The sequence below is a fragment of the Platichthys flesus genome, chromosome 9, assembly GCF_949316205.1.
Source record: "Platichthys flesus chromosome 9, fPlaFle2.1, whole genome shotgun sequence".
In the NCBI taxonomy this organism is placed as follows: Eukaryota; Metazoa; Chordata; class Actinopteri; order Pleuronectiformes; family Pleuronectidae; genus Platichthys; species Platichthys flesus.
The window spans coordinates 2765370-2909548 of record NC_084953.1 but is presented as its reverse complement, the minus strand read 5'-3'; the positions used below and the strand labels follow the sequence as shown (position 1 = coordinate 2909548).

General features: G+C 44.4%; 1 protein-coding gene, 1 non-coding gene and 1 pseudogene across 2 annotated transcripts; 2 read left to right on the top strand and 1 right to left on the bottom strand.

Moving 5' to 3' along the window:
- Window positions 1–39837: 39837 nt before the first annotated feature.
- Window positions 39838–86183, top strand: brinp3a.1 (bone morphogenetic protein/retinoic acid inducible neural-specific 3a, tandem duplicate 1). The gene is made up of 8 exons (XM_062394782.1): window positions 39838–40325; window positions 40611–40920; window positions 57695–57885; window positions 59935–60119; window positions 73990–74095; window positions 74503–74739; window positions 78385–78607; window positions 84232–86183. The coding sequence occupies exons 2-8, from the start codon at window positions 40667–40669 to the stop codon at window positions 85346–85348; spliced, it is 2313 nt and encodes a 770-aa protein (XP_062250766.1). The 5' UTR covers window positions 39838–40325; window positions 40611–40666; the 3' UTR covers window positions 85349–86183.
- Window positions 86184–116505: 30322 nt separating this feature from the next.
- On the top strand, window positions 116506–116643 carry LOC133961359 (U2 spliceosomal RNA; annotated as a pseudogene).
- A 347-nt stretch (window positions 116644–116990) lies between these two features.
- On the bottom strand, window positions 116991–117149 carry LOC133961349 (U1 spliceosomal RNA). The gene has a single exon (XR_009921985.1). It is a non-coding gene; the product is annotated as a U1 spliceosomal RNA (small nuclear RNA).
- Between the last annotated feature and the right edge of the window lie 27030 nt (window positions 117150–144179).

The following is a 144179-nucleotide window of genomic DNA, read 5'->3' as shown; positions in this document are numbered from 1 at the left end:
AGGCCCCCAAAAGCAGACAGTGTTCTAATGAGAGCTTAAGAACACAGTGCTTTGTGCTGGGAGAGATGAAAACGCCTCCGAAGGGAAAACAGGACGTGATGAAGGTGAAATGTGGAAGTTCAGTGACGGCTTCATCTGGTGTCCTGGATGGTTCAGAGTAGAACCAACTACAGTGGGATCGTCCAGAAGAGAAGGAAGCTGAGGTCAAACAGGAATCAGAATCAGAATTATTTTATTTGCCAAGTATATTTGCACATACAGGAAATTGCCTTGGTGTGGTTGCTGCAGTGCACATAAAACATAAAACAACAATTGGACATAAAACAACAATATATACAGTTAGACAAGAACACACACAGTAAGAAACAATAATTTATGGACAAATATTTCCTGCACTCTATTCTTTTATATTCGATGAGAGAGTATTTTTTACGTCTTTGTGAAAATCCAAATTTGAAAATGAATGTGTCATGTCTCAAATCCATGCAAGGTTATTACTCCATTGAAAATAGAAAATGCTCTGTGACCCCCACTAGCTTCACATTAACCTCACAAATATCCTGAATTAACTGTGAAGCATCGAATTTGCAAGAGAGTCTCTCGATTTGAAACCCTAATTGGAAATGTGGGTGTCAGAACAGATCCTGGAAATTAAATTGTAGATTTTTTTTACACAGCCTACATCTGTGAAAAAAAAACGATTTGACACATTTCAAAGTTTGTTCTGCGTCTACATTGCAAAGCTTCTGGATAATTATTTAACACTTAAAATAACTGTCTCATTAAAAAAGGAATTTATCTAATTTACACTTCCTGAAGGGCCGGTGCTCCAGAAGCTCCCTTCACTGGGATCCAGCGACAAAAAAAAAAAGAATGCTAAATGATGTGTTATTAAAATACTTTGCATGATAATCACCGCTCCTGCCCCAAATGGCTGAGCGGGTTCCTGTTAAACTTTTAAGCTGTAATTAAAAAATAGAAAAAGACGAAGACGAAGAAGTGCATTGAGGGGGGGAGGGGGGGCGGGGGGGGGGGGATGAGACCTGTCTTCTGTGCTGTTGTAAATGGAGCACACCTACCAGCTCACTGCAGAATAATCAGGAATTAGGGGATAAATGCGGCGACTGTGAAGAGTAATGCGCGGCTGCATTGCCCCCCCCCACCCCCACGCCCCCCCGCGCCCTGGAGTTTATAGAGCTCGTGGCAATGCTCCTGTTTGAATGCAGGATTTAAAAAGTCTCAGGAGAAGCACAGTGGGTGAGTAAGAAGTGCTTTTTTTTTTAATGTCGCAGTATAAGCTTCCACTCCGGATGTTTTCTACCCTTTTAAATTCCTTCTTTCTGTCCCCCCCCCCCCCCCCTTCTTTCCCCGAGTGTGAATTGTTCCCTGAAATAGCGCAGAGGGAGCGTGAAGCTCTGATCCACGACTCAGGCTCTGGTGTTTATTTGTTAATAGAGTCGATGATGCACTCGGGTGTTTTTCCAGAATCCACTGTCACCCTGTGTACTGCCTGCACCTCGGATCGATGGCGTCCTCGTGGTGTGGAAGGTGTGAGACTCCGGGGTGGGGGGGGTGAGGGACACAGGGCGGAGGCCAAGGCCACCTCATCACCCTCTGTCCCCCCCCCCCCCCCCCGGCGCTGACAGCAGCCTTCACGCCGCCTCTCGTGGCCTCGCCGTAAACCCCGGTGTCAGGTCTTCAGCAGATTAAGCAGCAAAAGAGGTGATTTCTTTAATCCGGGCGATTCTGCTGCGGTGTCACCGTCCTCCACCGCCGCCTCAACACACTCTTCAGATTCAGGATGGTGTTATTATCGAAGTGGCAAACGTGGAGAACGGGCACGTGGAGACAAGCAGCTCTCCGATAGGTGTATTCTCACAGTTATATTGAGAAAGTGGATCAATACTCTGTTATTTGAGAGTGGAGGTGAAGAATATTGCAGCTTTATATGAGATATTGGATATTATGAGTTTTATTAAATGTCAGGTATTCTAAGCTTCAGCTTCTTAGAGACGTGAGCAGGAGTTTTTCCTTCTTTCCTTCTCTCTGATACTTTAAATGCACGTTACCTGAACCACCTCCACCAGGAGACTCTGTTTCCACTCGTCTGTTGGTTTGATTGTTTGTTTCTCGTAGACTTCAGATGCTTTGGGACGTTTTGGAGCCGGAGCTTTGACTTTGTGGTTTATTTTGTTTGTTTGTTTGTGTTTTTCTCTTTTCAGTTTTCCAGGGACTCATTTGTGGATCTTGATTAAAAAACACACACTTCGGGGAATGATTTCCAAGAGTGTGAACAAAATGAGAAGCGTCTTTTAAATCCTCTTCACCCCCCGCTCCACCCACACAGATGCTTTTCTGATTACATATTTCTCGGGGGGGTTGACTTGAATTCACTTTGACTGACAGCTCCACTCTCCTGTTGATCTTGCAGCACCGGTTTGGGCGGCGCCACTCGTTGACCTGCGCCTCCGTCTCTCCGGAGCTCCGAGGGTTCGGGACGTCATAAATTCAACCAACAAGGTTTTTACCCATTTTCACCGTGACCGGGTCGAATCAGGAGGGGGGGGGTGAGAAACAGCTGCAGCCCACAGTCGGCCCGAGTGATGACACATGTCCACGTCAAGCCTGATTAGATCTGTCAATCAGTTGATCCCTGATGGAAACAGGAGTAAGGGATACTTCAAAAGAACCTTGTTTGCTTGTTTTATTTTATTTTTTATTTCAAATTAATTGATTACTCTACCATGTGGCTTTATATTTCAATTCCTACTTTTTTGTGAGGTAAATATTGATTGTGACACGGGGACGACAGCGTGTGTCATACATGAGGTTCCACGTTGCTCTTTAATGGCAGAACACGCTTTCATAATAAAAGTTCCTGTGACCGACAGTATGTGGGCGCGATGACATTTATCTTTAATGTATATGAATTATAATGTTATTCACATAAGAAGCTTTCAGTGTACCGGATGAAGGGATTCTCTAAGTAAGTCTCAAATATTAAAATTGACATTAAACATCTGCATGTTAAGGCTGTGCTGGTATGATTTTCCTTTTTTTCATTGGCTTTGCTCAAAGGTTGAGGCAGCAACTGTCTTTTGTCAGGGACGGTGTGTTTTTATCTGTTGGGTTTGTTTGATTTTGCAAAAACTACTCAACGGATTCCTTGAATCAAACTGTTAAACTTCGTGGTGAATGCAGTAATTTCACTGAATTTAACATTGAGTGTTTTTTTTTATATTCAAGTTATTTTATTCAAGTTATTCAATCATAAATCTTAAAGCAAAACATCTGTTCAAGGGACTTATGTCTGTGAGTGTGTTTGCAATTTGGTGCAGGGACCTTGGAGGAGGTATTCTGTTCCTGTGTCAGAAATCAAATCAGACCTTTGAAACGTCCTTCTGCCCTAAAATCAATATTTATTAAAGATACAAAATGATGAAATTCAAAAGCCACATTCAGAATAACGTGTATTACTATTGAACAAAACAAAATCTGCCTAAAACTCTCGAAATCTCTTGCTTACTTGGTCCTTTGTGAGACTTTGCTATTTCCAAAATTCATGCTCAGTAATATGACAATTCTGTGATTTGTATTCCTTCACTCCTGGTGCTTTGAACCTGACCGTGAAGAGAGGACCACCACTTTGTATTCATTGCATTCCGTCGTGGACACACACACACACACACACAGACACACACACTAACTTATGTAGATGGGAAAACTTGTACAAGTGCATATCATACATTTCTAATTCCCTTTGTTCTGTGGTGGTGAAGTGAGGAACTTTCCTCGACTCCGAGCACACGAGTCGTCGGTTTGAATCCTTCCCACTGAACCGTGTTTCCGGTGCCCACGGAGTTGTGATGCTCATTATCCGGCGGAGCGCCTCAGGGTCGCCGGCTCTGACAGGTCCATGACTCAGAACAGGGTAACAAGCGTCCCCGTGTTGTGAGAGGAGCGAGAGGCGAGCGGCCCTCAGCAGGACGCCAGGAGCTGGAGGTGGTGACGTCCACATGCAGGACACCCACAAGGCTCCACACGTCACAGCTCTGTTCAGAACATCCGTCAATTCACCACAAGTCTTCAAAATGTCTTGACGTCTCTTTGTCTGGATTTCACTCTCGCTGACAACAACAAACATTCACGGAAAGTTTAGAAAGAAAGTCAAACAACAAACAACAAGAAGAAGCAGAGAAGCTTTTATTTTTTCTTCCTCCTGCTCCTGCTCCTGCTTCTCACTGGGTCTGTGGAGCGTGTGGAATGACTCAGGTCTGTTTATACACACCTCCATCCCCACGTTGCACATTAACCAGGAGGTCTGGCAGCTGATGCATCTGAAAAGAAACGTAATTGAGGCCCGGGCGCGGTGGACACTGCCATATTAATTTCTCCGAGGGCAGGGCTCCCGCTGCAGGGCATCAGATAAAATGTAATTAGTCCCACATTTCCATTTGACAGCCTGCGCACTGCAAACACAGACCTGAGGTCAGGGTCCTGCGTTGATGATAAGTCATATCGAAGCGGGAATGATGTATCAATCATGCCCGGAGGCCACTTAACTAATATTTATAATTCTTATCCCGAGTTGCTGAGCCTCAGCACAAACTGCGTCTGACAGGTTATTGGGACGGACTTTGCTTTTTAGAGCCGTTGAAGAATAAATCCCGGTGACACGTGGTTTTCATGGTTTTCTGTTAAGAAGCAGATGACGTCCAGTTCCACAAAACGTGTGTAAATGTGGATAAAGGGTCACAAAGATACTGAGGAAGCATTAAATTCATTCATAACAAGCTGTACAATAGAGATGTGTTTTGATAAATCTGTTTAAGAATCAATTCATCAAAGTATAGAGATATTTCAATTACCAAATAATTCAATATTTCTTTTGTGATAGTGAAGGAATTGTGAAAACTAATTCGCGAATTGAAAAATAAATCTAAAGTTGGAAAATTCAATTCATTTAAAATGTGAAATAAATGATTCACACGTTAAAATGGAGAATACCGTTTTTTTTAATCAGCGGTTTAAAAGTGCGACTTCCTTTTTTCATTTGCGTTTTCCATTTCCCAGAATCCCTTCCTTCTCCAATGAGCTCTTACTTCTACTCAGTTACAGCCACTTCCTGTTTCACACTCTGGGTCCTGCACTCATAAAAAATAAAAGGGGGAAATGCTAATTCAGGCTTTCCAGTGATTGAATTGCAACTTTCACTTCACATCATATCCGTTATCACTGGATCTGTCCTGGACATGTGTGGAACAGTTCTAATGGATCTCCACCTGCAGCACCTGGTCCTGAATGTGTGGATCCCTCCTCAGAGACCCAGACCCTCTGCAGGTTAAACCACATTCAACGACCTCGACCCTCGATGGCTGCAGTCAAATGCTCCATAATCGTTTTAGATCCACCTGCACGTTTCCCTTTGCTCTTCAGAATCCACAAAGTCAAACTAAAACCCTGCCAGACACAAAGTGGGCCTTAATCTACGAAGGTCAGATAAACTGGTGCGTTTAACATTTTGTGACGGACTCTCCAGCTGCAGCGTTTAGGACCCGACTCACTTCAGGCTGAGTTACCGACTCGCAGGTAGAGCGGAGAGATAAACACACACACACGGGACAGAGCGACGCCACAGCACATGTAGATGGGTTGGGTTATTTCTGCCGGCTTTAATAGCTCCGAGAAATTAAAGAGTGGAGGGGCAGTAACGCAGCTCGGTAAATTTCCAGCGCCTCTAGAAGCTGTAAAGCTTTCTCCCCCCCCCACCATGTTTACAAGACGAATCTATCAAAGTGTCTGCTTGATTCGATTTTCAACTCCGACAGAAAGAAAGCAATGTAAACAGAGTGAAGTGAGTCGTCGGGACCGCTGGTGAGACTCAAGCTGAAGAGTTCTACTTGACGGGCAAATAGTGATCAGTACCTTCGTTATTAATAACTGATTCATATTTACATGTGTGTGTGTCTGTGTTGTGAGCAGGTTTTCTCCCTTTTCTTACAAAGTGACAAAACACTATTCCATTCTTAAACCCTTTCTGTAAACAGCAGCTCTCTGTGTTCCTGTGGCCCTGTGAGGCCCCTCCCTCCACCGGCGTGCAGCATGATGACATTAATCATAAACAGCCGCCTGCATGCAACCCCCCCCCCACCCCCCCGCCCGCCCTCTGAATATCTCGCAGTACATTATAATATCCTGCCACCGACACACAATAAGAAGAAGGCAAATCACTGTTTAATCCCGAAGTCACACGTACAGTAGTGAGCACAATGCACCTCACATTCAGGTCGGAGCTCACAGTGCATGTGCAGATTCCCGGCACTTTGTGAGGCGGGCGGAGGCATTAATCTAAATGCCACAACCCCCCCCCCCTTATCTCTCCGCACACAAAACAATCTGTTTCTCCCGCGGTGGTGGTGGCTCCCCCTGACTTGTGCAGAACTCAGAGTAATTTATTACTTTCCATCGCGTCGGGGGGGCCAATCTGCGTCCTGCAGAATGAAGAGGGGATGAACCCGGGATGCTAGCACACCCTCCTCACACAGGAGCAGAGACAGTGTGAACCTCGCTGACAGCTCCCGCACGGTAGCCCCACGTGCACGAGTCTGAGCAGCCGTGAGCTCATTCAGGGGAAGAACCGTCAGCCGTGTGAACATCGTGTCACCGGCGCCCGTGTGGGTCACTGGATTCACACTCCACACGTTCGGTGCGTCCCGGAGAACAGGGACGTCACCACCTGCTGTGCCGCGGTGAATCACAAGGTCGCGGTGAGTCACCATCAGATGTGATAGCCGTGAAAAACGCAGGGCGAGTCGTGAAGTGGCAGAAAATATACGTCTCCTCGACTCACACAACAAATCTGAATTTAAATAGGATTATTAATTGCATATTGTTGAATGCATAGGACGAGGTTGCATTATTTCACCTGTGTACACGTGTTGTTAACGTGTGTTCCTGAGGAATCCAGCATGAGGCACATCACCTGCTTGCAATTCTGTGTGTGTGTCCGTCTCTGGTTCGGTTTGCAGGTCACTAATGGCCCGAGTTGTGAGTTTGCATTATTTTACCAAATCAATTCTTATGTCCTCTTTGCTGGCAAACAATCGATGTAACTGAAGAAACAGCAGATGGTTCTTTACCGTGTGAGACATCGCTGCAGGTGAGAGGACGGGGGAGTTCAGGTCGGGACAGAGTGAACGAGAGACACATATAAGTGTGTCTGCAGGCCGTTAGAAAACAACTCAGATCAGAACACAACAATTATCGTAAAAATCTATGTTCCAATTTAAGTTTTAGGCGTCAAAAGTGTTGATAAAAGCAAAACATATTCAAATGGGGAGCATAAATCATCAATTAATGTCAGTGGATAGTAGCCTCGAGTCAATAGTTCCTAGGACCCAGGGAACCATTTGGAATATATATACTCGGCCGTCTTTCTGTAATATTTGATCATTCACTGTGTACGAGGACAAACTCCCGTCAGAATTGGTCTAAATGGCTGAATAGCACTCAGTGAAGCTGCCCCACTTAAGACACTTTGATAAAGTTTCAGGCCCACAGCGTGTCGCTCTCTACATTTTTCAAGAAGGAAACCAATACCAGCGTGATTGCAATAACGACTGTTGTCTCCGTGATTGATTATCAGCCCCGGCTTCAATACCTCACCACAGGTCTGGAGGTAAAACTGCGTCTCAGATGTTTAGTGATTTTGAATTCCTTATCCATCATACTTGTTTGGTGGAGGCAGCAGAATAAAAGCACCGGCCTCCCTCCACCCCCGTGGTCTCTGTTCACCATGAGGTAAAAGTGGTGTTTTTCTGCTTAAGAGCACAGCCCTGCAGTCGGGCTGGTTGGTCCAGATGGCCCCTGTGTTTCCTGGTCGAACACGGGGAAGAGGTGTGCTGCTGCCAGCCGGCATCACACCTCACACGGAGCCACCGGGATTAGAAGGTCATTCGCTCCCGAGGTTCGTCTGTCGGTGATTCACGGAGAAGGAGCGCCGTCCTTCTCGTTGGTATGATCACTGCCGTGTGATTGATTCCAGGGGAGGGCCGCCCTCTGACACGGGAAGAGAAATCACAGCAGAAAGCCACAGCTCGCTTTTTTATATTAACAACACAAGCAAAATATGGATTCTCGTATTAGGTTCAGAGGATTTGGAGAATGAGGGGTAATGATAACAATGGAGGGGGAGTTAAAAAAAAGAAAACAAACAAGGGATGTGCCCAGTGCACATTCTCTTTAATGGACTTTACCCAAGTTGCATTTCTTCTTGCACAATAAGCAATTTGTGTCCAGTCGATGAAAAGCCGCTGCTGAATTGTTTGCTTCCCTTTGCAGGTAAATCATTTCAAAATTGGTTTGATATTAAGGCGTCTCCCAGAGAGCGTGTACTCTCAGGATCTGGGTGATTACAAAGCAAACTTCTGCAACCTTCCTGGACTTCATGAGGAGCCCTGCCATTTTCTAATTAGCTCCGCGTCCCCCCCCAGGACCAACAGGGTTCAGGTGTGAATGAGGTCGGTAGCCGGGCGTGCGTCGGGTGCATGTTTGTGTTCGCTGAACCGAAACCAGCTCATTTGGAAAAAAAGGCTTCAGAGTCAAGTGGGAGCGAGTCGCGTTATTAAAGCATAATCTTGTTTCTGCCCTCGGCTCGATCCCATTGGCTCCCGAGGGCGGAGAACCAGCACATGTCTCTACATCCTGATTCCACCGGTGTTATTGTATTAAACTGAAACAAACACTTTGGAATATTAAAAAGTATCCTCAGGTTCACTGGTATTTGCTCGTGTGGAGTGTTTATAAAGATGGAGGACATGACAGCTCCTCAGAGCATGAGGCCTGTGCGTCTCAATCAACCTGCCTCCTCCGTGTTAGTGGATCGGACATGGACCAAACTGAAAAGTCAAAATTAATGTTCATGCTCCAAAGATGGTTTCTACCACTCCAGGTATCATGTGTTATTTTAATCCGTGAAGTTTGCACATGATTCAATTACTCTTAAGTTACTACTCTGCAGACTCTGGCTCCAAATCACATCGATGGTGCAAGATGGTGGCATTCGTATATTTCAGCGTCATCTCTGGAATGAAGATGGAGACACAGCATCCATAGTTCAGTTTATGGTATCGCTCAATGCCCAGTTTGTGATTTGAACAGATGTTATAGACATACAAGTGTTGAACATCTTCTCAGGTCAGGAGCTCGTCTGTTTTCACGTCTTCTTGAACTTACAGTTGCTTCAGCTCCAGACTGGTTCTTACCTACTTTACTGTCCGGCCTCTTCTCCCCAGCTACGACCAGACACATGAATGAGTCATGATGGCCAAACCTCACTGCAGCTCTACCCTGAGTGTTGAAGATCCTCTAATCACAGAGCAAGACACTTAAACATGGAGAGCATGTGGTTCTCTCTGGAGATCTCATATCTCCTCTGATTGCTGACTGAAGATCTGTCCGACTCAACCGGAAGAAAAATACACTTATTATATCAGAGTTCTTCAGACACCTTGACTTGAGGTATTCTGATTTACTGGAGATCAGAGGCGCTGTCCAAGTTGTCACTTCAGGGAGAACAAATTTTCCTTTTTTGGGTTGTGAGTCCAGCAATCTCTGTGCAGCAGCAAGTCGGAAACAAAACTAAATCCACCGTCACCACAGTCCAATCAACACAAACTGCTGTTCTTAATGCAGCATGTTGCCTTTGTGTTGTTGTGATCAGCCACAGCATTAAAGCTGCTCACTGGTTTCATCCGTGTATATACCCAGGATGTTGCTCGGCAGGATTACCACTGACCCACTGAAGAGATTTCCATTAAATTCAGTCGAGGACACGACCCAAGAAAGAAAGAACCCATCACATCCCGGAGCCGATCCAGATAAATCAACAACCCGGGAGTTTTTATTGTTGCTTTCTTTAGCATGGGCTACCGGGGGGGTTAGCCTTGGCGGAGACGCGCACTCTCCAAGCGGCTCAATTAAATTTTAACCTGCATGTTTGTTGCCAACAGCAAGCTCAGAAGTGCTTTCAGATAACCTGCCTGGCTCCTCCTGTTGGATTCAGGCTCCAGAGTTAGTCTACAGGAGCGTTACATCTTCTTTTTACTTTTGACTTCTCATTCAAGCAGCCTCCACTTGAACCTGAGGTCACCTGATGCCTTAAAGCTACATAGCCCCCCCCCCCCCCCAAACCTCTAGAGCGGCGTGTGATGTTCTTTAATAAATAGAGGGCTTATGCAATTTCTCAGAAGGAAAAACATCTGAAAGGAAAAGCACGCTCCTTTTGACGCTCTGCATTAAATAACTGTTTACTTTACTCATCACGCACGGTGGCCACCTATTCATCGCCGGCTCTGTTCGCTTCCTCTCCCGACACATTCTGCATTTCCCTGCCACCTCCTGTGTGACTCCACCGCCTCTGTTCTCGGGCCGTTCAGACGTTATTCTTTCTGAGGGATTGCTGTTTGCTAAAGGATGTTTCCATTCCCCCCCCCCCCCCCCCCCCCCCATAATAAGGCACCGTGCATTACCATAGCCCGGAGAACAAATATTTCCCACTGTCAATAAACTACCCGGTGAATGAGGGATGCTGGGACAATTTTTACGGAGGGGGAGGAGGGGGAGGAGGGGGAGGAGGTGTACGCAGTGTGGGGAGGAGGGGGGGGTCCTGATTATCGAGGTTGTACGCTTTCAGCCTCGCCGTGCATTTGTCTTGTTAGCCGTTCATTAATAACGAACGGGGGCCCCGGCAAAGTCGTTTGTCAGCCTTATCGCGCCGGTCCTTTTTCATATGCCATCATTCTAAACTCTTAGCAGAGTGTGTGCCCTCCTCGCTGACCCATAACTCCCAACTAAATCAAGCCTGCGTGGAGCGCACCAGTACATGAATCAAAAGACGGGCGGAGTTTATCCTCTCACACGGCGCCTCCGAGTCAACAGACACCAACACGACATGTTCATTTTCTGAATGATTACATTTTTTCCCGGCTCTCACACACGCAACAGCAAATGTGAAAGAGAAACTGCAAATGTGTATCACGGCTATTTTCCTTTCTCTGATGGATAAAGCACCGGCTCTGCCAGAGTTATTGCATCAGCGTGCTCAACACTGCAGGGACCTCTAAAAATAAATGAGCAAGCAGAACGTAGGAAGTGTCTTTGGGTGGTTATTTAATCAGGGGCCCGGAGTTCTGTGGATTTCAGTGTTCGTCAGTGTCTCTGTTATTGCAGCGTGAACGTGATTGGCACAGTAATGTTTGAGGTGAACGCACGCCGGTGTCACTCCCACAGTGCCCTTCCAAAACAGGCTGGCTATCAATGCAGGAAAAGGTAATGTCATGGTTGATAAGAAGAAGAAGAAGAAGAAGAAGAAGAAGAAGAAGAAGAAGAAGAAGAAGAAGAAGAAGAAGAAGAAGAAGAAGAAGAAGAAGAAGAAGAAGAAGATACCAGGCACTTTTCTGTTTCCTCTCTTTGGGAACATTCAATCTGAAAATGTCTTGTACCATTTTTGCTTCGGTTTCCTGGTTGAACAACATGTTTTTTCTCTGAGCAACACCAATTATGTGCACATAAACCAGATTATTATTATACATTTTAAGGTCATTGGAAAGTTCTACACAAATGTGTCGGCTGCCGCTCGGTGTTCACACTGGCTGAAGACGTTAGAAGCAGCGACTACAGACGGAGAAGCCAGAGATGAAGAAGTAAGAGTATTAAACTCTTATTAAAACCCATTTCATCTACCTCCAAGAGTTCTTCCTCAAGAACTGTCAGAAAACCCCTCTCAGCTCCTGTAGTCGAAACGCTTGCACACAACTACTTATGTTAAAATAAACTTGTATTTTGTTTGGGCTGATCGCAGCCCAGGTGCTAAATGGCCAATCGGCTTACACCTAGTTTAGTCATGCCTGCTTATTGGTGTCTCTTCTAACTGAGCTGGCCAATCACCATCCAGGGCCCGTTACAAAAGGAAACACCTGTAAGGAGACTCTTTATTGTGAATGTGTTAGATATAAAAGGTTTTTTGGTGGGAGAATGGAAAAACAGGTTCCTCTGCAGTAATCTATACTGAGAAACCATGAGGTTATTTGATCAGTGCCCTCTGTCTTGTTTCTATTTAGATTCAGGTGATTTGTTTAGTCCTGATTTTGTTCTATTTATTTGATTTATTTGGCAGAATTACCTTTGTCCCATCATCCCATGTATTTTGGGAACCTTTTGATTAATTTGCGTGAAAAAGTGTTGTGTAAAACAAGGTACACAACACAGGCAGAATATCTTGGACCAGTACTACAGCCCAGTTCAGTAGAGCAGCATCACAGACTACAGTCTCAGAAGTGACCAATAAAATAAAAATCCTCTTTAAAAATACTACACAATATAATCCTCACAAAGAGACTGTGCTTTAGTTTTTTTATCCTGGTGTACCTGCTATGCAACAAAGAATCCAACAGGAGAATCTGTTCTTACCCTAAAACTTGAAATGCTAAAAACATGGATTAACTTTCTCTCTGGGTTAATATGCATTTAAGAAAATCACTGGCAGATGCTACAGTTTATGAATCATTCCAGATAATTTCTTTCGCTAATGCAAGAAAAAGCTCGTCCGTAATATCGTTTTTAATCCATTTCCTCGCTCATACATGGTCATTAAAGGATTTAGAAAACACACAATGGCCCGATAATGGCATCATGTGTTGCGTGGTGTTGCAGCGGTGCATAAACGACTCGTCCCGCCTGCTAATAATCCTAATGCATCACGCCTGGTCGCTTCTGAAAAGTAAACAAACATGGTGTCGTCGTGCTGTCGCTGCGTCTTACAAGCAAAACGCTTCAGGATCCGTCTGCTCCAAGTGACTCGTGCAGAGCGGTTGTGCGTCTGTGATGAGACACTTCCAATTTTACAGAGCGGAAAGTTTGAGGACGATTAGAGTCGAGAAAGTCCAAGGACAGAGAGAATCAGAGAAGGACAGAGATTCCTCCATTTAACAGTCAGGGCAGGGATGGAGATAAAGATGGAAGCTGATGATATTCAATCTGTTTGATCATTCAATTCTAGTCCTCTGTTTTCTTAAAGGGCAAAAAACAAACAAATAGAAAGAATATTTTATATGTGGAATGTTAGGGGATGAGGAAAAAGTAAAGAAATCAAGGAAGGAAAGAGAGAGAGGGGCAAAAGATCAAGAGAAGGCGGACAAGAGATGAAAGAGGAGGAATAAAAAGGAAACAAGGGGGAAGTGGGATAAGAAGGAAAAAGTGAAGGACAAGGAAGAGACGAACAAAGAGTGAGGAGAAGGAAACAAAGGAGGCAGGAGGAGGAGGAGGGACATGAAAGAGATGCTGAGGTAAAATGAGGAGTGAGACGGAAAAGAAGGAGGAGAACAGGAAGTGGAATAAGTCGAGGAATTAATTGAGAGAGAGAGGAACAAAGGGGAAGAAGAAGAGGAGGAGGCCGGACAAAGCAAAGCCCACCACGAAGAGAAAGGAAAGAGGATAAACGAGGGGAAAACGCGACTTGCAAAAAGAGAAGAGAGGGAAAAGGGAAGAGCAGGAAAAGAGGGAGAGGGAATGTGAATGAGAAAGATAAGAAATACAAAGCGGGGGGGGGGTGGAGAACAGAAAGAGAACAGGAACACAGAAGAGGCAGGAGAGGACGAGAGAGGATGGAGAGAATGTCAGCGCTTATGGAGATGAAGAAGCAAGGCGGGGGGGGGGGGGGAGAAAGTGGGACAGAAAATATGACAATAGACGAAGAGAAGGAGGGCAAGGACAATTTGTACCCGACCAGTTAAAACCCCAAAAAACTGAAGATGACACAGAAGTGAAGCCTCAGTGTTCTGTCCCATGAAGAAGCTGTTTGTTATATATGTATTTACATTATTTACACATTTCATACAGACGTGGTTTGTATGAAAGGTTACAGTAGAGCACAGTGGCACAGGATGATAGAGAGAAAATGTATTTACATAAACACAAATGTGCAAAAATAGAACATTAATGATGAAAACATTTTAATTGAAGCATCTTTTATTCCTTGTTTACCCCCTGAGATAAAAGTCCATGTGGGGAAACATCAGTAAACACAAGCTCTAACACAGTTATTGTCTGTGAAACATTATAAACAGAGGAATCTAAAGATGCTGGAAGCCACACGGTGCTGGACGAGGCCCCGGCTTCACCAGCAAATGACCCAACTGATCAGGGCAGTGGTTCCCAGTCAGAGACCAGTCAGAGACCAGCAGCAGTATTTCTCTGGACCTCTGTGTTTGTGCACGCTGGATAATCCTGGGTTATTTCACCGGTGAGCAGTAATAGCCGGAATCAGACACGTGGGCTTGTCAAGCCGCCCTTGTCTCGGCTGTAAAAGTCACCGCACGCCGCTGCCTCCTCAAGGAGAAGGTAAAACACACCACCTCAGTGAAACCGGGAGCTTTCTGTGGCTCTGTGCATTTTGGGGCATTAATATCCGTCCTGTTCAGAAGCTATATCATCTCCAGTGACCCCTTCCTCTAAAGGAGAGTGGGGAGGATCCATGTGGGGTGAACTTCAGTCTCCAGCCGAATGGAAACAGGATAACTTTCCCTCTCACCTTCAAACCCCCCCCCCCTGCAACTACACATGTCTCCATTTAACTGCACAACAGCTGTGAACAAACAGGACACACATTAATGTGGATTGATGTTGGATCAAGTCACTTATCATTTCCACATTCAGTGTTTTTAACCCTGATCTCCATGTTTTGAAGTGTATCCAAACTTCCAGATGTTTCAAACTGAGTTGTCTCCTCGTCCTCCTACTTTCAATATCCTCCTTATTGTGTAACACCTTTTCATCTGTGTCAAGTCTTTGCGTCTCTTTCAACAATTCTTCTCCCGACAGGTCCGAGCATGAAATTATCCAATATTGACTTCGACCCGTTTCCTTGTGTGAAGCCTTGGTTTGAGTTTTCTACTTCAAATGTTGTTTTTTTTTCTGTCTTCAAGTGAATTGTGCGTTTCTTATTTCATTCCTCTTGGATTCATGCACCTTGCAACAATGTTGAAACTGCCACTGACAAACAGACGAGGAAACACAGTGTGTGTGTCGCCGAGAGAGGAGGCAGCAGCGGGGGGGGGGGGGGTTTACACAAGGGCATGAATCCAGGAGACCTGCTTTGGAAAACGACAAAAACAACGACAACCATAAAAACCCAACAAAAAGGGATAAAGGCGACTCAGAGATACTTTTATTTACCTCGCGAGTCCAGAAAGTTTACAAAGTAATGACTGCGGTAAAAGAAATGACATTTTGATTTAATTTAACAGGAAGAGAAATGACAGCGGAGAGGAAGGCGGCTTTCGAGGAAGCCAAATAAAAATGTATTGTTTGACAGCGGAGAACATTGCAATAAGGCGGGGGGGGGGGGGGGGCGCTCCATCTGCAAGAGCACATAACTTCATTGTATGTTGGGTAAAGAAGATTACTGTTTCATCAGGCGGCTTTTCATGAGGTGTACATAATGGAAATCACTGACTGCATTTCATAGAAGAGAAGCTTCGGACCCGTCTGTCTCTGCAGGTTTATACAGGTCTGGTGTGGAAGATGTCAAACCACCGGAGGATTGTGAGTCAGAGGCTTCATCTCGCCTGTGTGTGTGTTTGTGTGTGTGTGTGGGGGGGAGAGAGGATCTTTACATCCTCTCTTCGCTTAATTTAACAAAAAAGGCTTACAGTCGATCTTTGTGCTGTTTTCTTCTATATTATCACCTCGACTCCAGCAGCTGGAGTCGAGGTGACTTTGATCCCCACCCGAGGCCGGAGCTGGTGGAGTTCAGTTAAAGTGATTCTGTACATTTAAACCCGTCGGGCTCTGTTTGAACAAGTGTGAGCAAATGTACATTTAAGCTACGTTTAAAAAAAAAAACAGATCTTTACTTAGTGTCTTAATTAATCTTGAATGTCTTTGGGGCATAAGATGATATAAACCAATCAGAGTGCCATCTGCCATCCCTCCCTTTCTAAAGCGGAGGTGTACTCGCACCTTGGCAGTTTTGTGTTATAATAAACCATCTGCGTGTGTAACAAGTGTACATGTGTTATCTCTGTGCATTTTACTGTCGTGATAATGGGCCCTTAAGGGTTCGGAGAAGTGCTGACTCAGGATTATCTAAAAAGCAAATACTGTCTCGCCTGCATTGCACCTGACGACACCTCATCTCCAGAACCAGCACATCCATGGAGGCTATGTGGATGTGCTTAACATTGATCTAGAAATATGATTTACTGCCATTTGCTAACTGGTATTACATGTTGTTAAGTCAGTGGTTAACCAGAGTGAAAAGTCTTCAAACTAAAAGTATTCAAACCGTCTTTTAGATCCAACATAACATCCTACAATAGAGATTTCCTCTCGCTCTCCATTTTTCTAATGACGTGAACTTCCCACAACCCAGTTGACCAGTCAGCAGGTCACCAGGTCACAAGGTCAGCAGGTCACCGAGCTCCAACCGACCTGATGTGCAGCGACTTGCAAATGAGCGTCAGCAGGACCCGGAGGAAGTCGTGCACCCTCGTCTGCAGAGGAGCTGTTCTTACGCCCACAGACTTCTGACTGTGCCCTGGCTCCCTCTGGCTCATTTCAATTTAATGGATTGAACTCTGAGGACACAAAGAGGCGTGCATGAGGTTGTGTGAAGCTCTGGAAACTGCTGCATGGGGCTGAACCATGTGACCACTTGACCACTCGACCGGTGCTCAGCCTGCTGCTGCTCCCGGGAGATCGGTATTCACGCTTTGTTCCAACATGTTTACTCCCGCTGCCTTTGAGGAGTCGAACACATGCAGCGATTTGTGTAAACACTGGATTTGTTTTTCTATGTAACCACAAGTGATTCAGGATTTGACTCAGTTTTGAGTCCTTGTGATAATTTGTTGCAGCCAGAAATGATCCTTTAACTTCTGAGCCCGACAGGAGGGTGAAAGGTCATTTCCCACTCGGCTGCTCGGTCAGACCACACGTCGATGAGGCCGAGCGTGGGGGGGGGTGTCGCTGGATGGTGACTCTGACACCACAGATCTGCTTTGTGTCTTGACTTCTACAGTTAACAGATACTGTTGTTCTCTTTCATGCATCTTTGATCTGAATGGATTATTCCATTATCTTAACCTGACGTGATCAGCAGGAGCGTTCCCCAGGATTAAGGGATTCAAACCATCTATAACCCTTCTGACCACGGTGTCTCCTCTACAAAGCCAGTCATAGAGTTTCAGAAGCCTCTCACCTACGCAGCCGTGAACTAACGTAATCTTCCTCTCAGCTTGGGGCCCCAGGTAATTGCTTCCTTGACCAGGTGGGATTTAAAAAAGCAATGTGTTGATCTGACCGTTTGGAAAAACAGTTATTTTTAGAAATGAGATGAGAGTTTTACTAAAAACATTTTTTGTTATTGAGGTTTGAATTTCATGTAAACACATGAAGATTTGTTTCCCTGAAGACAGAACCAACCTTGTCTTATACATGTGGCTGTTTTGACCTGAGATGATCATAATTTACCCTCAGATTATTCATCACTTCACCGTCAGTACAACGATTACAGCTGAGAACAAATAAATAATGAGTGAAGCCTATTTGGAAAAAACAAAAACAACAACAGCTCTTTTTCCCCGGGGGGGGGGGGGGGGGGGTCCTAATGAAATACAAAAGTTGGCAAAAAGAAATTGAACAAGACCTGAAAATTGAGTAAGACAAAGAGCTCTTTAACCCCCCCCCCCCGTCCCTCTGTGGTTGTTCCTCCGATGCACTATGTCAAAACCAATGGTAAAAAAAAGACCTGGGCCAAACACACAGCAAGGTGACAAGAACAGAAACCCATTTATTTAATGTCACGGGGAAAAGGTCTCTTTCCTCCCTCTGTCTCTCTGAGGTGTTTTCCATCGGCCGTATCAATTCAACCAGGCACAGCCGGAGGTGCACGGCCGGCTGTGGCAGGTGGAGCAGGTGGAGCTCAACTCAATCATCAGCCGCTGAGTGCTGCTTCCACGTACAGTAAAGAAAACACAACACAGAAACATTGGTGAGTAAATCAAAAGCCGCCAGCCGGGTCTTTATGAAGACGGCTGGTGCACGGAGCACCGGGCCTCACACCAGGCGGCGGTGATTTCCTGCAACATGTGCTGTGAGAATGACTTTTACATTATGCAGAGATTGCACCTCCATCCATCAGGAGCTGCAGAGTTTCTCCACCTTCCCCTTGTGATAGAAACCTCGTGGTGGCGTTGGCTTCCCGCCCGCTGTGCTCGGCTGGACTCTCGTTCTCTCAGCGATTTGACACGCGTGCCATTTTGTTATGGAGCGAGGACGCCCCCTGTTTCGGCAAGAGTGGATTATTCCTGGAATGTCAAGAGGGGATCTGGTCTCCACTCCTTCCTCAAGGGATCCGGAGAGCTCAGGGACAATGATTCATTTTCTCCCCCCGTGGTTTTTAGTAAAATAACACTCGAAGGTAATGACATTACAGCGAGATGCAAATGTTCCCATGCAGGCAAAGCCGGATTAGAATGATTTAAAGACACAGGTAGAAGGTGATGGGTTTGGATTTGAGAGAAAGATTTCTTCTAAAGTAGCAGAAGCAAATCATAAAAGAGGTAAGAATTACATTTAAATGGCCCCAGCAGGAGAAGCTTCTCTCAGAATAAAGTATTATGTTTTGTAACTTCTCCACCAAAGTTGCAAAACAATTCTAATTAAGCAACGAGTTTATTTTATTTTTTATTTAAAACATTTCTAGCAACAGTGTTGGTGAGAAAAACAAAAACCTAGATACCAAGTGTCTTACTCTGATTAACACTCCTTAATTAAATATATGTATTTTGTTTGATGTTCCGAGTTCATTGGATTATAAAGCATTGGATTACTTCAAAATCAAACACTGAGAATGATGCAGCAAATGTATTCAGCAAAAACAGACGCACGATTTCAAAGTAATGCATTTAGCTAGATTAGATGTGTTAATGAGCAATGTGGAGCAATACAGAAATTAAACATAAAACTAGAATAAAAAAACCTGAGCTCAAGCTAAAGCCATTTCACATTCTTTCTGCAGTGTGTTAAACTCGAAATCTTCATTCAGCTTTTCAGTTGTGGATGAAACCAAAGCTATTTATTTTTTAAAGGTAATTTGACTTTCTTTAGTTGCACATTTTGAAGAGGGTAAAACTTTGGTCAGCCTTTAACCCCATATCCAGAGTATATTTAAATTGAACTTCTAGTTACACAATTCTTAATAAAAGTAAACCGGGCTGATCACAGTGACCTTTTAGTGTCTGATTTCATAAGAAATTTGTCACTCACCTATACTCTGTAAATAACATCTGAAAGGAGCCGGAACCCAACATGTGGCTCCCGACCTGCAGGCTGGGAACCTTTCGGGCTTTGTGTGTCAGACCCTGACACATCTGGAGCCGATCCAGGGACTCACAAACCTTCACAGGCTCTAAACTGCTGTGGCCTAACAAATGGCAGCAGTCGGAGCTGTGACATTTCAGAGACCTTCTTGAAACCCGAAGTAACAGCTTGAGTCTGGAAGTGAAACACGATTCATTGTTCAGGTACCAGACAAACTTATATCACTGAGAGACGTTAGAGAGGCTGGAGAACAAGTTTAAGATGAAAATATGATCCTTGTTTCATATGCAAACCAAAACCGTAGATTGTTTAATAGATGGTGGAAAAATGCTGTGAGTAAGAAACCCCCCAGTTGAGTATTTAGTCATCTTTGTTGTTTATTTAACAGAAGATGTTTTTCAGTCTTTATTAATGACTTTGAGAGAAAATAACAATTGAACTTTGAGTGAAGCCTGAGTCAGTATTTTAAATATTTGAAAATGTTAAAACATATTGTAAAAGAAAAGGAAAACTTTCCAGTTGATTTGAACTACTTTCAATATGTTTATGACTCTAAAGAAAAACTGAAAAACGTTTCCATGTCCTGACTTTTATGAGAAGTTAGTTTTAGAGACATTCTGTCAAATCTATCAAATAAGCAAATGATTTGGACCAAAACACAAACAAGGTCAGTTATTAATTATTAATTAACTCCTCAACAGAACCATAAGAAGGTTAATTAATCTCTCAGTGACATAACTTCATTGTGTGGAGACTGAAGAAAAACATTTACTGTTAATGCTTTGCTGACACATTTTAAAGCTTCATATAGACCAAAATGTTTTCAGAATATTAAAAATATTTAAAAAATGTGCAGCGTTTCATTTCTTTCAAATCTGCTTTTTCAAATAAGAACAAAATATTTTATTTTAATTTCTAAGACACCGAGGACTGATATTAAAACACCACAGCTCCGTTCACCATCTATTCAAATCCCAGACCACCCCCCCACCACAGCTCTGTGTTGTGCTCTTTGTCAGATTTTATTAAAATATCTTGAATTCTCAGAGGATATTTTTATTTTCTCCATCCGTCTTATTTGAAAAACCTCACACGCGGCTCCAGTGTGCGTCTGTGTATGAAATCCAGCAGGTTCCTTGTCTGCTGGCCGGCGGACTTTGCAGTCTGCTCACACCCCCGCAGCCCTCTCCTCTGGACAAACACAGCAGTCTCCTCCGTGATGGATGTGGAGTCTAAGTGCCACCACTGTTTTTAGCCTTCTAAATATTTCTGCTCTCGCACAAACGCCTCCATGTGCTTGACACTGGCTTCTTTGTTATGGCCACTTTTTTTATTTTTTGTGCAATATTTGCACCTGTTCCATTTGTCTCCACAACCAGCTCGAGGATGTTTGTCCTTCTCCTTTTTTAACCAAATTTTTTTTTAGTTTTGTGCTTCTCAAAATATTCCACTGGAGACTTTCTGCTCACTTCCCTGATGGCGGTGTGGGCCAGGCAACATGTTGCTTGTTATGGAGAAAAAGAATCCGTGTGCGTACATAACGCCCATGCATCCGCTCGTGTGGGCGAACATGTGTCGGAGTGTGTTCCTCGTCTGTTCCTCTCTGTATGTTAATGTGATCGCTATGTGTTTCAGTTTATGATTATGGCTCACATGAGGAAACGTTGCAGGCGGCGGCATCGAGCCGGCGGTGCCAGACACGCTGCTCTCTGCGGCTCTTTGTCTGAGATTGGTTGGAATTAAGAGTGGGATCTATTTCAGAGGGCAGGCCGGCCAAGGCACAGGCGGGAGGGGAGGGAGGAATGGAGGGAGGGAGGGTTAAGAAATGTGCTCTAAGGTTTTATGAGCCTGAGGAGAATGTGAAGTCTGAGGGTGAATTTTAAAAAGAGAGTTTAAATCACATGCATTGAAATCTAAGGTTCAATCTTCCCAGTTGTAAAAACTGCTTAATTCGTTATCTCCTATGTCGTAAGCAAAGAATCCAAACTCTCCAAAGACCCATCAGTATCAATTCAATACAGGTACATTAATAGAATATGAGTTTTATTATTAAGAGCAGTGAATGCACATTAGAGGCCGAGCGGTGTCTCATGATTTATAAGATGAATGTTTCATTAATGGTTTATTAAAGCTGATTCTCTAATTGCCACCACATGATTTGCCAGAAGCGTTTTTTCTTTCCCTGGTAATTACACAATCACACACTTTTAGAAACTTGGCAGTTTTTAGTGGTGAAAGAAAAATATCCATGCACACAACAATCGTAGCAGAGAAGGTGGCGCTGCGACGTGGAGGATGTGATGTAAACACAACAGGATATACACATCGATCCCACTGTGCATTGATACACAAAACAAGACACACAAGGGGTGGTGCCGGTGCGCTAGGTATTGATCTGCTCGTCCGTGCAACAGGGCAACACAACAGGATCCAGCGCTGCACTGGGTGGACACGTGTGTGCAGCCATGAATGACTTATTTTTCATTTAACTGATCATTGCAACACAAAACCAACACAACTGCAGCTTCCTGCATTTCTATTTAACACCGGGTCTCTTTGCTTTGTAAGGAAACACACAACATGGTGAGTGTTGACCTGATTGGCCCATTAAATAAAACAAATTAAACCCAATGGAACGGAAAGCGGTTGGCGTAGTGCGGGTATCGAACAGGCGACGTCCACAGCGAAATGAGAGGAGCTGCTTCGGGGGAAATAAAAAATCTGTCAGTTCTTCTGCAACATGCTGAACACTTCTGGAGACACGGCGTCCCGGCCATCTGGGTCTGGATCCGTGTCCCGGGGAGAAGAGAAGCTGTCGAACCCGTTTCTCCTCACGGAACAGACACACACTACACACTCTGCTGGAAAACATCTCGTGCACGACTAATGCACGACTATTACCAGACACACAAACAAGCTACCGTGTCATTGGCCGCACAACACAAGCATCTGTGCAGAACGCTCATGTGAGAGCATCAAAGTGAAGCTGTGGTGTGACACTTTCTCTAGAGTCATGGGGTTGTTTAAATCAAGTTCTGACCCGTTCTGTGAATGGGATGTTTACGGTCGTACGCGGTGGAGCAGCGGAGAGACGAGCTCGGCCGCGACCTGGTTGATGCTCCAACATTCACTTTGAAACAAGTCTCCTTCTCTCCCTCTTGTTCAGGCTCAACTTTCACACAATGAGACGTGTGTAACTTCTGTGATCAAAACAAAGCTTCACTCGTTCCTCAACAGTTTCCTACTGAACACAATAAAAACAACATAATTCATGTTTACTTTTTTCTTTAAGCTGCCGAGAAAAGAAACGAGATTTTATACAGTTATTACATTTTTATGCAGATACAAAGATATAGTACATTTTGCTTGAACTTCATGAAACGCACAAATACAAACTTTAATGAAAACCAGAATGACTTCATTACTATTCTAATGTTGAAGGATTTATTAAACACACAGAAACACACACACACATGCACGACTTACTATAGCTGTGAGGACACTCAGTGACATCATACATTCACTAGGCCCTAATACTAACCATCACAAATGTCTTACCCTAACTCTGACCTCAACCTGAACCTCATTCTGACCCGAACCCTGGAACAAGACCTCGAACAGTGAGGACAAACACAACTGTCCTCGCACACTGGCCCTCATAACTACAGAGAGACACACAAACACACACACACACAGATCTCCTGTCCCTCAGCTATACAGCGATAGGCTGAGGCTTTCTTGGGCTTTATATCTTCCTATCTCACTGCACAAAAACACACGCACACAAACACACACAGCAACACACAGCCACACACTCACACACAGAGACACACAACCACACTTTGACTCCCTGACTTGCTCATGCACATAGCAGAGTATATCGGCTGGGGATTTCTCTCACTTTATTTCACAGATGTCCCTGCACACACACACACACAACACACACACACACACACACACACACAGACATACACACAACACACAAACTGACAGGCACACATTCACACACTGACACTTACATATACACATCTCTTGTCCCCCAGCTTTATAGCAGTTTATAGGCTGGAGCTTTCTTGCACTTTATTCCTCACATCTCAGTGCGCACACACACACACACACACACACACACACACACACACACACACACACTTCTTGTTGTTTTCCATAGGAAAGTATTTAGTCAAAACAGCAGATTAAACTGATCATTTTTAAACATCAGAAAACCTGTCCTCGTTAGATCACCTGTCCTCTGTGTGATCACATGTCCTCTGTGGGATCACATGTCCTCTGTGGGATCACCTGTCCTCCGTGGGATCACCTGTCCTCTGTGGGATCACCTGTCCTCTGTGGGATCACATGTCCTCCGTGGGATCACATGTCCTCCATGGGATCACCTGTCCTCTGTGAGATCACCTGTCCTCTGTGGGATCACCTGTCCTCTGTGGGATCACCTGTCCTCCGTGGGATCACCTGTCCTCTGTGGGATCACCTGTCCTCTGTGGAATCACCTGTCCTCTGTGGAATCACCTATCCTCTGTGGGATCACATGTCCTCTGTGGGATCACATGTCCTCTGTGAGATCACCTGTCCTCTGTGGGATCACCTGTCCTCCGTGGGATCACATGTCCTCCGTGGGATCACATGTCCTCCGTGGGATCACATGTCCTCCGTGGGATCACATGTCCTCCGTGGGATCACATGTCCTCTGTGGGATCACCTGTCCTCTGTGTGATCACATGTCCTCTGTGGGATCACCTGTCCTCTGTGTGATCACCTATCCTCTGTGGGATCACCTGTCCTCTGTGGGATCACCTGTCCTCTGTGAGATCACATGTCCTCTGTGGAATCACCTGTCCTCTGTGGGATCACCTGTCCTCTGTGAGATCACATGTCCTCTGTGAGATCACATGTCCTCTGTGAGATCACATGTCCTCTGTGAGATCACCTGTCCTCCGTGGGATCACCTGTCCTCCGTGGGATCACATGTCCTCTGTGAGATCACATGTCCTCTGTGAGATCACCTGTCCTCCGTGGGATCACCTGTCCTCCGTGGGATCACATGTCCTCCGTGGGATCACATGTCCTCTGTGGGATCACATGTCCTCTGTGGAATCAGATAATCCTGATTCCAAACAGAAGCTCATAGAATCAGCATCAGGAACCGACCACGAAGGGAAGACACCGGCGCTGAGCTGCTGTCCGTCTCTTCAAGGAGGACGGAGGGACGCCGTGAGACAGGCGGAGAGTCGGGGATCCACTGAAGGGTGTCAATAGAGTCCAGGATTGAATTAAAGAGTAATTAGAGGAATCATTACCTGACACTTCTGCAGTCGGGGATTTGCTTAATTTACTGAACAATCCTTCAGCGAGCGAACGGAGTCGAGTGAGGTTCTTATGTCAAGGGTGACTGAGTGCCTGTAAGTGGTAGAGGATGAATTTATAATGCACTCCTAAATAATGGAGCACAGATTCAATCAAATCGTCTTTAAAAGTGTTTATACTGAGTTTTTAAAAAATATGGCCAAGTCGCTGACAGAAGCATATTTTATCATACTGGAGGCGATGCAAGAATTATGAGGGCTAATGCTCTGGATACTTTGAAATGAGTGAGTTTGACAACTTGTTCAAGCGTGGGAGGGTTCTGAGTTAAATAAACTTTTATATCACAGCTTTGGGTTCAGCAATATTCAGCTCACCAGGAACAAATCTCATTAAAATGAGATCTCAATTAGCCAATTAAGATGCAAAACAGGTCAATTAAAGTAAAAACAACATGTGTGAACAAAATCAAATTCATTTTACAAAACCAACAATAACTTCTTCTGAGTTTCAAGTTCTTCTGTGCATTGATCAAGGATTTATTTCTACACACAATTCAACTAATTGGAGTATTTGCAGATATAATATGATATAAAGTACATTATGAATATACAGATTTTTCCTCACTCACGGTTTCCTCTTAGAAATGAATTTGGTTTCTCTTTACAAGTAACTTCAGCTTTTTCAATGTATAATTCAAATAACAAGTAATGATTCATAATAACTGCAATATGCATTGTTATTTTTCAGATAAATCAAACTTACTCAGAGATTAAGACAAACTCAGCAACATTAAAAGCAGACGTTTAGGAGTTCCAGGGTTTTCTCTATTGATAAGGAAAACAAATAATTAATAGTGTGATCAGCATAACAATTTACATGAATAGAAAATATTAATGGCCCTAGAACAGAACCCTGAGGAATACCCTAAATATGGAGCGTGATGAAGAGTTGACAAATTAGTTTTCCAAAATGATTCAGTGCTGTGGAATCTATTAACCAAGGTGACATATTGTTGTGTATCAAACTCCTGGTCTTTAAACTGGTAATTGCTCTACCCAGTCGATGCCTCTGGATATGAACGTGGGGGGGGCACTGTCGGTGACATTGCTGCTCGAGACCCACTGATCATTTTCAGGCTGAACAAAGTAGCGACACACAAGTTACGTGACCGCAATTAACCACAGTGGGTCCCAGTGGGGAAGAGATTTATAATCAGGTGCATATGTGTGTGTGTGTGTGTGTGTGTGTTGTTGTGTGATGCGTTTATTTTTAGAGAAGAAGCTTTGTTTGTTGCTCCTTCAAGTAATTAATGTGTCCAGCAAAAGAAAACCAGCAGAGGAGCCCTGTGAGAGAATATGAAGGAAGGGGGAGGAACTGGGAAGTGTCAAGACGTCTGCTGGTCGCACTGCGTCCATTAACCATCAAAAAAACACAGGAACTGGTACTTTACCATTTCCTGTGGTGGTGGTGGTGGTTATACATGTTCTATGGTTTCATGCTTCATCATTTTATTTGGCAGCAGAATGGACAAAACCTTTTTTTGTTTCCTTGGAGGAATCAAATAAGATCCTAAATCCGGATGCTCGCCTGAATCTCTCTTTCTGATTGTAACCATGGATGAAACCATCAGGATTTTGAAGTGACAATCCCATGAAAACCAAGACAATCCCAGTAAAGGAGAGATGTGGGAAATTGTGTAACATTTCTGTTTGTCCTCCCTGTCAACGTAGATACGTCCTCAAGGAGCGAAGGTGGGTAAAAACAAAATCTGTCATTTCTTTTTACGCCTTTTTAAACATGGCGAATCACCCAGAGCAAGGATACCAGCAGCTAGTGCTCTCTGGGTAATGATGCAGTATGAAAAGGAAGAACAGGTTTGTAAGATATGACCTTCAGCCATTGAACACCACAAAGTAAACAACCCACCAATAAAGAAGAAAAATAAATCTTACCTTTAGAAAAGTGTTCTGTTCAGTTAAATACGCTCTGCTATTATACACCACCCACCGATCACTTACAATGATAAATGCTTTTAATTAACCTCAGATTAGATTCCATTTGCACACAATTACTTGAGACGACCTCACACTATACAACCGTGTGTGTGTGTGTGTGTGTCTGTGTGTGTGTGTGTCCCAGTAAACACCACAAAACAGTTCCCTCTCATTTTCCTTTCCCCTCTCCCTGAGTCATGAAAGCTCTTCACTCCTCTCCTCCCACGTCAGTCATGTTTCCAGCGACTCCCTCAGATCCCAGCGTTACATTTGTTTGTGAGTGTGTGTTTGTCGATGGCACATCATTTGGTTTCCTGTGCACAGTCCCAGTGTCGATGGCAGCTGATGAGGTCTCGCGGAGCCAAGCCTTTTATTCTCCCGAGAGCATGTCCCCGACAGCATCTGGCCATGCCTCGCAGCCAAGCACACACACACACTCACACACACACACTCACACACACACACAGACACACACAGAGAATATACTATATTTAACTAGTTCAGCCTGCCTCACTGCTGCATTAGCTCCAACCGTTTGTCCATCTGCAGTCATTCCATTAAATCTCACTGCAATCTGTTGTGTGCCGTTTAAAATCTCACTGCCGGGTAATTTTCAATATTGCAGCGACATATTGTCCCTGATGAAATAACGATATTATTCCTCCTCTAATATGTGAAGCAGAATCAGCGTTGGTTCGTTAATGTCGCGCTGAAAAGGATTTTGTCCGTGTGACCTGAAGCTCGATGATGAACAATTCCAGCGGGTTCCAAAAATAAGCGATGACATTTTTCTTTTTTGGCGATCGTCCCCCGGCTAGAGGACGTAGCACTGCGAGAACAGAAAAAGTCTGTGTTTCCATTCTATTACGATATATTTCCAACCTCAGCCTCCGTATCATCTCCAACATGTCCTGCGGCAAATGGCTGAGCAATACCCACCATTTGTTCAGGTAATGGTCGCAGGAAGTTTTACAATTATTACACCGGGGGTGAGAGCGGTGCAGAATTAGTGAGAGAGCAGAAGAGAAGGTTGAATTCAAAGAGCTATCAAGGACAGTTATTAATTCAGCCCAAAAAGAAAATGAAATTCCATCTTGTCCACACGCACACACACACAAAAGAAAAGTTTGTATTCCATTATAACCTAACGAGTCAGCTCGCACGGCTCCCCCCCCAAATGAGTGCTGACCCATAATGAGGTCATTTGAGATCTAATGTGAGCAAACAGTGATGATAGAATCACTGCAAACATCTTGTGCAGCAAATTCCAACTGTTCAAAAATCCAATATTTGCCTCATTATCTCCCAGATTTCCCTCTCGCACGATGCTACTGTGCCCCCCCCCCCTTCCCCCGAGGCAAAAGAGCTGCTGTTGAGTTCGTGCTCCTTTTCTCTCCTCATGCTCCCAAATATTAGACCCATGAAACGTGAGGTATTAAATCTGAGATAGAACCCTGAGACAAGAAGCTGCTGCTTGTTCGCCAGCAAGCGGAGCTTATTAATGCTACGTTGGTGGAATTAAGAGGAAAATATTGTTGTTTCAGTTTCTGAATCTTATGCAGGACTTATGGAAGGCATGGAAATACCCTAACCCCCCAAATAGTCAAATTTAATAATTGTTTTGTACAAATGATAACATGTTTAGTTTTCTAAACAAAAAACAAACTAGCTTTTCTTTAGGCCAATATAATCATAACTTTAGGACAATTTAAAAAAAATACTGATCATATCTAAGTTTTATCGATTACATTTTTACCTCAACCCCCCAAAGTTAAATCAAAAGTTACATCCTAGTTCCTATTGAATGTTTTACACCAATTAACTTCATCGTTCTGAGAGTAACTGTTACCTCAACTACATGAAACTGGACAATTATAAAAACTGTGAATGTTAATTTGAGTGTATTCACGTGTACATCAGCACCAAAATGTCACAACTGCTTGTGTAGCTGCCCGACAAATGGACACTATCTTAGTTCAGAGACACAACTCTCTGCTAATTAACAATAAACACTACAACACACATTTGCTCTACTGAAATCTGGTCGAGTTGGACAAACTGAAATATCGGTTTTCATGCTGGGAATAAAACAACTTTTGGATAACAGCAAAGTTACCAGAAAAGAGATATTTCATGAAGATATTGTAAAAGCTCTGGTCATCACAGAAGTCATTATTCCATTTCTCTTGGCACCGACGACTGGAGCAAACTTCTGGAGGAAATCCATCCAACAGAGAGTTCAGTCGGCTTTCGAGGCTTCGAGACATATTGAACACTTTGCGGTTGCTAATCTGTCGAAAGATGAAAGTTAAAATCATCACATTCATTGGGTGATTAACATTTGACATTTTGTGTACGATCAATGGACGGATATTAACATTTTAATTTAATAATATGAAGATGGGGGATGTGGAACATTGTAAACATCTGCTTAACTATTTGCTAAACTTGCTAACAAGCTCACATTAGCCTTTAGCCCAAAGCACAGCTAGGCATAGGTGCACATCCCCCCCAAGGAGTTGTTAAATTATTTTGACAGGTGATTATTATGAAGATGGAAGTTTCAGACAGGAGAAAGTCATTGTGAGGTTTTTATTTTACTTCTGCTGTATGAATAAAAATGAACCAGATTTGGAAAACGATGCACGTTGTCCCTCGCAGTGTGTTTCGCTTTTTAGAGTCGTGCCAGTCCACTGATACGAACCACTAAGCCATTTGGGCCATGTTCATACTCTGATGACACTCACACTGGATGAGCAATAGCCGTCCAGTCAGGCTTGGGCAGAATATGTGTGTGTGTGCCGCGTGGACAGGATTGGATCAGAGCTCTCAGGGTATTTCAGCTGGACACGGCACAGGACTGGAGGCTGTTTGGCTGAGGTCATTTATCAGCCGCCAGTCGCCACAGGCAGAGGCTGGGCGCTTTCTCTCCCTGACCTCTGTTCTCTCTAAACCAAGACAATGTCCTACTAACACTGGGCTTTTTAAAGTCGCTCTGTCTGCAGCTGGATTGTTTGCTTTCGTTTCCCCCCCAACCCGCAGGGAATGAATCGTCCTTGGCCCCCGACGGCAAAATGCAGACCAGCATCAAGGGGGAAGGACTCTGCAGAGGTAACAAACACAAGGAGGAGGAAAAACATATCACTAACAAGGTTTGTGCGATGGCTGGTGCCAGCCGAGCAATCTGTTTGGTCAGATAAGCATTCCCACCATGTTTTATGAGACCCTTAACCACATTCAGCCCGGCTGGACGAAAAATGAAACTGGTGGCTAAGCTTAAAAAAACAAGCAGCTATTGTTCTATTCATGGAGAAGTTACAGTTTGAGCTTAATTTGTTTTGATTATATATTAACGTCACTTTAAGGGTCAGTGAATAAATATATCTTGAACAAAATGAACCAGTAATCAGTCATTGTGGTTATCGGATGATAGACGTTCAGCTTTTTCATGAATTATTGTGTTTATTTGTTTGTTATTTGTCTTTATTCATTAATAATGACTCCACCTTGACCGTAGGGGTGAATGTGAGCATGAGAGGTACCTTAGCGATGTTGTCTCCACCCACCCACAACCCTCAAAGGATAACGGGGTAAAATATAATGGATTTACAAATGCTAAATATTCAAATGTAAATGTCCATGATGATAATTGCATGATTACTAAATACATCAAAGTCAGGAGCTTGAAAAACTTGTCAAACATCGAGCTACAACTCCCACAAATCAATTCGATGCATCAGACTTAACAACAAGCAGGATTATACAAGACAGTGCATTGAGTCAGCAAATAAATCTGAACCAACTAATGCTTCAGTCCATTTCACCATCAGTCCTCAGCTGCACATCCATCCTCTCTTTGAGGACTAGTCTGTTCTATTACCTGATTTGTATGATGTATATTTCTCATGATTTGGTTTTAATGCATCGTGGCCTTGGTCTGGATATAAGCAGCGTTAGAAACCTTAGCTCCTTACAGCCTCTCCTGACACACACACACAAACACACACGAGGGTGAAACAACATCATTTCAACAATTCAGAAGACACAGTCAATGCCTGTTTCCTTATTATACTAACAACCACAGACAAGAATGCAGGAATATAGTATAACTGCCCTAAGCACGACTTCTTGAAAGAAAGACGTGCACAAGGTCGACTCCTGCTCGTTAGCCCGGTGTTTGTCCACTCAATAAAAATGCAATAATGCTTGACGTCTTTCTGTGCAACACGGTGTATATTTCAATCTCTCAAGTTAATGGTTTTCTCAACTGTGAGGGACCACATTTGCAAAAAAACAATTTATTATCCCGCAAACGAACACAACTCCCCGATGAGGTGAAAGAGTCCACAGCCTCCGAGAATGATTTCCACACGGGGCTCCTTATCATATCATATCACACCATGCACACGCATGCACGAGCACACACAACCCCACCAGCTGTCACACAATTCTTTTGACTGTGTGAATGTCGGAATCGTTCAGCGAGAGAGGCGACAACGGGGGGGGGGGGGGGGGGGGGGGGGGGGGGGGTTGGACTGAGCATCTGGGGAGGCGGCGAGGAGAGAGAGGTGCGAGCGTCTCCCTGTGTGCAGAGGCTGACACATTTTATTAGTTCTCTCTCTCTCTCTCTCTCTCTCTCTCTCTCTCTCTCTCTCTCTCTCTCACCCTCCCTCTCGTTTTCAAACATGCTCCATTTGCATGAATGGGTAATGGCCATTGTAAAGAGAGCATATGTCAATTGGAGATCGTGTGTAAACAACCGGCCATAAAAACTAATAAGATACTGTACATGAAACTTGAACACGGTGCTGGGGGGGGTCGCAGATAATACATGTATGTACGTGTTTTTAAAATTCAGCTCTCACCAAAGTCACTGATCAAACTGGGATATCGTTACAGAAGGACTTTAGTTAACGTTTAATGGGTCAAATATGTCCTTTTGCAACAATCTCCTAACGTCAGACACAAGGGATAAGGGTTAGGAATAACCCCTTACTGTCTGAATCAATTTCCAATTATAGAAAAAAAATATTATTAGTGTTTTTGCCTGTCACACAGATGCTAAATTAAGTGGAGATTGTTAATTTCAATATAGCATTTACAGTAGATATAAAATTAAGGTATGAGGCAAATTAGCGACATTAGTCATAATGTGGCATTACCTTAATTTAACATATTTTCCAGTCTCTTGTATGTAGATTATTATATTGATGCTGCTTTTGCTTGAAAATTGAATAACAACATATGTTTCTGTAAAATCATTGCTGTTCCATCATCACAGTATTTCAAATACAGCCTAATATCTCCAAATAACTTTGCTGCAAAGTCCCAAGGGGCTAGTATGTATTGTCCACTTCGACCACTAGATGGCGGCAGAGTGCCTCCAATACCTTCCTAGGTATGTGTAGTATTTGCACCATCGGGCACAATCGTCACCTCGGCGGCATTAAGACCAGAATGGGGTTTGGGGCAAATTCGCAACATCCATCTACAAGGGGTTAAATTCTAGATTCACACACAGGAGAGGAAATGTTGTATTTGTCAACAGTACATTTTTTTGCTGTCGTTCAGAAATATATACTCGCCGAGATTCAGTTAACGGGGAACAGACAGGAAGCTCTTTGTGATTTATCTGCACCACTGTCAAGCCAGGACGGAGACGGAGCTGAAGACAGCGTTTGGACGAGCCACAGTGAAACGCTTCCCTTGGTGAAGAAGAACCTGAGACATTCCCCTGGTGAGAGAGAACTGGAGGATGATGCATATCCTCTGTTGTGGTGAAATCAAACAGGTTCATTACACTTATTGACCGGCTCACAAAGTACCCACAGCTGTCACAGACACTAGGTTCAATTTGATTGAGGCTTCTGAGATACATGAGGCTGCAGTGAGTCGATTCTGACGAGGAGGCGGGCGATCGAGATGTGACGTCCACAGACAGACGCTGGTGAGATGTCTCCACTGGCTCCGACCCAGAAGAGCAGCTCCCTCTCCATCACTCCAGATGTCCATCACAGGGACTTAACTTGGATTCAGGTGGTGATGTTGGCAAACGGCTGAGAACGTTCACATCGGTCTAGAGAAACGCTGCCGGGAATCCTTCTGCATGTTGGACTCAGACCAGCTGCTGAACCTCGGCCCCTGAGCCGGTGGAGGATGAAGATAAAGAACAACATCAGCAAGAAGGAACCTGCTCCATGAGGTCGGATCCCATGTGACCGATGTTCCCTTTGAGGAGTGGGACACTGCAGTGGAAGGAGCCATCACTGAATGGGAGAATCGGTTCCTTAATGAATATTGCACAGTCAGGAAATCACTCATTACGGCCTCGGACATATTACAAGATAAAGAAAACTGCCACTTTGAGAGTTTCCTTCCACCAGGGCTGGAACCTTCCATCGTCTAAGATTGAGGTGAAATGGATCTAGAGGCAGAAGTTTTATACTTGTGTGTTTCATCTAAATTGTGTAGATAAAACACACAACCCTAAAATGGACCTTTTATATTTAAATACTCTTTTTGTCATCTGGAGCAGATCCTCTCTACGAACGCCGCCATCTTTTTAACAGTAGCTCAGACTGGACCAACTTAAAAACTGCTCCCCACTTGATTAACCTACAGTTGCATCACTGTGATATAAAAGTATTATATTTTTGTACATGCATATAACACATACATATGAAGGACTTATTGTTGCAGTTTCCATATTGTGCCAGTCCACAGTTGAGAGTTGCAGTGTCTCCTCTCTGTGTCCGTCTGGGTTAGACAGCAAAGCTGCTCTCCTTGCTGCTGTCACTTTGCCACAGCTGAAAGTGTGATGGCCGAAAACAAGAGAGGAGAGGAGCCCCGGGGACAGTGCTGACTACAGAGTGACGCCCCCCCCCCCCCCCCCCCCCCCTGAGATGAGCCGAATGCAACAATCCCCAGCAGCGGTGACACGGACCTCTCTGCGTGGACGAGGAGGATACAGCTTCCCTCAGCTCTGACACTGACGTCACGGGATGTTTAACATCGGGGTCAGAGCTGGAGAGTTTTGAACCATCCAACCATGATCATCGTGAAGCTCAGAGGCCGAGGAAGTGTTGTACTGACTCAAAGGAGGCGCAGCTTTTCTGACACACAACTAACACTACTGCAGCCTTGATTTGGTGCAAGAGGTTCTGCAGCTTCTTATAGGTGTGCTTTTGGGGTTTTGGGGATTAGCCAAGTTTTTTGGGGGGGGTTAATGATAAAGTAGTTTGTATTAAAGCCGAGTTTTTGATTTGTCGATGCAGGAGTTCTATTGAAGCCCCAGTTCTTGGTCCTTCCATTGTTATTTTTGTTCAGTTTCTACTGTGCATTATGTTATATGGTGGGCGGATAATTCTCTTGATGACCTTGGTTGGAACCTCATGGGTTCGGTGCCCCCTTTATATAAGAGGTGGTCTTCTCTGACTTGGACAATCTTCCTATAGGAGCTCCTCAACTCATTTGTAGTTTGTTTTCAATGATCCAACATCTCTGTCACACTCTGCACCTTTACTTCTGACTTATTATAATCCTTATCTCTATTTGTGTCAACTATTCTATTTCAAACATTATTAACATTATTCTATTTAAACATTATAAACTATTATTTCCCTTCATCCTGCATCTTTTGGAGCCGAGTCACGACAAAGAACGAGCGACTCTTCACAAGGTGATTTAGTTTCAGAGTGTTTTGTCCATTAAAGTCACTTTATATGACTTTTGAACATGTTTTCATCTTCTTACCTCTGTCGTCCTCTGATGATGTTGGAAATCTCAGACTCTTAAATCACTTATCTCACAGATACATCACTTTGTGGCAGCTCACATTTGTATTTGGTGGATCTCATGAAGGCTGGGCTCTTTCATACCACGCAGCTTTATTTGGAGGCGGTTACAGTCGACAGGCGGCAGAGCTTTGATTCTCCTCAAGCGATTGAAGCACACGGCTTTGTTCCCACCAGGACACTTTCCTGTGAAGTGCTCCACTTCTGGCTGCTTCTCCACAACTTTTGCTGGCGGCTTTTTTGTCGTAATACTTTCTCGTATTGTTCTCGTTGATCTTGTGTTTGTGCTCCGGCCTCATGATCCGGATCTGCGCTGTAATTTTTCTAACATTAAAACAAATGGCAATATGTGACACAATCGCACTGTTTGTTGCGTCAGAAGTGAAACAAACTGCAAGTAAGTTTAGTCGTGCATTACTTTAACTTTTGTGTAACAATACGTTCATTAATTAACAACAGAAATGTATCATAGAGACTATTTCTATACCGTACAATGTGTGAGTATACACTGAACATGTAGTTCACAGGGTCTCCTCCGACAGCTGCTGGAGCCGATGCGATGGCAGGTGAGAATGTACTCGCAGAAAATTGTGTTGTTTATGTTTTTTCACACCAACCGACGCGTTGAATTTTCACACATGTCCAGTCTTAGTGTGAATAATGATCTACAAGAGAAGCACACATGCACATGAGAAATATCATGTGTAGATATTTTCCTTGTACCTTTTCGTTCCACTTCCTATATTGTAAGTGCAGAATCAATAATAATGACTCTATACATACTGAGAATTGCCTCATACATGCTGCGGCTGTAAATACTGCAGATTCCTCTCATCGGCTTTTCGTCTTTGCCTTATCTTTCCCCAGTGCACCGATCGAGATATTCTTTTTTTAAAAGGTGGAAGTGATTAACAGAATCAAACTGGATTTAAAAGCCTTCAACAGAAGAGAAGGACGGGGATGATATTTTAATAAAAGACAAAACTATTACCACTGAAGCATTGCCAACCTCCATTGTTAGAGAAACAGCCCCGACTGACTCGGCCCTGCGTGCTCGGTACAATAGTGTCTCCAGCAGTCTCACAGTGAAGCCGGCAGTTAATTAGAAAACAGGCTCTTTATTGAAAAAGGTCTGGAGCACTAATGCGATGCTGCTCGTGTGGCGACGGGGAAGAGAACCAGAAAAACAGGAAGATGATGATGATGCAGCCGGAGGACTGGACAAAGGGCTCAGCGTTTTTCTCAAGTTGATTAATGTTGGGTTGTGTGACCCAGATGAGCAATAAGTAACACAAACACACACATTAGAGGCTCGTCGGGCTGTTGGCTTCTTTTAATCACCGCGTTGTGTTATGTTTGCTCCTGACCCGGCTGAGTTGTGTTAAGTCCGGATGATTCTCTTTCTCCTACAATTGACTGGTCGCAATTCATAATTCATGGACGCACAGTTAGCTGTCATCCTGTAGCACTTAGCGCTCCCTCTCCAAACAAAGGCGACGCGGCGTCTTCGCCATCAAAGCTCGCAGGCGGAGGAGAACTTAGAAGATTTATTTCCAGGAGTAAACACGTCTGCATATCGCACAACGAGGCCGATGTATTTCATCTCGCACCTGCAGGTGTCAGGGAAACGTGAATCTCCCGTCTCGTGTGGCGCGCTCCGAGGAAACAGGCGCCGCTGCGACAAAGCCCCGACAGAGGCTGTCAGGTTTTTTGGGGCTAATTAAAACCTCAGCTCCACTCGGGTCCCTGCTCACTCCTCACAAAGACCCTTGAGTGGCGTCAATGAGCACGCTCCGGCTTAAGTGAATGTTTACCTCCCCTAATGACTGTCTGTCTGCTGCTGAGTGAAGCGACTGACTGGGTTCTTCTCTCACGCTCACTCAGGCTGAGACGGGACCTCGGCCCGGGGTCCGCACGCCGCCTGTTTGTCGACACAACAACAACGTTAGCTGGTTGTTGTTGTTTTGCCGGTGATTGTTGGACATGCACGGCGGCGCACCGCTGCAGGAGAGAGAAGCTGGTTTGAGTCCAAACCTCTGCTCGTTGTGCTCGGAGCTGCTCGCCAGCTCTGTTTGCTGGTCTTTAAATAACATTCAAGTAGGTGGATGATGGAGTCTGAACTGCTGGCATGTGTGAATGTTAATGTCAATGTGCTCTGGGTCTTTTCTTGGCACATGGGAGTCGACTGCCTTGGAGACGTTCTGCCAGCGAGCGGTTAATGTGGTGAAAGAGTCTATTTCAACCCGAACCCTGATCTCTTCCTCAGCCCAGTGAGTCTCGGGGCCGAGACCAAACGGCAGCTGGATGTTTCTGTCGGTGAGGGATTCTGCTGGAGAGCGTTTTCCTCCATGCCGCCCGGCTGCATGCTGGGATCTGCTCCCGACCCAAAACAAACAAAAGTAATAGAATGAAAAAAGCCTTTTAGAGGGTGAAGGCTGGATGCAGCCCAGATTTTACTCTATATTCAATGTTTTTTATATAGACTGTTTTGTACTCAGGGTGAAGAAGTATTCATATCCTATAATTAATCAAAACGCCTTGTTTCCTAGTAGCTCTGTGGTCATATGCATGTATTTGTTCTTAAAGCAACTTCCAGGATCTCCAGGAATGTGTCCTCACCTCTGGTATTTTACCCTTTTGGTATTTTACTTTAGATATTTAATCATATATATGTATAACTTTTAGAGTGTGTTTCGACCAGACTGTGAATTAATTAAAATGCTAATTAGGACATTTCATTCAAGACAACTGTGAAAGTAAATATAAACTCGTTCAACCGGTTTAACACATTGGAAGTGTGAAAAATGTAATTTGGCCAAAGAGATAATTTAAGGATAAATAAAAGTCATTGTTACAGAAATTTGCTTGAAACAAATGAGTAAATATATTGATAATTACAAAGTTATTACATTATTATTCATGCTTATTCAAGATCCAAACATTTAAAATACGGAATTTTACAATACATATCTTCGAAGGTTACTTCATATGAATGTGTTTATTGTATATACTCTAAGGAGGAAGTCTCCATAAACGTGTCACTTTGCAGTTTACTTCCAACTGATATGAAATCATACCATTTGATATATGATCTTTAAAGCTCAGTAAACCTTTTGGGGTTCATCAGAGACTGACCCCTCCCACATCACACAGAGTCCTTTGACCCAGGGTCCATATAAACATTTAATTAAAGCAGCTATCAGCATTTTTTATCTTTAGTAAATGCAGTTGTCTCTTTCCACCGCAGGGATTTATGAGGCCGTTTGCAGCACCCGGTGTGTTTTATAGAACTTTACTGCATGTTTAAGATTTTTCATTATGTTGTGTGTCATTTTACAGCCCTGGTTTTATGTGCATCTCTACCTGCACTGTTCCTCAGTGTGGGGAAATAAACAAATAAGAACTTCCATCGAGGGACGATACAATTAAAGGGGGAAGCTGAACATAACCCTGAATACGAATAGAGCATTATGATAGGAATAAATGAATAATTTGCGAAACTCGGATAATACTGGGATGCACTGCCACAGAATTCCAGGCAGCATTTCTCCGTTGTTTACCAGATTCAAACCCTCGGCAGGGGGACGTCTCGGCTGGATGCGGTTGCCAAGGTTCCGCTCGTGCAGTGTTCGGTGGCTGTGGCCTCCAGGAGCAGGTGGATGGCTGCTCGTTATAGGTCAGTGCTCAGCCACTGTGACCTACAGCCTCCCTGCTCCTCTCTGGAGCCGTAATGAGCCCTTTCTCCAAGACACTGTCTTTGAGTTTTTCCCTTTTTACTCCTTCATGTGTGACGACAGGCTCCTCGTGGACATCCTGACGTTCCATCAGCTGGCGATCAATTCCTGCCTCATGCCCATCGTGCCTTAAAAAAGACACAAGCACATTTGTTGCGGTAAACACTTAAACATGTCTGCTCCTGCTCCCATAAACACGCACAAATTGATGAATGATTTATCCGAGGCGGTAAATATAAGCTGTGGGGACTCGCCTCCTCTTGGCTCATATGGGTTCTGGGGCCGTGGAACCGGAGAACAAGGGTCTAAAAGCTCCCTAAAATGCAAAGGGAATCCATGGAGGTAATGAGCCATGACACTCTCTCCACTAAAAACGTCATCTTTTATTCAAAACTCGAAACAATTACCTGTGCCATGCAGACAAAGCTTAAAATGGTCAGCTACAGGGAAACAGGCGGGTTGAAAGAAGTCTGATCCAGAGTGTCAGCTGCTTCCAGGAAGTCGTCCTTCATCCGTCATCATGGCTGCGAGGCCGGGTCAAGAGAGAGAATTCACCCAATCCCCAGACGTGATGATGAAACCGTGACAAATCAACTCATTCTCTCACTCCGGAATCCGGCAAGTCGCTGTGCCGCGGGATTTCAGCTTCTTTTTGAGTTTTGGGAGCCGGGAGAAATCGCATGACTCAATAGTGTTTCATTTCTCTAATCCAATCCCTGTATGAAACAGCTCCCTTTGAACATCCACAGAGAAAAGGCTGAAAGGCAGCACACGCTTCCCTTCCCTGCGACTCGCCTGCTCGCTGCCTTCCCTCTGATCCAGGCTCAGTGTCCGACACACAAGCGGCGCGGTGGAGTGGAGGATAGAGCAGATCTAATTAAGTTTGCTGATGGAGAAAAGTGATGATTATTCTGCAGGAAGAAAGGAGGAGATTGGAAGAGGGCAAGGAGGAGAGCGAGGGGAACTGCAGGGGGGCCCTGGATGCACTGGCTTCCTTCTCATCATCTCCACGAGCATCACTTCAACATAGAGCCATCATTACAGTCACTGTTCAGAGAGGTTTTCATAGAGATGACCTCCATTTGAACAAACTGCATCTTAGAGATTGTAGAATTCATTATTTCATTGTAAAGACATTCAGTTTGATTTCAACAGGATAATCTTACTGTTTTCTAATTAGACGTTTGATTGTTCTATCTATCTTTCTATTTTTACTTATATAAAAAAGTGGCATCTTGCTTTTTATTCTCATGTCCTCGTGTTTCCACCTTCCTCTCCTCGGTGATGCGCATTAATCTGAACCACAGGTGACTTGTATTGCTTTTCTAAAAACGAGGCATCTGACTCCAGCTTCATCATTATCCTCTGACCATCGCCACATCCAGCCTGTTCCTCCTCCTCCTCCTCCCTCTCCTCCTCCTCCTCCTCCTCCTCCATCTGAACACCTCCTACTCTCACTTCCTCCAGTTACGTCCCAGCCAACCGGGAGTGAGCTCGCTGCTGGAATAAATTAAATTGCGGCGGTGTGGCACAGGGAGGGAGGGAGCGAGGGATGGAGCGCGCGCGTCGACAGCCATTCACACATCCCGTGCGCCCGGAGTCCAGTGCGCTCCTCCTGCGCTCCGAGCGCGTCTCTCCAGTCCAGAGCAGGTGCACGAGGTGGACGGCTGCAGCCGGAGATGCTCCTCTCATCGCAAGGTGGTCTCCTGGCCCCTGTGCATTCAGTCACGCATGTGAATATCAGGTCTGCCTGGAATGTTTGACTCGTGAAGTGTCCGGGCGGCAGCGCCTCGTTCCGGGGGATTGGACTAACACAGGAGCGACGACTGCGCATCTTTCGGAGGCTGGAAATATGGCACCGTGAAGCCCGGGAGAGGAGTGCGCGCTCCGAGGAGATTTGGATGTCCTCTGGTCTTTTGCGTTGACCCGAATTGTGCGTGTTTTTTTTTTTTTTTTTGCATTTGTGGCGGAAGTCCTTCAAGGGAAAAGTCGTTTTTCCAATGCCGCCCCGAGTCTGCGCCGAGCCGAGCCCAAGTTCCCGGTCTGACCGGGGTATTCTGAGGAGACCGATTCTGACCACATCTCAATACTTACAGAATAAGGTAAAATAAAAATCTATAAAACTAAAGAAATACTCTTCAGACCTTGTATTCTCTTTAATATCCAACGTAGAATTGATAGATATAAATGTGTTTCTTTGGTTTATTATGCGGGACAAATTAATTCTCTGCTCTATTAATGTCCCTATGCCATAATTTCTGCAACACTGGACATAAGCACCCCTCCCCCCCCACCCCCACAACCCTCGGTTCATTTTCATCCCACTTAAAACCAAAAGCAAAACAATTGACCAACTCCTCTCCCTCTCCGCTCCTTCCTCCTCTCAGCAGGACGCATCCCGCGTGCAGGAGAATGAGGAGTCACCGGGGCCGGGGGAAGCAGCATGAGTGGCCCGTGCAGCTCCATTAGACTGACGGCTCTCATGTTTCTATGGAGGTGGTTATCACTAAGCCTGCTCCAGAGCTGGGTGTCGGTGGGGGCCGGGGCGCAGGACCAGGCCGGGCCCGGCTTCAGTGGCTCCGCCGGGCCCCTGGGCTGGCTCCTGTCGGACAAGGGTCCTTTTCAGCGCTCGCAGGAGTACGTTGATTTCACAGAGCGCTACCAGCAAGGATTCACCACCAAGTACAAGATATACAGGTGAGACTCAGAGGTGGTTGTTGTTTTGAATCCCCAAAGAAATGTCCCCAAATGCAGAGGTGTGATGCCTGGGAGAGAATCTGCTCTCACATTCCTGGGGTTCTGGATTTGATGGGAAAAGAAGCATTTAGCAGGATCTGTTGAAAAGAGAAGGCAACAAATCCCACAATGCATTCCTTCAGACTAGAAGATGCAGATTTTAGTATACGGGATGAGCGTGGAGAAGATTACTTAGTGGAGTTTTGCATACAAATGGCAGCTCTGCGTGCGTCCATGTGTCCTCAGCCTGCCTCCTCTCTCTGTGGGACGCAGGGACATATGGACCAGGGACCATACAAACCCACGGATCGCTGGGTATCAGTGGGAACTCAAAGTGAAGATATACCGCAGGAGGGACGAAGCAGCGGGACGTAACAGATATCTGACTGAGCCAGTTGATGTGTGACAGTGGGTAGACGGGGATGGCTTCAGAAGTGTGTGTGCTGTGATGTGTCCTGGCTTTGTGCTCACAGGCGGCAGGATTGTGTTTGAACGCTCACTCCGGTGACATTATTCAAATTTGATACCAGAGACAAGAAAGTGGAATTAAAGTCATATTTCAAGATGCAACCCCCCCCCCCCCCCCCCCCATAGGAACGCACGTAGTAATAATAAGCTGTCTGTGTCACCGTCAGACTGATATAAGGGGGGGGGAAATGGAAGGTGAGCACTGTGTCGAATTGGAAATACTTTTTTCTGTTGACATAAATTGGCAATTGTGGCTCCTGGTGTCTGAGAAGAGAGAACGACAGTTTCATCACTTCACACGTTCCAGACCGGAGTTCACTCGACGTGGAGATACCATGAATTATGCACACATGCAAACCTCGGCTGTGCGTGGCTGCTTTTTCTTCATTTGTTAGTCTGTGTGCATGCATGTGTGTGTGTGTGTGTGTGTGTGTGTGTGTGTGTGTGTGTGTGTGTGTGTGTGTGTGTGTGTGTGTGTGTGTGTGTGTGTGTGTGTGTAGAAACGCCTTCGAAGCATTTACACAGACTGATAACATTCTTTTATGTGGTGGTTCAGTAAACTGTATGTTCACCCACACACAGCAGGTGACTGTCAGGGGAACATGTGTGTGTGTGTGTGTGTGTGTGTGTGTGTGTGTAGTGTGTGTTCATGTGAGGGATACATCGTCTTTTTACTAATTGCCAAAGTACATGTGTGTGTGTGTGTGTGTGTGTGTGTGTGCCTGTTATTCATAGGTGCTAAGTTTAGCTTTCTCAAAACCCTTTTTCCCTAGCAGCTGAAATAAAGCTTGGTGTGATGATTTCAGACAACCTGCTTCCAAACAGGTCACCACACGTCTCAGCGTGAGCGTGTTGGCATCTTGAAGGTGTGTGATGTGTCTGACGCCCTGTGTGTGTGTGTGTGTGTGTGTGTGTGTGTGTGTGTGTGTGTGTGTGTGCGTGTGCCAGGTAAGTTATGATGCTCGGTGCCGTCGGAGCGGCCGCAGCTGATGCCAGCTGAACAGAGGTTTGACTGACACTGGCATTTAGCAGCTGACAGGGGTGACAATGCACGGCAGAGATAGAGAATGTAGCACTATTGGCCTGCACTCATCCATCACTTCCTCCTTCACTCGCTCGCTGTTGGCTTCTTCCTCTCCGTCTCCGGTCCTCCCTCTACTCCCAGCACCACCCCGCCCCCTACATGCATTCAAATCCAATGGCTATTTCCATTCTCAAGCTTCACTGACCACTTCTATTTCCAAAGCTATAGCACTGACTGCTATCCCACTTGCGTTGACCTCTATCAGCAAATATCTAGAAATGCAAACTTGACGTGTAGTCCTCCTTCCCCCCCTCGAGGTGCGGTGGCATTTTCAGTTTCCTCTGAAGGATGAAAGAACGCCGGCTAATTAGAGCAAAAATCCGACAGGAACTCGAGTGAAGAAGTAAAATATCATCCCGTCCAAAAAAAGTGCAACTCTATTCCCATGGTGTCATTCGCCTGTTTTTTCTAAGGCTTTAAATAAATAAATATCTAGCCCCCTGCAGCGGTGTCATCCCTCGCTGAGCCGTCGAGGACTAAAGAGATCACAAGTGCCTTCAAACTCTAAAGGGCTGAACACTTACTCTCCTAAACTGACTCATGCATTTTGAAAGCCGTAAAGAGTCATTTGTATTTGTTGGAAACTCCATTCTGCTTCTGGAAGACACACAACCCTGCCTTCGGGTCAGTTACAGGGGCTGTTATCTCCTCCATGAGTCGTCACAGCTTCATTGTAAATCCCAGTTTCCCAGTCCGAAGCCCAAAGTGGTCTCTGAGGAGTCTGGACAGTCCCCCCCCCCCCCCCCCCCCCCCCGACGCCTCTGGTCCTCCCTCGCATGAATAGAAAGACAGCAGTGCAAGCCCATCGCAGAGAACGAGGAGTGGCAATAAGAAATCATTTTTAATTAACCACAGGGTTTAAAAGAAGGTTAAATAGGAGCATTAAGATATCACCTCTCCTTCTCGCCCTATCCCCACGTCTATCTCGTCTTCTCTCTCTCTCTCTCTCTTTTCTCTGCCTCCCTCCCACTCGCCCACATCCCTCGCTCCTTCCCTTCCTCCCTCGTCGAATGATCTCAAACCAATTGCTCTCCCGCGCTCATAAATATTCTCCAGAGCTCAGTTGGCCTTTCCCGTCAGGGGGCAGGAGTGGGGGAGTCGGAGGGTGAGAGGAGAGTGGGGGGGAGAGGAAGGAAAAATTTGAGTAAAGAGCAAGGGACATCAGAGGAACCAGAGATGTATCCCCCCCTGCTGGTTGCCCACTGCACTGGAACCCCTTTTTCACCATTTCTTAATATAATAGATTACTTTAATAGAAAAATACAGAAGGTCATATTTAGACGAGAGGCAATAAAGTGATTGTTTTCAAGACACTCGGTGAATCACAGCTTTCTACCACAAACATAATCAGAGCTTTTCTTTTATTGTTTTAATTGTGATTTTCAAACTGCAAAGCCTCCGAGTGGAAACAGGTTTATTATCTTCTCAAGGTCTGACCAAATATTATAATGAGGATTAATGGATTCAGTGGATTTAAAAGCGCTGCAAAAAGGTATAAACAGGAAAACACTTCATCTTCCATTCATGTATTCATCCTGCTGCAGATGAAGGTCAAACATCTCACGACACTTCTCTGGCTTTTAATTTGTGATGAGAGTCGACTGGTTGCCTCGTTTCCTTGTCCCCCATGTGCACCTCTGTGTATAATCAATTAACATTTGCCCATTGACTGCTTTCAATGAGAGCATGAGCTCAAATTTGAGATGTTGCCGATGCTGTGTCGAGCCCATCAGAGGCGGGAATGGGTGTGAAATGGAAAAAATGAAGTTTGCTTTAATAATTCAGACGGCCGAGATGTTTCTGGAAAGTGTTTCTGCGAACGAGAGAAGCTTCTGCTCCGTGTCTCTCTTTGTGTCGTGGAGACATATTATTCAAAATGTCATCTCCTCCTTTCTTCTTCTTCATGGACCATAACTTTTATATCACGCCTCATCTCCCGTGCCTTCTCCTCTCTCCGCTCTCCGCCCGCTGGCTATTCTATGGACCTCACTTGATATGTGGAGTCGTCTGGTAATTATGGAGTGATTAGTGTTTCAATTATATGCAAACATGTTTGCGGATCAGATAGGGCGCGGAGGCAGAACATCACAGTACCTGCACTGCACTGTGTAATCAAGCCATTTTAATTTGAAAGAAGTCAGAGCCTATTGTGCTTTATCTGTCCCGTGTGCACGGGCGTGCCGTTTTTTTTTTTTAAACGCTTCAGATGGAGGGGCACATTTTGAAGCGATTATAAAATGGAGTTAAAGTTTAGAGTGCTGCACGAGGAAAAGAGGAAAGAAGAGAGCTTTAAGGAATACGTCATAATGCAGTGCAAGGAAACACAATGCTTCCATGGACCACACCTCTACTGAACGTGCACAGGGAAGTCAAATACAAAAACTCTTAAAGTCTTTAACTCTCAAGAATATTGCATTTTTCATTTAACAAATTCAAGGCGCTGCTTGGTTTTTCTTTTCACCGTTTGGCCCAAACAAAGACCGGGTGAGGTGAGAACCTGGCAGGCACATGAACCAAGAAGCCCGACTTTTAAACAAAGGGCTTCAAACACGTCTCCTCTGCTCGCTGCCATCGGAGCGCTCCCTCTTCTACACTGCGGACAGCTTGTATTTTTGGATACCGCTGCATGCAGGTATGCCGAGCGGTGATTGGCAGTCGGTGGCAGCAGCGACGTACAAAGACTCACAGCAAAGAGCCGGAGAAGGCAGCGGGAACAAAGAAGACAGGCAGGCAAATATAGATGTAAAGAACGCAGGATTCAAAGTTTTACAAATGTACCGCGACAAAGGGAAAGTGTGAGGGGAATCGTGCAGGTTGGAAGTGTTTCATTAAGTCAGTATGAGACTGGGCAGGAGAGCCGAACCAAATCTGAGCTGTCATCTGCTCAAAGGTGGATTTTCAGTGTATAAAGTCAAGATGTGCAAGAGAATAAGAAATAAAACAAAATCTAAATCATGAAAATCTCCGAAAAATTACATTCAACATGTTTGCAAGACATTGAGTTTAAATATTAAAGTATTTCACCGACCTTTGACCGTACAGAAGGATGGACGACTTGACAGGTCCACAAAAGTAAAGCCAGATTATCTTGATCGCCCCCTAGAGGCTTGCTGCAGTATAGATCATAAACACAGACTCCTTCATGTTAGCAAGTGGATCATTAAATGGCTCTTATCACACAATTCTTTGTGTTTCTGATAAGTTTGGTTTGAATCTGTTATTTGTTGATATACACACAAGTTGAAACGTCTTGATTGACAGCTGACACTGTCTTGCGATTGGTCGAGCATGAGTTTGGGCGGGGCCTCGTTACCTTGGCTTCTCTCCCTGATCATTTCTGTGCACACACCATTAGTACAAGATGGCCGCAGCATATTTTGGCTCAGTTATTGAACAGCAGGAGGAAGAGAGGACATGTTCTTCATCTTTATACAGAAAAAAAGACATGTAGGTAGTAATTGGGCGACCTGGTAACAAAAGGTTCCTCAAAGGAGTAAAGCGCAGCCAATTAGCATCATGCGTGTTTATACCAGGAGCTAATCCTGCTGATGATTGGCTGTTAAATGTTACATTAAACAAGCATGTTATAGACACGTGTTGGAGAGTCACTGCAGAGCCAATCAAAAGGGTGCCTCCATTGTATCAGGCCTGATGCCAATAGCCCACGATGCAACATATGCAAAAAGGACATTGCTGGCAATAAATTTGATGAAACACTTCAACGTGCGCGGAATACATTTGAGAGCTCCGACTTGATTTGTGTTTCAATCGAAGAGCCGGAGCTCCTCTCAGTGTCCAAGTCTGCCCGACGTTACAGAGCCTCCTTCAAAACCTCCTCCAGCAGATTCCACCTCAGCTGAGGCCACTGAGGAGATGAAGGACGCAACGTCTGGCAAACAGTCACCGCAGTCATCTGGGGATCAGATTTGTGTTCATGTTATAATGCTAAAGGGACAGTTAACCATGAAATTAAAATTAACTAATTATCTTCTAACCCCTGTAACGATGGAGGGGGGAGGGGGGGGGGAGTGTATCAGTCCACAGGACACTTTTGGAGTGTTGCAGCAAAATCCAATACAATTGAAGACTTTGTGAACCTATCTACAAATGTCGAAAAAAAATATATGCCCCATAATGCTCTTTTGGTGTCATACGAGTGTCAATAAGCCCCAATATTTATATCTGACTCGAGATATAAATATGTGTGTTTTAAACCTAAAAGTTTAAAACTAAGTGGATGTTAGCATTTCCGACAGTCCCTGAATGCACCTTGTCGGACATTTAAGGCCAGTTTTACAGCAACAATATTGAAGTCGAGGTTTCACAAATTACTGCCTCTCGACTGTTTCTTAGATTTCACCAAAACAAACTCACACAGTTGCTAAACTCAAGCGGCTTCGGGATCTTCTCAACCTTTCCGCTGTAATCTGTGAAGGTAAAAATAAAAGCCTAATAAGGTGAATAGAATAAAACTCCACTTATGTATAATTACAACATATGAAAGAGACGATTAGACGCAGCAGGTTTATGTCACGCTTCATTTACCGTGAGTGTCGTGTTTCTTTAAACGCCGAACACAACTCCTGCACTTCCCCCCCCCCCTCGTGGTTCACGTTGTGCATTGCAGTTTCCAGACGAGGGCCGTTCATCCTGGTTTCAGTTGTCTCGTCTGTTTACAGTCAATATATTAGCGCCTGGGAATTATTATGGTAAACATATTTTTCTGGGCAGAACGAGGAGAGGGAGAAGAGGAGCTGGATGTTTGCTCTCTCTCTCTCTCTCTCTCTCTCTCTCTCTCGTGTGAATGTGGCTCGTTCGGTGAGAGTCGTCCTCCAGTCAGAGGTTGAACGTGTCCCCGGGACAGAAGCCGAGCGGCCTCGTCCTGCTCGTCCCGATCACCACCAGCGAAGGCAGTGACGAGGACTTCACCCAGCACGGAGCTTATGTCTTCTGACAAGTGTGTGACGGGGGAGTTATCAGGGCCAGAGGTCCAGGGAATGAGCCTTCATGAAAGAGAGACTCTGCATGAGGGGGTTTGGTTTGGAATCGCTTCAGCCATGATAACCAGGGAGAGAAGAGTTTTCATAGCAGTGTCACCAGATATTGGTTTCATCCCTTGACAGCTGTCAATCATGACATTTCCCTGTGTTTTCATAGCATCAAATAACTTAAAATCACATCAGATAAGAACAAGCTGAAATAACAGAAACCATCCATGGACTGAGGACTTGCAGGCACGTGCACAGACATTTTGGGGGGCAGGTGCTCAAACCAAAAAAAGGGCACCCATTGCCAAAATGATGTATGAAATTAAAATTAATAATACTGAATAAATAAATAATGGCTCCCCTGGACCAGGTAGGGGTTACTGATTCTCCCTCATCTGTTTTACTAGTTGATGGCCTGATCCAAGATAAAAGAGAGCTGCTACCCTGAGCTGCTTGCTGCAGCTCCCTGTCCTTCTGCTTTGGAGTCTCTCTTTCTTGGCTTTATGCTGCAAATTTTGTAAATGCGATAAATCAATGGTGTGCATAATTATCAAGAGTGACTTACACAATCTCTATAAAGCTGACAACACAGTACACACACATTTTTACTGTTTTCTGACAGAGTTGAATCATAAGCAGCATGACACTGATAATATACCACAATATACCTCACCAGACTGTCATGTAGCTCAACTTAAGGGGCACATTTCCCATCCAAGGCAAAAGGGCCAGTGCTTGAGCACCACTAGGGGTCTATCTGTGCACGTGCCTGAGGACAATCATTTTTATTTTGGTCTTGTCCAGTCTGATGATGTGGAGGAGGAGGGGGGGTCAAGATGATTTGGCTTCACTTTTTGGGTCCGTCAATAAGTTGAATTCCCCAATTAGGTCTTTTAATTGCTCGGTTCATCTTTGGGTTTCACTGTTTATTTTTACACGGCTCGTTAATAACTGCTATCAGGCTAAGTTCTAGTTTTTAAATGCATCATTAACACTGTGAGAGTTCTCAAGCTCTTAAAATGGAGAAATTTGGAAACTTCCCGTCTGTGGTAGAGACAGAAAGTGAGAAGTTTGGAAACGATGATGCAGTCGTTCTCACATTCTCCTCCTGATTGGTTCTTATCAGTCACGACTCATCTGTCAGTGGTGAATGCAAACAGCTGCTGTCGGGAACAGGCCTCGGACTTTTCACCATCGTCTCTTTTCATTCTCATTATTTTCCTGCAGTGTAGAAAACCTCCTGAACACATATCTGGGTTGAGATCATTTCTTTTTTAAGCCTTTTTTAATGAAACCTTATTTGCGTGGATGTAGCCTGAGATACTGGTTTGCACAATATCAACTTTAAACCAGAACCAGGTCACAAAACAGTGTTTAATTGTAGAAGGAAATAGATGTTTAGACGTGTTGTTGTTCTGCACATCGACGTGCTGCCTGGACTGCAGCTGCAGTGTGCGATCAGAATAAAAAAAAAAAAGTGTGTGTCTGTGTGTGGCTGGGTTTGTGTGTGTGTGCGGCTGTGTGTGGCTGTATTCGTGTGCTCACCGTGTGCATTAACAGTATGCTCATGTCCCATTGTGTGCACGGTGTGATTCCTGGCTTTCCTTGTTTTGTGTTTGGAGGAAAGTGTCTTGTCAACAATGTTTTGACAAATTGCAGCACAAAAGGAATCAGCCGCCTCGATGTCAGCAAACCCCCGCTGCACATTCTCCTCTCTCTCTTCCTCTCATTGCTTCCTATTATCTGAGGTGCTAGTAATATTCATGGAAATCCAGAAATCAATAACACAATTACCTTTTTTTCTTAACCGAAGCCTTTCCTCTGAAAACATTTTAGCTTTTCACATTTCCCCAAACAGGGTTGTGAGCTTGAATCACCTCCACGGACCAACATAAGGTTAAATGGTGAAAATTAGCATTGTTTTATTTTTGTTCTTAGAAAAAGAAAGCTGAATAATAAAGAAAAGAGATATCAACTACTTTATATGACTCATCCTAAATGATTCATTTAGGATTGTGTTAAATAGTAGTAGCAGGGTTTGGTTCGGAAATGGAAGCAAGTTCAGTTGGAGACATTTACATACGGGACACACACACACACACACACACACACACACACACACACACACACACACACACACACTTTACCTCCTCTTGGAGTTGATTCCTGAAGTATGACCTATAAGCAGGAGGGTTTGAGCAGTAATTAGGTTGAAGTGTCAGGTTGTACAGCCACACTGGGGGTGTTGCCTCTAGCCAATCACCTGAGGGGTGTGGCCCCCTGGGAGGTAAAGTCTGAAGGAAATAGCCAATCGGTGTGCTTGTGTAATGAAGGCTGTGTCTGATAATCACTCTCTGACCTCTACTCCACTATGTCGGGTCAGCTGCAGCTGTATTTATGTTGTTGTTGCAGAATCATGAAGTAGAAAAAAAACAACGTTCCAAATCCAACATTAGATTTAAAGTGTTTGTTTTACACTTAATACTTTTGGATAAAAAGCACAATGAACGACCATCTTCTAAAGTAGAAATAATCTTGTTTGTCTCAGATTCTCTGGATAGCTTTGTTCCTCACGGACCATCCACAGTCTGAGCCTTCAGTGTCTTCCAGGAGACAAAGCCCAATGTCTCAATAATCACGATTCTGGTGTTTGATCCCAACTTGAGCGATCCATTCATTATCTCTCTCCTTTGAGGGAGGTCAGCTGGAGCCCATCCCAGCCGACTGTGGGCGAGCGAGGGTTCACACCACGGACACATGGCCCGTGTCTCACAGGACGAGAACATCCAGAGACAAACAACCACTCACGCCTACGTACAAGTTGGTTTCCAATCCACCTGACCCCGATCTGCATGTCTTTGGACTACGAGAGGGAAACCAGCTTCTTCTCTTTCTTATTCATCAGTTTCTGATTCTGTGAAAACAACGAACTCCCCAGAAACTATAACACATCTGTGACTCTGTTTCCTGAGCTTCACCTGGAACTAGAAGAGGCGGTGAAACCAATGATAAACGTATAACTCTCCATCTCCGGATATTTCAGTTGAATGAATTCAACCCCCTCTTCCAAGCTTGAGTTGTGTCTCCCTCTGACCAGACTTTTAAATGTATCCATTTCAAGTTTATCGTCTCCATTTTGACTGAAGTTTCGATATGCAAAATACAAATACTATCCATCAGATGGGTTAGCGGCGAGGGTTAGGGATAAAAGGGAGTCTGTGGCCGAGGGGTAGAGTGGTCGTCCTCCAACCTGAAGGTCGGTAGTTCGATCTGCATGCCGAAGTGTCCTTGGGCAAGATGCTGAACCCTGATTTGGCCTTCATAGAACAACAAAGTGCTACTGGATGCACTGTATGAACGTGTGTGTGTGAGTGGGTGATTGTAAAACTGTACTGTGCTTTGAGTGGTCATCATCAGACTAGAACAATTTTATAAATACAAAACCATTTACCATTTAGACACTTACCTTGATTTACCACAAACCGAAGCAGGACCACTTCCTGACGAGGAGCAGGGACCTGATCTCCTCGTCAGTTTGTCACCGGGAGGTTTCCAGGACTCCGGGGAGACTCTTGAACAATGAGTAACGCTGACTCACTTTTTGTCGTCTGCGGTTTGACTTCAGGCCTCTTCATGCCACGTGAGGAGCTGTATTTTTAGTCGAGTAGTTCTCCGATGCCAAAGCAAGAAAAGAAGAAAGATGGAGTGCGTCAGATCGGTGTGAAGTTAATTTATTTGGGGCCATTTGGCGTGGAGATCGAGGACCGAGTGGCAGCGGTTCCAAATCGAGTGTTAGCAGCACATCAGAGACGCAGTGAGACGAGCAGGAAGCAGTATGACGTCTTGTTTATAGGAGCTCTCTGCGGGTTTAATGGGATTTTCACAAATTATTGTCCTGATGTTTGTTTGATGTTGAAAAAGAAGCAGCTATTAGCTCCGTCATTACACTCTCTCTCTCTCTGACTCGCTCTCTATAGAAGACACAACACAAGTCTGATTTTGTCCGCTGACAAAGTTGACGTCTACGCACATGAAGGAAAACGCTCGCCACGCGAATAATTCCTTTTGATGTGGCTTTGTGTGTAATTCTTAATTTCTGCAAAAATCACGTCACCGTCGCTAATGGTGCAAACACGTGGAGAGGGATCAACGTCACAGGAGATTAAAACCGAGAGGAGGAAAAAAAGGGAAAACTGCGGCAAAGTCAAAACGGGGGGGGGGGGGGGGGGGGGAGCGTGGCGGTGCTTTGCTTGTTGGGTCGTCAGAAATAAATGCAATTTGGTGCATCTCACTGAATCAAGCGTGAAGGACTTCTCTCTCATTTTGCACAATTCTCTTCGGGGAGATCCTTGAAATAACTTTGAGTCCACATCAACCGACTGTTTTGCGCTGCGGTTATTTTGGTATCTGGGGTAATAACACAACCCAGAAAAAAAACACACAACTATTTGTTCTCACTCGGGCCTTAATCATAGAAGCAAATGTTTGTCCATCTCGGTGAATGTTGCCTTTTTGGATCGGACTAAAACAATAACAGATATAATGATTTACTTTGAAGTGGAGCCATTTCTTTCTTTGTTTTCTGCCCATTTCATTTTATGTGACTTGAATATAATTTTTTAATTTAAAGAAAAATGGAAAGAACCTCAAAGAGCTCTTGTCTCGGCCAGTTGTACATTTTCCAGGTCAAATTCATCCTGTAAAAAATACTTATATGTTTAACTGATTGAATTTTGAAGAATTAAACTCTTTTTCTTTTATTTTCAATCCAAATACGGTTGAAAAATCTGTTAATATAATTATCTGCCAAGTCAAAGACTGTTAATATTGAACTTATCTGTCAGATTATAAAAGAAAAACATTTTGAAAAGAATTTGATTTTTGTAAATTTGACAACATCTCATTTTTTTATGTTTTCTTTGTGAGAATGAAGAAATGAAGAATGATGAGAAGCGTGAAATGGAAGGCAAGTTGCTTGTTACTAAAATATGATTTGTACAAAGAAACTTAACTTTCTTTGCAGGAAGAAAAAAAGTGATGTGAAGTTTATGAAAAGTGATCATAAACTAGTTAGATGTATAAAATCATAACATCTAGCGGCTAAATAACATTCAAATAATCAAATGTTCAACACAACTTCATGTACATACTTGTCATTTCATTACTTTATGGAGTCAAGAGGTCAAATTAGACTTTTTTTGAGTCAATCCATGAAGCATGGGGGAGTTTAAACCATCGATTTGTTTTTGTAATGCGCATGAATTTCAGTAAAGTCTTACAGTCCTCAGTTTCTCCAGAGTGTAAATATTTATACATTTGTTTTCCTAAACCACCGTTTGAAGCCTGTGTTTTGATCTGCAGAGCGACGACGTGGACTTAACGGCTGTAAAAGTCATTTCACTGTGTCGGAGTGAAACAGCGAGCAGAGCGTAGACGAGAGGAAACTGTGTTTAGTGGTAATCAGCTCGCTGTCGGGGACTGGGTATAAATGCAAATGTTCAGAACACCTGCAAAGTCGGTTCCATTTCACTTTCTATTCCTTCCTTCCTTTCTTTCACGTTATGTCTTATGATGGGTTGACATAAGGTAAACACTAAACCTTGCTCTTTGGACAATGAAGTCTAAGTGACGTCTCCTCTGAATCGGTCTGTTTCAGTGTCATGGATCTAATCCCACGAGCTCCTCACACGTTTGCTGGTCTCTGATTCCTCTGAAATGATTCCAAATGAGCCGTGCTCAATTACTCGCTAATTTGAGACGGTTTCCAAACCAACGTGTGAGCGATGCCTCTGGTTTCCGGTCATTTACCAGGATGATGAAGTGGCCACAACACGGCTTGTGGGCTTTTTATTAACCAGGGGTCAGGGTTTCACCCCGAGGAGGATCTTTGTATAGACGCTCCCTAAGGTGTTCCTCACAAAGAATAATGACATTGAGGCCGATTCCAAACAACAGTGGATGTGGGCCAGTGCCAGCGAGTGTGTATCTGATGCACAAGGCCTCATGGAAACACTTAGAGTCCAAACTTTTAATAAAACTTGAAAACATGAAGTTAGAAAATAAGAAAATTAAAAGGAAACAGAGGCGATGTTTGTTCAAATACATTTCTATCAGAATACTGAACTGATAAAACTTACAAGAGTCACTTTAGAGGTGAATTCAAGTTTTACTTCTGCTGCTGTTGAAATTCAGATTTGTATTATTCAAGTTTTGTTTCCATCCAAAGACGTTTCACCCCCCCCCCCCCCCCGCTCAGTGACACCCTGAACTGACCGAACACGATCTGCATCACTCTGCTCTGCTGCGTGTTCCAACTGCATCAGCAGCTGATTCGCCGGCTGCCTCCCTGATTTGTTATGTAGAGCGCTGAGCGGGCGCCTCAGGCTGCTGTACGCCGCGATGGATCCGAGACACCCGGGCGGTGATAGACAGGTAGCATGGTACGAGCCCCCCCCCCCCCTGCGGCTCCTGCATACCCTCACCTCCGGATGCAAGGGGCTGCAGTGCCCAGGGGGGGGGGGGGTGGCTGACGGGTAGCTGTGCATCGAACCCCCCTGCTGCACAGAGCTGCGGGTGAAATAAACCTGCCGCCTGTGCGTGTGTGTCTGTCTGTGTGGGTGTTTGTGTGTGATCGGGTATTCCAGTCAGCGCTCATCCTCTCACCAAGAAGTGTTAAGGGTGAAATGAACCTGCAGTTCTCCATGAAACATCAGATGTGGTCGTGTTGTGGGAAAGGTGAGGTTGCATTGAGGATACTACTACAACAGATCTGTGTGTGTGTCTGTCTGTGTGTGTGTGTGTGTCTGTATTCTGCAGCTTAACTGTGGCACCATTCATAAATGTCCATCAAGCGGGTGCTGCAGCCAGTCGGTGTGTCCATCAGGTCTAATCTCTCTCCACTCGCTCTCTGCTCCCTGCCTCAGCCGGCCCCAGTGGACGGAGGGAAACACACTAATGGCCGATCGTTAAACAGCCACGCAGACATGAAATAGTCCTTAATGAGCTGTTTTCTGCTCTGTGTTTTCTTCCTCGGGGGGGATCATTGTTATTGGTGGGATTGATTGGCAGCGGGCCCCGGCGCCGCGAGGCTCTCCGCGATATTCTGGGCGATAGAAGTTGTCGCAGCAAGGGCAGCTTTGTTTGGATGTTCACAGCTGCAGGGTGTGCGTTGCTGCTTGTGTGTGTGTGTGTGGGCTTGTGTCTCCGCTCGGCACTTGGAGCGCTGCGGGTTCGCACAAATTCTATTTGCGTCATTGCAAAAGAGGATTCTTTTATTTTTCAAGCCGGCTGTTTATATCTTCGACAGCTCGAGGGACTTCCACATAAGCTGGCGTTTGTGGATGTCAAACAGGGAAGAAGCTGAAGTGTCACGTTGTGTAGTCCTGTACAAACTGCAGATGGTGTGTGTCTGCGTCACACAACAGCACATACTTGGATGGGAAAGGATTCACGAGTGCAGAAGCTGCAAGTTGATCACGATATACACAAAACTGAGTAGAATTCAAAGAATGTCTTTCTTTAAATGAAGCTACTCATGATGCTAATTTATGTAAAAATTGCTTTAGACCCTTCGAGCTCCAACAACCCACTGGGAGTTATTTTTTTCCCGCTAATCCAGTGGAAGAAATGTGTGAAAAATCAATGTACTTCACATTAGGGCAGAGATACAATTGCTTAACCTTCAATAATGAATCAATCCTCAGAGAATTGTTACCCGGCTTCAGCCCCGCGGAGCTTCCATTGTTTCCCTCAATCCCAGTGGCCTCTTCACCCCTGTTTTCAGCAAACCAGCGCTGATAAACCCATAGTCTGTGACCCCCCCCCCCCCCGCTGCCAAACACAAGACGTGCAGAGTTCAACTCAATTCAGCTTTATTTGTATAGCGCCACTATCTCAAAGTGCTTTACAGAGGAAGGGGCGAGACCTCACGATGTTATAGAGATCCACAATGAGCAAACACAGAGATAGAGCAGAGACGAAGACAATCCTGGAGTTTAGAGGAGAGGAGGATAGAGATAGAAGAGGGAGAGGAGCAAGAAGAGGAAGAAAAGGGAGAGGGGAGAGGAAGATAGAGATAGAAGAGGAAGAGGAGATAGAAGAGGGAGAGGAGAAAGAAGAGGAAGAAAAGGGAGAGGGGAGAGGAAGATAGAGATAGAAGAGGAAGAGGAGAAAGAAGAGGAAGAAAAGGGAGAGGGGAGAGGAGAAAGAAGAGGAAGAATGAGAGAGAGGAGAGGAAGATAGAGATAGAAGATGAAGATAGAGATATAAGAGGAAGAGGAGAAAGAAAGGGAGAGAGGTAGTGGGGAGAGGGACACCAGGCACAGCTGCACATGCTGTCATATTGGAGTATTTCATTAATATCAATACCTTGAGGACTTATTGTGTTATTAATAATTAGACTGAGTAGATCAGCAGGAAATGAAATTAATTATAAGAACAGATGATGCCGACAATGAGTGTTGAGGCAGATTTGGATCCTGCAGCTCTGGAGTGAGAGAATCACAAATTACAGGAAGAGAACAACCGGTGGAGACCAAACCAGAGCTCAAAAGAAAAGATATGTATCGAGGAAACAGGAAATATAAATGACAAAGTAAAAGCTTATAATGTCCCGTGACTTCAAGACAATTTGAATTCATTTTCTAATGAATTTACAAAAATCAATAGATGAGGTGCAGGTGTCTTTTTTTGAGTTGGTGCAGTAGAATACAGACAGGTCTGATCTGTTTCATGGTTCACAGATTATTCCCTCACGCAGCAGGAACATCGTCCCCTTCCTGTTTTCAAGACGCTTTGCAGGACATTGTGTGTTGATTATATAAAATGGACACAATAGCCAGTTACACAACTTTCATCCTAAGAATTCAGGAGCTAAAATTTTGTAAACGTTTTCGAACGCAGCTGATATTGGAGTCTGCCTCTCCTCAAGGCGACATCCTCGGATAATAAAGTAATCATGAACTGGACCAGTGCAATATTCTATTCCACCACTTCTCAACATTTTGTATTTATTCTCCTCCAGATACCTGAACAGATAGAACCACGTGTTTGTGTCGGGGGTGTTGTGGAACCATGTGGATCTGATAACGTTCACATTGGGGAGCATAACTTCTCTCTCTAAGGATTTTCAGGTGCCACGAACATTTTACCTTTTGTTTAATTTTTGTAAAGTAGAAATTCTGCTTTTGTTTCATTAAGAAAGATGATTCACGGTGAATCTGCAACAAGACAGCAGATATAATTCTGTTTTTGTACCTGAAGATGTTGTTAATATTGTACAGGTTGAAACACATTTCTATTATTTGTGTATATATATGCAAAAATGTGGTAATAGTTTGTTCTGCAACCAATCTGTGACACCAATTGTCCATGTTGTCAGCCCCATGAACCAAAAACACCTTCCAACTCCTGGAAAATGTACCTTTTTATCCGTATTTCCTTTCTCCTGGGAGATAAGTCAACCTTCTACCCAGCAGTGATTGAAAGGTCTTCAATTTCTCCCCTAGCAGCTTGTGATAGAAGCATGTTTATTACCGGCGGTATTTGAATAGAGCTAATCTATGCATCAAGCAGCAGCTCACAGTCTGCACTCGGTAGATAAAGGCAGCTGGCGTGCTCCGAGGCCAGGATGAATATCAAACGGCTTCAGATGAGGCCCGTCCCCGGCAGAAGAGGCTCTGGAAGCAGCAAGACTCCAGCCATGATTATAGCCCCTGTCGCACCACGGCGCCTCTAGAAACTGACTTGAGATGAGAGAAGATTGCGCTATTATTTAAAATGGGGCGGAAAGCACAATGTTTTTCGCCGTGGCGCAAAAGCAATTCACCGAGCCGGAGGGAGAAGCAGCGTGATAGCGTTCATCTCTGAAAGGCTGGAGCAGAAGATTCACTCGGAGGTCGGACGGACAGGACGGTTAACGCTCAGCGAGGAGCCGATCTGAATGTGAGCCTCCTCCTGAGGGGCAAGCTGTGTCCTGTGCACTCTGAAACCCCCACAACACTTTGCTCCTTTTCACCAGGCACAACACAACCGCTCAGATCAACCCGGCTGGATTTAGACTTTTCATTCTATGTCGCAAAACAGTTTCCAGATTGCCGTCAAAAACACGTGTCCTCCCTCCGATGTCTGCATGGTGTTGTGTGTTTTTGGGTGTGTGTGTGTCTCGTGCTTACACTGTGTTTGTGTGACCTTGCAGGGAGTTCGGCCGCTGGAAGGTGAACAGCCTGGCCCTGGAGAGACAGGAGAACAATGGCTTTTCTTTACCGCTGGACCCCGAGTTCCTCCAGACCATTAGGCAGCTGGGCAGGAGGCCCAGTCTCAGGGCCATCACCGACAACATTATCAGGAAATACGGGACCCACTTCCTGCTCTCCGCTACGCTGGGAGGTGAGACCAGCTCTGTATCTTCTATCTGACCTACCTTTTGCAGCATTTGGGGGGGGGGGGGGGGTAGATCCGGTGACAAAGGGCGGACATGCAGCTCTTTGAAACCACAGGAAGTGTTCCAGGAACCTTTTTGTGACCTTGCTCGTGCATCGCTGCCGTTGTGGAGCATCGACTTTCAAATTAAAACCCCCAAAAAAGGAGAAAAACTCCGGTAGACGCTGGATGTGAAGCCTCTTCTGAGCTCCAGCTCTTTGTGCATCGTGCTCAAACAACCACGTCTTCCCCTGGATATCGTCCCAGCTGTGAATATGAGATGATAAACGGTTGTTTAAGCTCATGTTCTCCGATTCAATGAGGACAATCTGTGATTTGTGGTTTGTTTGACAAAAAAAAAACGTCTGCTTCCATAACAATAGGTGCAAGTTAGCCAAAGAGCCGTGAGGCCGAGCTGAGCTCCGGCGGTTATCTGCGGCACGATCTCCTCCCGGCTCCTCGGCCGGCTCTTCTCATCTTTTGTCTCTTGTGCTCAGACTCTCTGAGCCACGCTGGAAACCAACTGTATTTAAAAAAGATAACAAACACAATCCTCTGCATTCTGTGAGGAGAACAACAGACTCACTGAGGCCTGATATAACCTAGTATCCCTTTGCTGGGGGTGTATTTTATATGTCTAAGACTGGGATTATAATTAATAACAGCTACAGGTAATAAATGAGGCATTTTAAATATGCATTAATCTCCTTAAAATTAAATCTCAATATTTGTGTTATGGTTGTGCTTTTCATGCTCTCATGTTCAGACTGTCCATCGCTGCAGCTCCCCCTTTCAGCCTCTGTCTGGAACACTTTTTTTATCTTTATCCAGTGAATTTAGGAAATGTCGGCCAACCCTCTTGCTGGGGTCGAACCAGAATAGCCGCTAAACATGCATTATGAAAAAATGTCGGGCACTGCCGTGGTGGAAGTTTCGGCCTCTCTCCCGATGAAGCGTTTTAGGAGCTTTAGGAGCAGTGCTCTCTGGGAGGGAGAGAAGCTGCCTCGCACTTTGGGGATTTTAATTTTGCAGACTCAGGGACTCAGGGAGTGCATCCCTCCACCGAGCGTGTCAGAGAAACTGAAGAGAAATTCCTGGATCTGCCCCGGACTCGTGCATCGCATCAGTTCAGTGGTTTTTATGTAATCCTGGTAAGAAAACAATACAAGGAGATATTAAAACAATATCTCCTTGGCAGAGGTCAAAACCTCTAACACACTAAGGGAAAGGGAAAAAGTGAAGAAGTATCATGAACATTATAGAATATATAGATATTTGCTCTCTTGCTTACAATCAGACGAGAAGATGGACGCCACTCTCGTCTTTTTAGGGTAAATATTAAAGTCAGAACCAGGAGATAAAACGCTCGGCTCAGAATAAAAGGTGAAAGTAGGCGCCTGGCTCTGACCTCATGTTAAAACACTTCCTCTACCACCACCTCTGTAATTAACACGTTGAATTGTCCAACACCTGTAAATTGTATAACACATGTATCCGAAAGCAGCCGTGATTCTCTCGCTCTTTAAAGGTTTTAGTGACGGCGAGAACGAGCTGTGAAGCAGCTTTAACCTTTTCTCTCCTCCCAGTGTTAACGTACTGTACGTCAGCTCCAGTGTCTCTCCAAATTAAAAGCACATCGCCCATAAAAGCTAATGTTGTTGGAAAGCCTGTCTCTATTGATCCTTCACTCCGTCTAGCGTCTGTCAATACCCTGTCGTCTGGAAGCCTCGGCTGTGCTGGGATTGAGCGACAGCTTCTCCATTCGGGTTATTATCAGTAAACCTTTTGATTTCTCTGCAGCTTCTTCACTTTCAGACGTCCTGTATCTCTGCCTGTGAGAGCCTATGACCATCCGACCACCTGTCATGGGTTCATATCCACAGCTTTTACCACTGGGAGCGTTTTGTCTGCGTTTATGCTGCAGGTGATGAGTCATAAATGAAGTTTATGGATGTAACTGTTCCCCCGTTGTGTGTGTGTGTGTGTGTGTGTGTGTGTGTTTGTGTGTGTTCATAGGGGAGGAGTCTTTGATGATCTTTGTGGACAAGCGGAAGTTGAGTCGGACGAGCGAGGTGAGCGAGCCCAACGGCACGGCGGTGACTCTGGAGGCTCTGCACCAGCTGGCCGCCTCCTACTTCATCGACCGGGAGAGCACCCTGCACAAGCTGCACCACATCCAGATCGCCTCCACCGCCATCAAGGTAGGAACCTGCTGCTCCTTGTGACGCACTCCAACATCAAAAATCACAAACTCATTTATTTGAGCTTTTAAATTTGCTCCATTGTTAAAGGTTCTTCTGTTTTTCAGACAAACTCCACGAAGACGTTGTTTAAATTAGATTTTTGTCTCGGTGGATAAACATGATGATTGTATTTTCTTACAAAACATGGCAACTGGTCCAGATTAGCTCTCGCTGAAGAAATTAATGAGATCGCTGCTGGTTCGGAGAGTTTGAAAAGAAGCTGCACAATCAGCAGGTTTAGTTTCTTTTAATGAGAAGAAGAAGAAGTTATTTCCGTCCAATCAGGGCAGTTTGTTCTTGTGGGTTTAGTCTCCAAATTAACTCAGTGCACTATAAAACCATAGACTGTAAAAGACATGAAGTGAAACCAAAGTGTTATGATCGCCCCCTGGTGGCTGGCTGCAGTATAGGTCATAACCCCCCCCCCCCTCCATGTCAGTAGATGGGACCTGGACTTCCTTTATCGACAGTGGGAGCAAATGAAAACGTGTTGTTCACCTTTGTTTACTGTTTCCATCATTTAATATTACTTGCAAACAAAAACAACACAGTTGCATATATAGTGTGTAAATATAAACTGTATAACAGATTTATAATATTGTGTGAACCGGTTGACAGTGCATGACATCCTGCAGCCCTTTTGTTTGTGTTTTTATTACACTGGGACAAAATGTGTCGACCAAATGTTTCCTGTGATCCCAGAACTTGTACTTTCTGATTAATGGCCTATGAGTCATTGAGTCAGACAAACAGCTGATGACGTGCTTATGTTTTGGAGACAATAGCGCTGCTCGTGCTTCCCTCCGGGAACGACCACGGGAGCAAATTAAGAAAATTACCCTGCACAGCGGTCCGTACTTGCCAAGTACTTACCACTTGCTACCAATTAGTGCGCTGAGTTTACGACCCATCAATCGGCCCTTAGTGGACGACTGTGGCCCGTTCCGAAAGCTGAATATGCTGCAGATTATTAAAACACGCTTTAAAGGAAACGTTAAAGGAAAGCTCGGTTCGAAGGGTGACAACATTACACCTTCATTTGCATACTCCACCCTCCACAAGGGCTGATAAAAAAACCACAGTAGTAAACTTTTCATATGCTACCGACATTCTCTCGAGGAGCAGAACTCGTCCAGATGAACATTTTCGTGGCGCTGGATGAGATATTCAGCGAGTTGCAGAAAAGCCTCATATGAATAAACACATTTCCTCCACATTAAACCGGGAGCAGGCTGCGGAACGTGTCGCAGCAGCAGCGGAGCTTCTTCTCAAACTTTCTCTAATCGCATCGTGCTTTGATTTCTTTTCTTCTTCTGACTGCTGTGCACCTGCGTGTCAGAAAGACTGTTTTTCTTCCTCAGCCTCTTTCATGATGTGGTTAAGCTTTATTTAACGGTGAAGAAGCGGGTGTGACTCTCGCTGCACCATTACCTCCGTTCTCCTCCAGGCGCCACCAGGAGCCACGTGAAGCTTCTCCTCCTGCAGCTCGGGCGTTCTATGTGTGTTCTATGGATTTAACGATTTTGTCGATGAGCCACAGTCGATCTGACTGGATGGAATCGGGATTAAAATGCATGTTCATTTTCAAATCATCATATTGGTGAACATATGTATTGACTATAAATTCCTTATTCAGCTGCGTGATTAAAAATATCATTTGTCCCTCCTGGCCTCCCGTCGTCTTCGCTTTACGACGCCTTGCTGTGAGTTCGGAGGGAACATGTGCACGTTCAGCGAGCGAGAGGGAGGGAGGTCGAGCGAGAGAGGAGATGAAGCGAGCAGCATTGTTTACTCCCCCCCACACACTCTTTCATGTGCGCATTCGCCGCTTTGTATAGGGAACGGCACACTGTGCATATCAAAATATGCTTATGATGTAAATATCACTCTGCATCTTTTACTGCCTAATGCCCTCGGGGGGGGGTTCATTCATCACGCTGTCAGCGGTTATCAAGCAGAATGAATGGAATCCACCGAGTTTGCCCTTCGTGCCGCAGACTTAATTCTCTGCTTTCTGAGGAATGGGTTTTTTCCTCACACAGCTCTTGTGGTTGTTTATGTTTGCCTGCGATAAATAACAGATTAATGTCACGGGTGGAGGTGGAATCAGGAACGCCCATCGCTGCACCTTCCTGTTTGTGCATGTTGTTTGTTATGTCAGTTATTAGTCTCCGGGCTGTGCTGTCTCTGCAGAAGCAAATCACAGTTTGACGCAAAAACAACTGGACGGATTAGCACCACTCTTGATAGACAGATAAAGGTAAAGGTGGATAAAGAACCAATTGAACTGCACGATAGACTCTCTAACACGGGGAGGAAACTGAGTTTGGACTGTCTGCGTGGACGGTAACAACTTTATGGACGATAGCGGGAGTGAGGCAGCAATCAGGCCTCGAAAAATGTGACTAACAGCACAAAGCAGCTATGGAACAAAACACCACGGTGGAGATCTCTAATGTCCTTATGGTATCTAGATTACAGTCGAGATAATTAAGAGGAAATGCTACCTGGACTGGACGATAACATTGGCCCTAACTGGTGGTCTGTGCTGTTAGTTTAATCTGTTTGTTTCTATGTGATTAAGCAGAACTATGCAAACCCTACCTGATGGATTACCATGGAGCCGGGTGGACAGAATCAGTAGCGTTCAGGAAAGAAGCAGTAAAGTGAGTTCTGACTGTCTGCAGGGACGGTAACAACTTTATGGGCGATAGCAGGAGTGAGGCAGCAATCAGGCATCGAAAAGTGTGCACAACAGCAAAACACACAACTGCACAACGCAGCAAAGGAGCAAAACACCAAGAAGGAGATCTCTTATGTCATTATGAGGAGTGTAGAATTGATATTTAAGTATGTCTAGATTACAGTCGAGACGCTGCTTGGACATGACGACATTAATGAAACCTGGTGGACAGAATCAGTTTCGTTCAGGAAAGAAGCAGGAGAGTTTTGGTGCTGATCCATATATAAGATTTATAGATCTTAAATGAAGCTATCAGGCATCTTGAGCGGTAACAGTTTGGTGCAGTTAGAAATAATAAATCTGGATCGGGTGATTTAAAATGTAGTTTCACGATGAGACTTTTGGGTTCATAGTCTTCCACTAAGTGCCGTTGTAGCTTCTACATTGTAAAACGTGTCAAAACGTGGGACAGTGCTTCATATTCCAACTGGAGCTCCTACACACAGCCGCTGGTTGGTGAGTAACATGGAGCCAGTTGAAGCTTTAATACTGAACTGCAGCAGAAAAGTAAGAACATCAGAGTGAGTGTTTCTGTGGCTGCAGCTAAAAGACTAAACGGCTTTTTCCCTTTTACAATTTTTCATGCACTCGTCCTTATTGATGCTCCACTGTTCAGTCCAGCAGAGATAAAACTGCACGTTCTCTAAAGTGAATTGGCAAGAGGACGTCTGGCGGATATTTGGCTGCAGCCACTGAAGCCGGGGTTGCGCTCACAAAACCCCTCTGATTGAGATGAATGGAGGAACAGCTCTCTGGGGGGGCTGGTTTGTTTGTGAGGCGCTTTCAGGTGACTGATGTAAAATACTCACCGCGTCAGCAGCCTTTCATTCCGAACACGGGGTTGTTGCCTCGGCCGCGATGAAGACGGATGCCGACACAGAGCTGCAGTTCAGAGCAGCACCGGTTCTCTCTGTTGTTTTTAAAGAGATAACACATTTTAAGTGGTGGACATGTCTGGCCTCCGAAGACCTGCAGGACGCAGCACATTAGCACCGGGGAAATAATGAAAGACGGAGACAATGAGATAGCAGAGTCGGGGGGGGGGGGCGTGAGGCGGCTGCTCGACGCTGTGATGAATCAGCTCTTTCATTTCGGTAATTTGCTTCGAGAGCCTCCGTTGTTTCTCAAACATTTTTGTGAGGTGAGTTTAAGAGGACAGACAGGATCCAGACAGAGCTGCATCCGTCTCTGAGTCCTTTTACCTTTTGAATTGCAGCTCTAACATATATAATATTCATTAAACCGAAGTTGGGAGGAGACGATCATTGACGGGGAGGAGAAGGGATAAGCAACGTTTGACCCAGTTCGCTGTGCGAGGCCCTGATTGGTCGGTCAGTCCTGCAGCGTCCTGCTTCATCTGTCAGGAGTGGGAAATAAAACAAACACAAGTTAGAGCATCAGATAAGGGCTGAGGAAGAGGAGCAGAGAACAACGGGCACAAATCTTCATTAATCTCGTGTTTTCCTCGTGTCACAAAGTTCAACTTCTTCAACCTTCATCAGGAGCCGGAGTTTTAGTAGCTGGACACGTTCACAGCAGAAGAAGAAGCTTCAGGTCGTTGAGGCGGATCGATGGCTTCAGTCTTGTTTCTACAGAAAAGTAAAGGAGAGGCCAGATTAGAGTTTTTATTCTTCCTTATTTTACATTTCGATAATAAATCTTAGAGGAAGAGATTGTAATATAACCCAATCAGAGGAGTTTAGTTTTTCATGACTAAAGTAAGATTAAACAAATTTAGCAAAGATTGAAGCGGACTCTTCAGGTTCATGCAATCCAGATGTTGGACTGACAGCAGATTCACTTTTTGGCAAAATCTCAAGAGCAAGAATTCCTGTGTTTTGTATGAATGTTACAATATCATATTACGCTTCCTGATTGACCGATTCCTGGACTTTAGGTATCGGCCAATTCCAAGAACCGATCTGAAACTGGTGCATTTACAAAAAAACTACATTTTCTTCATGACTCTAAAACCGGTACATTTAAGTGCAGCTGTTGTTTAAGGGATTTTAAGGAAAATATGATTTCAGGTTATCTGGATGAAGCTAATATAGTTAAAAGGCCAAATATAGATTTACATATTTACCGATGCCACACTCAGCATTGAGGCAGGATAAAGTTCATCTTCACTCTTGACAAAGTTAAATTCTCCCCCGATGTAGTTTAACTTTATCGTCTGTACATTTCCACCTTTTCTTGAAATGCTAAAACAGCCCCAGTCCTTCATCGTAGATCCCCGGCTGTCGATGTTCCGATTTTTTTTTTTTTAAGAATTTCCCTTCCAGCTCCTCTCCTCTAATCTGCAGCCGGTTGAAAGACGTGGAGGAGCCCGCAGAGACAGAAAATAAATACACAGGATCTGAATTTCTCTCCTGGCCCCGTTTCAAGTGACTGGTGCTTCCTGTGAAGTCGCGGAGCTTAGTTCCCCTTAAAGAAACTCAGTGACTATGAGACAACGTACAGTATTAACCCCCCCCCCCCCAGTGAAGGTTCCCCTCTGTTCCCCCGTGGCTCTGAGTGGCGTTTTCTTTATTTCTTTCAGGGCACACAATAATCTCATTCTGATGCTATTTTCTCCCTCTTCCCCCTTTTCTCTGGCTCACACTCGATGAGCTTATCCCTCGCCGGTTGACATTAGAGTGTAAGCCACTGCAACAAAGTGGTTCTTTAAACAAGCGTTGAAATCCTCAAAGACTCAATAAACAGGCGGAAACACATCTCTGATGCAAATGTGGATTTCCCGACATATTCGGCGCCGCAGTGATTAAGCAAAGGACGACTCTGGAAGGTGCGGCGAATCGGACAGTTTGGAAAATGAGGGGTTGATTTTTTTCCGTGAAGCGTTGGTGTCGTGTATCGTATTTTTTATAACGATCAGAGAAGAGTGCAGCTGTTTAAAGTCCACTGTTCCTCAGATATCCGACAGCAGCGGCTCACTAAGTGACATTTTAGTTTTTGTGGAATTATTCATACGGGTGGATTTGCAGCGGCGATGAATCTTCATCAGTAAAACGCCGCCGCCCCTAACTGCTCTGATAATACTATTAAAGCCGTGCGTTTTTAAATAATGCATGTGCCTCGGAGCGATGTGCGCTGGTGGACCGTGCTAAGTGCTGCGATGTCCCGCCGAGACCACACACCAATAACACAAGAGGCTCTCATCTATCTGTGCACCGTGCAGAACGGAACCGGATTTAGATAATACGGGTGTTTTAGCAGTCTACTTCTTTTATCACGGCCATTTTATTCAATTTATAAGCTGCAAATATTTAGTCTCAGCTTCTGCAGAAATCGGACACGTGCGGCGTGGCATGAAAGTCAAGTTGGAGCAGAATGAGGAATCATTGTTTGTTGTGTTGCACTCTCCTTTTGGCACAAAACTTTTATTTTGTGTCTTAAATAAAGCATTTGAGGCGTGTGCGCGTTTGTGTGTGTTTGCAGAGTGACTCCACTGGGAACACTGGTCCCCACAGCAGGTGAATGCGATGCCAAACACTGACTCTGGCTCTCACCGGCTCCAGGAGCTGAAACAACACGACGCTGTTGTGTTGTGTGAAAGTGGAACTTCTCCAAGCGGCAGTGTTTCCCTAAATAATGGGTTTGGCAGCGGGCGGAGCTGTTTCCTCCGTCAGGCTGGGAGGTGGAGGAAGAGGAAGAGGAAGAGGAAGAGGAAGCCACGGGGCTCGTTTGGGAATATTTGCCCGCTGCTTGAAAACACAGGCTGTAAAATGAGCAAAGGAACAAATGTATATGTTTTTCTTCCGGGTCCAGAGAGATCAGTGATTTGATGCAGACGATATGAATCATAAAGGCTCAGAGAACATTATGACACCAGCAGGGACAAGATGTTGATCTGTTTGAAAGAGTAATTCAATATTTGAAGAGGACGCGCTTGTTGAATTGCACAGCATCCGTCCATCCATTATTTATATCAGATTTATTTAACTGTTTGTCTGCTTTGTTGCTTTCTGGCTCACTAGTTTAAAATTCTCTCTAATCTATTGACTAATTGTATGAATGTTTAACGTTGTTGTTTCAACACAACACATTTCATTTGCTGCTTTACTCTCAAACTTCAGATTCCTGGTCTGATATGTGTAATCAGAGCTTAAGCCCTATTAAATTATAGTTTTTAATATAATTTTCTGATATAATAGAAACACTGGTCCCACATGGTCATATAAAATTAGATTTTTTTCCCATATTTGCCAAATCATATAATAAGAAGTATGTCTTTCTGTTGAAATATTTAATTTCACGAATGCAAATTTGGAAAGAATTTTTGAGTTGGGTTAATTGGAGATTTTAAATTATTGATGAATGGATGGATGGATGGATGAATGGATGGATGGATGGATGAATGGATGGATGGATGGATGGATGGATGGATGTTCAGGCAAATCAGTAAACCATGAAGACATAGAGGGTAAACGATATTCTGACTGTGTACTTCCAGGGCTAAAAACGCTCTGTTAGTCTGTGAGATGATATTTAAAGCCCAGAGGGCAAAATTAGATTCATAACGTTAAGATAAACAAGTCACATCCGCGGCGTGTGTAAGCACCAAAAACTGCTTATTCCAGAAAAGCCTTTAAGCGCAATTAAATGTTCCATTAAATGCAGCTGTTAGTTATTCAAACACAGTCAGCACAATTATCTTGTAGTCAATTATGGCCCATTAATAATTCCCCCACCGACGGCTCTCTGTCATTTACATATCAGCTTCTCTTTTTTTTTTTATTAATATAGAATAACTTGTGTGTTCTTCTCCCTTTTAGATTAAATTGAAAAAAAAAGAAAAACTGTCCCACGAGTGCTTGAAAGTAGAGAAATCCCGATTTCTCTTTTTGGGGTTGATTTCTAATGGAGGAGCTGACTGTGCACACATGCTCTGCTCCACTGGGTTCTCTTTGCAGATGGTCTCATTGCTATGCATAGAAAAAACATCTTTAGATTTGCATTTGGTCAATTTTCCTCCTCTTTAAGTTAGACATCTGTCCGTGTGAGGGACTAATCCCCGGCTCCCGACGGAGGCTCCTCGGATTTTAATTAATTGTGTTAACGCATCAATATTAAAAGAGGAAAAATGGATGTGGGTTCCTCTCGCTCTCTTTTCTCTCTCCCGGCTCACTATGATGTCTTTGTATTCAGGAGAGTCACTTTTAATCGTTTCACACTGAACAACTCAGTTTATGAGACGTTTTGTCCAGCAGGAGAGGGAAAGTGGACGGACGTGGACTCCCGGCTGTTTGATTCCCTCTGCGCCCCGTGTCCTCGTTGACCTTGGATTTGTGAAAAGTAGACGTCAAAAAAACAAAACAAGACTTTCAAGTTTTTCTGCCCACGGCGGCAAAAGTTGTGCGTTTTCCTTTTTCTCCTCCCGGCTGGAAACCACCGCTGCTGTCATTCCTCTGCTTGAGATGCGGTTACTGCTACTGAACGTCTGGGAAAGTATTAAAGGAGACACGGCCGTGGTGTGGGGCAGGGGGGGGGGGGGGGGGGGGGGGGGATGTCCCTTCAGGTTGGCAGTTCATCTTTGCCGCTGTGAAGCCCTGGATGTGTGTGTGAGCTCTCAATCAGGCTTTGTCAGGGATGACGGAGCCGAGAACAATCCAACACCGGCTAAAAGAGGAGATGAGAGATTCTCGTGTGTGTGTTTTCTTTTCATGCGTGTGTGTCTGTGTTTGTCACCGTGTCCTATTCGGTCTTTGATCTCGTAATTCAGATGACGTCCCCGCACTCGAGGCAACGATCTGTTTCCATGCACGACAGTTTTTTGGGGGTGAATTTCTCCCTCTCACGGTTTTGTGTTTCTGTGTTTGCCTGTGGCTCCACACTGAGGAGGTCTAGTTTCAGGAGTCGTGACGTTCTGACGTCCACGGTTCTCTGGATAGTTTTCGAGCCCCTGAAACAAAGATCTGTGAAAACGCTGCTGGCCCCCGTTTCAGTTTGTGTTTTAATCTGGACAGGTAGAAACAGAGCCGTTTGAAAACCATCCTTTACTGGTTCTTCTCCTCATTAGCTGCACTTTCCACCTGCAAATGGACGAGCTGCTTCCTGTTGTCACCCCCACTCACATGACCGGTGGGTGTCACATGATGTGTGTGTGTGCTTAGATATTAGTTTTCGAAAAAGTTGAAGCCCCCCCCCCCTTCCTGTGCACACAGAAGCTCTTCTCCTGGGTGCCGGCTGATTCAGGATCAAACAGGATGAGACTTTTTTTTTTTAATAAATCCCAGTGGGCGGCAGATCGCCAGGTTTGAATTTATTTATTGAATATTTTTTCAATATGACAGAGGGAGGGAACAAATACACTTCACACATCGCTGTTATGGCTATTTAAAATGTCTCTCTGAAGGTCCAAGGTGATAAAAGCCTTTTTAATGTCAGGTGATATAAATGAAAATGTTGCTCAAGCTTTCAGTGATGATTTTCTTTTGCAGATGTTCGCTGCTCTTTGTCCCGTTTCCCTTTTTTTATTGAAAAACTTTTCTGATGGTTTTGACAAAATCAACAGCCGGAGATTCAAAGAAGTTCAGTTCCAAGGTTTGACTTGTCTCTTAATGGAAGTCGGAGGATAATAGAGGCAGAGGAAGCTGGAAGCCGCCTCACACTTCCTCTCAAGTGCAGAGAACAGTGAGGAATAAGTTTGCATGAAGCAAAGCCCAGAAACTCACTTCAAGTCTCAGCCCAGAAACTCTTTCCCAAAGCACAGCAGCAACCCAAGGACTTTCTTTTTTATAAGTGATGAAGTTGGGAAAATATCCAAAATACATAATTGTGTTACAAAGCTGCACAGGCTGAGTCGGGCCAGAAGAAGAAGAAGAAGCAGAACATTAATTAAATGTAAACAGAGAATACACTCAGTCCATTCAGTGTCCTCGCTTTACACTCAGATACCTGGGATTCACCTTAATGCATCAGTCTGTGATTCACAGCAGATTAATGGCCTCAGCAAATGGAAGCAGTCTCCAGTTGTGTGGTTTACTTTGTGTTATTGTCAAACCCACACACTGAATGACAACTTTTTTATTCATAATAAATGCAGCAGGCTGAATGTACTTTGGAAATAGACCAGCGCTGACTTCTAATACATCACCACACTGATAATAGGAGTCAACACATTTGGCTCGAGTGGAGGCTTTGGATCGTTTTTTGCCCGAGTGACTTCAAAAGCTTGATTTGTCCCCGAGAAGCTCGTCCTCCTGGCACTCAGGAGCAGATCTGATTAAATAACACACCATATATAAATCCAATCCAAAAACAGATGTTATACAAGAGGTTATTATCTCATCCTCTGCCGTCTGCTACTTTGGCTGCCATTAAGATAACGTTTTACATTCCACCCCCGAGCACAGGGGGCTCCACCGGGTGGATCCATCCCGGCCCGACTTATCCCTGGATCATCAATCCATTCATTCATTCACACAACGGAACAGAAAATCATCTCTTCAATCTTTTTAATCTTCCATAGATCGATTTCACTCCCTCCACTTTTCAAAATGAAATATCTCTTATATTGGAATCATCTTGTGCTCCTGGCACCACCTGGAGGCAGAGTCTGTGCGGTTGCGATCATGGAGCGGAGCTTTGGTGTCAAGGACCAATCAGGAGTCTCAGCTGTCAATCATTTCAACCTGTGTTTATAGCATCAAATGACTGATTACTGGGAGAATCAACACATGTGCAAACACAGAGATAAGAACGAGAGAAAACAACAGAAACAATATTTGGAAGAAGAAATTATTTCTACTCTGAGTTTTTACTTTGGACCATGTCCTGTTTGCAAACATGGAGGAGGCGAGGTTCCTGACTGCAGCCACTAGGGGGCAATTAGGATGTGTTGTCTTCATTTGTGTGAAGCTGTCAAGTCGTCCATCGTTAAAAACAAATCTACGTTGTGCACCGATTCGATTTTTTCTCTGACTCCCACGTAGTTGAAGGTGAGTAAAACTGAATCAGAAAGTGTTGGGTGTAGAAATCAAACACGCTCATCTAGTCTCCGGTGCCTTTGTGTATCACAGCCGGCGTAAACCGGTTTTCATCGCTAATTATAAACACGTAGCTGTTCTGTGACAGATCGTCAGATACACAAAACCGCCGTAGTGATCCATGGCGAGCAGGATAAAGACAGTTGGCTGTATCCTCTGAAGACTCGGTGACTGGTGACCCCCCCCCCCACCCCTCCCCCCCGGAGCTAAACCAACAGCTTTCTGCCAATTTGTTTGGCGCCTCCAATTTGTGTCGGTGAACTATTTCCTAGATTTGTTCGAGAGTTCTCCTGGGACGCGGGAAACTGAAACTAACCAAATGTGTTCCCTCTCTCTCTCTGTCTCTCTCTCTCCTCGAGCCGCACTCATCCACCGCTCGGCAAACCGACTCGTGGTGTCAATTATTCTCTCTCGCGGAGACGTTACCCCCCCCCCCCCGCCCCCCACACTCGCAGCCACAACAGCCTCCTCTGGGAGCCGTTGTGGTAAAAACCTGCTCCTCCGTGTTCGCTCCGTCGCTAAATCGTCAAACAGACGTTTTGAGAAGTGCAGGGGAGCGGGAGAAGAGAGGGGGGGGGCGGCCTGATTGATCGTGATTGAAGAAATCAGCGTGAGCTCAGATCCCAAATATGTTATAGAGATTTGTGTTCCGCTGATTGGAAAATAACCTTCATGTCAGGGCTGTATGTTGCTGTATGTTCTCTGTTTGTCTTCTCGGCTGCGTTCAGACTTTTGATTTGATTTATGTAAACGTGAAAGAAGGTGGTGCGTTCAATAGCAGATGAAATGATGGGATATAAATGAGTCTGATGAAAGCAGAGGAGGAGAAGGGAAAAAAGAACGGAATGGAAATATGTATTTTTTGTTTTGTTTGTTTGTCTCTTCCTCTGCACACTGAGTCCTGCTGTCTATCTACAGTATATACCAATCTACGTCTTTGTAGATGCACTTATTGGTGAATGAAAGTAATTAAAAATAGAAATTTGTGAGTATTTGATTGAGCGGACGGAGACTGGAAGTGACTGAGGAGGAGGAGGAGGAGGAGGAGGAGGAGGAGGAGGGTTCCAACCAATCACTGAAATGACGGCTGACAGCAAAGAGGAAAACAAAATCAAATTGTGATTGCTTTACTGTAAACATCCAAGTCAGCTCATTAGAGGAGGTGGAGAGTGACAGAGAATATAATGATAGACATAGAGAAAGTTTTATAGATTGAATTTACACTAAAGCTTAATTCACAATCGTCACAGCTAAATTCGCAAAAAAGGGTTCCAGGATCTTGAATATCAAACTATTTCTGAATGTGTGTATTTGAATTTGAGTTTAAAGAAATCTATAAAATAACGAAATGTACTTTTTACTGTACTGCCTTTTTTAAAACAGGTGAGTTTATATACACGTTGCTGCTGATTCGATGAAACCTCTGAATCAGCCTCAAGTCGAGAGGAAGTTTATTGTGTGTTGCTGTTGTGTTCTTGACTGTGACTTTACGTTAATGAACTCCATAGTTTGTGTTGTTTTCTGTGGTGGATGTGGGTCAGCGGTGAAGGGCCGATGCCCCGTGTGGCAGCCAGAGGGAACAACAGTTAATAAACCATGCAGATGTGGTTCCAGTCAGCTGAAAGCTCGACTGCTCAGTCCCCCACGTCCGCTGGTCACAGACTCTTTGTCTTGTTAAAATAACACAACACTTTTATTGAAGGTAACTTTATCCAGGACCGGGGAAATCAATCCTCCAATTGTTTCAGAGTTAATGTTTGGTTGTATAACAGTGAATCAATGAAAATGCACTTCAAGTTCTTTTTTACAAGGCAATAACGCGTTAAACTCAAAGATCCATGACACGTCGATGACAATTAACCGGATTCTTCATCTGGCCGACTGGATGCTGGTTAGATTTCAGGAGCTCCAGCTGCATCTCTGAGAAAAGATGATGTCTATGGCTCCGGGGGGGCAACTGAGCAAAATCTGAAACGCCTCGAGCTTGAGACAGTGTTGACATGGGCTGAAGTTTGAAGTAGAAAAGTCCTGGTGGTGCAGGAGAGGAGAGAGAGAGAGAGAGAGAGAGAGAGAGAGAGAGAGGTGCGGCCTGTCGCTCGTCCCTGAATCCAACGCCTCATACAAAACAAACTTTGTCCACGAGCTGCTTTGTGAATATTGGAGCATATCAAGGTCAAATACCATCAATCAAAGGCAGAGGAAAAGTAACATGGAAGAATAGGATCAAAACTTTTGATGGATCTTCGAAGTGGACGCTATCGCCACCTACTGGCCTGGCATGCTTGTTTGTGCATTTGTAAAAATATAAGAAGCATTCTAGAGTGGACGGAGATATTTTGTAAAAACGAAGGTAGGTTGGAAAAACTAGAGTCCACAGTTGTGTTGACACAGTAAAGGTTAAGGGTCAAGGTCACAGTGACCTTTTGAGCGTAACTCAAGTCTGTAAATCTTGCACTCAAAGATCAACAGACCTCAGGGGTCAAAGGTCAGCAGAACCAGTGAGACAGACTGAGCCTGTACTGGTTTGCAGTGGCAGGAAACCTTCGGGTTGTTATTCATGTTTAAAGCTTCATCTGAAGAACGAGCTCTTATTGAGCGATGATTTTGTCGCCAGCTCTCTGATCACATTCCAGCCTTTTGAAGTTGTGTTTACAATAACACATCCGTGTAAAAGTTTGCATCAGACGATTACACCAAACCCCAGGTACGTGTCTAATTGAGTAGGACACGCTTACACCGACATCACAATGGGGTTTTATGAGTTTGTGTGCGTCTCTGGGCATCGTAATGGGTAAACACAACGCAGAGATGAATTTGACAGATGACACCGCAACTTACTCATTATGCTTTTCTCCTGGGATCCTTATCACAACTCCATTTCCAGCCCACTAGCTCACAGAGTCATTATCCTAAATATGATTTGCAGCGCGGAGAAGATGTGTTTTTTGTCTCCGGGGGACAAACGGTGATGTTCATCTTATCCTGCGTGAGGTTTTCTTCCCCTCCCCTCCTTTCTCTCTCTCTCTCTATTTATTTAATGACATCTTTTCTCAGTGTGGATTATTGTTGTGTGCCTCTGCTCTCCTCCCTCAAGGTGACCGAAACCAGGACGGGCCCGCTCGGATGCAGCAACTATGACAACCTCGACTCTGTCAGCTCCGTTTTGGTTCAGAGCCCCGAAAACAAGATTCATTTGCAAGGTTTGGCCATCCATAATTGAACTCCCCCAATTTCTGATGGAATTGTCACAGTGTCTGTTCGCTGGCAAAGCTTATAACTGCAGCGCCAGAGTGTCAGAACGGATTTAGCTTCAATCACTCTTCCGCTTCCGCTTCTGCTTTTTTTTTTGTTTTCGTCTTTTCTTGCCACGCACGCTTGCGGAGCTGTGAAGTGAATCCCAGAGAGAGAAATGATTTGGAACAAAAGAAGCAGAACTGTGCTGTTAAAAAAAAAAACTTTAAGTGAATCTGGGATTATTGCATGTGACGCAGAGCATGTGTCAGCCGGGGCAGAGAGACACTGTGATTTGCAGATCGAAGTACCTCAAGCTGCTGTCCTCACTCATCCATGTGTCGTCCCCCCCCCCACCCCCTCCCCCCCGCCTCAGGCCTGCAGGCCGTGCTGCCACAGTACCTGAGGGCCCGGTTCGTGCAGGCGGCTCTCAGCTACATCGGCTGCAATGAGGAGGGCCAGTTCGTGTGCCGGGACAACGACTGCTGGTGCCAGTGTGCCGCCGACTACCCACAATGCAACTGCCCCCAGGGGGATCTGAGGGCCATGGAAGCCAGTTTACTGCAAATCCGAGACTCCTGGAACGTGGCCAACCAGGACTTTGAGGAGTCAGGTAAGTGTGGTGGGGGGGTTGTCTCTCTCTGTGTGCCCTTTTGACGACGGACAGAGGGGGGGGCCATGAAAACAAGGAGCAATTTCATCCAATCACTGTATCATCAGGACACGGAGGAGCAACTTTTAAAGGCATCTTGCAGAATAATACAAAAAGCATCTCACTCTTATTAACTTGAGAGTACATTGATTTGCCTGCTTTCTTTTCCCAAATGCCCACAGTTACAAGTTGTTATAGCATAAATTCTTACACAGAAAAAAACAAATATGAAAGCGTCTCATAAACCTAGAGCTCCTTTTACATATTTTTTTATGTTTAACAGTCACAAAACAAACTGCAGCCGCACCAGTAAGTGGATCAAATAAATATGTTGTTGTTTTTTTACGGTTTCATTATATAAATTGCGAAACTGCCCAAAAAAATTCTGCAAACACACTCAAAAAAACGTTTGCTGGACAATTTGCTAAAGTAAAAGTTTGACAATTGGAGTCACTTAAACAAGAGTGGCATCGATGCAACAAAAAAAACGTGAGAATCCAATACGGCCCGAGAAGCAGCCCTGCTTATTGATTGGCAGCGTCCCCCCCCCCCCCCCGGTCCATCACCAGGAGGCTGCAGCCTGTGATGTAACCTGTGATTTAATACGTTCCTGCAGCTCCACTTGTAAGCTGTTTTATTATTTTATTTTTTTATTAGCTGACCTAATTTAATGTCGGTCTGTTTGGAGGGGGGGGGGGGGGGGGCTGGTTCATTATGTGCGGCGCCCGAGCTGACCATTAGCGATATTGTATTTTAGAACATCCCTCCACGTTAAGTGAAGGCGTGAGCAGCTTCCACCGGCTCTGAGGGCGTCTCACGGCTTCATTCATTTCCCAGCGTCTCGCCTGCAGCTGCTCTCCCTGCACCGGGCTGACCGGGGTTCTTATTACCGGCTACGAGCTTCTGGACCGAGGGCAACTTGATTAGCAAGCACAGCCGGGGATAACTTAAGATGCCCCGAGAACCTCAGCCGCAGCGCCGCATTAAATAAGGAGAAATAAGGAAGTTCTCTAAAAAAAAAACCCCAGGGATCCACTTGTAGAATTGATTTTAATAACATCTAACAGCAGAGAGATTAATGATCAGGAGTGTTTTTAAATGAGGTCTCACAGTCGGCTGCATGTGGACCTGATGCAGGTTTCTCCTCTGCTTCGTTCAGCTTCAAGTTGGACTAATAATGCTCATATTCATAATTACCTATTGTCATCGTGTAACAGATGAGACTGATTTACCAAGACACTCATTATTTATAACTTCAATCATCTGCAAAAAGACCCAGTTCAATGCACCTCGTTCCCTTCAACACCAGTGTGGTTGTTTTTAATAATGCTCGAGCGTTAACTGTCCTCCTTCCCATATCTGACCATACCTTCTATTTTTAAACTCATACCGCAAAAAGGGGGGAAGCTCAGATTCCTTCCTGGACTCAGTGGCTGACAGGATAATAATAGTCGTAGAGAGCAGATGTCCAGGGATGAGCTATCGATGTCTTGGTGATAAAATAACTGTCTGGTTCAGCAGAAACCTGCAGTGGGCACCTTATTGTTGTGTCTACTGGTTTTTGAATTACCAATATCTTTTTATTATTTATTTATTTGGCCTCGATTTCACCGAGAAGTCTCTGAAGATGCGACGTGTGTTTACTGGAGATGTTTCTGGATAAAGAGGGCAGAGGAGGGGAGGTCGTTGTTTAAGCACTTTCTCTAAAATCCTATCCCGCACGTTTCTGTTTAGATTGATTATTAATAAAGATACAGCAGATGAGAGTGTGGAGACCCAACCTGAGCCCGAAGGCAACCCACAGGTCTCACTGGGTTCAGACGTCAAATCTGAAAAAGCTGAAATCTGTTCAGATGTAAAAGTTATGCTTTTGAGGCACATTTGTCCAGGTGCTCATGGCAACAATAACTCTGGTCTCACCGTTTCTGCCATAAACAAAAAAAACAAACATTGAGGGCTGCAAACAGAACATCTTAAAAACACAGTTGTTCTTATTTGCCATCAAAAATCACCTTACAATCAACGGATCACACCAATAGTTATTATCTCTATGAGCTTTGTTCAAAAAATATTAAAAATTACATGTCCCTGAGTCACGGTGTTTATTTGGGTGAGATGGTTCTTCTTCCTGTATTTGAAGTTTATCCCACAAACACTGAGTTGCTGTGAATATTATCAAGTGCACATATGCCTGTGATATTTAAACCTTTTGGACAAATGAAAATCCAAAAATACTGTTATAATTATGGCAAAAAAATATGGCAGCTTGAGGAACGAAAGGGCGACACTGGGCCGGTAAAGAACAGTTTATTCATTTTGAACATATTCGTTAAATTTGCTGCTATGAGCAAAACAATACAGGACAACAGACCTGGTTGTTTAACATTTTAATTTGATAAAACAAATGCATTCATCAGGAATCAAAACTCTTTTCATGTGAAGTGGAAGCAAAGGGATAAACACGGAGGCTGCTCTGCGTCTCCTCAGGAGAATATCTCTCATTTAAAAAAGTAGGCCATGCAAAGACCCCCCCAAATACCCTTTAATATATTTTAATACAAGCTGTTTAATCAAGTTATTAATTTCACAGGATCATGTAATACACCTTGCATAATCACCAGGGAAGCCATTGACACATAATTGGTTTTCTAATCAGACGCAGTATTATCTAGATAACGTCAACTAATTACAAACAGTCGCTCGGCCATTTTCTCATCAGCGTTGCATATGCATCGATTTTCAATTCAACCAATCAAGATCAGCACGGTGATGATGACATTGTTATTGGAAGCCTTGGAAATGTAATCTGTGTATTGTGTGTGTGTGTGTGTGTGTGTGCAGCTCGCAGGGACTTCAGACTTTAGATGGATATTATCTTCTGTGTTCCTTGTCCAACCGGGTTCTTATAAACCAACGTGCAGAGAACGTTCCTGACTCTTTATTAAAGAAAGGAATAAAACGTCCTATTTGCATCAAGAAGCATCACTTCAAGTTTATTCTGTAGCATTTCAGCCCATATGTCCTGTGCACAGTGATTCTCTTGCTTTGCTTGGACTAAATTAGCCAAATATTGCAAATATGACTAATTAGACGTCTAAAAATGACCTTGATCTAAATCCGGATTAGACAGAAGTGGTTGTGTTAGGAGCTGATTGTTTCATTACGGAGGTTGGCCTCTATAATGAACTCCTGGCTCCTGATTAGGAGGAGTTTATTCAAGTGACCGGCCTCTACCATCTCCTGTTATCTGTTTCCTGTTCTGATCTGAAATCCAGAGAGTTTTTATAACCTTCCTCTTTCCATCAAATCTGCAGAATCTGTGGTTTGTTTTAAACGACTCATTTCTACAGATAATCTTTTTTTATAGCACTATAAGTTTCAACAGGATTTGCACCTGACTTGCATCGGGTCGATTCTCATGATCCCACGACACTGTTGTTCTTGTTTTGACCCCTAACGTCCAAATTTAAATATTGTGCGTACAAGTTATTGTGTGTTTTGCTTGTGAGATGAACTCATGTGTATGTGCCTGACGGTTGGATTTGCACTGGAGAAGGAGAAAGTTCGTCCCTCGCTCATCCCTCTCTCTCTCTCCTCCCTTCCCAGAGGAGTTCCAGACCTTCGTTCGGAAGCTCCCCACGTTCTACGCCCTGAACACGTCGGCCATCCAGTACTTCTGGACGACGGAGCCCGGCGTCCACCAGCGCTACAAGCAGCTGGAGCTCAACGCCCAGCAGCTGCTGAGCAAGGCACGGCGCATCGTCAACAAGCTCTTCACCCTGAGCAAGAGGTGCCGGACGCAGCCCAGGATCATCATGCTGAGGGAGAGGTGAGGAGCTGAGTCCTGGTCCTGCTGACCTTTCTGTGGACACCTGGGAGCGTGTACAGGCCCAGTCTGCCTGTTTGTTACCCCCCCGAACTCGCCATGGTCCTAATAACACCGTGTACCTCGGCTTTGATATTCAACTGGAGTGAGCTTTAATGTCTGATGACTTGGCCGCCGCCCACCCAGCCCCTGAGTCTCCTTCACGTCCAGGAAATCAAAGCTATCCGCCTGTGAAATTAAAGTTTGCAGTGTTATACAGGAATATGCTAAGTCTGGGAGATTTCTTCAACGTTGTTTAACGAGCCCGCGAAGGAAACCCTAGATGGAGAGAAAAGTTTTCCCTCCTCCTCCTCTTCTTCCTCCTCCTCCTCCTCCTCCTCTTCCTCCTCCTCCTCCTTCTCCTCCTCCTCCTCCTCTTCCTCCTCCTCCTCCTCCTCCTCCTCCTCCTCCACAGCTCACTCAATCTATTTCTGTCCTTCTATCGCAAAAAAAAAAAAGTCAAGTCATGTCGTGCACACAGACTCCACAGCTTCTAAGCGGGGGGGGGGGGGGGGGGGGGGTGATTACGCCGGTGCAGCTGATGCAGCCTCATTTATTTTCGGAGTCGTTTCAGGTGAGGCTCGCTCGTCCTCTGCAGCCTCGGTCCCCTCCCCCCCCCCCCCCCTCACTTCCTGTTAATTAAAAGAGGGAACATCATCCACGGCGATTTAAAAGGTGTAGCTTTCTATTCTCAGTGCCAGTATTTCATCAGTCACCCTGAATAATCATATTAGAACTGTACAATATGTAGTGTTAACCTTCGAGCTGCAACGATTTCCTGGCTTCAGGGAGAGATTTGGATTGTTAAACGGGGGGGATGGGGGGTGGGGGGGGGGGCTTAAGTTTGATGTGTGATGCAAGAAGAGCACAAAATATAGGAGAGGATGAAAACACACAAAGAGGCTCGTTGCTGACTGACCTCTGTGAAACTGAAAAGCTAATGTGTGCTGCAAAAATCAAATGTGTTGTTTCATCAGATGCACACAGCTGGAGAGAGAGAGAGAGGGGGAGGGAGAGAGAGAGAGAGAGAGAGCGAGAACGAGATGCAAATTAAAAGAGACATTAAGAAGTTCATTTAGCTGCGATGCATTTACATTTAAACAGGCTTTTATCCACAGTGACTCACAACTGGAGGACCACACTATAGCATCGGTACAGTTTGAGAACTCAAAGTAATGGAGCTCGAAAAGTCAAAGAACATTTATATTCACTAGATCTGCACTTTTCATTGAGATCCATGAAATCGTTTCCCTGAGAAATCAATGAAAATGAAGAACTCCCTATCGTGCATGTTAAAATTATTACTGGATCCATCCCTTAATTGAGATGTGAACTGAAATTGAACTGGTTCTTCTTTGGGTCATGATGGGTCCCTTTTGATGGGATGGTGGAGAATAGTTGCTCTCTGGAGAGATGATTCTTCAGGTTCTTGAACAGATCTGATCTGATAGTATTTGGTTCCTCGCTCCACCATTGAGGAACCAGGATGGAGTTCAAGTAGATCGGTGTCTTTCAGTCATCGTGAGTCGGGCAGTGAAGGTCGAGTTTCAGCTTCTGCTCGGGTTGAGGAGGAGGTAGTCAACCAAGTCTTCCAGATGTTCCTCTGCCCAGCCACAGTCTCCAGCACCTCCTGGGGCCAGATATTAAATCAACACCCATTCACACTTCTGAGCCTCATCTTTTCAAATGATATTTATTAGGTGGAGCTGCAGCTTTTTCTCGGCTCCTCATAAATCAGGTGATGGGATCTGGAGTCTCAGAAAATAGTCACTGAAATAAAAGAACCTGCAGCCGCACATGAGCTGCAAGTGGGAAATCTCCTTCCAGATCATAATAAACATTTCAAAGGAATCCACCCATTCATTGTTTATACAACTAATTCCCCTTATATATGTCTTCGGACTGTGGGAGGAGCCTGGAGGAAACCCACTCAGACACAGGGACAACATGCAAAGGATCATGGCTGAAATGGGATCTGAACCTGGTTTGGCAAAGATGCTGCACAACTACACAACAAATATAAATGTAATATTTTACATCAACAAGTCTCAGAAAATGCCCAATTCACAAATCCAGGGCTAAGATTATATTAAAAGTAACGGAGTAGTAATGTCGTTCAGTGTAAAACGAGGCAGATCCACACGTGCAGCACTGCAGGAGCAGAATCTAATATTTAATCTTCCTCAGCACTCGAGCTCGAGCAGAATCTGGGGTGAGATGTAAACACAGAGACACGATGTCTTAGCAGTGATATGAAGGTAAATACTCAAAGTGGGAGGTTTGCACCCTGCTGTGATTTAACCTGCTGCTCTCCAGGGAGGGGAGAGGGCGAGGCTTCAAAGCTGAAGGCTCCTCTCAACTGGAATTTGCACTTTTTCCTCCATATCAAAACTTCAGTGTCGGATATAAAATCAAATTTTCTCCTTTAAAACCAAACTTTTCTTGTTCTTCACTGAAAAGAACAAAGATTTCCTCTTTCTCCACAACATGTGTCCTCAGGGCCTCGTGTGTAAATGACCTACTTCACTTAATAGTTTTTTCTCTGCTCTTCATAGAAGACGATATTCACCCTGATGCATCTTCGCTCCATTATTCATTTGACTGAAGCATCGCGCTCTTTGTCAGATGAAGAAAAGACGAACACATAAAAAACCTCACACTTTATTACTGCAATCCATTTTGGACTTTTTTCCCTTTTATAAGTTTCCAGAACACGGAGATGAGGACAGGATGTTTTTCTTTTCAAGCTGCAGAGAATAAATGAAATACAAAAAACACTTTTAATTAAATAATTTGCAGAAGTGCCACAGAGGAATAAAAGTTTGGCTCGGGAGTGAGAGATGAATGTGCGTCGACAGGAGGAAGTTGTGTTGCGTCGCTCTGTGTGAAACGAGCTGACAGACGATGAACAGATTGCGTCTCCTCTCCGGCCGGCGCTTCACACCGCGGCGCCCGAGACAGTTTACACGTCCCCCCCCCCCCCCCCCCCCCCGCTGTGCACAGCCGCCGCTCTGCAGATGAGCCGTGCACAGCCGTATCCACCCGACAACTCTCGGAGTTAACGCAACACATCGGCTGCGTTTTGACAAATTGTCTCCAGGTTTCAAACTCGGCTGATTTGAGGGGAAGTGTCTTTTTGCTCTTTTCTCTCTTCCTGCGCGTCATGATCTGAGTCTCTGGCTTGCTGTGATGTCGTTAGAGCGTCTGCGTGCACACACTGAAGGTGCATGCTTCTTCATGTGACTGGAACGCCCCCCCCCCCCCACAGTTTAAGACAGTGGGTCTTATTCCTCTGCACATTAAAAAGCTGTAATAAGCTCATTCTTCGGAGGAATGAAACGTATTCCTGTTTTTCACGCCGCATAACAAACTGACGTTTATTAATGACGTGTGCGAACATTAAAGCAGCGAATGCTTAAAGTGTGATGTGCAGCTGCGTTGGAACTGTCACCTGACGCAGGTGTCGTGCCCGTGCAGCATGAACACAGGTTTACCATCATCTTCAGAGCTCATCATCACAGTAGCTTCTGTTTTCACCTGCTTTTCTTTGAAAGTTAAAACTACAAAAACCAATCCAATGAATCTTTTGGGAGCACTTAATTTTCAGCCATACAAACTTTGGATACGAGCTAATGAGCTAATCCGAGGGGTCGGGTGTTCGATTCCTGGCTCATCCGCTCTGCAAATTGCTCCTGACAGCTGTGCTTCAAGTCTTAGAAAAATACCTCCTGGTTCATTACTGAACTGGAGGATGGATTAGAACCTTCCTCGGCTTCTTCTACACTGAACGCCCGACTGAGACAAAGCACTCCACAGAGAAGAGCTGTTTGAATGTAAATGAGCCAATGTCAACTGTAAAGTGCTCGTTAAGACTAAAGTGCCATAGAAACAGAGTTAATTCTCCATTAAGCTTCATATCCGGAGTATCAGAGTCTTCATCGTCTGAGTTGGGGAGATTTTCTTTACATGTGATTGTTGTAGGAAAGGATTTTATTTATATTTGTTCTTATTGTTTCGGTTTTAAAATGAATAAATTCATCTGTTCTGCTTTGGAGACGAACCACAAAAGCTGGCGTTCAACATTTGTCATTCATGGGACATTAGGAACATTGGGTATTTGTCCCTTTGTATAAATGGGACTTGGTTCTTTCAGAGGATGAGCCGAGGTCGCCACTTTATTTTGATTTGCTCTAAAGCTGCTATTTTAATCTGTGGGAGTGGAAAGAAACCTGCCTGGCGATCATTCAAGTTGAAATCCTCCATGCTGCTTTTATTTAGTTCAACGACTGTTTGGACTGATTTTTGTTCCTTTTCTCCTTCAGAAATATGTTTTTTAAATTTAAATTGCTTATACAGGCACCAGTGTTTCCCCCCCCCCCCCCCCCCCCCCCCAAATTAATTTAGCAGTCGCACACGGCCGTAGCAGCAGCACCGCTCACTGCCAGGGAACAAAGCCTGGATTCAGAGACGTGACAGATGTGAAACAAAGAAGGTGAAAGGCTGATTCATCACATTATATTCCTGTCATCCAGTCCATCTGCTCCTCTGGGCACAAACAGGATTCTGATTTGCTCCTGGTTTGTCAGAATAATTTGTATTTATTTTTTTAAACAATTGCTGCTTTCACAGTCCAAGTCACAAACTCCCAATTTTGAATCGTGTATCAGAAACAAAGATTTTAATGTTTTTATAATCAGATGTTCTATGAGGAAGGAAACTAAGTTGACTTATTAGCTTCCCATTAAAAGTAGTAGGGTTTGTTTTTGCTTGTGGTTTAAATTGGACATGAGGATAAGAATCGTAATGAGACACTTCAATCATCTGATGGAGAGAATGAGCTCAGTGACGTCTTTACAGGCTGAAGTCAAACATCTGGACAGGTTCTCCTCTCTAATAAGTTTGAATTGAGATGTTCAGGGATACATTGAGTTCTTTGAAATCACGGCCCACCAGTAGAATCAGACGTTCCCCAGTGCTGTCGGACTGGTTTGGGTCTCTGGTGGCACCGGGTGTGTAATGCAGCTCTGATCTGATCAGGTGATGGAGCAGAGACGTGTTCCTCTAACCCTGAATCTTAACTTCAGGATTAAACTGGGCTCGAGTTTGACTGTTTTATGAGTGATTTCTCACTTTAGGAGCGAATGAGTTGTGACTTCTTTCTTACCCCCCCGCCCCCCCCCCAGAGTCGCCACAGTGCCACAGAAGACAATTTCACAAGTGTTATTTTTAATTCCTGTGCACACATCATGACTCTCTCAAACACACTCAATAACCTACACACTAAAGAACAACTACTATGCACTTTTATGTATTTTTCAATTTGTATGTCACCCATGAGGGTCGAGAAAAACAAACTTGAGAATCCCTGGATAATGTAAAGGGAAACAGATCTATAAGACGACTCTAACCCCTTCAGTGTATCGATTGTTTTTGGATAAATGGTTATTCTATTTGATGTGATTGTGTCTATTTCTCATTCAGTCCCATATGTATTTGTCGATTTCCCTTAAAACGTCCTCATTGGTTCCCACATATGTTTTATAAATGTATTTATACTGAGGGTAACTTCGCCCTCCTCTCTGTCGCAGGCGCTTCAGCTACTGGCTGCACTACATCCTCTCCATCATGTACTGCAGCGAGAACAACCACATCGGCTCGTACCTGGAGGAGACGCGCAGCTGCTCCTGTCCCTACGAGCACCCCCCCTGCCAGGGCGTCATCCCCTGCACGGTGGGCGAGGGCACCTCCTGCGCCTCCTGCTCCTACGAGAACCGCTCACGCTGCGCCACCTGCAACCAGGGCTACATGCTGAGTCAGGGCGCGTGCCGCAACGAGGTGCCGGACTCCACCGACCACTACATCGGCTTCGAGACGGACCTGCAGGACCTGGAGCTGCGCTACCTGCTGCAGAAACGAGACAACCGCATCGGCATCCACGGGATCTTCGTGAGCAACGACGTGCGGCTGAACAACTGGTTCGACCCGTCCTGGAGGAAGAGGATGCTGCTGACGCTGAAGAGCAACAAGTACAAGTCCAACCATGTCCACATGCTGCTGGGGATGTCTCTACAGATCTGCCTTACCAAGAACAGCACCCTGGACCCGCTGCTGTCGGTCTACATCAACCCGTTTGGGGGCAGCCACTCGGAGAGCTGGATCATGCCCATCGGCCAGAGCGACTACCCTGACTGGGAGAGGACTAAACTAGACTTTCCCTATGACTGTTACAATTGGACTTTGACTTTGGGGAACAAGTGGAAAACCTTTTTTGAGACTGTCCACTTTTACCTGCGGAGCCGGATCAGGGGCCCCTCGCCGAGCGGGAACGGGACCGTGTATTACGAACCCTTGGAGTACCTGGAGCCGGGGCGGAACCTGGGCTACATGAAGATCAACAGCATCCAGGTGTACGGCTACAGCATGCACTTCGACCCGGACGCCATCCAGGACCTGATCCTGCAGCTGGACTACCCGTACACTCAGGGATCGCAGGACTCGGCCCTGCTGCAGCTGCTGGAGATCCGGGACCGGGTCAACCGGCTCTCCCCGCCCGGAGCTCAGCCTCTGGACCTGTTCTCCTGTCTGCTCCGGCACCGGCTCAAACTGTCCACCACGGACGTGGCCCGGATCCTGGCGGCGCTGCAGACGTTCGCTGCCAAGCAGCCCAACTCCATGGAATACGAAACAACCAAATTATGTAGCTAGTAAGCGGGCGGCGGGCGGCGGGCCGGCGGCACAGAGGGCGGAGCGGTTATCACACGCGCCTGATGACGGCTAAGAGCAGATCTGGAGCCGAGCAGTGAACATCCGGGTGACATTTTGTTGTTGTCATGAATCTCAAGAACGCGTTGGAGATTCTCATGTCAGCTTTTTCGTATAAATTTGTACAACATCGTAGAATCAAGGAGGATTTCACCAAACTTGCCTCGTAGCTTCTTCTTCTCCACCCCCCCCCCCCCCTTTGTCTCCCAATGAGATAATAACTTTGACAGTTGACAGTTTAAATTTAAAGCTCTGCCGTCACTGATGTGTCGCCAACGTGCTGACCTTTGTATATTGCACAAATCCGAATCACTCTCATGAACTCAAACACAAAAGCTTTTTTGCAGATGACGTATTATCCGAGCGATGTGATCACGACCATCTCGACACCAGCACGTTTGGTTTTCTCCTTTTTCATTGATTTAGTTCACATTTGTTTTCCAGGACCTCTCTTTTAATGCCGGCACGGGACGGACACCTTCATTGTTTTTTGCAGCTTTTCATTCAAAAACAAAACAACTCACACAACTTTTTTTAAACTCTAGTAAACATTTTGTAAGAAATAAACTGAAATAAACAACGTGAACAAACAGATGCTGTTCTATTCCAGATCTGAGGGGGAAAAACCACGACACCTTTATCATGACGATATGTGTTACATGTGCTTTTATTTTTATAATGCTGTCGTTTGTGAAACAAAAGTTATAAAAACACTGTCTATAAAATGTATAATACGGTTTGTTAATACACTAAATAAAATACATTTTTATGTGTGGTCTATAGACGCTGTACGTCTCGTGTGTGTGATACTGAAGACACATGTTCATTAATCAATATCTGGCAAAGCACAAAATGGAAAAATGATGCAAATGAACATAAATCAGCAACAATTATTTTACTTCTTCACAAACTGGCAGTTTAAAAACTATTTGTAGGTTTTCTGAAAGTGAAGGAAACGTCAGATCCTTTTTAACAATGAGTCAGTAAGTTTGACATAAGACAATCAGTTTATTAATGTTTTTATATGTTGGTATTTAGTAGTTTCTGGATTTTAAGTAGAAAAAGAAACACGTTTGAAACGGAGAGCTTAACTGGAATGTAACAGTTTAAACATTTGCATTTCATTTATGAGAAAAATGTTAAATTCACTGGTTTGGTGAAAATCATTTGGAAACATTCCGCTGGTCTCTGAATGAAACCTTTTGAAAGAGCACAGAAAAAAAAAATCAAATCACTTTTTAGAGTGAACCTCCCAGGGATTTTCATCGAGAGCTCCGAACTAAGGACGAAAGGATTCAGCAGGAAGAAGATGGCAGCTGGTATTTCATCTTTAATATCGGCTTCACCTGCATCATTAAATCCCCCCTGGACATCAAACCTGCATATGATCCGAAACGTGTTGTGATGCAACAGGAATCCATTTGCCCACGGAGACACAGCCTGGTTCATGCACACGTTGCTTTGAAGCCACAGGAGGATCTTTCCCGGGCCTTGGATCTGTTCTGGATTCTTGCCGATGGACGTCTATTATCTCACGTGCTTCCCCCCCGCTGTTGTAATTTGCAAGGGGGGTAGGGGGGGGGGTTATGTCTAACTCTACGCCGTGAAATAAAAGCATCACACTCCCGGTGATTTGTGCCGTGCGTGCCGTGTGCAGCAGCGCCGAGTCTTTCTCTCACTCCTCTCTGATGTTCCACCCATTGTGTGCGATGAAAGCGGGGGCCGCTCGGATTCAGGGACTCGAACCGCCGGGAGTATTCCACGTATTCCTGTCGCACATTCCCTCAGCGGTGATGCTATCTGCCAGGAGTGTCACAGAAATGCAAATGGCTGCTTTCCCAGTAGAATGGTGGAATAAATAAAAAGGGGGCAGATCGAGTTGAAATTACAAGTTGGACTTCAAAGAGTTCTCAGGCAGTGGCTGACATGAACAATTAAATAATATATATATGAATCTGTACAGAATTTACATTTAACTTACGTGTCACCTTTTGAAATCAAATTGATGTGGTGTCACACAGTTTCTGGTGAATACATTTGCACATTTTACCTTAATAATGTCAGAATAAGCTGCAGATGCATTAAATGAAAAGACCGTCTGGTTTAAACTCGCACTGACACAAACTGCACGTTTCTATTTTGGTGGAAAACGGTTAAATGGAATCCGACACGCTGCAACATGTCACCAGACTCTTCCGTCATATCTGAGCTGAATCCCTGCAACATGCTAACGCTAATTACAGAGTGAACCCCCCTCCAACATTTAATGGAACGAACCGTCAGCCCCGCCATGCACCGGAGCGTCTGGTGTTATTCCTTTGTCATTATTTCTGTGCATAATGATTTGGGTTTGAAATCATCCATGCATCCCAACAATCCAAAGCAACATCTGCGTGGAATGTTCGATTCCGTGGCTCGTGAGGCGGGAGCGGGGGCTGAGGCTTTTGTTTGGATTCCCACCAAATAAGGGATATTTTCATTAAACCACACGTCGTACTGGGAGCTGGGGGCTGGTGGTGAATTGGATTTCTTCATGCTCAGGCAGCCATCATAACCCATCCATCAAAACAAAGCCAAACCAGAATGGCACTTGGTCGGGTTCATTTCCCCGCCAAGGCCCCTCAGTCCCCTTAAATTCAATCTCGACAAATATTTCACATATACAGATATCACCCCCCCCCCCCCACCCCTGAGAGGGGCCAGACTTTTTCTTTATCATCAAGATCGATGAAATATATCCTTGGGAATATGGTCTGAAAATGTCAAAAGATTCCTATCACATCTCACAATGTCAAAGAATGTGATTAAAAAATAAATAAAATCCTGGATGTGCACCTTTTCCCCGACATCGGTGCCAAAACCACTAATGTTTTTCTTTCTTGGCTCACGTCCCATCCTTCCATCAAGTTTCAAGGAAAGTCCGTTGAGTAGTTTCAGCGTAATCCTGCTGATAAACAAAACATCGGACAAGGGCGAGAATAGCCTCCTTGGCCGAGGCAGAAATAAAGTGGTTCAAAGTGCAAGAGGAGCGTATGAGACGGAATTTTAAAACAGTGGCTGAAGCTTAATGGGAACATTGAGCTCGGTGAAGGTGGGAGCTGAGGCAAAGGCATTAGACGTGTTTATTATAATGGGAGAATGTGTTTAGTGTCACAAAGACTTTTGAATATGAAGATGTTTCTTTGACCTTTTGCTGCTTCGGGACTCGACTGAGTGATGAGGAGTTTCTGTCTCCGCCGGTCGAACTGAAACAGTCATCCTGGAATGATTCAAAGCAAAAGCCCAGGAACTCTAATTTGTGGACACAAGTTTCATGAATAGAAAATTGTGGTCTTTATTACATAGAGTGCAAGGTTACAACATATTTTAACTTTCACAAGACGAACAAGAAGCCTGCATGTAAAGTAAATCTGACAGTCTTATTAAAAACACCGTGCAAGATTAAACTACGACAAAATCTAATATCAACAATCCCAAAAAATGGTGGAAAATGATCCAATTTCAAATATTAACTGATTTCGAGACCACATGAAATTCTCATGTGTTGTTTTTTTCCATGTTCCACATCACAGAGCTCGGCGCTGAGAGGCTAACGACTCTGTGGCTGCATCAGGAGAGAAGTTCTTCTTCTTTCCTTCCGGCTGCGGTGACTCATCCTGTTCTGAGGTTTTCTCGTCTTTTCGGTCAGTGTTTTGAATTCCACATTTATAAAAATGGATGATGTGTTAAAGGCAGGATTTCACATGTGGAGGCACAGAGCCAAGCTGCTGCTGAACATGAAGTTTCCCACTGCTATCGAGCTCCATCCTCATTACATGTACACACCTCAGCACCAGAAACACAGGCTGATAATGGGTATGAGAAAATCCAATAACGAGGTGCGGAAGCCACGTAATTGGACGAAATCTTCTTTGAACGAACGGAACGATTGGTTATGTGTCGCCGCAGCTGCAGAGAATCGAACCACGGTCTATTTTTAAAATGCTGTGTTCCTCAAAGCAAGCGTTTGTGTCCACATCTTATCAGAACTCCAGCAGCTCCGTAAACGATGGGTTTCAACTTCCAGGCGAGAAGCATTTCCCTCCTCGGGAGAGACAGACATTCAGAGATTTGAGAGTCACAATATTTTCCCTATCAGCTTGTGTCGCTTTTTGCGTTTTTTTATTGTTGAGCGTTGTGTTGTTTCCTCCGCAGCCCGCCCCCCCCCCCCCCCCCTTTGGGAGCAGTCTGCACGGCTCCTTGATAACGTACTTCATACTTCACCACACAGGCTGCAATCAGACACAATTCCCAAAGTGACCCCGGGAGTCGCTGCCCCCCCTCCCTCTCTCTCTCTCTCTCGCTCTCTCTCTCTCTCTCTCTCTCTCTCTCTCTCTCTCTCTCTCCGGCGCAGAGGAAAAAACTCTCGTGCAAACTCATAAGGCCTTAATAGTGGCACTAAAACGTAATGTCGAGGGAGGAAAGTGAAAGAGCACCGTCTGCAGAGAGTGTGGTGGGTGAAGGTGACCATACTATCATCATCATTGTCTCAATGCCAGATCCTCAGACACCTGCAGCCGGCCGACGGCCCCGGTGCAGCCGCCCCCCCCCCCCCCCCCCCCCCGACTTCCAGAGGAACCTGAAAGACAAGATGAGCAACTCACTTCGTATCAAAACAAACGTGTGGAGCGTGAAGGACCTTCATGATTTGAAGGTCATCGACATGCGTGTGTCCTACCTGCCCGTGCACTCCAGCCGTATTTCTTTTAGAACACATGTTTAGAGGGATAAGTTATTTTTATGCACACTATGCTTCCTTGCCAGAGGGGGTAAGTGAATCTAATTTAGCGGCAATAAAACTAAATTAATGGACTACAAGCATCGGAGCACATAAAGAGCTAATTCCATCCGAAAGAAGCATTAACACTGAGAATATGTAATTGCGGAGAGGGGTCTATAAAAATTGTGATTTGCTCGGCCGAATGCAAATGTGTCCCTCGATCAACTCTGCCAAGTTCTGCTCGGGCGAGACGGACGAGCCGGATCCAAGTCGAGCTTCTTTCATCAGATCTGAGTGCAGCCCCGGAGTGAATGGAATATTTGAGATAATGCAGTGGAGAAGATTAGACCTGAGCAAACTGACTTTCAGGAAATAGCTTCAGGATTTACACAGTCGGTTGCTTTAAAAGCTGCACTGATGCAAACGGCGTCGATGGAGCCACAGATAGCCGTCAATTATCTTTCCATGCAGACCCATGTGTTATTATATCTGCTTTTGGGTTTTTGGAAATCAAACCTGATAACACACTTTTTCTCCAAATGTAAAGTATCAAACTTTTAAGAAGGAGAAACTGTGATGTGAGATATTTCTGCCGGGAGCTTTCAGAAGCTCCTTCAGCGGCGGCAGGACGCACCCTGCTCCCGCTCCCGCTCGTATTATTATTCTTCACTTTCTATGATCTTTTCATTTTTTCTGATTCTTAAAAGAACACACAGAGGAAATGAGACCCAGACTCCTGTAACAAATATATGCTCACCTCATTTCTTTAGAAAATAAAACATGTCTCTTTTTGATCCGGCACATCACAATTTGCCCTCTCGCCCCAACCTCCTTATGAACGCCAGGAAAAAAAAAGAAGACGTGTCCATCTCTGTTCCAATTGGTTATGATAGCAGCAGCGCCCCGGTTTCCTCTGGGGCCGACAGATGCTTATTTGAAAAATCGCCCGGACGTGCACGGAGGTTGCCAACCTCAATTTTTGATGTAGTTGCTCATTTCTAGTGTCTTCCACGGAGTCGTGGTCCGCCCCCCCCGGAGGCCCGGCCGCTCACCGGCCAGACTGTGATTGGGGCCTTTTCCCTGCACCTGCCCCCCCGCCGCTCTGCGTGTGGAGCAATCAAAGCTGATTCCACGCTGCAGGTCGACTTCCAGAGGCCGACGGAGCTGTGGTGACGTGTAATGAGTGAAGTTCCAGTATTTTGAGCTGCAGTGAAGGCATGCTCCATGTGGAAGGTGGTCACCAGCTTCAGCTACTTCAGCTTAATGCTGCTTCTCAAAAGTGGTCTCAAAGAATTACTTTAATTCATTCAAATGTCATAGAATGTGAAATGCTTTCAAATGTCAAACAATTTAAAAGACATATACATTCTTAGAGCAGGGAAGTAGTTTAACTATCTGATGTTGTAAATGTCTTTCTCCAGGATCTGTCATTTCCTGTCTCCCCTCAGCGTCCTGACGCTCGTCTTCACCATCTCTGCCGTTAACCTTTTCTACAACTGGTATCTTTTGGAGATGATATTTGGAAAATCCACGTTTTCCTTTTAGTCTGAGAGCCGCTAATGGAGAGAGCAACGTGGCCGATGCTGCACAAACACACACTCTCCTTAGAGCTGCTGATAACACAAGATAAAATCACACAACCGCTCTGTTCATATACATATTCAACTGGATCATGAATAATGTTGCAAGAAAACCACCATTAGTCGTTATATAAATATAAATAAAGTGCCTTGAGATACTGTTTATAGTGATTTGATGCTACAAATGAAATCAAACTGAATTACTGATGCACATCGCAAGGATTAATTTTGTTTTCTTCTTCCAACCTGCGATGATACAAGCGACACACAACCAGCGATTCCTGTGTAGCGTTACTGCTGCGTTTGATACAAGGGGGGGAATTTGCTGTCTTTGCAAGTCGTGCATGCTGCAGTAAGTGCAGCCTGCTCCTCGTGATCAAAAACCTGCAGTGACATCTGAGTACGCCGGTGAGTTAAAAAAAAACAACCTTCAGGCTTTTTTACGACATGAAGCGTAAACAACAGGAACAGAGCGTTACTGCAACGCTGCTTATGTGGTATACCAGCTGATGTGACCGACAACCGGCAACACAACATCGTGGAGCTGCAACACAACGAAGAGCTCAGGGCCACAAAAACCTCCCTGTGCTGGAATTGTGTAAACTCCACCTGTCTGTGTGCAGCTCTTTACACTAAAGACTTGTTTCTATTCGAGACAGATCTGGAGAACCAGCTGCCAGGAGCAACCTCATCACCACCATCTGACATCAGACGCCTCACCAGAGATGAGCAGTTCCATCTTTCTCATTGGTAAAGTTGGTATGATGTATGTATTCAATAATTTACTGCAGCCTCGGAGAAAATACAGAAATCTCAATGGCCCCTGACACAGACCCACGTAGTGTGTATGCAACAAGGGCTTGAGTAAATATTAGTACATATCAGCATCTCATAAAATGAATCCGCCTGCAGCACGTCTTCTTTTACAAGGAGTCTCTTTTCCTGGGATGTATTTCTCCTGCCATGAATCCAGAGCGTTGATCCAAACAAACCAACTGATGAGCGTCGTCCTGGATGTAAATTAGAGTAAAGTCTCATTTTCCTTCTCCTCCTTCAGCCACATGAGACACGGGAGATTGAGTGTGGACGAGATAAGAGGAACAAGTTGTCAGAGTGAGGAACGGCTGGGAGATAAACTGATTGGACTTTAGATTGGTTGTGAAAATGGTCTGCATAAGTAAATCTGTCATTCACAATCAGTCTCAAAGCATGAAAAGAATCCCAAATGTAATTTATGTGTCCACACTCCAGTCGTATTGTTTTCTCTCCGTGTGTGAAGTGACAGAAAATCCTCAGTGATGACGTCCACCTCTTATGGCTTCAGGAGAAAACCTGTGAATGTGGTCAGTAAAACCTGTTGTAGATGGTTATTTGTTTTTGTTTGACTACAATCGGAACAATGAGATTGTCATGCTTCTCTGATATTTATATATATTTAAAATATTAAGAATGCACATCACTTTCTGCAAACTCTTCATTGCTGCAGCTCCTCCTTTCAGCCTCTGTCCAAAACATTTGGTTTTAGCTCCTGTCTCTTTAAGGAAAGCCCCTTCCATTAAAGCCTAGTCTACTGGGATTGGCCAGCTGGTCCAGTCTGTTGTGATTGGTCAACGACTTCCTGCATATGTCGGAAATGTCGGCGTTTTCAGACAAGCTTCATTATTCAATATCACAAACGTTTCAAATTCTGAGATGTTAGTTTGGGTAAAGAAGCTCAGAGGAAAGAAAAACTGAAAAAAAAATCATACGTTTCCTTTTAAAACATCAAAAACAATTCCCTGAGTCTTAATGGAGCCTAATCTACTTTAGCCTTCAGGTCTGTTCATCATCCTCAAACTACTGCCAAATAAATCACTCTTAGAAAGTGCTCCGATGCAAACGGAGCCAACGCCAGCAATGAATTAAAGATCTCGCTGAGGCACATTCATTTGTCAAGGTCCTGCTGAGTCACAGCTGACTTCAGTTGCACTTCACCACCTGTAAACAAGGCGGAGCTCGTTTGTCACTTAACAAACAGAAGAGGGGTCGCAGCACAGATTGAGAAATACGGACATTATCATGCACAGGGAGATTTTCACAGCACGTTTCAATGGAAATCAGAGTTGAATGAACCCATTCAAGTGACTGTATGTGTGTCCAAACAGACACAGGAGCTACAGAGGACGAGCAGAAACATGAAGTGAATAAAAAGAGGTGAATTCAACCTGAGCAAAGTCGATTGACACCGAACACACGTCTGTACGGGTTCAGAGTCTGCACGAATCCCAGGGCTTTGAGAATCCGCTTCATAAATGTAAAAGTCAGGAGGATAAAAGAGGGTTAGAGCAGCGGAGGAGAGAAAACACGGGAAGGAGCCGGCGTTAACGCTGAGTTCTGAGATCAGAATAGAGAGTCTTTGTGTAGCTCAGCTAGCTCACAGCTTACGTCTGTACAGACAGTTCATTTGCAGGTTGGGGTAAGGAAGTCAACTTTGTTCAAAAGATGTAGACGTAGAAGATTGAGCTTTTAGCCTCTGAACCTGCAGAACGATGTGAACTGGTTCATAAAGCGTGAGCCTCAATTCTTTATCGGCCTTTGGCTTTTTCTTTAAATATCTAATCTGTGACTGAAGATTTAAATAAACTGGAATGTTGTTATCTCAATTCGTCCGGAACCTAAATGTTATAATAGTTCCACTTTCAAAAAGGCTAAAATCAGAAAGAATATCAGACTAAACAGCTGAACAGAGTTGGTATCACAGACTGTATATAAAGATGGACGCCATGACTCCTCCATTAAAGTGAAGCTAAGTCATCTGCATTGCCCCCTGGTGGCTGGCTGCAGTATCGTTCATAAATCTCCTCCATGTTAGCAGATGGGAGAAACTAAAACAGTTAACGTCTGAGAACACGATGACCAAAATGAATAGAAATGAGTCAAAATGTTGTATGGAAGACGTATACAATAACTATAAAATGTATTTCTATAAAAAAAGTACACTGAACGCAGGCATCTACACCAGGAGCCCCAACATATTGCCTGTTGCCCCCAGAAGCTTGTTTCTCAGATGAGAGGCTCTGACATCTGTTCTTATAAAACTGAAATATTTTTGAGTTTTCATTTTCTGAGTAAGTTTGAATTGAATCAGTTATTAAACAGCTAAGACTGAATCACAAATTGATGGCACCTCGATCCAAAGTATCAACGTCACCTCGACACCTCGACTCAAACCAACGATCTCCACTGCATCCTCGATATTTGAGCTCCATTTTTTGTCCTATATAAGGAAGTTGAGACACACCGTCCATCTTTATATTCAGCCTAAGGCTCATACAGTTACGCTTGGTCACTCCGGGACTTTGAAAATCCTTCTGAAAGGAGACAGGCCTGTTGTTGCACAAGGTGGACGTGTGATAAGTCCCGGAGACACAGATGGACCGTGGCCATTTGACTTTCATATTTATCAAATCGGGCACAGCTTGGCGAATCATCTTGACGGTTGGTGTGGAAGTGTAATGACTTGCAATATACTCTGATGTTCCAAAATGGGAAAACAATATTCAGTCGATACATGCACAGCAATGCTTTGGCAGGATTTCATATTGATATAATCTCAGCCGCTGATGGATGGATGTGCAATAAGAGTCGGGCTGTGCAGCGGCTGAGGCCAAGAAAAGTCTGAGATGATTATTCATAATGTGAAGTAGTTAAATGCCTTCATATAGCTGTTTGCTGGGACTGGCCTGAGCAGTGATTCTGTGGGATTTTTCTAATACAGCAGATTTATAGTCAGTGAGGAAATGAGCCCAAAATATTGTAATGCAAGCTGCGCATTTTTAATATCCTAGCTGTTTTATAGTAGAAATATCCAGTGGTAAAGTAGCAGCTGTAAAACAATGCAATTTAAAACACAGACAGAGAAAATCTGTGCTGACAAATAAAAGCATCTGTCAGAGTGAGGAATGTTATTAAGGAACATTAGGTTTTCAAAACGCTCATAAAGATGCATACAGTACGTAAGTGAGAATTAATGTCCAATGAAGATTAAACGCTTTAATAAAGCATAAATCTTTATCTGAGAAGTCAAACGATTAACAAGATATACTGAGGACGAGAAGAAGAAGAAGATGAACCGGAGCTGATGGATGGTTTTCAAACTCCAGAACATACAAAGCCCCGAGCTGCCATCTTGGGTTCGCTCCTTCCTGCTTCAGCCCAGCGGTCGACACCGTGCAGAGCCGATAATACTCTGAGAAAACGTTTCAGCTGATATAAAACATATTCTCACCTTGTTTGATCCCATTAAAGCCAGTTTATTCTGGAAGAGGGCGAGTGTGTGTGCAGCTGAACGTTACACACACTCTTTATAAACACTTATGAAGGCCGTTTCTTTATTGTACAATCTGTTGAACTGTGCGACTTGTACATTCTCATGATTATGTTTTTGGCGCCGGCAGAGGAGGCTGTCACCGCCTCCGAACAATATGAATGCATGCTGTTTGTCATCCGAGCCCCGGCTGGTACTCTGGGGTATTTTCCCATTTATGACAGGATTTATATTTCTCTCTCTCCCTCTCTCTCTCTCCCTCCCTCTCTCCCTCTCTCCTACTCTCTCCGTTCCTTTAATATATGTCCTGACTTGCGGGCACTTCCTCATTATTCCTATCTTGATATCTGCCACTGTTAATGAGTGGAGGGACTCGAGTGGCAGAGTTTGAACATTTGGATTAATGTGGGCGCTGCAGCGGGAAGTTGGGGAATAGTGCTCGCTCTCACAGTTCATTACTGTGGATATATGACATTTTAAGGCTGTGAGACGCCGGGCTAATGATGCTCCTCTGTAAACACTGGAGACTGCCAGCCACTGCACCTGAGAAGGTTCCTCTAATAGCAGGCGTGTCAACATGGTGACAGGTCCACTTCCTCTGCACCAGCTACTGTACTGCTGCTTCTTTTAGCTCCTGTCTTTTTCCTTCCTTGTTAATTGTTAATAGATGTAACTTTAAGACAGCACGGGATGTAGAAAATAACCCAGGCACCACTTTGATTTAACAACATCCGCTCCAGCTCATAATAATGAGCTTTATTTGATAAGACTCTTTAGATTTCATCCAGTGAGTCTTTATCTGTGCTTCAACACCGCTCTGGGTAAGACGTGCATTCTTGAATAAAGGCCGCACTTCAACTTGTGTTTGGAAACTTCATTCTCCCCAGCACTGTGTAAATGTTTTCTTGTTCCACATCGAGCAGCCGCCAGCGCTCGTGCATCAGCGACAACACAGACTGTGTCACTGCAGTAAAGCAGGCTGATGTAAGACCTGGCTTCTTTTTCACTAAACGCGATGGTATATATAAAAAACGCCAAGCAATAAAAAGTTGAATTAACAAAGTTAAACAATGAAGAAATCCCCCAGTTAGATTACAGCCTGTGAGAAACTATTTTACGCGTAAGATTTATGAGGCAGAAATACTTGCAGGTCACGACATGAGGGACGAGAGGAGTGAGAGGCTGCTGGAGGACGTGTCTTTGTTAAAGCTCAGGACAATGATAAGATAATACAGGTCAACTGAGAAGCAGCTTTAATCAGTCATTAGCATTGTGATGTCAACCGGAAACAATTATGATATATTACTGAGGAAAAGCAGGAACAAATTAAAAACCACTGGATAACAGAATTTTAGCTAAAGTTGCTTCAACCACCAGAAAAAATATCAATCGACCGACAACCAGAAGTCAATATTCAATAGACTTACTTGTATCTTTTGTGTTTATATTTTATTTATAAATGATAACCGATAATAACCAGTCAAGCCAGTAGCTATCCAGTGATGCATGAGTTACCACATTGGTCAAATGAAAAGTAGGCTTGTCAGTAGTTTAGCAAGGACTTTATTATTTGACCTGATTCTTTTACCATGTTTTATTTTATGTTTCGAGCTCCTGTACTGTGATCAAGAGAATACAGAATTGTTTCAGAGTCTTTTCTCTGTATTTGCTTTTTGTTTGAATTTAATTTATCTGGGCCAAATGCGTATGTGGCAACAGCATCGTAATTACTGCATCACACAAACACGTCTCCTGGTGAGGTGGTGTGTGTTTCCTGTCAGTCTCACCATGGAAGTGGAGTACACCATGTAATAGAGGTTTCATGACAGAGTAGCAGGGCTGTGTGGTGACAAGCAGAGCCAAATAACCAACCACCCCCCAACAGGAATAATGGACCCGACTCTAACATACGTCTTTGTGACAGCAGTGGTGGAAAGTCTCTTTGTCCCGTGGTGTGATTTTGTGCTTCCTGTCGTCCATGTTACTGAAAGTCTCTCTCCGGCCTCCTGCTGTTTTGAAGGGACAAAATAATATCTATAAAAGCATTTCTTTGGTAAACTTCAAAACCATTAACTGACAATGACACAGCCCAGTGACAATGCAGAATCCACTCTCCTGCCCCAATATGCAGTCTCTCAACTCTTCAAACTTCTCTCACAGAGGAAAAATGCAACTTGACGAACAAAAGGAAAAAGATATTAGTGTGATAACCAAAAAACTCTGAGCAGAATAAAAAGGGCTTGGATATTATGCGATATGGCCGTTGAATAAATTTGTCTGTGAAAGATTTCCTCGCTAGATTACTGAGTAAAAGCTGCTCCAGGACACATCCCATCTCCCTGTCCTCTTATAGGTGAACTGGGGTAAGACAGCGTATACTGATCTGAAAACAGTTTCCTCATTTGTGATCGAATGCTGATTCTTAATTTCTAGGAAAAACAAATAATAGTTCATGCATGCAGTGATGTCTTTAGGTAGGGTTGAATCTAGGTCTTGATTATCTGACTTGTCCGTAGCTCGCTAAAGCTAATCGCTAATCAGATTTAGAATTATTAGAATTATCTTATCATATTTAAAATATAGTATATATCTTGTCTTCCGTCTCAACAACCAATAAATACTGAATTCTTCCTGCAAAGTATTTTACCAGTATTCTGTGTATTTGAAAGTTCAAGGTGTTCCAAACTTATCCAGTCAACTTTGTTTTATTTCCGCCGTTGGCCTTTGTATTGATGCAGCACTGGGTCAATACCCTGACTCCATTCAAATAGATGAGAGGCCTGAGTTCTTCTTTCATTCCAGGACATGGGTCTGAGCACGGCCGAGGTAACAGCAGTGAAAACCCCCGAGTGCAGTAAAGTGAGCAAGGATGCGTTTTATAGCCCATGAATTCAACTTTTTATTTGTAAGAGGAAACCTTTCTTCTTTCATAAGGTGCATAATCTCACTTAAGGCCTTCCAGTGTGTCCCCGGATCAGATGCCGCTGCCGCGTTCTCCCCGTCGAGCATATAGAAAGGATCCATAAAAAGTGTCGGGGCAGGAGTCATGGTGGGGACCGTGTCAGGCCGGATACAAAGCATTGTCATTCACCTCTTAGTTTCATTTGCCTGTTGGGCATGAATATTTTATTTGCACCGGTATTGATTTGGCCGTGAAAACACATAATGGGCAATGAGGGATTCGGTGAAAAGGCATTGATCACCTCAGAGGCCTGACAGCAACCTTTTTTTTATATATATATATATATTTGAAGTAATGTCATTTTGCAAATGGAGGTCATATTTCAACTTTATCGAGTCCAGCCCCGTCGGCAGCAGCAACATGGAGTCAGCATAAAAAACGCCTTCGGGAAGCGAACCCCGCCTCTCGTTTGGGGGGGAAATATATACCATCTGAACCCGGGACGTATTTATCAGGCCTCAAATTGATAATGTCAACAGCACAACCCGACCACTTCACACTCTCACCTAATAGAAAACTCCTGTCCTCTGCTTGAGCAGGAGACAAATTATCTTTTGATTTGAAATGGACCATTTCCTTAAATACCTGTATTCCTAATGAGTCCCCCCCCCCCCCCCCTCCTCCTCCCGCCCTGCTCTGGTTCTCTGCTTGTCTCGCTATTAGCGTCCAGGGAGCTGGCGGCGAGTTGCCCGACTGCCCGGCTGCCTGAGTGATTAACTGAGGCTCGGGGCTGACAGGCGAGCTGCCCCTGATAGAAGCAGGAGGGGGGTGATGTGGGTCTCTGTTTAGCAAGGCAGAGAGGACAGGAGAAAAGAGAAGATGGGTTAGAGAGGAGGGAGAGAGAGGAGGGAGAGAGAGGAGCCGAGATGACGGAGAAGAGAACAAATGGACAGAGTGAATGCCGGGCGAGCGGAGGATGGAGATGAAGGAGAACAGAGTCCTGCTTCTACCGAGTGGACACGGGATGTATGGCGGCGATGAGGAGAATAACCGCGGCGGTGAAAGTGAAGGATGATGGGGAATCATCGGGAGCAGGGATGTGAGAAGCGGAGGAGGCACTGGGAGAGGGAATGAAGCCTCGGGGGGGGGGGGGGGGGTGCAGATGGAAGTCCCTCTTGAGATAAGAGTAAAGTCCATGTAGTGATACGGGCTCAAGCAAAAGTAATGATCTCGTCCAATTGAGAATAAAGGCCGCCTGAGTCTCCCTTATAGCTTCTATCTAGCGGATGATGCAGTGGGGGGGGGGGGGCGCAGGTGTTTCAGATAAAAGCCTTTAGAGCAGTTCTCCCTAAAGCCCTCCCTATGTATAGCACAGTCCTCGGTATGGGATTCCTCTAAATCACACATTTACGGCCAGACTTTTGTATTTTTCCTCCCGTGCCGGGGAAAGGGAATCAACCTGACAGCTGTGTGTTGAAGCCCATGAAGTAATGATGAGGAGGGGGGGGGGGGGGGGGGGCTTTATACACAATTCTCTGGTGGGTGCGGCACCGAGAGTGAAAACAGGTTCATTAGCACAATGGAAGCGGGTTCGTGACAAGAGAAGGGATCTGCAGCTTCTATCCGTTTGGCCGCCGCACACATCCGTTTTGTTCTGATGAACATGTTTGAAATCAACTCACACTTCCCCCCCTCCCTTCACCTCCCCCTTCCCCCTGGGGGTTTCCTTAATTGACACCGACGATCAAGATGCAGCAATTAAAAATTTCCATTTATAACTTCACGGTTGTTACAGTAGCCGGGAGAATTTAGACTTTAAAGGAGATTTTAAGACATGTTGCCGTCATTCAAACGCAGGAGCTTCATTTTCATTTGCAGTAAATGTTTGTTTACATGTTTATTAATGAGCTTCAGCACTTTGTTTTCTGTGGAGTGGACGATCTCCTCTCTGAAATAAACTTCTGACAGAGACATCGGTCAAGAGAAGGAGAATATTACCGTGCCGGCACATTGTCAATCAACACATCACACTGAGCTTTTAATTCTTTTTAAAGCCGAGAGAAATACGATTTAAAAAATTCTGAGAAGACAGATGAGATTCAGGATATGTATTTTTTCTTTTCCCACATGAAATCACAGTGGCAGCATTTCGCCCCCAAGAAAATGCTTGGCTCTGTATTTTGTCACCTTATTAGTGTCTTCCTGTCCGGGCGCTGCTGCCGGTACTTTCCATATGTGACAGGGTGACAGGATGTGAGAGAAGCCACCGGGCACTTTCAGGTGAGGAGGTGTCACCGAGGACCAACCTGAACTATGTTGGAAAATAATAAGTTCTGCGCTTAGTGGAGCCTATGGGGCTCCATCCTGGTATCTGCCTCAATGCCCCTGGTAGTTGTAATATGTAATATTAATGTATAGGTGGATATTAAAGGCTGACACTCTGCCAGGAAGAAGAAGAAGGCTGGTTTGATTCATATTTCAATGTGATATAATAGGGAAAAAAGGATCCTGCATGAAGCATTTGTTCTTTGGTGTCTGTTAAAGCAAAGCAGGAACTCTGAGCCCATGCACTGTGTTCACATCCCCTCACACACACACACACACACACACACACTTATTCGCCGGCTTTTATTAAAAAAATATCATCAGCCGAGCTCCTTCTTTGGAGGCGTGAAACACCTTCAGAGGCGGCGAGGGAGGAAAACTCTGCAACGGCTGATTCAACAAGCGAGATGAGAAATACTGCAACCTGTCGTGGGCATCGCTGCCACACTCCTGCCATTGTCTGTTTGAAGTCCTCTCCGAGGCTCTAACTCATGGTTAATTAACATGAGAGAAATGTTAATGGCAGCTCCGCAAGTCACAACAACCAGCAGTCATTAGAGGGCTCACACACACACACACACAGGATCGATTTCACCAGTGAAGAAGTTGAGTTGTTGTGAAAGAGATGGAGACGTCCCTCTTTGATTGTGGTCTTTTTATTAAGAGACACTTAATTCCAACATGTGAACGGGGAGCCAGTGAAGATGCACGTTCATCACATCCATGGCTGCACCCGGGAAGACTGACATGTACACCGGTGCACAGAGCAGAGCCAATTATTTCCCTCCTCAAATGAGAGCTGCTGTGCTGACGCTCAAATGCTGACATATTCAGCAACAGCGTTTGAAGAACATCCCCCCCCCCCCTTCACCTTCACAATCTCTAGGAAGAAGAGAAAACGAGAGAGCTTCAAGTGTGGGGCCCTTTGGAATCAACTGGTTTCAGTCAGACGTGCATCCGGCTCCTCCAGAGGTTTTACCACAAATACATTAAAAGCGGCAATTACTGTGTTTATCCTGTCGCCCGTGTTGTGTTGCTGCTCCTGCAGAAACCCCCGAGGAGAAGAGAGAGTTGGAGGCTGAGGTGAAGGTGGAGACCACGAAAGAGGGGAATCCACCCTCGGGCCCGAATCCTGCTTCCTCATCTGTTCCTCCATCACAAGCATGGCTGGGAGGGGTTCTTGAACTTCCTTTAAGTGTCACACCCCTCAAATCAACCGATAGCACTTTTCAGTGTAAACAGCTGCCTGATGGGAAACGACCCCCCCCCCCCCCATTAGAACTGAATCCGCCCGACTAATCATCAGAACGATGACAGTTTCTTAACAAGCGATGATCATACGCTGCATTTGCCTGTGTTGACTTTCATTCTGCTTTGCCTGAGGGGGAACCAAGAAAATCTGAGTGCTCCTGGCTCCCCCCTCCCCCCCCAATTCCTTCACGGCTCCCTGTTTCCGCTCCTCGTTAATAATCATAATAAAAGAAAAATCGGCTCTCATTACCACCCAGGTTCTGGTAAACAACCCGGGTGAGTGCGTCTCGTCTTCAGAGCTATACATACCTGGGATGCTTTTAATGTGTTTCTGCTAATTTGACATTAGAGTGGCTGCTTTTAGTGAAAACATCTCTTTTTCCAAAGCAGCTTCTAATGTTGTGTCGAATCATTTCTTCTTCCCACTAAGAGACTTTTCACGGACGTGATTATGGAGCCTCTTTAGAATCAAAAGCAAGGCCAAGGGAAGAGATGCCTCTTCTACAAATCACTCAGCCAAACCACAATTAGGAATGAAAAAAATAAAAACCAGTGACAGGCTGTCAAAGTGCTGCCTTCACCCCCCCCCCCCCCCCCCAACCACAATGCACAGCGTGATCCTCTGGCTGCCTGCCTGCCTCGGCCTAAATGCTGGATTTATGAGTCTTTAAATGAGTACTTGAGGGAGGGAGGATTTACATCCTGCTGCGGGGCCTTCAAGTGTTTTCAGTCGAGTGTTTGCTGAGACGAGATGACACTGAATATTTATGATTTCTTTTTAATTTGCGGAGAGCCCTGCAAACTTTGTGGAACACAACACGAGACACAACAATGCGGCGGTGACAGATCGTCTGAAACACTCATCTGATCTTTGTGAAAGTAAAAACCAGGTTGTTAATGTAAACAACAGGTGAATGACACCAGCCTGTAAACTGTTTATATCATTAAATAAGTATCAACATCAACAACTTTAACGTTCATCAGTGAAATGAAAGAAACCATATTTGTTTGAACTTTCACCTTTTAGTTTGGTGAGTTTTGCTTTCTCCCCTGACTCTTTAACAAGCTGCAGATTACTCAGATAAAACACTGAAGACCGAACAAAGACAACGACTCGGATCAGACAAGACTTAACAATCATGTTCTTCCAGATGGTCAGTCTGGTGATCATGGTTCTGTCGTGACTCGGCTGAGAGAGAACGGGTCAGAATACAGAGTCGGACCAAATGAGACCGTGGTCCTGTCACTGGAGTGTCTCTGCTAATTATGTCCGACCAGAGGGATTTCCACGTCGGGCTGTATTTCCAATACCATTGCTCCCAGTGTGCCCTTAATGGAGCAAGACGAGAAGTAGTGAAGTGGGAGAGTGTAGCACGTCAGACCTCAGAGTAGAAGATCTGTCAATATAAAGGTTCAACTGATCACAACCTCGTGGTCTTTCCTTACCATAACCAATGTTTTCCTTACCTAATCTGAATCAAAACTTAAACCTGAACAAGTAACTTCTGAAACTCACTTCTCCTGGTCAACTCATCTGTCTCTCAAGGTCTTACATGCTCTATAATGTTCACTTCAAGAGTTAATCTCCGAGATTGTCTGCTGATTGGTGTGTTTTGATATTTTCAAGGTTTTCTGGCTGAATATTGGAGATAATCTCTGTTTTCTGAATTACTTCTAAGTGTCTTCAACTTCACAGCACACGTCTAACAGGAGCTCGAACCCACTGACCAGAGTTACATTGAGCAAAAGAAGCTACTTGAAGTCAGTGTTCCATCAAACCAACTGTGAAGCTGCTGTTTTCAGGTTTAGTGTTGATGTCCAATCCAAATAAAGAGATTCAGATTTTCTTGAATATTTAGAGACTTTTGATTTATTGCTGATGTTTAAACATTATGGATTAAAACCTGTTTAATTCTGAATTTGTTGATTATTGGAATTTTTCTTGATCTTTAAAGTGGAAGCAGAAACAGTTTTGTAGTTTATCCAACTCAACCAGCATCAACACTCTTTCCTGGAAGAACAAGGTTAAAACTGGATTAATAAAAAGACCATTCTGATTGACACTGTGTCATCTAGACATCCAGTGGCGTTAGCTACTTAATTATCAGTAACTAAGACAAAACAATGTAGGGTTAGGATCGACCACCATTCATTTCTTGTGCCCCAAATCAAAGTCTGTACTTGTAGAAATGCTTTGAGCTACAACGCTGCACAGATCTGACACAAAGTGGATGTGTACTAAACGGACCACACAAACACAGCTGCCCCTTCCTGTCCTGAGTGTGTTTCATTGAAAACAAAGTTTGACGGTTTAATTGACCCTCAGGATTCGTAATTTCATACAATCGCCCGATCATCTGACCTCGGCCTCCTTCAGCCGCGAGTGAGTGCAGCAGACAGGCGGGATGCAATCAGAAGAAAAGGCCTCTGTTATCTGCCCTCGCTCCGAGTCGCAGACAGCTCGCATTAACCACTCCACATTTCAAGTGTGCTACTGTGCTTCATTAGCACCTCCTGATACACGCCAAGGACGACCCACACAGTGAGGTTAATAGGGTTCAAGTGGTTATCAGAGGTAATTCAATCCTGAATCTGATTTAAAGCTCGGATATATTTCATTTGAACTTGGATTTTTTTTTTTATTGTCGTGATAAAACTGTACAAACACAAGTGATCGTGGAAAACATTTTCTTTCTTGCCTGATTGCGATCTTCATGATTGCTCTCGGGTGTTTGCATCTATTCTTAGTTCATCGTGTCCCAAAATCTCTGCAATGACAGTCGGGGACAATGTCACATAAAAAACCTTGTTTTGTAGAAAACCATATTTTTTTCCATGCTTGAACAAACTAGGATTGTTCCTCCTGATATGAACCCTTCACTGTTTACTACAGCCAACCTGATGTGGAGTGTTTGGGCTCATGCTGATATAAGGGAGCTAATAAATGTGTTTATAAATAATAACTGGGACTGATTCCTCAGATGTTGGTATCGAACCTTTATGACAAAGAAATGTAACTTGATATTTCTATAGTTCAACCATAAACAATATTATAAATAAAAAGACAACAATATATATAATATAATAATATAAATGCAAATCTTCTCTGCATTGTGTATTTGTACATTTTTCATACTGACAAATATAAACAGCTCATCCAATAAGTGTGTTAAAGGCTGATATCACTGGTATTATTGGCCGGCAGATATATCTATCAAGTGGGATCTATTTCATATGAATTCAAAAATCAGCGCTATGAGTGTGACTCCTCATGTCTCCACCATCTTAGATCCTGTTCCTCAAACTGCCATGTAAATTTAGACCTAAATCCTAATTGGCTCGATTCAGGTCAGAGTTTTGACAGTTTTCGTCTTTTACTTCTTGAAAAGTGGGAGCAAGGCTCCGGAGGACAGACGGTCTTTCTGTCTCCGGTAAAGCTGCTCAGACAGGTCTCATGTCTTGGAAGCGTCACATTGACGAAGACATTTTTCAGATTACATGAAAGGAATTGGCTTCGGGTTGCAAAAGCACTCGATTGGTCCTTGAACATCACGTTCAATGAGAAGCGAGGCAATAAGGAATCCACCAGTGAGCTTCACAGCACTGGAGGGGTGGGGTGGGGGGGGGTGCTAAAGATTGTAGAGATGCTCATATCACTGTCTTCTTCCTGCTCACACTGTGGGCCATGAATACCAGCTTGAGAATACCAGCCTTGACATTTCGGACCTTATCTAAGAACTGTTTTATGCATTGAGTGAGCGTTAGCACCACCTCTGACACACACATACACACACACACACACACACACACATACAACATCATCCCACTGACAGGAACAAACACACCTTTGACATTCAGTAAAAATGATCAGCAACAAACTTACATCCTTCATAAAGATCCTGTGAATTAACGCAGATGATGATTTGTCTTGTAAATGATCTTTTCTGTGGAAAGGGCTAAAGATCACATTAATTATAACTCGAGAGCAATATGGACATAAATACATTTAATGGACATTTCGTATGATATTGTTTCCTCTAGGTGACCTATTTAGAGCCCCCCCCCCATGTTTCTTCAGTACAGGTGTAGCCTCCCAGGCCAATTCACACTAATTCATATTAAAGTGCAGTTGTCTTGCGAGGCCATCGCTCACCAGAGTGTTGCAGTGACCCGTTCTGCAGGCGAGGAGACTCACAGATGATTTCAGGAGGCTGCACAGTCCACCCACCTTTAACAAATGACTTGGAAGTAATATCCTCAAACAATTTTCTATTTTCCATTGACACTCCACATTACAGCCGGCGGCATAGTAATGGACCCAGACTGTGATAAAGGAAGAGGCAGAGAGAGATGGGAGGAGAGTTCAACTATCAAATAAGTTCCTCAGAATAATCACCCTCCCCTGTAGGTGTGATCTGCTCCAACGACTGCAGTCATTTACATAGATTTTGCCTTTTGAATCAGTTTTGGAAAGTACATTATTATCTATTATCATTTTTAGAAATCAATTTGTGAATAAATGTTTCATTGACTAGTAACATTTAATTAGTTTTTTCTATAAAATCCATAATGGGAACCGAAAGAAGTTTTTTTAGTGGTTACAAAGTTTTGGCCCAACTCCGGTGGCACTAGGGCGGCCCACTCCTTCTCGCCATACCTGGGCCGACGGTAAGCCACAGCAATACCACATGACAACCATAGGTGGCCTGAAATTGTTGTGTGATATTTGACCCATATTTACCATTTACCACTTTGGGTTCATAGCCAGGTTACATCTTACATGTTTGCCAGAAAAGACCCCACATTGGTTTTGGGATATTTGTGCCACATCGGTTGATAAGAAATCCAGATGTGCTGCATCATCGCCTGAAGCGGCCCACACATCTGTATACGATTAGCATTCGGCAACAGGATTAGGGAGAGGAGTCCTGGTTTGTACCTTTTAACACAAAACAATAACCACATTTTTTTATATCAACTTCATTGTAATGCTCACGGACACAATGGGTAGTTTATGTAGTTTTTGATTCTTGTAAAAATCTTCGGCGAGAAATGTCGGCGTGTAAGAGAAGAGGCTGTCACTGTGGTTCCAAAGTGATGTTCTCCGGTAATGCAGCACCGGAAGCTAAATATTAATTAAGAATAATTAAAAAAACAGACACCTTGCCACAGTAAAGACGCTCTTGTGTAAGGACATTAATATTGTTGTCATTATCACAAGGCTTGAGGACTCCTTTGTCTACGGTGTGTGTACTTTCTCTCTCACGTTGAGGAAATGCGTTTTTGCTTCATGAATAAAACATGCTTACTATTCCTTAACACAGAGGTCTTCAACAGGGGGTCCGCGATCCCTAGGGGGTCCCCGGAGGTACTGCAGGGGGGTTGCGACATATTTGGTTGAGATAATTATTATATTTTTTATAATTTTTCCAACCAATTTTTTCCCCACAAATTTAAATGACTTAAATTGCATCCAACATATTATGAGGCTGATATGACCCTATGCCTGACAACCTCTATCTGTCCAAGGTTAGATAAGTTGTGTGCTACACATCAGGGTCCGACATCTCACTAATGTGGGAGTATGTGTGCCGTCCACAGATGGCTTGAGGATTCACTGTCTCTTTTGTATGTTTAAAATAAAAACATGAATCTCTGAATCACTTTAATAGCTCAGTGTTGTATGCAAGATGTATGTTTATAAATGGCAGTGGCATGGCCACCCTGTGCCGTGCACATGTTTTAATTAAAAACATGAACATATGAACCCGTGTAATATTTTAATAGTTTAGTATTGAATGCACAATAGCAGGATAGCTATGTTTATACATGGCACTAGGCCCAGTTTAATAAAAAACACAATTTTATAGAATATATATAGTGTGGGGTCCCTGCTCCATCTCTCCAGCAGTTTGGGGGTCCTTGGCCTGAAAAACGTTGAAGACCCCTGCCTTAACACATTCATGCAGAGCTGCTCCCCAGCGCTCTGGTGCCTCTGCCTCTGGAATACAAACATACCGCTGAGTGTGTTTCTCCCTTAAAGGGATTTCACATGTATTCTGCTCAGATCCTCACGCACATTTTGGACTTGCTAAGTTTTTTTATAGATTTTATTTGGAATTTATATTTCTCACACGGGCAGTTTTCTGAGATTCTGTTGACATTGTTTACCGGGAACTGCTCAAAACTTTTACTTAACTCATAATACGTTGATATTTTTGTTTCCTTCACCAAAACACCATATAACTTATACATCCCCAACACCAGTCTTGTTTCCCCAACATGATTTGATATAGTTTAAATGAAACATAATTCTTTAGTCTCAGAAATCCCCTTCAAAATAAAATATTCCAGTTTTACCTCCAGACCAATAAATCAGACATTCCTTATTACCCCATGATGAGCTTAAGATTGTTGATGGCTTGTTTGGTACATTTTAAACTGTATGAATTTGCTGTCGTGTTGAATTCTTTAATCTCCCGCAGAGGTCACATGGTTGTTCCCAGATACAGAAATTAGGACCAGAGGGCGAACTCCAATTATTGGTATCAGCTTAGCCTCCCATTGGAAAAGCTTACTGAGAAGGAGGCTTCAGCCAATCATTTACCGACGGGTTCAGCAAGAGCAATTCCCTCCCAGCTGTGGAACAGCGTGGGCTGCCAGTGAGATTCTTCTGATCTTGCTCACGACTCAGGGTAGAATGAAATGTGAGATTCACACGTGGATCCGTGGGGAATCAGAAGAAGTGTCGACGCGGTGCCAGCGGTGAAAGAGCTTTGGATTTACCCGACAATCTGAAATCCAATCTACGTATGCCATTAGCTCTGGGTAGTGACCAGAAGAAGGACATTGAAAATGAGTTTATTACTCATTCATTGCAACTTGTTTTTCTACCTACAGAGAGTCTGAGGCAGTTCTTTTGTTAAACCTTTTATTTGACGAATGCAGAAAGAGAACATATCAAATCAGCTTACATTTTCCAAAAGTAAAACAACACAAAGACAGAGAGAGAGAGTGTGCAGCAGAGACAAAAATGCCAAAATGTTCTCACTTTACAAATAAAAGAAGAAGCACATGGGATGGGTCTTCCTTGGTGGAGGATCCAGTCTGAAATGAGTGTTGTGTGTCTGTGGAAGTGACAGAGTTGACGACATCATTCGGGTGAATCACTTTCATCCGGACTGAGGCAGCGGTCTGCGTTGCTCCTCTTCTCCCTCTTATAAGATCTGAAAGAGTTGGCTAACATCGTGATTGAGTGTGAAGAAGAGCTGTATGGAAATGCATTCACGATCGCATTCATCACACCTACAGACATATTAATGATCCTTTCCCTCAAATCTTGATCGGCATCTCTTTCACTTAATTCCCTAATGTCCTCATTTTCGACAGGCTCTGATGTTGAACTATTCCTCGAAGTTAGAGTAGGGGGAGAGGTGCTTTCCAGTTTGGCCTCCTCTTCTTTCTCTTGAGTCTCATCAAGTTTCATCTGCTCAAGGAAGTCGGAAGCCATTTCAGTGTTGTCTGCCTCAAACCTTTCTGCAACCTGAGAAGAGTTTGCATAGGAAACTACCTCCTGTATCTCCTCTGATGCTCTAGAGGGGCTGGAGTAGACCTCTGTCTCAGGGATAGTAATGATTTCCCTGTCTGAGTCTTCTCCCTCCTCCTTAGATATGAGGGGAGAGGTGGTTTCCATTGTTCCCTCCTCTTCTTTCTCTTGAGCCTCATCAACTTCCATTCGCTCAAGGAGATCTGAAGCCGTTGCAGTGTTGTGGGCCTCAAACTTTTCTGCAACCTCAAATAACTCCTCTGATGTTCTAGAGGGGCTGGAGTAGGCCTCTGTCTCAGGGATACTGATGGTCTCCCTGACTGAGTCATCTCCCTCCTCCTTGGATATGAGGGGAGAGGTGCTACGCAGTTTTTCCTCCTCTTGAGTCTCATCATATCTTATCTGCTCATTGAAATCTAAAGCCATTTCAGTGTTGTCTGCCTCAAACCTTTCTGCAACCTCAGAAGATTTTGCAGAAGAAACTGTGTCCTTTATCTCATCTGATGCTCTAGAGGGGCTGGAGTAGACCTCTGCCTCAGGGATAGTGATGATTTCCCTGTCTGAGTCTTCTCCCTCCTCCTTAGATATGAGGGTCGAGGTGGTTTCCATTGTTCCCTCCTCTTCTTTCTCTTGAGCCTCATCAACTTCCATTCGCTCAAGGAGATCTGAAGCCGTTGCAGTGTTGTGGGCCTCAAACTTTTCTGCAACCTCAAATAACTCCTCTGATGTTCTAGAGGGGCTGGAGTAGGCCTCTGTCTCAAGGATACTGATGGTCTCCCTGACTGAGTCATCTCCCTCCTCCTTGGATATGAGGGGAGAGATGCTACACAGTTTTGCCTCCTCTTGAGTCTCATCATATCTTATCTGCTCATTGAAATCTAAAACCATTTCAGTGTTGTCTGCCTCAAACCTTTCTGCAACCTCAGAAGATTTTGCAGAAGAAACTGTGTCCTTTATCTCATCTGATGCTCTAGAGGGGCTGGAGTAGACCTCTGTCTCAGGGATAGTGATGATTTCCCTGTCTGAGTCATCTCCCTCCTCCTTAGATATGAGGGGAGAGGTGGTTTCCATTGTTCCCTCCTCTTCTTTCTCTTGAGCCTCATCAACTTCCATTCGCTCAAGGAGATCTGAAGCCGTTGCAGTGTTGTGGGCCTCAAACTTTTCTGCAACCTCAAATAACACCTCTGATGCTCTAGAGGGGCTGGAGTAGGCCTCTGTCTCAAGGATACTGATGGTCTCCCTGACTGAGTCATCTCCCTCCTCCTTGGATATGAGGGGAGAGATGCTACACAGTTTTGCCTCCTCTTGAGTCTCATCATATCTTATCTGCTCATTGAAATCTAAAACCATTTCAGTGTTGTCTGCCTCAAACCTTTCTGCAACCTCAGAAGATTTTGCAGAAGAAACTGTGTCCTTTATCTCATCTGATGCTCTAGAGGGGCTGGAGTAGACCTCTGTCTCAGGGATAGTGATGATTTCCCTGTCTGAGTCATCTCCCTCCTCCTTCGATATGAGGGGAGAAGTGGTTTCCATTGTTCCCTCCTCTTCTTTCTCTTGAGCCTCATCAACTTTCATCTGCTCAATGAAGTCTGAAAATGGTTCAGTATTGTCGGCCTCAAACCTTTCTGCAACCTCAAATTCCTCCTCTGATGCTCTAGAGGGGCTGGAGTAGGCCTCTGTCTCAAGGATACTAATGGATTCCCTGTCTGAGTCATCTGCCTCCTTGGATATGAGGGGAGAGGTGGTTCCCATTGTTGCCTCCTCTTCCTCCTCTTGAGCCTCATCAAGTATAAACTGCTCATTGACATCTAAAGCCCTTTCAGTGTTGTCTGCCACAAACCTTTCTGCAACCTCAGAAGAGTTTGCAGAGGAAACCTCCTCCTGTATCTCCTCTGATGCTTTCGAGGGGCTGGAGTCGGCCTCTGTATCGAGGATACAGATGTTTTCCCTCTCTGATACATCTCCCTCCTCCTCAGATATGAGCGGAGAGATGCTATGCAGTTTGGAGTCTTTGTCCTTCTTTTTAGCCCCATCAAGTTTCCCCTGCTCCTGGTTATCTGAAGTAGTTTCACTCGTGTCTGCCTGAAACATTTTTAAAATGGACAATGAGGTCACAAAGGAAACTGCGTCCTTTATTTCTTCTGATGCTCTATAGGTGCTGCAATAGGCCTTTGTGTCAGAGATAGTGATGATTTCTATGTCTGAGTCATCGTCCTCCTCCATTGTTATTGGAGAAGAAGCCGTTTCAGTGTTGTCGGCCTCAAACCTTTCTGCAACCTCAAATACCTCCTCTGATGGTCTAGAGGGGCTGGAGTAGGCCTCTGTCTCAAGGATAGTGATGATTTCCGTATTTGAGTCATCTCCCTCCTCCCTAAATATGAGGGGAGATGTGGTTCCCAGTTTTGCCTCCTCTTCCTCCTCTTGATCCTCATAAAGTCTTATCTGCTCATTGAAATCTAAAGCCATTTCAGTGTTGTCTGCCTCAAAACTTTCTGCAAACTCTTCTGAGTTTGCAGAGGAAACTTCCTCCTGTATCTCGTCTGATGCTCTAGAGGGGATGCAAAAGGCCTCTGTCTCAGCGATACTGATGGTTTCTCTGTCTGAGTCATCTCCCTCCTCCTTGGATATGAGGGGAGAGGTGGTTCCCATTGTTGCCTCCTCTACCTCCTCTTGAACCTCATCAACTTTCATCTGCTCGAGGAGGTCTGAAGCAGTTTCAGTGTTGTTGACCTCAAACTTTTCTGCAACCTCAAACACCTCCTCTGATGCTCTAGAGGGGATGGAGTAGACCTCTGTCTCAAGGACACTGATGGATTCCCTGCCTGAGTCATCTCCCTCCTTGGATATGAGGGGAGAGATGGTTCCCATTGTTGCCTCCTCTACCTCCTCTTGAGCCTCATCAACTTTCATCTGCTCAAGGAGGTCTGAAGCAGTTTCAGTGTTGTCTGCCTCAAACCTTTCTGCAACCTCAAATACCTCCTCTGATGCTCTAGAGGGGCTGGAGTAGGCCTCTGTCTCAAGGATACTGATGGATTCCCTGCCTGAGTCATCTCCCTCCTTGGATATGAGGGTAGAGGTGGTTCCCATTGTTGCCTCCTCTTCCTCCTCTTGAGCCTCATCAAGTCTTATCTGCTCATTGACATATGAAGCTGTTTCAATAATGTCTGCATCAAACATTTCTGCAACCTCATATATATCCTCTAATGCTCTAGAGGGGCTGGAGTAGGCCTCTGTCTCAGGGATACTGATGGTTTCCCCACCTGAGTCATCTCCCTCCTCCTTGGAAATGACAGGAGACGTGGTTCCCAGTTTTGTACCCTCTTCTTTCTCTTGAGCCTCATCAAGTTTCACCTGCTCAAGGAAGCCTGAAGCAGTTTCATTGTTGTCTGCCTCAAACATTTTTAATATGGCGAATGAGGTTGCAATGGAAATGGCGTCCTTTATCTCTACTGATGCTCTAGAGGGGCTGGAGTAGGCCTCTGTCTCAAGGATAGTGTTGATTTCCATGTCTGAGTCATCTCCCTCTTCCATTGATATTGGAGTCGAGGACGTTCCCATTGTTGCCTCCTCTTCCTCCTCAGTGTTGTCTGTCCCTAACTTTTCTGCAACCTCAAATACCTCCTCTGATGCTCTAGAGGGGCTGGAGTAGGCCTCTGTCTCAAGGATAGTGATGGTTACCCTGTGTGAGTCATCTCCCTCTTCCATTGATATTAGAGTCGAGGACATTCCCATTGTTGCCTTCGCTTCCTCCTCAGTGTTGTCTGCCCCAAACTTTTCTGCAACCTCAAATACCTCCTCTGATGCTCTAGATGGGCTGGAGTAGGCCTCTTTCTCAAGGATACTGATGATTACCCTGTCTGAGTCATCTCCCTCCTCCTTTGATATGAGGGGAGAGATGGTTCCCATTGTTGCCTCCTCTTCCTCCTCAGTGTTGTCTGTCCCTAACTTTTCTGCAACCTCAAATACCTCTTCTGATGCTCTAGAGGGGCTGGAGTAGGCCTCTGTCTCAAGGATAGTGATGGTTACCCTGTGTGTGTCATCTCCCTCTTCCATTGATATTAGAGTCGAGGACATTCCCATTGTTGCCTTCGCTTCCTCCTCAGTGTTGTCTGCCCCAAACTTTTCTGCAACCTCAAATACCTCCTCTGATGCTCTAGATGGGCTGGAGTAGGCCTCTTTCTCAAGGATACTGATGATTACCCTGTCTGAGTCATCTCCCTCCTCCTTTGATATGAGGGGAGAGATGGTTCCCATTGTTGCCTCCTCTTCCTCCTCAGTGTTGTCTGTCCCTAACTTTTCTGCAACCTCAAATACCTCTTCTGATGCTCTAGAGGGGCTGGAGTAGGCCTCTGTCTCAAGGATAGTGATGGTTACCCTGTGTGTGTCATCTCCCTCTTCCATTGATATTAGAGTCGAGGACATTTCCATTGTTCCCTTCGCTTCCTCCTCAGTGTTGTCTGTCCCAAACTTTTCTGCAACCTCAAATAACTCCTCTGATGCTCTAGAGGGGCTGGAGTAGGCCTCTTTCTCAAGGATACTGATGATTACCCTGTCTGAGTCATCTCCCTCCTCCTTTGATATGAGGGGAGAGATGGTTCCCATTGTTGCCTCCTCTTCCTCCTCAGTGTTGTCTGTCCTTAACTTTTCTGCAACCTCAAATACCTCCTCTGATGCTCTAGACGGGCTGGAGTAGGCCTCTTTCTGAAGGATAGTGATGGTTACCCTTTCTGAGTCATCTCCCTCTGTCATTGATATTAGAGTCGAGGACATTACAATTGTTGCCTTCTCTTCCTCCTCTTGAGCCTCATCAACTTTCATTGGCTCAAGGAGATCTGGAGCAGTTTCAATGATGTCTGCCTCAGACGAGTTTGCAGGGGAAACTGTCTCCCCTATCTCCTCTGATCCTGATGAGAGGTCAGAGTAGGCCTCTGTCTCAAGGATTCTGATGTTTTCCATCCCTTGTGACATGAACCTACTCATGATTTCATGGGTTCGTCCTGTGAGGAAGGATTCCATGGTCAAAATAGCACCTGCCAGGGTCCTGGCTTCACTGACCCCTGACAGCTGTATGCTGGGAGGAGCAATGGGACTGAACGATCCTGTATCAAGTAACTGTTGCTTGGCCATAGAAGTGACAGAGTTGACCACATCCATTACCTCAGTCACTATAGCCTCTGTGAATTCACATGAAATCCTCCCAGGGATATCTTCACCGATCACATCAGAGAAAGCCTGAATGAGGCAGATTTCCACATTCTTTTGCATGTCACTCTTAGAAGAAGAGAGTCTCTCTGAGGCGGCGGTGCTGGAAGTTTCGGGTAACTTTGTGAATGAGTCTAAATAGGTTTTAAGCAAATACTTATTCATGAGGAAATCCACCACCCCCTCAATAAGTCTTTCCCTCTCATTCTGATCTACTCCATCTGGGGCATCTCCATCAGAGGTCCTACACAGTTTGGACTCTTTCTCCTTATTCTCATTCTTCTCATATGTGTTGGGTAACTGACTCATTGACTGTAAGGTGGTTCTGATGACTGATTCTGAGATGACACTCATCATATCCACACCCATAGAAATCAGCAGCTTCTTTACAGCTTCATTATATTCTCCTTCACCGAGTTCTCTCCATTGCCTAAAAAAAAAACAGACACAGAGGTTTAAACAGGGACAATAATTACATTTCAAATAATTATTGTAACAATTTAAAATATGAATGCAAAACGAAATTCAAATATGTTTTTAGAGTTTTAATGGGGGAAAAAATCACTCACTCCTCCGTTAAATTGCTGAAAAATGTTCTTATCATAAAAGCTAAGGTAGAGGAACTCAGCTCCAATGTCTGGACTGAGGCAGATTGAATTTGCTGTATGACATCTTCGTCAACTTGGATTCTCCCACAAGGCTCAGCACACCTTCGCTTCTTTGCAAAGAAGCCCTCCAGGTATTCATCCACCTTCTGTAGTGTGACAGGACCCAGTGTGGAGCCATCATAATGATCCATGGACATGGCATGTTCCTCTGCAGTCCAGCCGGAGATTGAATTTCTGAGGTCATTAATGTCCCTCTGTGCCTGATCCATGGTGCTGGAGACCAGAGCGTACATGTCTTCTCTGGTCATATCCATGTTATTTCTGGTCATTTAACTTCCTTCTACGGTGAGAAATGTTGTTCTGTAATTATTATCCTCAAAAATGCACTGAAGTGTTCTTTGATCTGCTCTTTGGCAGATGACAGCTCTGTATATGCTTTTCCTGCAAAGGAGAAGATAGGCCCGGATCATGGGGCAGGATCATAGAACAGAGTCATTAAAGATACATCATTGGAAGCCATCACTTTTCAAAGGAGCTATAGCAGTGTCTTATTAAGTGTCCTAAGATATTTTAAGGGGAGAGAAGGTGAGAAGATGGTACACGTGATGTCGGAAGTGTCTCATCGCTACTCTGCCTTTTGTCTAAATGACCATATGTTAAATAGATTTTTGGAACTGGGAGATGGAACAGGGGCTTGCTCCGTCCACTCCACGCATCGACCTGGTATTGCAGTACCTCCAGTCAAGTCATGTGACTCCTATATCACCATTTTAATAAGATATTAGCAGGTTTTCTCTCCTTGTTACTTTTGTTTTTTTCAGCATAAACTGTGATAGAATCAAACTTCTTCTGACTCCTCATACTTCTGAAGTCGGTTGATAGTGTTTCAACATTTTACATAAAAACTGCAAAGTAAATGTGTGTAAAAGGGATTTCACATGAAACAGCAGATTCAAGAGTTTATTGTCAAATGCACAACAATTACATTTAGCAGTCTCAGCGGATGTGATGTGTCTCCTGGTTCCTGAGCTGATGCTGTGAGGAGCCTCTTCTCAGCTCCTCATGTGGAAGCAGCTCCTTGTTCTCTTAAGATTAAAACACTTTATTAGGGGAGAGCACAAACGCAGCCCCCCCACTACCACAAATTATGCAGTCGAGACTCCCACATTTAAGGAATTCAAATGGGTCAGCACAACCGTTGTGCAACGGCTGAGCCTCGCCCTGGGTGAACCACCCTTGATCATGGTGTCTCCATCACTATGTTCACTGAAGCACCGGCTGCAGGGGGCTGGGACTCAGCAGCAGCTCCACACACACGATTCTACCAATGCTACCACCAATAAACCGAAGAAGAAGACACATTTCTTCTTATTGGTTAATTGGGAACCTTTGGGGACTTTTTTTAATTTCAACTGCAAGGCAATTCAATGTACTTTATACGCCTATAAAATAAACATAAAATGCATCATGGAACTAGAGCATTTATAGGATTCCTTTCATGTTCCTTTAATGTTGGGTGCAATCTGTGAAGTACTTTCTCTTGGCGGCTAATGAACCTTGATGTTGGTTAACCACCTGCCAATAAACTGAACTAAGACGAAAACAAATATTGGCCTGTACTTTAATTCCTTATGTTTTTAGGTTCACCGGGATGTGCACGTACTTCTTTTTAATTAGTGTGATAATCAATATTTTAATGCAATAATAAAATGTAAAAGTACAATGGCGTTAAAATGGCTCGACGAAACCTTTAAAAAATAATTACACAAATGTCTACATTAGCTGTAATTTAAATATTAAAGAGGCAAAAAACAGGCAGTATTCACCAACTGTCTGTCTATCTTTGTGTATATGGAGCAAATATGTGATCACACTGGGCATATCCAGCTGAGTTACACAGGTATGAATACAAAACAGCAGTTCAGTTAATCGTTGGGTTACTTTGTATCTCCGTCTTGTTGTGATGACACTCATCTCAATTTGAAGTTGATCTGATGACAGCCCTGGAACAGGTACGTCAAAGTAAAAATGGCCACTCAATGCAAAATGGACGGCTTCCTGTTGCGTTTTTCATAATGGTCTTTGAGACTTTTTTTATATCACTGGTCACGATACACCTGTGTTCCGATTTTGGTGACGATCGGTCAACGGGAAACCTAGGGGCTGCTTCCAGGGGGCGCTGTTGAGCCATTTTGCAACTCCTTATTCAAAGTACTCCAGAATACTAAAATATCCATAGACCTTGAATTTCCTGCAAAGTTTCATAACTTTTGGAGAATCTCTAAACCCTGAAAAAGCTTCCCCAAAGGGAAATAATAATAATAATACAAATTCTTACAATTTTAATCCTGTCAGTGCTCTGGCCCTAAATAGAGATTCTGTGAATAATATCATGCAGAGAAACAAACATTAGACCTTAAGAGTTCTAAATTATTTATGCTGCAGGATATTGCACAACCATCATCTTCTGGATTCATCTGTGTCTTAGGTATAAAACAAATGTATTTACATCACTCTGCTTTGTTTCAATGATCTGTATCCTTGTTATTCTTTTAATTTGTAAACTAAATAATAAAAAAAGCGCAAAATTAAAAACATTCAAGTATTTCAATTTGTACTTGCACACATAAAGTATGTTACTGAGTCACTTTCTACAGGACCTAACAATCCAGCTACACACTCTCTAAGCAGCCGCGCAGTCAAAATTAAACTGCCTGGGACGTCTAACGCCGGGCTCTGCCTTCACTTTGGTATTACACTTTATTTTCTCATATCACAAGTAATGGGCCTAAAGCAACTAAGGCATGAGAAGACACACTTGTCAACTCACTGAGAAACATAAATTCAATGGTGTCCTCGTTTAAATGACCAAAAAAGTCATTAATTGCCGCGGCTCCTCCTGAGCTCCCTGCAGGGGATCGGAGATGACAGGGAAATGAAAGCCCTGACAGCGTGTCTGCTCTTATTTGCTGTGTTGCTGTGCATCTGGTGATGAACAAAAATCTTGGAAAGGCTCTAAAGTGATTCGTTTTGCTTTTCCAGTTGATGAGGCATCACACTTCATCAAGGTCGTCCACTTCACGTGCGATGAAATGATTCTCAAGCCAAAAAAAAATAACATTTCAGCTTCCGACAGGATACAAGTCAGTGAAAATGAAGCTCGTACATTATGCAAATGGGGGATAGTAGTAAGATGGTAATTCCACTCTATCAGGGAGCCGAGCCAGCAGCTGCATTAGAGTGAGAAAGACATCTTCATTGTGAAACACATTGCTTCCCTGACGTGTTCATACTCGTCAGGTTTGCTACTTAGGATTTTTCTTTTCACGACTCTCAGCTTTGTGACACAGACACCTTGATAGAACGGGTCATCTCTGCGTAATGAGCATCCGGGGGGTGGAAGACGTGGGAGATGGAGCAGAGTAAAGGAGCAGTGGAGCGTATGTCTGTGTTTACCTCTGACCACACATCCGCTCACGGTAAATTAGTCAAGACTCTATCATACTTCTTTTTCTCTTTGCATTGCAGGGAAACTCAAAAGGTAGAAGCCCAGATAAGACGACTGAAAAGTTGTTGTGAGTCCAATCACATCTCTCGGAGGTTCAAAGCTCTTTCCCAGCTGCACCTTTTCAGGAGGAACAAACATCCTGCGAGCTCCTCGTTACCTCGGCCGGGGAGGTGATGTGTTCGATCGTCCTCTTGTTTGTTTGTTTTCAGCAGAATCTGCTCAACAGATTTTAATGAAACTCCGTGAACAGTTGGCACGGATCAGGACACAGGGATGAATCCAGGACTTTGTTTATCTCTTACCTTAAAAATGAAAGATAGGATGCTTCAACTTTTTTTATGGACATTTTCCCAAGGAAGAATACATGGAGCTTGATGAATAAGGAAACATAGTATCCAGGGGACTAATACCCAAGTACTTGGCGTATGGATGGGTTCTAATGAGGGCCATCCCAGTTTATGTATACTCTTGGCATTTATGCAGAAACATACAATGTATTGGTAAGTCCCAGTTTAAAGTAGCTTCAATACATCCTATGCATTGAGACGAGCTGGTTCACTCACATGCTTACCTTCATATTGGATCCTGGATTTGAATGAAAAGACCAAACCCAACAATGTGTTCTCCCATCTGTCGTCTTTCTTCTCTTCATGGCACCGGTTGTTCCTGCTGAAGACAGACGTCTAGAAAAGTGGGTCACCCATGTTGTGGTTCTTTAATCAGGAGTAAATTGTGTGTTTGTTGGATCGATGCATTATTTGATGCTCCGGTGGGCATCTATGCCAGCGGGACGGTGTAGGTGGGATTGATTCAGAGTTAAGTAGTCCCAGTATTCATGGTAATGAAGGAACATGTCACCCAATGTTTGTACAGCAGCAGAACTCTATGGTGCAGGGGAATGAGTTCTGTGGTGCAGGGATATTAGCATGGAATCAATTCATTAATAGTTTTGGTCTGATTGTGGGATTTGTTTGCAATTAGATAGAAATGATTCCCTAACTAATTATCTCAGGTCTGCTAATCTTTCCTTTCTGTGGCAGAAGTTTAAATGTTCAGTAACTGAGGGAATATATTTGAAAACCTTGCTCAAACAGTTCATCAAACACAGAACGGAGTTACTGGGACACAGGTTCCTCTAGAAACCATTGAATCCCTGCTCTCATCTATTTGCTTAACAGACTGTTTTCAGTGTAATCTGTTCTTAACGCGAAAGGCAAAAGTAGTTTGCTGCGAAGGAAGCACTTTGTCATTTGTGATTTTTGTTTGTGATAAGATGATTTCCTCTGAAGCATCATCGCAGGTGTGTGACAGATCACAGGCTGTGTTCGAGGGGTGTCAGCCAAACAGCAGGCTCTAACAGATGGAGACGGGACTGAACACAGAGACGAGCGGGGAACACCGGAGATACTGGTTCTCCTCCACAAGTGGGCTTGAATTATTGCAAACGTAATATTTTCCGAGAGGCTGTTTCGACAGTCCAGTGAACCTGTAAGTTAAAACTCAGTGAAGGAGGAAGTGGTGACATAAAAACACAATCGGACCAAGTAAGCCTTCAGCACATAAAGAGCACTCAGTGGCACATTCTGCTCTGCTCATAGCTTAGTTTCTTTTCATTAATTCCCCTCAAACCATGACAAGCATTTCCATACTGCTGCTCTGGCTGCACTGATGTGATCAAGGAGTGTTTTTTGGCTGGATTTGCAGTATTGGAGGTGCATAGCAAAAAAGTCTGAACTAATGCAGACACAAGGGGAAGTGAAAATGGAAGAAGTTCATGTCCGAGCATCGTCTTATTTGTGTGATTTAAGCTTCATAATGAGGATTCTCTGTAACAGCGAAAATCTCTGCATTTAATTCTGTTTTGAGTGACGGCTCAATGATTTGGTTTGGTTCTCAAAGTCGTTACTACTTATTGGGAGCCGGGATGTTACACGCAGCATTGGCCACGTCTCTGAATGTCTATATCTCGAATGGGAGGGGGGGGGGGAAAGGGAAAGGGAAGAAGAAAGACGTGTGGATGTGATTTGCGTCTGCTTGAGAATCCCTGGAGGGTCGAGCTGCTCTGTTGCAAAGCCTGTAAAACACCACCCAATTAGAGGGATCTGTCTCCGGAGGATACACATGCAAAAACCCTGTCAGCATGTGCACGAGGAAGAAAGGCAACCTCACTCACAAAATATGAATTTCATAAAGGAATGGCTGAACGCGTCCGAGAACAAAAGAAAGTGCTGAGAAAGGTGTTCCTGTCTCTCGCCCGGGTTTTAAAAACAGGGATTTATGATTTAGAGCAGACACTCACTCTCCTCTCGGCTCCACAGGAACTCACTGAAGGCTCTCGTGGAAGTTACGTGCAGAATGTAGCCTCTTGTGTTCCGAGGACTCTTGATGCAAATCAGCACTAATGATACACAGCGGGTGATCCTCAAGGAGATTACCAGGGTTGAGTGTTTTTCCCCCAGAATCAGTCGGCAAATCATGGAACTTCATTCACGGCAAAAACTTTTCACAACAAATCCAGATTTAAAGGTTCAGTGTGTGGAGTTTAGTGACATCTAGTGGTGAGGAGTCATGTTGCAGCTGAATATCCCTTCTGTTGCCATAACAAATCTAAAGATGTTAAGTTCGTCCAGTTTGGTCTACTGTAAAAAACATGGCGAAACAATATAAAGTATTTAAATATAAAATATCCATTCTAGGGTGAAGAAAACTACACTTCTTACAATTTAGATGAAGCAAACTAGTGAAAACATCCCTAGGATCATTTTATATACAATTGCTGCCAATAAATCCCTATCTCCTAAATGTTACACTCTGAACTTTAAACATTTGATTGACCTTTATTGGCATTTCATACCCGGAGAAGCACCGGTGCAACTAATACTATGAATTTACTTCTGTGGGGTCCAGCTCCAAGGTCCTGCTGTTATTTATGCTTTTCTTCACAAATGCATTAAAAATATTAGCCATGCTTGTGCTTTTCCATTTAGTCCACATCTGCTGTGAATAAAATCTACCGGGTAGAGTCAATTAAAAAAATGCAACCTGTAAGCAGTTTAGTTTATGGGAAGTCTTGGGTCACGGGTTATTAGAGGGGAGTGTAATTCAAAATTAAGCTTCAGGATGACGTCACAATCATCAGGAGGAAACTTTTGCTCTTTAGCTGAAGGAAAATCACTCATCCCCAGAATTCCTGACATCTCAATGGATCTGCTCAGTGTGCAACCATGAAAAGGGCCTCTGCTTCAATATGGACGGTCACTGGGCTGTCAGCTGCATGTAACAAGCACATGCCAGATCATCTCAGCATGATGGATTGTGGGGCTGCGGCAGGGGGGTGGGCTGGGGGGGGGGGGGGGGGGTGAGGTGGTGGAGAGGCGGCGAACCCAGAACAGAGGATTCGTATATGTTACGTTCGCCATTCAAGTCAGCCACAGTCGTTAAGGGAAAAGGTCAGAGCGTCATCGGGAAATAGTCGCGAGTCACACCTTGTAATTTCAGTTTCATTTGAAACGAGGCAGCTACTCCTTCACAAGATGAAGAATGCCTCTCCCGCCGTAAAGTGAATATAATATGACACATTTTGTGGGTTGTGTGAAATGTTGTGTGTGTGTGTGTGTGTGTGTGTGTGTCAGGCAACCAGATGGTGGGATTCAGGATTTACAAACCTGCTGATTTAAGGATGATGTGTTGCTCGTTTTACTCCGACTCAAACTCTGCATCCACCTCCTGGATCTAAATCAATCTACTGTTTTAACACCCTCACGTTTTATGGGATATGATCTATTTATACAGCGGTATCAACATAAAGCAATAAAAACATATTTCTCATATAACTGAAAATAGTTATTTGATTCCGATGCATCATGTGCTGGCGTTTAGAGACCACTGGGATCATCGACCTTTGGAGTGGACACAGGATTCTAACATGCAGCGATAATGAAGGAAGTCATCATTCACTCCTGCCTCAGGCGCTGATGAACTATTGACACGATGCAGATAGAGGCTGAGCAGCTTTCTTGAAACGCTGAGCCCCCTGTGTACCGGCTGCTACATGGAAATGCATATATTTCAATAAATGTCAAACTGACGAATGCTAGATAAATCTATCCGTGTTTAATTTGGTGAAAGATGCGAGTTAACAGATTAGCATAATTATAGCGTCGGGGGGGAATGCACGTGAAGAGACAGGCAACTGAAATCCAGGTAAATGAAACACGTGTTCAAAAGACCATGAGACCACTGAGCATCCAGCAAATCAGGTGAGAAGAAACTTGAAATTAATGATTGGGGTGAAAACAAACCATAATTAATGATTAATTAATTAATTAATTAAACCAGTAAATAAGCCTTCGGGAGCCATCCACGTGAAAAACAATGATAAAGACCGAAGCTGCGCTGCGATCTCCAAAAGTTGAATGTATAATTCTTAATGCTTGCCGCAGCAGAAAGGACTTGACAGAGTGATTAATAGTTTTCCACGTATATGGAAAGTTAGAACACGGTGTCTGAGCCAAATATTTCTCCCCAGCAACCGACGCTCTTAAGTGGTTGTTCATCAAATCACGTCAACGCGGAATTCGCTGCTTTGTAAATATAAACAAAGCAGAAGAAAACACATTGTCCCCAACAAATCAAACGCTCCATTAGTGACAATGCATCCGGCTGTATTGACTTTTGATTTAAGAATCCACCCATAGCCCAGTTTTGAAAATGACAAAATAATGCACCATCCTACGTTGGTGCATTTCAATGTGTTTACGTTTTAGGGATTAAACTCTGGGAGTGCCATCTTTAAAGTGGAAATATACAAGATCTGTGAGATTGCTTCTAAAAGAGACGGACAGACTATTCAAGCAGGAGAAATACCTTGTTTGGCAGATGTCTAACAAAATGCCACAAATATCTGGAGCATTTGAATCAGTTTTTGTCATTTGAGTACTTTCTGTGACCGGATCTCTTCATGTCAGAAGGAAAATGTTACATGATATCATGAAATGTCTGCTTCTATTAACCACTGCTTCTCAGCAGGAGGCCGATGATACTTCATGAAATGTCTTCTACTATTAACTTTGCCGATGATAGATCATGAAATCTAAACTACATGGAAAATAAAACTAAAGTCAATACTTCAGTGATGTCAAAAAAACTGTTGTAAACAGTGACGTTACAATCTCAAGTGAAGTATCATCTATATTATAACATCTTTTACTGTTTGGCTTCAGTCTCACATCTCACAAAACATTATATTCTGTTGCAGCAGGTTGCTTCCAGTGAATACAAATCCCATTGTGCACCAGCTCCACACCGAATGTCAGACAGTCGTAACTGGTGAACATGCTGGTGTGAGCGTTTAGCATCGTAACAGCCAGATATATTTCCCTCGGGAGCTGCTCAGAGATCAGAACCGGGGGCTAAAGCAGAATCAATGTCGGGCTAACGTTTGCTTTGTGGTTGAGGAAAAGCCCAGAATGAGGGATAAAGTTGCTCCCTGTTGGGTATTCAAATGAGCCAGTGCTTGAAAGCCAGTAAGCAACAACAATTTTGACAAGTGATGACACGTCAATGTTGTGTTTACGACTAGTTTCTGCTTCCCCCGTAAATTATGTTTTATTTGTAATAGCCACAGTCACTGCAGACGTGTACCCTGACATGCACCTCCCTGAAAAGCATTTCCTTACTCTCGTGCTTCGACCTACTCAGTTTAATGGTTGTATAGAACACACAAACCTACACACAACAACGCAGTGCCCCCATGCATAGGCTAACTGCGTACCTCAGAACCACACATTAGCCTTAAGTTAGCACATTAGCATGTTTTTCATAACAACAAGGTCCCGGCAGGTGTGTTCTTCACGTCGTCTTGTGCGTTTCCTCTGGGTGCTCCACTTTCCTCAGTATGAATATTGTAATGTGTTGTTGCCCTTTAGGTGTGAATGTGCCGGTGTTTGTAAATTTGTGTTTAGCCCGTGAGAGCGTCGCCGGCTTTCTGCATAATTTCTCAGAATCAACCCACTAGCCGTCCCCAGGGTGGACCAATCGGCTGTGGGCCCTCGTTGAACCCCAGTGCTTGTTGTATTTTCTGTGCGTTGTGTGTTCATTGTGTCACCTTGGGGTGGTCATCCAGTAAAGGTTCTCACCGTAGACTACATGTGGAAGGTTCATTACATTTTGCCTATAGGCCCAGAAAGCAACCAGCGCTCTTATATTACCAACCCCTAGGTCCAGTGTGTGTAAATTACTTAAAGGGGAATTTGATTAAACACAGAGTTATTTGGGTCGGTGCATGTAACCACGTAAGCACAATATAAACAACTGATGATTCCCTCCACACGCCAGGCCCTCAACACCACAGTAATGCAGATGTCGCCTTAAATCCACCTCGGAGCTTGATGGTTGAATATTTCAAAACAAATTTGCACAAAATCACATCACCACAAACCAAATGAACACGAGAAACCTGTGGCTCTCAACCCCCCGGGCTCTGTGGCTCTGTGGGCAGCGTCCGCTCCCCCTGGCTGATTATCCAGCCTATGGTCAGAAGGGCAAAATGTAATTTCATCACCAGGACAAGATGGGCATCAGTAATTACAAGGCTGTTGTAGCATCATGTCTGTTTAATCAGATTTTAATATTTAGAAATTCATTAATTTATCACACTTAGCCCCCCCCCCCCCCCCCGCCCCCCCACTACAGGGCAATGAGCCACTATATATGTTGCCAGGTCGTCGCTGAGCTTACACTCTGATTTCAATTCAAAATGAATCACATAATCACAGAGAGGGAATCGAACCACACAAGCTGCTGAGGTGCAGGAGCAACACTGCTTCTGTTGAATAGTATTTAAATTATCACAATTATACTTTACGTGAAGTAAATAGAACAGATGTCAGATGTGTCTCGCCAAATTAAGAGCGTAGCAGCATGACATGCAAAAACAATCATTACCTGAGTGAGTTGAAAGTTTCAAGAGATCTGTTAAAAACACAAACATCTGACTAAAGGATGTTGTCACTTTTTCACTTTTGTGTTTTTTTAATGGTTTAACATTTACTCTGCATCTCTGTGCATATTAAAGCACCTCGTGATTACCACTGGGGTCGAGTTTGACCTTTAACATCACCTGGGTTTTAAGGGCTGAAAAGTAAATTGATAAAAATGTGTTTTAGTGTAGATCACAAGGTCAATGTCGGGGGGGGGGGGGGTAGAGCTTTATGCATATAAAGGACTCTTGTTACACGTGTAAATGATCTGCCCATGTTAAACTCTCCCTTGCAGAGAAGCTCTCTCTCTCTCTTGCTAATTCACCCTGTTATTAACAAGCTGCCACCACATGTGTATTCGAAGGGAATACATGATTCATGAAGACTCTGAGCACCACCCCCCCCCCCCCCCTCCCCCCCCCGTTGAACCATTCGTCTGGTGCAGTGACATTTCCTCCTGAAGTTCCTCCCAGCAACAGGAGGTCTGGACAAAACCACTAAATGCACCAGTACACCTCAGACAATGTGCTGAGCTGGTTTAACTGGATCCTTTTACCGGAAGGCCAACTCACCGATGAGCAACTCACCGAAACACTTACCACGTCAACACATTCACGACGCTAATTTATTATCCGACACATCTGCGCTGGTGTCGGGTCCGGTTCTCTCGGAGAGAAACCTTTGGCCAGTCAGCCGCCGGATGAGTCACCGACACGTCAACCGGGGCTGCACTTTGAAAGACGCCGAGCTAATTATCACATCTGTCAAGCTGCCGCCACTTGAGCGCCGCGCCACACAGAATCTGGAGGTGACGAAACCAACGGCACAACTTCCTCACATGATGCTGCGTTAACATGACACTTCACAGGCTCAGTGTTCTGGATGATTAGCCAGTTCAAGGATTCATCGGCGAGACGCAGATGGCGCATCTGCACGGCGTGTTGTGGTGCCACAACGCTGAAGTCTTAATTTCAGATTGACAGCGTTTTGAACTTTGAATTGTTCTCGGTGTGGTGTGCCACGGCCATTTAATGAGCGAGAGGCTTGAGTTCAGGTAGATACTGAATTAACGGTTGTGGCTGTCGTCGAGGTGTCAGCGGGAACATGTGGTAATTGGCCGAATGTGTCATTGTGTGGGCGGAATAACATGAAGAAACACTGGCTGCTCTGTCAATGACGAAACTCCTCAAGTTATAAAACAAGCCGAGGCCGAGCAGAAGTAGAATCACGGTTCAAAATAACACAGGTTTTGAGCCCCCGTAAAAAATCTGCAAGTCGCATTATAAACTCAAAGCTGACTGTTCAGGCAGATACATGTTTTGTACTTCTAGAGGAGATGTATTCATCCACGTGTGATGGACTGGGGCTCTCACCTGTGGATTATCTGTTTGTGTTACGCTGTTGTTGTGTTGTTGTGTGTGTTGTGTGTGTTTGACCCGGTTGGGTGGAGCCGGAGTGTCACCGGTGAAGTGGAAGCAGGCGATTGAAAACCAGAGCAGCGGTCTGGAGGCTCTGTCTCTGTTCGGTTGGCAGTTTGATTATTTATCACAGTCAGCCGGCCTTGGAAAGTTAGACAGAGTAAAACAGAAAAAGATGATTTCCAACATTACAGAGACACATTTACAAAAAGGAAATGTGGATATGATCTGTGAGGAAAAGAGGGAAACACTTAGAATTCTGAGAAAAATGGCATAAAGTATATATTTTTTAATGAAATTGCTGAACACAGCTACAAGAGATAAAGTAAAGATTTATTGATGAGATGAGGGCACATAGGGAGGAGAAGCCAAAGGAGCTGTGAGGTGAACTGGACCAGCTCAGCGTGAAACATGATCCTGAAGCATAAAGAACGTTAGAATCATATTTTAATTGCTCAAAGATGTGACCAAGGACGTGCTGTAGCTCTGGATGCATGAAAGTTTGACATTTGTGACTTTGATCCCGGAGAATTCATGAATTTCATCTCATGAATTTATGAATTCAGTCTTATGAATTTAATTGTTTGGATTCCTCTTGTCTTTTAAGCTGCTTTGATTTAGCAACTACATTTTTTCTGAATACAGTTTGGTTGCAGAAGTTAATCTCAGAGAGTTTCGCTGGCAGGATGCTAATGGAGCATGTGGAGCGCTTTCTAAGCATCTGACTCCTCCTCGGGATAAATGACCAGTATCGTTCAACGAGAGCAGATTTTTAATGTGTGCAGGGATGTGGGTGACTGTGGATTCCACTGATGAGAACATGTTGGGGTTTGGAAATTAGGTTTTTCTCTCTTGTTGCGGTGGAGGAGGGAGGAGGGAACCATCCATGTCTTCCTCACTCGTTAGCTTTTCATATTTTGGGAATAAAAGAGACACTTTCCTCTGAAACATTCAAAGTTTCCGATGATGCATTCAACGGTCGGTAAGCTGGAGATTAGCATCTGAGCAGTGTGTGTGTGTGGGAGAGTATAATTAGGATTCACACTTTCGACCTTGTCGGTAAAGCTTTGTTTATTTTCCTCTTTGTCGTTCTGTTTGTTTGAATGTGTTCAAACTGTTCAGCAAATCATCTGCACATTCTCTCTATTTGTTCTCCCAGCAGATGCTAACACCTCCATGACACACGGGGATTTAAACCCTCCTGATGGAATGAAACCGAAACATAACAACAATGGGGTTTATTTCAGGAACACTTTAAACTCTCGGGGACAAAATGAGGAGTTTTGCTCACGGTTCAGCTGCAGCCACAGTTTCATCTAGAAATCAGAAAAACAAATCAATTAAAAATCTCGTTTTTGTTTTCTGTCCACTTCAGTGAGAAACCTGCAGTGAGGAATTGTGATGCGGGTGCAGATGAGTCCAGTTTGAGAGACAGGTGCAGAGGCGTCCTCCGGTGAGTCCCTCCTCAGTCCTCCATCATCGGGACAGAAAGAGGAGCTCGGGGAACTCGCCCTCGAGATGGAGCCGCCGAGCGATTTCCAGGTCAAGCGAGGATTGAGGAGCTGGGAATGATGGAGCGGGGAACTGGGACAGTCTCCTCTGTGTGTCTGGGCAGGTTTTTCGTTGTAGTTAGTAAAGCTAAGTGCGAAAGACGAATGAAGGGAAGTTTCAATCACGGGAGTGAATCGTACTGAGCTTCAGGATTTGCAAAATCGAACTTGCACAGACTCAGAGTCAAAGTGATGAATTTTAAAAGGTGACTACAAGCTACTAATCCCATGTAAATCCAGAATTGCACCGGACTCAACTCCGTGAACCCAACTCTCCCATTGAATTCAATCAAACTGCAGCAGATTGCACAAACTAATCGATATTACTTCTCTAGGTTTTGTCTGATTTTTCATTAAGATTTGTTCATTCTATCATTTTGTGAGCATTTCTCAAGAAATAGTGCAAAGTGCTTTTTAAAATGTTAAAATAAAGTATAAAAGAATTCCTTTACCTGCCGCCTTAATTGAAAATGTGTTGCTCCTTGGCCCAGACTCCATCTAATCCCACCGGTAGACAGACAAAAAGAAACAAACACATAAATCCAGGGTAAAAAAACAGAAAATGAGAAGTCGAAAAAGCCTGTAATTCATTCACAACTCAATAAATCTGTTTATTCTGCTGCTTTCATCGTCTTTTATTTTTTATTTGTTTGCTAAACACAGTCGCCGGCTGGTTATGGTCAGAAAGTTAATCACGAAAAAAGCGGGCTCTGTCAATAAATGGAGGGAAAGAGCTTCTCCTCTGATGAAATGAGAAAAACCCGTCGGAGGTCACAGAAGTTATAAAACATCTAGTTAAATTTGATCTGCCATCTATTAGGTTCCTGAACGCGACGGCTGAAATACTCCAGTGTTCTCGTCCGACCGAACAGAAACAGAATCCAGGAAGTCGCACACGGCTGATCCAGCTTCCTGTTTCCCAAACCAGCCAAAGCCCAGATGTGTTTTTGTTTGAGCAGACTTAACGACCGGGCTCCTCCTCGGGCCGAGTCGGGGCCCCCCGCAAGAATTACAGCAACTTTACGGCTCCGGAGCAAATGGGAGCCTCGGCCTGTGACACCCATGAAAGATGACACTTACAGCAGCATATTTCTTCCAGACATTATGAGGGCGATGATGAATGAACGGGGACCCTGGACCCGGAGCCTTTTCAAGGTAAGGAGGCCTAAACCTGATGGCCTCCAGGGCCAGCGGTGGAGGGGGGGGTGCACATGGGAGTCCATTCTTCTGTGCACTGATGATGGAGAGGGACTCACCTCTCGCTAACCTCTGGTGTCCAGGCCCCGTGAAGCAGGCAGGCCTCACCTCCGGGGAGGGACTTTATGATTTTGATGAAACGCCTCCGACACCATCACAGCTGCCATTAGAATGTTCAAAGATTGACAAAACTTAAATGGGCTTTTCACATCAGAACTAAAACAGACTCATCCACGTCCTCGTTCTACATTGTACTAAGACATATAATGTACTGTACGGCCTTAAATTCGCAGTGACCTCTTGTCTCCGAAAGGCCACTCACGCGGCGGCAAAGCCAAAAAAGGTTCTGGGATGACTCATCGTGTGAACATTAAAGTTTTACGGGTAATTGCTAAATTTAAAGGGCTCCTTTTTTACGGTTTCATTAAAAAGCCATTACAGCGGATATAGGAAGCAAAACATTGGCGTGGAGGTTAATTTCCATGGGGATTTAAAGACAATCTCTCTCTCTCTCGCTCTCTCTCTCTCTCTCTCTCTCTCTCTCTCTCTCTCTCCTCCGCGGCACTGCGAGTCATTCACTCACTTTGCGATGCCAGTTGGTAAAGGTCGATGCAGAAGGGCCCGGGGACCCTCAGAGTGCCTGAGTGAAAAAAAAAAAAGAAGAAGATTAAGATCCAGAGTATTGATAAACCATCACTGACAATACGGAGCAGCCGCTGGGAGCCGGTGACATGTTTTCACCGACTGAAGTCTCTTTCACAGTCCACCGGGACGGCACAGTGTAACTATAGCAAACTGTGAGGAGGGGGGGGGGGGGGTACTGCTTCTTATGAGTGTCCCAGATGCTGTATCAAATACTTTCAATCATTCTAGATCGCTTGGTAAATCTTGAAGAGTAAAGTGACGGCGTGAAGACGTGTGAGTATAATGATCGTGTGCTGCGTATGAAGATGAATGACTTGACAGAAATCCGTCTTGATCGCCCCCTGGTGGCTGGCTGCTGGGTCGGTCCTATTCCCAGCCTCCTCCTTGTTAGTGGATGGGTGATGGGCAAACAAAGAATACCTTGACTACATGTTTCACTGATGAACATTCAAGTGTTCTTGCTTTTATTAGATTTGATTTTATCATCATCACTCATCACTCAATTTAAGCCCCTCCCATCAGGCAGGAGCTTCTCCCCCAAAGTTAACTATTAAACAACTTCTGCTCAGTCTGACAAAACTGACACTGTGCAAAATAAATTTCTTCATCACTCCCATTTTAAACACACCAATAGCTATTGTATTTATCTTACCGCTTAAATCCACTGTACATATTCTCTTTATTTAATATTTTACTGCTATTGTATATGCACTCTCATGTAGTTATGTTTACTTACATTTTATGAAAAACTTTATTTCACACTTCTTTTGCTTTAATACATTTCTTTGGACTATTGCGTTTTTACATTTCCTTTGTAACCTTATCTTATCTTATCTTAACAGGCACAATTTGATTTGAGGATGACTTTAGTAATTTTGTCGTGTTTCACAATCACATTAAAGTTGTTGGAGCTTGTTTCTAGTTGTTGATTTTATAAAAACAGGGTGAAAGAGTTTGTTTATCAGCTGAATTCCACATCCTGCACATTTAGAGTGAAAATAAAACCTTCTCTGCATTTGTTGAGTTAGACTCATCACCGTAGTTTAACTTTGCTTTGAGATCTAAAAGGTGAACTCAGCAGCTTCTGCCCACAGAGGTCTGTTTGCTGTTCTCGTGGTGAGCACGGCTCAGCTGGTGAAAACAGCTGAATAGAATCTGCGGTGGCCCTGGAGAGAGCTTTGTGAAGTCGGAGTAAACAGCCCTGGGTGATGTTGTCGGGGGGGGGTTTCTGGCCCTGGGCTTGGAGGCTGCACATCATAAGAGGAAGCCCGTGTTACAAACTGCCAGGACCCGGCTGGACAGATGATAGTATTTCACAGAGGGGAGGGGGTGATAAACAGAGGCTGTTACTGGACGAGTTATGAAAGTGCTTTGCTACTAACGTACTCAAATACAGATGTTTATTGACGGAGCTTCTCGTCTGATATCTGGGTTAGACATCCTTCAAACACACCAGAGGAGGTGGAGAGAACAACCTCAGTGAGACCTCAGGGAGAGCAGCGGAGAGAGAATGATCCAGGAAGACACCGGCTGACAAAACAATGGACTGACAGGCCAAGATGACCACCGACCTTCGACCCGTCCAACCAGTTCCCAAGTGCTGGGTTTACTTCACAGGGTCGGGAAAGTTGGGTTTGCTCAGAATGACCGGATCCAGCTCGAGGTCAGCCTCGTGACAGAAGCAACGCCTGCACCACACGACTGGTGTTCTTCTGATCTGCTCAGCCGCCATGTCCCGGATATCTTGGTTTTAATTTTTTCTGTACGATGAGCGCAAATGAATGTGTAGCTCCTCGTTTGCCTGGGGCCGGTTCTTTGATACATCTGATATGAGCCCTTCACTGACATGTTGCTTTTATCTTAAGAATAAATGATGTGATTTAATGATTACTTTCACTTTTTATGGTATTCAAACCCTATATAAATGGTTATATTTGCTTTTTTATTTATAATAAGCTTTATGGTTAAAGATGGTAAAACACTCTCTCCCTCCCTCCCTCCCTCTCTCCCTCTCTCCCTCCCTCCCTCCCTCTCTCCCCGGGTTATGAATGTGCTCTCCTCTCTCCCAGCAGTACACTTGGCCCCTCAGAGGCCAAACATGTGTTTGCAAGAACAACTTCATTATGCTCCTGTTAGCGTGACAACACATAAATCACTGTGAAGTTGGGCTACCATCTATAACACAAACACTTATGCACAAAGACTCACACAAACACACACAACAGCAGCAGCACGGCCACAAAACAACAACTGTGACGGAGGGGGAGGCGCCGGCTTGACTCTAATAGAGAGGAAAGAAAATCCCCGGGTCAGCTCTTCGTGTCTTTGGGGACAATCAGGGGAGCAAAAAAGCAGATTGCTGCACACAATTTGATCATCCGCTACCGGGCATGGGCTCTCAATTACCTGCCTGAAATAGGCCTCTCCCTGGGGCCCTCAGGCCTCATTGAACAGGAGAGGTGGGGACGGTAATTATATCTTGGGCCAACCCCAAATCGCTTCCCATTAGTCTGTTTCCAGCGTGTAGCCGGTGTATCCTCGATGTGTCACTCGTCCAGGGCCGTGTCGACACGCTGCTGCTGCCGCCGTTAACCCTGCTCTAATTTATTAAAGGCCTTAATTGTGTGTTGCCATGTTGGTTTTGGCCCGTGCTCACTCAAACATCAGTCTGTCCCAATGTGGGCTGGAACAGGCAGATAGTGCCGGAGGGACTCGGTTTTTCTGTCTCTGCAGAGTAGAGATCTTCTTTTCTGTCCAAACACACGTCTCCATCCTTCTTTTCCAAAACCCTTCTTTCTATGGAAGGAAATCTCATCATAACAGGAGTCACCCCTAATTCCCACCGCGGGAAATGAAGCGTAAAAATAGTTAAAAACTCATAAATAAAAGGAGGGGAACGCAGATCGCCGGTGCCTGAGGCCATGATGCAGCTTCTCTTTTTAAACACACACATTGGCAGTGCAGGGGAGTCTGGCCAATCAGAGACGCTGCAACACAAACCAGGTCAAACAAGCCCGGCTGCAGGTGTCGCACAAAATCCCAGGTTGTGTTGCTAACACCCTCCTGGGGGGTGAAACGTACACACACTTGCTTCCTCTATCGCACACACACACACACATTGGCACAGTGTTGCTCGTCACTGGAAGAGAGACACCTGCTTTCCCTCGGCAGTTCACCTGTCGGACAGAAACTCGTCAGCTCCACCAACCAGAAGCAGAGTCCTCACGGGGCAGCAGTGCATGATGGGACCTCAGCGCCTAGTGGTGGAGTCGCTTGACTCATTTATTCCATGGGTTCGCTTCTAGCATCCACATAAACGAGTGTTTAAACGGCTCAGTGGAGTTTTCTTTTCTGAAATTTTGTTATTTTTTGTTTGATTTCCTTTTAACGTGAGACTTTTGCATTTTATTAAACATGCTAACTTTTTTATTGAGAGCTTGGTGAATGGATGATGTTTCATTTGGAGATAACCTCCAATCTTTAGATCAGATCCACAGATGTTATCTTGATAAGGATTTCACCCCATTTTCGATTTGTCATCTAAAACTTCTGAATGGATTGTCATGTAACTTGGGGGAAGAACCAAGAAATAAATGATTTCGGTTCCTTAGACATTACGACATTGGGCGTGTCTTGACATCTTTAACAATTTACCTGAGAATACTTCATGGATCTTGATGGAAAATAAATGATATTTGGTTTTATTAGTCCTTTACTAATAAGATGGGTCTGTGCAATCTGGTGCAGCTGGAGGGGCGATGGTCTAGTGGCAGAAACATGGACTATGGGCAGAGAAGGTCTCTGGTTCGTCTCTGGTTCGACTCCATAGAGAGACAACAAAAGACGAACCTGGATTGATCTGTCCAAAAATCCAAGAGTCTCCCTACCCGGTCTAGTGCCCCTGAGCAAGGCACCTTACTCCCCCAACATCTGCTCCTTGAGGTTCAAAAGCAGAGGTTAAATTTCCCTACCTGCATGAGTGTGTCTGTGCATGTGTTTGGGGCTAATAAATGCATCTTAATCTTAATCTTGACTGAATTTGAAGGGAGCTGTTGGGCCTTAGAGGAGTTAAAGTTTAATCTTTAAACTTTTCTCGAAAAATATAATGTTACGGGAAGGTAAATTAAAAGTTGAGATACTTTTCAGGTTTTTTACCAGACATTTCCAATTTAAACAGGCTTCACATCTGCAGCTGAATAGTAACTGAACACATTTATCTATGTAGCACATTAAAAACCAGGTGCTTAACAATCAGAGCAAATGGAAGCAACAGAAGCATGGATTAAAATATCGGATTGCAAGACCACAAATATGTTTATTTCCCCAATTATCAACAAAACAATGTTTTACTATTGTTTAATTGACCTGTGTTGTTTGTGTTGTTGTATTTTTTCATACACAAAAATAATATAGTTCTGAATCAAATCATTGCTGCAGTGAACCCCCCCGAGAAACGTCGCATTGTCCGATGTTTTATTGAGCAGGGCCTGAGTTCTGTCTTTCTGTTGTTTTGAATTTGACTGAGTGGTATCGAGTTAATGGCAGAGCAGTGAACCCCCGGTGATCCGGTGAGTCGTCCCCTGTCTGCTCGCAGCCGAAGCCTTTTCACACTCGGGCTGACAGCTCCGGCTCTGAAACACCGAGTCATCCAGTATTGATGAGTCCTGTTCTGCACCCGACGCCGTGAAACTGTGACAGTGAAGGAACATTTGCAAAAGTTTCCCACACCACATGTTTCCATTCAGTGTCCGCTCACTTCTCACCAGCCCCCCCGCCCCCCTCACCTTCACCCGGTCCTCTGCTCTCCGTCTCTTCTCACCTTGGAACATCGGAAGTATCCTCCGGAAAGAAAGTGAAGAGCAGCTTTCTTTCCTCATCCCCCCGTTCCATCAGTTTCTCACCAAAGCTTCCTCTCATGTAATTGCTTTCAAATTGTCAGAGCAGAAAGCATGAAAGATCCCTCCCTCCCTCCCTCCCTCCCCCTGCTCACCCAACCTTTGCTTTCAGCCTGACAACCATCTGATGGCTGCTCAACAGCGAGAGCCATCAATAATTGAAGCCGTGATCACTTTGGGGATTGTTGTTTTTTCTTGCAGTTGAGATGACATGATTCTTGATTCTTCTCTTTTCTGCCAACGAACCAGTAAAAAGTTAAATGAGCTTTTTTATTAAACCCGATTTCCATCTGACACAATTAGATCCTGGTGGAGACCTGCCAAGCACCGAGGGTCCGCTCTGATCAAAACCAAGCCTCCTCCTCCTCCTCCTCCTCCTCCTCCTCCTCCTCATCCTCCTCCTCATCCTCCTCCTCATCCTCCTCAGAAGACGAACAGCGGCAGGCAGTGTCTGAGTCACACGGGTTCTATATGAATTCTGAATGAATGATCTGACTCATCTACACATATATTGAGCTTGAAAAAATAGAACTAAACAATGCAGATTTAAGATTCTCTCTCTCTCTCCGTCTCCTGGAGTGTTTATCTTGGCTCCTCAGGTCAGGGTGTGTGTACACTGCCTGGACTGTAACGCACACCTGTGTAGGTTTCTACAGTGCATCAGTGTGGGGCATGTTTAATGTACGAGTGTGTGTGTGTGTGATGGGGGGGGGGGGCAGCAGATGTGTGGGGCTACAGCAGGTGTCCTTGTGGTGCGAGGGCATTATTCAGCCCCGGTGTGCAGCTGCAGCCCCTGACACCGTCTCTCAGGACTCGTTCCTCAGCCCCAGCTGGACTTTAACAGCACTGATGCTCCTAACCTGAAGAAATCAAACCCCCGGCTGCACACCGCAACGCTCTCCTCCTCTTCTTCTTCTTCTCCAATCTCTCCCTCTCTTTTATGTTTTCACTCCTTTCCTCCTGCTCCAGCCCCCGATGGAGCGTGGTGGGGATCTTTTCTTTCGGCCCTAAAAACCAGAGCGTCCAGGAGGTGAACTGGGAGAGTGATGACCTCACGATGTGCACAGCAGAAACATGTGACTTCTCTGTGAGGCCATGTAAAGCGTTGCTAAGCTACAGGCATGTCTGTGGCTGCTGCCTGCTTCAAAAACACAAAGAAGAAGAAGAAGAAGAACAAGAAGAAGAAGAAGCTCAAAAACAATGGCCCTGGTATTTTTCATATTTGCTACTATGGCAACAGCGGTAAATCTGAGCCCATGAGTGGGCAGGTGAATGAGAAGTACACGTGTGTGGTATGTGTGTGTGTGTGTGTGTGTGTGTGTGTGTGTGTGTGTGTTTCTGCAGGTGTGTAGATGTGTTTTGGGATCATCTTTTGACAAACTGGAGCAGCAGAGGAAAAGCTTTCACCTGAGCCGGTCTCGGCGGACGACAGATTTGCTCGTGCACTTAAGTTTTAAAAATCACGGTAAATGAAACTCATTTAATCCCCCCCCCTCCCCCCCTCCCCCATCCATAAGAATTCGTAATTGCACCGCGCAGCTGCTTTTGTTAAAAATCTCATAGTGTGAATTCTATGAATCCTTATACCTCCAGAGGTGACGCTGGGTATCATTTGTTCTGGGCTAAGACAAGCGCCCGGGGCTCAACAGGCTTTTCAAATGATAACACTGTCATGCATCGGTGGCGGGCGATTGCCGAGGTTTAGGATCATTACAGGGTTGTTAAGGTGCAGTGGTGCCCCAATCACCATGAACGAGCCGCTGTGCAATCAGAGGATGAATACTTTATTTCATGCTAGATTTAAGCCTGGCTCTTCGGCTCATTTTAAAGATGTTTTGCACAATCGCGTCTATTTTTGTGCTTTTAATTTTTGAGATTCATCTCTGCTGTCAATCAGAAAGGTAGTTGTGAATGTGCAGAGGCAGCACACGGGCCCGAGCAGGAACATCTGTGTCGTTCTTATTACTTTCAGCAGAGTTTATTTCCCTCTACACCCTATAACACATTCCAGGAAGCTGCTTTGATATAGATTTTTTTCACAGATATTCTATGAAGTATTTTTTTTTCTCCAAAGTGACTACCAGAAATAACCCTGCGATGCAAAGCGATAAATAAGACTGTCAGAGACCGTTACCTTCACGGGAGTACATTCAAGGGAAGGGTGCCCAGGAGGAGCCGGTGACACAGAGTGAACGTTCATTATCATAATCACGCTTTACACAAAACTCCAGCGTTCTCTGACAGCTCGAACCTGCAGCTCTTTGGAAACACCGCCCCCTCCTCCCGCTGCTCGGCTCGGCCCGGCCCGGCCTCCCATCCTCAGCGCTCTCCGCACGCGTGTTTGTGACGTGAGACTCTTCCGTCTCATTTGTCACAGCGAAGGAGAAGAGACACATCAGGATTGAGTGTAGCACACGCATGAGAAGCTCCACTCGCAAGATAAATATGCTCATTTGATTTTTTTCAGGATGTCGGCGGTGGCAGGTGTGTTCAGAGGAACGTGTCTCATTTGGAGTCTCACGTGTAGGGTGGGGAAGGGGGGGGGGGCGTACCTGAGCAGCTGAGTGTGACCTCAGAACCTGTCCAAAGGGGGGGGGGGGGGGGGGGGCAGTGTTGACCTTTCACCTCCTGCCACGAGGAAGATGACAGCGAATTTACTCAGTTAAATCAGAAACATCCAGATTCCTTAGAAGACGGATTTGTGAAATCTGGGTCAAAAGAGACATGAACATGAAAAGATGTAATTTTAAATGTGTTTTTATTGTTTATAACTCGCCCATTTCAGTTGGATGATTATTCCCAGTGTGGTTCTAATAGTGTTTTTTTTTCTCATATTCTATGGGTCGGACTCGAATGGACTGAGGCCTTAATTATCCTCTCTGCTCTTATTATAGCTCCTTGGCCTTTGCTTGGAGGAGCGGCTCCACGGCTGCTGCTGCCCTTGTGGAGACTCTGCCACCGGCTCAGCTGACGGCTGCAGGCTGGAGGTCGGCTTCTGTCACAAGAGAAAGAAAATGTCACCCAGTGATTCCAAACTTTGTCTTATTTACATAATGTGTAACTGAAGGCGTCACAAAATAAACATCTCCCTTCTCTGCACACTGTGATTTGTATTTGTTTATTATCTCTCCACTGTTGTTTCTATTATTACTTTTTTCCCATTTGCTGCTGTGACACAGCTAATTTCCCCTTAGTGCCACTAATAAAAGGATTATCTTATCTCAATTAGGAGTGTGCACGGTTTTCATAATAACGCTCCGTGCATCACCACGGAGCTGAAGGCTGTGTAGATTAATACGCTGTAGAATAAAACTCGGAACATCAGGGATTTGTGGATTGGGCATAAAACTGACAATGTACTTTTCCACATGCACGGGTACATGGCACACAACTTTTTATTTTATGTGTAATATCTATTTATGGATCATATTCATAATGTCGCCTTTAAAAACTGTACTAGCTATCCTGTCTATCATAGCGGTTAAATACACAGAGTAATATTCATTATGTATCAAAAGTACAACTCATTACCTTCGGCTTGTGTTTAGTTAACTTTTATTGAAGAGCTTATATGTATATTTTAATCATAGTTTTATACTTTTTAATAGTTGTGTATTTATTTTTTTTAATCTTTGTTCGAGGCAAAATTAATGAAATTAATGTTCTTGAATATTGAATCCTGAAGAAGCAACATATTGATTTTCAGACCCGGTCACATATCCGTCGATATCTCAGAGACGAACCTTCACCGACACGTTTACAATCTGAAAGTGAGGAGGCGAATAATAATAATAATAATAAAACATCTGCAAACTGTAGCGTGGGCTGTGCGTGGAGTCGACACTGGTGACCTTTGACCTGCAGTGTTTTGCTCTGCGTTTGTGTGACCGGGCTCATATATCAGACTTCTGTTACATTCATATTAGGAGCTGTAAGCATTATGATATTTCCATCTATAATTATTCATATTGTTTTAGGGCCCAGCCCCACGTGAGTATCTCTGCACATGTCCATGTATTTGTTTCTCTCTGCAGCGACTGCACATGCACTTCCTCAGGTGGAGGAATTAAGTGTGAGGACTTTAACGTGTCCTCATCTGTCCCCGTGCACGTCCACTAAGGAGAAGAAATGATCAGGGGGATTATTTCTGTTATCTACAGATGCATCCAGCACTGATGATGTGGATCTATGCATTCATTTACAGGCTTCTGCACATTTTGAGTAAGTTCAGTGATATCAGCATCTATCAACGTCCTCAACTGACCTGATACCATCTTCATAAAAAAGGAGAAAGGAATGAAATCTGTATTTTTCTACTGATGTGATATATTTCAAGACAGAACTTTGACATCTTCTTTTTCCCTTTTAACGTTTCATTCTAAGCTTGTTTCTTTTAATTTGCAAATTCTTTGCCAAACTAGTAGGAAAAAGAACTCTTACTTGTGTTAATCCATTTAAAACTCGGCCCTGTGGTTGTCAGTCCAATTTGGTGCACTGCCACATGATGTAAGGCCTCCGAACGCTCTTGAGTGATAGAAGCGATGATGCAACGTTCTGGTGTTCCTGCTCGGTGTCAGCCGGTGGCGTCCTCACAAAGCTCCTTTTGGAATCCATCACTCCATCAGCGCCGGCCGCTCATGATGGGAAGCGAGTGACAAAAAAAGGATAAGGTCACACATCTAGTCAAATCGTCTCCCTCCATCAACACAACAAATTCACAAACCTACAGCCGTGCACATGGGGAGCTCCCTAATCCGCCCTTCTTTCCTCCCACCGGAGGGGGGGGGTTGTTCTGGGCTGCCGGGCTCCCACTGGAAAGGATAAAGAGATGAAATGTACTGGGGGGGGGTTCCAGACAGTCCAGAGTCAGACTATCATCCTGTCACAGCAGCAAGTACAATAACTTTATGCTGACAAAAACTATCTCCTCCTCTGCCCATTAAAATCCTCACATGGTCACAGGAGGCTGTCTCTCTCCCTCTCTCTCTCCCCCCCCCCCCCACGAAGGGCTCCCTCTCTTCAAGGCGTGTCATCATGGCGTTGTCAGCTTAATGAGCATTATGGGCTGTCAACGTGGTTTCAGGAATGAAGCGGTGGGAATTCGCCCCCTCACATTTTGGACTCCAGTGGCTTTCATGTGTTTGTCCTCTCTCTCTAATCTCCGGCCAGACAACTCGCGGTACAGAGGAAAATGGCGTTTAATGCATCAGAAGGAAAATATAAAAAGCGACTGTGCTTGGACAACCTTTGAGAAGGACTCAGCGGCGTGTTGAACGCAGCCCGGCGGCCTGAGCGGGACGCGGTCAGCTGCTGTGGTGCTCCGTCGACCTTGGGAAGCGGGCGCTGCCAATCGGCGGCGGAGCTGCCAGGGTGGTTGTCTCTTTCCCCGGGTCACGCCACAGCCGCCTCCTCGGCTGTCAGAGAAGATCGAGCTTCCAAGTCACTTTAGGTCGTTATGAATCATACATTAAGACCCAGAGAGCCAGGCCACCATGTTCGTTATCTCATTAGCATTCACTTGTCTTCATTTGTAAAACTCAACTTCTGAAGTCTCAGTGGGAGCAGCTTCATCTCGTATGAATCCGCTGGGAAATGATTTATAGGCATTTTGAATTGATTATTTACTCAATTTAATATATTTAATATATTATTTAATAGTATTTAAGATGTATTATTTTGATTTTTATTATTTATCCATGTGGTTTGGTGACTTGGACACATCTCAAGAGAAAATTAATGATTGGCATCTGCTATTTATTCCCTTAATCAAAATCATGTTATTTAGATACACATAGAAAAGATTCTCAAATATAAAGTGATGACAATAGTTTAATTTCCCTGTTCACAGATCTTCTTCTTCGTTTCCCATAATATTTGATGAAGGATTTGAGAGGATTTGGATTCAACAAGAGGATTTCACTCTACTCAGATTCAGTAAAACGTTATAATTCTCTCTCTAAGCAGCACAAATACAAAACAACATGTAGCGTGTTGTGTTTTTTTGTGTCTGGATGCTACATTTTAAATTGGTGTGATATTATGTATGAGAACCAGACATTCATGTTTCCATAAAGCAGCAGATGTTCTCTGTGCACAACCCCGTGTTACAGAAAGACCCTGATTACATTAAGACAGCGTTGCATTGTGGGTTGTTTGCTTCACGTTGTGTGTCTGTTACAGTTAATGAGCACTAAAGCATCAGGAACCTTCACTTCAACCCCCACTTACACTGCAAAGTGAGAATGAGTCTGAAGTGACTCTCACACACAACTCAAGCTGCAAAATTACGAGTTTGTCAGGTATGATCACAATGAAGAGCAACAAAGGTTTGACTGGAAATCATCACGAGGACTCGTTGAGAGAATGAGACACAAAGAATAATTAGAAAACTCTTGAAATCAAACCTGCACATATTCAGACGTGGTATTTAAGTTTAACACAATTATTTCATGTTTCAAAGCAGCTCAGTGTAAATGTTAATTATTTCTATCATATATGTGAGTCACTATATGTGAGTGCTAGTTTAACATGCTGGCTAATTAAGATTAAGATTAAGATGCATTTATTAGTCCCAAACACAGGCACACTCATGCAGGTAGGGAAATGTAACCTCTGCTTTTGACCCATCTGGTGCAGGACACACAGAGCAGTGAGCGACCATGTACGGCGCCCGGGGAGCAGATGTTGGGGGAGTAAGGTGCCTTGCTCAGGGGCACTAGACAGGGCAGGGAGAATCCTCTTGGATTTTTGGACAGATCCGTCCAGGTTCTTCTTTTTGTTGTTTCTCCGTGGAGTCGAACCAGAAACGAACCAGAGACCTTTTCTGCCCATAGTCCAAGTTTCTGCCACTAGTCCACCGCCTATCAAGTGGACCGAGATATGAACCCTGTGGAACCCCTAACTAAATCATTTAAGCATAGTGGAAAGAGAAACCTCTCTTTTAGGTTGAGAACTGAGCAGATGTGGGTTTCATGTTGATGCATGTGAATTCAATAAGGACACATTTTGGATCTGATCCACATTCAGAGGTGATCTGAGGGGGATGTTGTTCTTTTTCCCCAGTTGGACTTTATACATGTCCGATACATATGCGAGGACGATGATGCATTTGGGTTCGTTCAGACCTGAACTTAGCTCTGACCACTACTGACCCGATCGCTCAGGACAGATGTTAATAACAGATGTGCACAGGGTCTGACACACATGTGGTTAGACTCTCCACATCGAAGGACTCCAAACCGCCACCGTTTAATAACGACACAAGTATTTCTATTGACTTTTCAGTAACTGTACATTGATTTATTTATACACACACTCAATGTTTCCTCTTCCATAGTAGAGCTGCATTGATTCCTCCCCTCCTGACTCTGCTCTCTCTCTCTCTCACATCCTTCTGAACAGTGATAAAAGCCACGTCTCTACAGTCTAACTACATAATTGTTTGGTTTGTGGACAGAAATGACGTATTTCCATATATCCTAAGTGGTCACAGACATATTTCTGTGTCCTGTATTTAAAGCCAGCGTGTGAACATATGTTCTCGACTCGTCCACTTTTCATGATGGATGTTAAAACCCGATCTCAGCGACGTCAAACCCGGTAATTTATGTGGAAAATTGAGTGTTACGCGAGGCCATTTTTTAAAAGTTCATTTTAAATGTCCAGAGCACAATTTTATTTCATTCCACTCTCCCCCCCCCCACCCCCCACCCCCCTGCAATCATTTATGTGTCAGCCTCTGCTTTTTCTTTTCCTCTCTATTCCTGCTCGGCTGCCATCACTTCTCGTTGCTACTCAGAGCAGAGCACTAATGGCTTTTTGGAAGAGTGAAAAAGGACATTGTCCCCGTCCACGGTTTAGCTCAGCGCTAATAAATCCCCTGGCAGGGGTTGTTTATAACGTCCCCTCTCTGATGCAACTTTCTTAATAGGCCAATTTTACAGTGCCTATGTTCTCAACCCAGCAGCTCGCCTGTTCCGCAGTCCCGATTCGCCGTCTGTGCTAATTTGCCAGACTAAAATCTAATGGAGTATGCCAGTGAGGTAAATCACACAACATTATTTTTGTCTTGCTGCCGTTTCACTGTGGCAGATGTATATAAT

What these genes read in the sequence shown, in the direction of transcription:
- brinp3a.1 (XM_062394782.1), top strand. Translation starts at nt 40,667, where the DNA reads ATGAGTGGCCCGTGCAGCTCCATTAGACTGACGGCTCTCATGTTTCTA. An exon ending in ACCAAGTACAAGATATACAG is followed by an intron (nt 40,921 to 57,694) that starts GTGAGACTCAGA and finishes GTGACCTTGCAG; the next exon opens with GGAGTTCGGCCGCTGGAAGG. An exon ending in ATCATCATGCTGAGGGAGAG is followed by an intron (nt 78,608 to 84,231) that starts GTGAGGAGCTGA and finishes TCTCTGTCGCAG; the next exon opens with GCGCTTCAGCTACTGGCTGC.